Source organism: Poecilia reticulata, chromosome 4 (assembly GCF_904066995.2).
Source record: "Poecilia reticulata chromosome 4, P_reticulata-male-v2, whole genome shotgun sequence".
NCBI classification, from domain to species: domain Eukaryota; kingdom Metazoa; phylum Chordata; class Actinopteri; order Cyprinodontiformes; family Poeciliidae; genus Poecilia; species Poecilia reticulata.
Window position 1 is genome coordinate 1,027,924 of NC_088833.1, and position 142,950 is coordinate 1,170,873.

General features: G+C 41.4%; 7 protein-coding genes, 3 long non-coding RNA genes and 3 pseudogenes across 18 annotated transcripts in view; 10 read left to right on the forward strand and 3 right to left on the reverse strand.

Moving 5' to 3' along the window:
* Positions 1-1,605: 1,605 nt before the first annotated feature.
* LOC103463210 (uncharacterized) lies at positions 1,606-10,791 on the reverse strand. Of its 2 annotated transcripts, none has more exons than XM_081605753.1 (2): positions 10,548-10,791; positions 1,606-3,621 (listed from the first exon to the last, which is right to left on the reverse strand). In XM_081605753.1, the coding sequence occupies exon 2, from the start codon at positions 3,607-3,609 to the stop codon at positions 1,945-1,947; it is 1,665 nt and encodes a 554-aa protein (XP_081461879.1). In that variant the 5' UTR covers positions 3,610-3,621; positions 10,548-10,791; the 3' UTR covers positions 1,606-1,944. The 2 variants fall into 2 exon arrangements, with proteins under 2 accessions (XP_081461879.1, XP_008404661.2); XM_008406439.2 differs by lacking the exon at positions 10,548-10,791 and adding an exon at positions 8,373-9,090.
* Positions 10,792-11,722: 931 nt separating this feature from the next.
* Positions 11,723-14,912, forward strand: LOC103463209 (uncharacterized; annotated as a pseudogene). The gene is made up of 2 exons (XR_014087092.1): positions 11,723-11,966; positions 13,035-14,912. The product of XR_014087092.1 is annotated as an uncharacterized LOC103463209 (transcript).
* Positions 14,913-16,502: 1,590 nt separating this feature from the next.
* LOC103463205 (uncharacterized) lies at positions 16,503-22,102 on the forward strand. Of its 5 annotated transcripts, none has more exons than XM_017304290.2 (3): positions 16,503-16,639; positions 17,695-17,782; positions 19,163-22,102. In XM_017304290.2, the coding sequence occupies exon 3, from the start codon at positions 19,178-19,180 to the stop codon at positions 21,191-21,193; it is 2,016 nt and encodes a 671-aa protein (XP_017159779.1). In that variant the 5' UTR covers positions 16,503-16,639; positions 17,695-17,782; positions 19,163-19,177; the 3' UTR covers positions 21,194-22,102. The 5 variants fall into 5 exon arrangements, with proteins under 5 accessions (XP_017159779.1, XP_017159781.1, XP_008404654.1 ...); XM_017304292.2 differs by having other exon boundaries at positions 16,516-16,639; positions 17,692-17,782; XM_008406432.3 differs by having other exon boundaries at positions 16,542-16,720; positions 17,692-17,782.
* Positions 22,103-24,456: 2,354 nt separating this feature from the next.
* Positions 24,457-33,908, forward strand: LOC103463206 (uncharacterized). The gene is made up of 2 exons (XM_008406434.3): positions 24,457-24,813; positions 29,686-33,908. Exon 2 carries the CDS (start codon positions 29,690-29,692, stop codon positions 31,481-31,483), a length of 1,794 nt encoding a protein of 597 aa, XP_008404656.1. The 5' UTR covers positions 24,457-24,813; positions 29,686-29,689; the 3' UTR covers positions 31,484-33,908.
* Positions 33,909-34,712: 804 nt separating this feature from the next.
* On the forward strand, positions 34,713-43,791 carry LOC103463208 (uncharacterized). The gene is made up of 5 exons (XM_081605822.1): positions 34,713-34,964; positions 35,962-36,688; positions 39,384-39,442; positions 39,492-39,679; positions 41,708-43,791. The coding sequence occupies exons 2-5, from the start codon at positions 36,464-36,466 to the stop codon at positions 42,910-42,912; spliced, it is 1,677 nt and encodes a 558-aa protein (XP_081461948.1). The 5' UTR covers positions 34,713-34,964; positions 35,962-36,463; the 3' UTR covers positions 42,913-43,791.
* Positions 43,792-44,244: 453 nt separating this feature from the next.
* On the forward strand, positions 44,245-46,527 carry LOC145551271 (uncharacterized). Its single transcript, XM_081605774.1, has 2 exons — positions 44,245-44,529; positions 45,295-46,527. Exons 1-2 carry the CDS (start codon positions 44,358-44,360, stop codon positions 46,065-46,067), a joined length of 945 nt encoding a protein of 314 aa, XP_081461900.1. The 5' UTR covers positions 44,245-44,357; the 3' UTR covers positions 46,068-46,527.
* Positions 46,528-48,317: 1,790 nt separating this feature from the next.
* On the forward strand, positions 48,318-58,229 carry LOC145551258 (NLR family CARD domain-containing protein 3-like; annotated as a pseudogene). The gene is made up of 7 exons (XR_014087088.1): positions 48,318-48,570; positions 51,052-51,157; positions 51,234-51,308; positions 51,545-51,655; positions 52,456-52,534; positions 52,640-52,862; positions 56,471-58,229. The product of XR_014087088.1 is annotated as an NLR family CARD domain-containing protein 3-like (transcript).
* A 7,123-nt stretch (positions 58,230-65,352) lies between these two features.
* On the forward strand, positions 65,353-68,223 carry LOC145551289 (uncharacterized). Its single transcript, XR_014087097.1, has 3 exons — positions 65,353-66,319; positions 66,835-66,987; positions 67,491-68,223. It is a non-coding gene; the product is annotated as an uncharacterized LOC145551289 (long non-coding RNA).
* A 10,394-nt stretch (positions 68,224-78,617) lies between these two features.
* LOC145551257 (NLR family CARD domain-containing protein 3-like) lies at positions 78,618-87,454 on the forward strand (annotated as a pseudogene). Its single transcript, XR_014087087.1, has 7 exons — positions 78,618-78,693; positions 79,877-79,982; positions 80,059-80,139; positions 80,376-80,486; positions 81,291-81,369; positions 81,475-81,697; positions 85,291-87,454. The product of XR_014087087.1 is annotated as an NLR family CARD domain-containing protein 3-like (transcript).
* A 5,916-nt stretch (positions 87,455-93,370) lies between these two features.
* LOC145551293 (uncharacterized) lies at positions 93,371-94,945 on the forward strand. Its single transcript, XR_014087101.1, has 2 exons — positions 93,371-94,029; positions 94,539-94,945. It is a non-coding gene; the product is annotated as an uncharacterized LOC145551293 (long non-coding RNA).
* A 16,544-nt stretch (positions 94,946-111,489) lies between these two features.
* On the forward strand, positions 111,490-115,823 carry LOC145551292 (uncharacterized). Its single transcript, XR_014087100.1, has 2 exons — positions 111,490-115,607; positions 115,640-115,823. It is a non-coding gene; the product is annotated as an uncharacterized LOC145551292 (long non-coding RNA).
* Positions 115,824-120,406: 4,583 nt separating this feature from the next.
* On the reverse strand, positions 120,407-137,024 carry LOC103463253 (uncharacterized). Its single transcript, XM_081605725.1, has 7 exons — positions 136,715-137,024; positions 135,849-135,917; positions 132,363-134,160; positions 129,669-129,854; positions 127,007-127,746; positions 124,766-124,952; positions 120,407-122,110 (listed from the first exon to the last, which is right to left on the reverse strand). Exons 3-7 carry the CDS (start codon positions 134,074-134,076, stop codon positions 121,167-121,169), a joined length of 3,771 nt encoding a protein of 1,256 aa, XP_081461851.1. The 5' UTR covers positions 134,077-134,160; positions 135,849-135,917; positions 136,715-137,024; the 3' UTR covers positions 120,407-121,166.
* A 1,211-nt stretch (positions 137,025-138,235) lies between these two features.
* Positions 138,236-142,950, reverse strand: part of LOC103463257 (thimet oligopeptidase) — a 15,766-nt gene continuing 11,051 nt past the window's right edge. Inside the window, exons 10-14 of the mRNA XM_008406496.3 lie at positions 142,845-142,950; positions 142,584-142,770; positions 142,040-142,168; positions 138,612-138,748; positions 138,236-138,533 (exon numbers count right to left, since the gene is read on the reverse strand). The exon at positions 142,845-142,950 is cut by the window's right edge and continues 96 nt beyond it. Of these exons, the coding sequence (XP_008404718.2) occupies positions 138,372-138,533; positions 138,612-138,748; positions 142,040-142,168; positions 142,584-142,770; positions 142,845-142,950 (721 nt within the window). The 3' untranslated portion in view covers positions 138,236-138,371. The remainder of the gene's footprint in view (positions 138,534-138,611; positions 138,749-142,039; positions 142,169-142,583; positions 142,771-142,844) is intronic.

Consider the following 142,950-nt stretch of genomic DNA (forward strand, 5'->3'; position numbering starts at 1 on the left):
CATAAGAAACTCGATGGCCACAGCTAACTCAGCAGCGCTTCGTTTTCACAGACGGTGGGGACGTCTAGCTTTTTTTGTTACTTAGAAAAGAAGCTGAAAGAAGGTAAGCTCTGTTGACTTGATGTTAGCAAAGCTAGCTGTACAGAGACACATAAGCATTTGTGAAGAAAAAAGTTGTCACTCACTGTGCTGAATTATTGTGCGGAGATGTTGACTGACGTGTTGCATGTATGGGACAACACCGTCCAAAAGTCTGCAATATAGTGACGTGACATTCACGAACAATCCGATTCTTCTGAACGGCTCTTTACTAAGATCAGACTTGAGTCTCACTGAGAGCTGTTCTTTGTTCTTGTAATACTCTACGTACACTGCAGTAGCTATCATTATTTTTTATTTAATATACAATGATATTTAATTAGCAAATAAAACACAAGAACGAAAGAGCATGCAGAGCATGCGCATCGCTCTTTAGATTGTTTTTGTTCAAAGTGGCAGCTGTAATTTCTGCCATGGTGTCAGACTGCCTGACTTTATACAGCAGGAGAGAGAGAACAGTCATGGTGAGCGTCTTGTGCTTGGTTACTTCTTGCTTGTTGCTCCTTGGTCAGTGTTCATAGTTTTGACTGTTGTTTACCATCAGGGCCTTGCCCTATATTGCTGTTTAATGGTGCAGACAGGGGTGGTTTCTGACATGAGCAATGTGGGCAAACACCCAGGGCGTTATCTTTTTAGGGATGGCATGAGACCACCGTGGATTGCAGAATAAAGAGTTTGTTCTGCTTTTAACATTGGTTAAATTTATTTCAGCTCCAAGTATTTAACATCCAGGTGTTTCATGGGAATGTGGATCTTTCAGATTCATTTGAGAAGCAATTTTGAACATATTTCACATTTTATTGTGTCATGTAGCGCAGGGCGCTCTGGTCAGGTGGTCTTGACTATAACACGGATGTCCAGGCTGAAAGCTGAAGGCTGTGGTCGATCTTAGGACGACACTTTCTTCCTGTCTTTTGGTGAGAAATTCACAAATGATTTCTGCTTCTTTTTGTTTGTTCTCTATTTAAATTGTATTTTATTTTTCACCTTTTCTCTCTTTGTCTTCTGGACAAAAAAATGTGCCCTTCTGAATTTTTTTTTTTCTTTTACAGTCTACAGTGTGCATTAATAGTAATAGTGTGTGCCGATAGTGTAATATTTTCACATGTAAAAGCATGTGTGTATTAACAATACAATTCATAAGCTACTAAAATACATTTGATAAAGTTCTGGTCAGTAAAAGTAAGACATGCAGAATGTATTTTCTAATTCTATGTAAAAATTACAAGGTGACAAAATGTTTTCTCATCTGCGGCCTGCTGGTTCCCACCTGGCTGTGGTTGGATCCACAGTTCTCTCCTCCACACTAACCCAGCTGCAGCAGTGATGTGACAGAGGACCAGGCTGATCCTCTGATGTACATTGATCTAATTTACTGCAGCATTAATCCGCACCACAGCAGCCACTTCAATAGCTGATTAAATACTGAAAGTCATTTTATCATTTCACAACAGATTTAACATCATTCACCATTTAAACACAATCTGAAAAAACGGATCAAGCAAAAACATTTGAGAGAATTTATTAGTTTTCATCACATTAATAAAATTTACTGCAGCATTAATCCACACAACACCCAGAATTAATGCATTTCAATAACTGTCACCAATTAAATACAAAGAAATTTGTCCTTTTATAATTTCACATCATGCATGATTTCAACTCTATTGTAAGAATTTAGTACAGTCCTTTATCACCTACAAACCATCAAACATGCCATTAATGTTAATGGAGTCATTTTTTCTGAACACTCTGACAGAAACTGTCCAACTTATGGGGAATGTTAAAATGCTTCTTTGAAACTAAATTTTACCGCATGTCAAATTAGAGCTGGACCAGACATCATTAGGACAAATACGATGGGTGAAAGGTTTCCCTTTTGTGAGTTCTGATGTGGTAAGTATAACTATTTTTATGGCCAAAACATTTCCCACAGGTTCCGCATATGAAAGGCCTCTCACCTGTATGAATTCTCACGTGACTATTCAAAATACGCTTTTCACGGAAACATTTTCCGCAGGTTTCACATGAAAAAGGCTTTTCACCTGTGTGAGTTCTCATGTGGGTATTCAAAACATGCTTTTCACGGAAACATTTTCCACAAGTTTCACATGAAAAAGGCTTTTCACCTGTGTGAATTCTCACGTGGTTATCCAAATGGATTTTTTGATTGAAACATTTTCCACAGGTTACACATGAGAAAGGCTTCACACCAGTGTGAGTTCTCATGTGGCTATTCAAATTGGCTTTTTGATTAAAACCTTTTCCACAAGTTGCACACGAGAAAGGCCTCTCCTCAGTGTGAACTCTCATGTGGGTATTCAAAATATGTCTTTGACGAAAACTTTTCCCACAGATTTTACATGAGAAGGGCTTCTCACCTGTGTGAGTTCTGATGTGCCTTATCAAAGTATTTTTTTCACTGAAACCTTTTCCACATGTTATACATGCAAAAGGTTTCTCACCTGTGTGAGTTCTCATGTGATTATTCAAACTACACTTGTGACGGAAAGTTCTCCCACAAGTTACACATGAGAAAGCTCTCTCCTCTGTGTGAGTCCTCATGTGGCTAATCAAGATATATTTTTGACGAAAACATTTCCCACAGATTTCACATGAGAAAGGCTTCTCACCTGTGTGAGTTCCCATGTGGCTATTCAAATTACATTTTTGACTGAAGCCTTTTCCGCAGGTTACACATAAGAAAGGCTTCTCACCTGTGTGAGTTCTCATGTGGATTGTTAACTCGGTGTTTAACTTGAAACCTTTCCCACATACATTACACTGTTTACATTTTTTTAATCTGTACATTTCCTTGTCCTTCACACCTTTCTCTGCATGGTCACTTTCCCCTCTGGTTTTCTCAACTCTCTTCTGGTGCGAGAACATTTGGTTTCCACTGAGTTCTGGTTGTTGGTGATCCGTTTCATTATTAGACGCAGTTATGATTAATGTCTCCTGCTTCAGTACTTCCTGGTTATAATCCTGATTGATGCCTTCAGCTTCAATCTTTACCATCTGCTGCGATTCTGATTGGTGATCGTCTTCCTTCATCTGCTGCAGCTCCAGTTCCTCTGGTTCTACTTTGATTTCAAGTGATCCAGAACCCGTTACCATAAATGTTTCGGTCTCTTCCTTTGGTATATCCTGGTTTTCATCCTGACTGAAGCCTTCATCATCAGTCTTGACCATCTGCTGGCAACTTGATTGACCATCATCTTCCTTCATTTGTTGCAGTTCTACTTCCTTTGGTTCCTCTTTGATTTCAAGAGATCCAGAATCTGTTTCTGTTAAGTCACCTGTTACCTGCTTCAGTATTATCTGGTCTCCTTCCTTTACCACCTGCAGAGGTTCTGGTCCATACTCCTCTGCTTTGACTTGTGGAAGTTCTGGTTCCTCTTCTCTCTCTTTGATTCGTTGAGATTCTGTTTCCCTCGGATCCATAGCAGAGATCTCTTGTTGGTTGAGGTCAAAATGATGAGCAAGAACATTTTGCTTAATGGCAGACATGATGTGACAAATCTGAGAAGGAGAAACAAAATATAAAATTAAAATTGTAGTTTAATACCAGCAGCAGCAGGTTCTGTTTGTTTTCAGTGAACCAGGAGAAACTCAGCTGAAGGAAATCAACATTTTGAAGATATAAATAAAGGTTGGCGCTCGCTGTTCAGTTGAATTTATTTATTTTTGTCCCAACATGAGGGCAGACCAAGGTTTGTGTTGTTTAGAGTCAAACTGACCGCAGCATTAAAGCTACTGGTGATGCACAGCCTGAAACGGACCAGGATCCATGAAAACAGGTCCAGGAAGCTTTGAGATGAGAAAACTGCAACCAGGCAGGGGGGGAACCACCCAGAACGGGTCGACGTTGTGCTCAGAACTGCTCATCTTGCTCTCTCTCGTCCTCATCGATCATCTTTGCCTGTTTTTTATTTAACATATTCAGTTTTTATGGTTATTCTTATGTTATTTCCTGCTTTTTATTCGTGATCAGAAAGTGAACAGGACATCTGTGTTCACCTGGATGATCTGTTTATGCTGCTACAGAACAGAACAGACTCTTTACCTGGACTCTGAGTCTTTGGGGTTGACCAGAAGCTTCACTCTGCTGGACTCACCTGGAAAGTTTTGCTGCTTCAACAGGAAACGAGGACTTTGGCAGAGACGTTACGTCCCAACATGAACAGAGAAACAAACAGGGTTTGATGTTTCTTCTCTTCTGAGAACCCAGAAAATGCTACACCTCATCTGAACCTGGCTCTGGTCCATCAGAACCACCGTCACTCTGTATGTGAATTCTGGGCCGAAGTCCAGACATCAACTCTCCCTCCAGGATCCGTCTGAATTACTACCAGGATTCAAACCGTAGATTTATCCTCAAATGCTCCTTTTCCACCGGCTCTGCAGCAGGGTGCCACCTCCTGGCGGTGGGGGGCATCGCGCCCCGGCTCCAGGGCCAAGTGCTGCGTGTCGCTACTTACAATGAAGATTCTCCAGAACCAGAGTCTAAACCCGCTGTGTGAGCCGCAGGATTCACATAGAGCTGCTGAGGATGATTTATCTTTGTGAACAAAGAATCATGCAGCGTTTCCATCTCAACTCGCTGCCCAGCGTGTGGCGCTGTCTGCCCTGTAAAGTTCATGTCTGTGTCCCGGTTGGTCGGAGCGTTTAGCGGCTAACGAACCAGCGCTAACCTCACCATGCAGGTTCAGCCCAGGGAGCAGATTTCACTGTAGTCACGCATCACGCTTGTTTTATATTATTTCATTATTAGTAGTATTATGTTTCCGGTCTGAGAAACTTTCATCCCATAAACTTCAGCAACCAAAACAGTTTCTGAGATTTAAAAACTCAACAGACACTAAATGTCAGAGCTGCTAAAGCTACATTAGCATCATTTCATTAAATCTCCTGCTTGTTGCTCATCTCTGCTCAGTGCAGCAGGTTTAACTCATCCTGCAGGGCCGGTCCAAGGCTGATGGGGCCTGGGGCAGAATCTGACTGAGGGGCCCCATCAGCACCTCTAACAGCTTCTGTGTTGCATTTAATCTGGGAGGAGGAGGAGCTTAACTGGCCAACATAAAAACAGTTATAATCCAGTTCATTAATTTGTATTTGTGAACAAGCAGCTCAAACTCAAAGATTAAACTCACAGCATCAGATTGTTGCTATGTAACAAAACAATCTATGAATATTGTTCTGTGAACTTTTACAAAGTAAACCTACCAGCTCCTTAAAATCTTACATATAAATGTTAATTTAAAATATTTAAATTTATGTTGAAACCATTAAATCCGATTTAACAGCATTGATCATCTCAATAAACAAATGTTTGCCTTATGTATCTGTGGTTTATGTTAAAATATCAGCATTTATGGCCCCTGAAGCTCTGGGGGCCGTTGGAGCCGATGACTTAATTTGGATTAAACAAAAGTGCAAATTATTGATGTTCAATTTGTATTTTTTGATTTGATGTTTTTAAGACTAGTTGTGGGTTTAAATATCGTTTCGTTGGAGATGTTTTCCTGTTGCATATAATTACCCAGTAATATTTTTACATTTCCTGTCAACTTAACATCTTTAGTACAACAACATGGTGGACGCCTCGGCGCCCGGCTGACCAGGTTTACTGGGAAAACACTGAGGTGTGGCGGTTTTATTAAATAAATGTGAAAAAGTCATTAAAATCTTAGCAGTAATGGATGTAAACATGAGCTATATTCATCTATCAGCCAATCAGAGGAGACGTCTGATTCAGGCGTAGGAGCAACAAGCCCCGCCTACTTAGGAGCGGCTACATGCGGCGTTTTGGGAAAATCTATGTTTTTACATTAGTTATGGATTCAACAGGTTGGAATGAAACAACTTTATGAACTGATCAGTGATGTCAGTAACACGTCACTATTTCTAGCTGTTAGCTAGCGATTAGCTGTTAGCTGTGGCTCTGCAGCACAAACAACAAACCCTCCAGTAAGTTGATACTTAAAGCAAAAGACATGAAACACATTTTATTTACTTTCACTGCTCAATAGGAAGAAACATTAATAAAAATCAGACTGCAGTTTTTATTACTTTCATTATTTCATTACTTTGGCTGAATCATGATAAACTGCCTGGTTATGCGTTAAATCAGAACCAGCTGACCTGATCTGCAGATCTACAGAACCTTGTGAAAGCATTCGGCCTCCTTGAACTTTAACCTTTCGCCACTTTTCAGGCTTCAAACAAAAAGATAAAATTGATTATTTTGAAGAATCAACAGGAATCGTGAGGTGGAACAAAATTTATTAGATATTTTAAAAGGTTTTTAAATAAAAACCTGCAACGTGTGGCGTCAATATTCTGGCCCCTCGTGTTGAAACTCTGTAGCGCCACCTGGTGCTGCGATTACAAACTTCTCAGTTTTGCACATGGAGAGACTGAAATTGTTCCTGAAAGCAGCTGGAGCTCAGAGAGGCTGGATGGAGAGAGAACAGCAGCTTCCAGCTCTTCCACAGACTCTCCATTGGATTCAGGGCTGGGCTTTGACTAGGCCATTCTAACACCTGGATACGTTTATCTGTGTAGGTTCTGCTTCACGTTTGGATCGTCGTCTTGCTGGAAGGTAAATCTCCGTCCCATCTCAGGTCCTCTGCAGGTTTTCTGCTCCATCAATGTTTTCCATCTTCTCTGTCCCAGACCATGATGCTGCCACCGCCATGTCTGACCGTGGGGATGGTGTGTTCAGGGTGATGCTTTCATCTGACCAGAGCTGCTCCTCCATGTTTGTGTCTCCCAGGTGGCTTGTGGGAAACTTTAAACCAGATTTTCATGGACGTCTCTGAGAAGCAGCTTTCTTCTTCTGGCTGCTCTTCCATAAAGCCCAGATTCATCCAGGGTCCCACCTGAGCTGCAGATCTCTGCAGCTCATCCAGAGTGACCCTGGGCCTGTTGGCTGCCTCTCTGACCAGTCTCCTCCTTGGTCCAGATGAAGGTTTGGCGGGTCGGCCGGGTCTGGGTACATCTGGTCCATTTCAACCTGATCGCTGCTCAGAAGCTGCTTCAGGTGTTTGAAGCTCTTTGTGGATCCAAACCCGGTTCTGAGCTTCTGGACCGGCCTGCTGTGATCCTGGGTCTCATGATTCTCTCTGCGCTTTAAACCCCAGAGACCATCAGAGCTTCTATAGACCTGATCACAGCAGGTGGATCATCAGGATCATTCAGAGACAAACTCAACGTCTGGACTGACAGGAAAGGAGCCCGAGAAAATTACACGCCACACTTTGCAGTTCATTTGTTAAAAATATACAATAAACTTTGTTCCACCTCCTGATTGTGTCCCACTTGATTCTTCACAACATAATAAAAGTTTTACATCTTTATGTTTGAAGCCTGAAAAGCAGCAAAAGGTTGAAAACTTTGCAGCGGCTCTGAGACGTGGCTGTTGTTTCAGTCTGAGGTTGATAAGCAGCCGAGAGCCGAGGGGCAGCTGACAGTAAAACATAAAGTAAACCTTTATTTCTTACCATCTTCAACGTAGAGACTTTAAAACCACAAATTAAAATCTTAATATTTTTGTGGTGCTAGTTATGAAACTTCCCAGATATTCAATTTCCTCATATTTATAGGTTTTAACGTGAAAAAGAGAGAAAAGTTTAAAGCAACTCAGGTTATAATGTAAATAACTTGTACTGAGCCTGACTGCAGGAAATGGATATTTATAGTTTTATCCAGTGAGTCGCTCATTAAAGCTCGTTTTTTGTAAAGTCGTTTCAGAGATTAGATCAGAAACTGAATCAAACTCAGATCTAAACATTTGACTCTTAGTTTGACTCTGTGGGTCTCAGATAGAATCTGCTCATTTCTGGCCCTTCAACGTCATTTAAACCACATTTTACGTCACATTTCCGCCCCCATGATGAAATAGGTTTTCTGTGAACATTATGTACATTTTGGGAAAGTGATGTAACTCAGTTGCTCATCCTTTGGATCGTGTCTGATGTTTTTATTCACAATAACTGCACCGTTATAATCGTGTACAGAACATTGATTTCACTGCTATTGTTGTAATTGTTTCTCTGGTTTTCTTTTTTTAAAGCTTTAAGAACTTTTTTGTGTGAATCTTCACACCTGATGCTGCAGAACAATAAAGGCGGGTGATATTTGATTCTGTTTAGTTAAAATATTACAGACTTAAAGTACTGAAGATGCATTAATGTGAGCAAAACAGATTTAAATGAAGTTTTAAACCAGAAACTGTCGAAGCTCCAGTAAAGCCTGGATCAACAAACTACCTGGAGCTGATCCGGGTTTCCCAGCAGTCTGAGCGGATGGTCGATCCTTCCTCCTCCGGTGAGGCTGAATATTTCCGCTCAGCAGCAGTTAGTCTCTCTCTGATCGATTCTCTCCGAAGATTAACCGAAGATATTGTTACTGCAGACTCTTAAACATTCAGCTCACCCAGAAAAGCCGTTTTTTAACCACCGATAAACACAAAGAAGCCTGGAAGCTAACGCTGCTAGCTCAGTGTGGTTACTTCCGCCGGAAGTGTCACATGAAGATCTAGCCCAGAAACGGTCAAGTCATTTTACGTTCCGCCTCTAACTACAAATATTTATTTGTCTACAAATAATCTTTTTTGCTTGTTTTGACACATAAACTATATTTTCTAGAAGTTGAATTGAACTTTGTCCAAATAAAAATTAAAAAGCTGAATTAGAAGCCCAATTATATCATATAAATTACATAATATATATTTGACTTGCTTATAAATACTTAGTATGTTGACCTCACTAAGGGTTGAGTTTTACAGCGTTTACGTTGTTACCTGGAAACATTGACAGCTTATTCAACAATCTGCAGTCGATGTTGGAGGAGTTGCTCATTTCAGTCCGGTGAAACGGCCACACACTCATTCAGATGATTGGAATGAACAGAGATGTATCGGTCAGACTGCAGGGCAGACTGAAATGTACTATCTCCCCAACCGACGGCATTCTGTATCTGTATCTGTATCTATATCTATATCTATATCTGTATCTATATCTGTATCTGTATCTATATCTGTATCTGTATCTATATCTGTATCTATATCTGTATCTATATCTATATCTATATATATATCTATATATCTATATCTGTATCTGTATCTATATCTGTATCTATATCTGTATCTATATCTATATCTGTATCTGTATCTGTATCTATATCTGTATCTATATCTGTATCTATATCTATATCTATATATATATCTATATATCTGTATCTGTATCTATATCTGTATCTATATCTATATCTATATATATATATATATCTATATCTGTATCTGTATCTATATCTGTATCTATATCTATATCTATATCTGTATCTATATCTGTATCTATATCTGTATATCTGTATCTGTATCTATATCTATATCTATATCTGTATCTGTATCTATATCTATATCTATATCTATATCTGTATCTATATCTATATCTGTATCTATATCTATATCTGTATCTATATCTGTATCTATATCTGTATCTATATCTATATCTATATCTGTATCTGTATCTATATCTATATCTATATCTGTATCTATATCTATATCTGTATCTGTATCTATATCTATATCTGTATCTGTATCTATATCTATATCTATATCTATATCTATATCTGTATCTGTATCAGCTCTCCTGTGTCTGCCTTGCATGGCTGACTATCTCTGATCTCCTGGAAGATTTGGAAAGATAACGCTCCGTCCCACTTCTCTCCCAAGGACTTGCTCTTACATAAGACCATCATATCAGACTGTTGCCTGGGAGACGGAGCTCCACGGTTCATGGTCAAACACAGCAAACCACCGTTCATGTCTTTGTATTATCTGAATGCTGCTACATGTGCACACTTCCCTCATGTGTCTTTTTCTCTTTTCATTGCTCTAACTGCCTAATTTATTTAATTACTTTTAGAAATTGTGGAGAACTAATTTCTTTAGAACAATATTATACTTATTAGATTATTAGCCAGAGTAACACTTTTTATCTCATAAATTATGGAGTACTTTTACTTTTCTAGCAACCCAGAACAGGAGTAATAAAATGCTGTGACTAATCTGAGAACATTAGTACCCGCATCGGCTGCCCCGGCGCAGGAAATAGGGCGGCCATCTTGGAGCGGTTAGGGAGCGTTAGGGTTACACACCACCTGTGTAAACTTTGCTGGTGAATGTTATAACACATAATATAAGTTTTATAATATGTGTTACATCGTTTCATTTCTAATATAGGCTCTTGTGTTAGATAATCTAAGTCAATGTTAGAGAATAATTAATTATTTTAGATTTACAGAATCTCAGTTATCCTTCATAGCGGCTGAACCCGTATTACACCAAACACTGTAGTTAATATTAGCTGGTATCTCACCGGTGGACATAAATACAGTAATGTTATAATGACGATATATACACAATAATATGTCCATCTTACTTGTGAAATGTTGTCTGTGGAGCCTCACATCAATAGTCCATCGATCAGAACAACAATATCCTCAGTGCTGAGGCATCTTCTGCTGTTTGGTTGAGCAAAGTAGGAGGGATGACCTCTCCAAGATGGCCGCCGTATTTCCTGCGCCGGAGCAGCCAATGCGGGGTCTACTCTTATATTATATGTCTATGGTTGGACCAATTTCACCTAATTTACCCAGAATGCAATGCAGTGAGAACAACATGCTGACGTTCATGTAAAAATATTTGATTAAAATTTATAAAACCTAAATAACCTACAGTATTATTACTATATTGTTTTTACATCTAAAATAAATATTTGCCAAATAAAGTCGATTGTTACAAATAATGGTGGATCCTTTTACCAGCGTCAGTGTTGCACTACTGCATTTTACTACTCCGTTCCGCTCCTCAAATTCTGAGTTCATTATTTTTCAAAACGAAATATTCCTTCCTTTCGTTTCCCCTATTCACCTGACCAACGGCTAATTTCAAATATCAGTTCCTTATTAAAACTTTCCATATTCAATAGTCTTCATATATTTCCTGCAATTAATAAAACCATATCCTATCATGTCTGTAATATTATATCAAAATGATGTAATTTTACATAAACCAATAGGGTGATTCCCAGCTTTAAATAGTGTCATTTAAAATCTATGACCACAGATAAGTTAAAATTATCTCCTCCCACCTGCTTATTCATGTTCTTGTAACATCAACTGTATTTTGCATCCTATATAAATATCTTTCATTCCCTTCATTTTGTATGGAGTGGATCAAAAATGTCCTTTTTTATACATTTTAAAAAATAAATTCAAATTATTTTTGTTTTCTTAATCTTTCTGTGGTATATTTATTAAATTAAATTGTTTTGTTTTTTTTTCTAAATTTCTACAACTTTAACCTTCTTTCTATCTAATTATCTCGTATTGAAATCCCATTCTCACATGTTTCAAGTTCCGCCAGTTGGAGGTGGAACTTAAAACGTGTAGTCTGTTTCTGGGGTAGATCTACATGTGATACTTCCGGCGGAAGTAAACAACATGGCGCTAGCAGCGCTAGCTTCCAAGTTTTTTTTTTTTTTTTTTTTTTTTTTTTTTTTTTTTTTTTTATTATCATATGCAACAAACATTGTATCAGCATCAGATGTAAACAAATCTAAAGAACCTGATGAAGCTTCCAAGTTAAGAAGGCAATTTCAGCTGCGTGAGCTGCGTGTTTCAGTAACAATATATTCTTGATCAGAGAGAAATTAATCAGATGGAGACGAACTGCTGGAGAAAAATCCAACACATTCCAGGAAGAGATCGATCATCAGCTCAGACTGCAGGAAACCGGCTGGAAACCCAAATCACCTCCGAACCTCCGGGTTGTGTTTTCTGATCCAGGCTTTGTTGAGGTTAGCTGAGAGATGGGATTATTTACTAAGACTGTAAATACATATGCTTCTCTCTGTCCTTAAGTTTTAGATAATCTATGAAAACATTGTCATAATAATAATAGTAATAATAATAATAATAATAATCAGAGATCCAAATATAGATATGTTGTTGTTGCTACAGCGCCCCCTGCTGCTTGGGGATCATCAGGGAGATGACAACTATTTATCAATGTCTGTTGAAATGTGCTTCGTGTTGGAATCACAGTTTCTCCTGTTCAACATGGACATGATTCTGAAATCTCCAAAAGACGATGAAGGCAGGTTTTCATCCAGTTAAGAGAAAACAACCCGCTGAGAAACGTTTCAGTCAAACAGAAACACATCCGGCAGGTTTCATTAGGTTGTAGTAAAGGTAAAGTAGAAAAAGACATTTTAATCTACTGATGGAAACTCAACTTCATTTAAAATAAAATGGCTGAATATTAACAGTTTTAGATCACATCACTGTTGGATCGTAACAGAACTGGAACTAAATAATATTAGTTTGTGGATTCATTCTTTTTTTCCATTTAAATTTAATTTTATTTACAGCAACAAAACACTACGGTATAAGAGAAGTAGGTCTACCTTCAGTCATAATGTTTGGACGTTGTTTGTGGTGTCCCCCCAGGGTCAATACTGGGACCAGATTGGTTTCTGTTGTGCATATAAATTAGCAAAAATATAAACTGTTATGTTTGAGTATTCAATAAAATTAATTTGAGTGGTTATCAGAAATGCACAGAGTGTAGTGTTATAGTAAATACTGTCAGATGAATAAATGTATTTGGTCTGAAATAGATCCAGAGTGAAGGGAAAAGTGTAGGTCTGCAGATTTTATGTGCAAAACCAAGTGAGTCATAAATAGTTAAGATTACATTTGGTCTATAACTTTCAGTGTCAGCTTGATTGTTAAAATCCCCCACTGTAATTATCTTATTAATATTTAACACAATCAGATAAATAACTGATAGAGGTGGACAGTACAACAAACATGAGCGGTTTTAGTTCTTTAGAGTTAAATGTTGTGTTTTTCCCTTTTTTCAGATTTGCCACAGAATTATGTCTATTATTAAGCCAGATGTTTTTATCCTCAACCAACAAGAGATTTCTGTTCTTGACCAGAAAGGAACCAAATCTCCAAAACCCAAAAGAGGAGAGGAAGAGGAACCAGAACTGATACAAGTAAAAGAAGAAGAGTGAATCAGAACCTCAGCAGTTTTTAAAGAAAGAAGAAATGGAAACTTCAATTCAAACAGATTCAGGATCTCTTGAAATAAAAGGGGAACCAGTAGAACTACAACTGGAACAAGTGAAGGAAGATGATCGTCAGTCAGAAGCTCAGCAGATGGTAAAGGTTGAGGTAGAAGACATCAGCCTGGATGGAAACCAGGACGTACTACAGCTGAGGACGGATACAGTTAAGAGAACTGATTCTAAATCTCCAGAACTCAAAGAGGAGCCAGCTGGACTAGAACCTAACCAAGTGAAGGCAGAGGATCACAGATCAGGACCTGAGCTGATGGTAGAGAAAGAGGCTGAAGGCGTCAGCCAGGATGAAAACCAGGAAGTACTGAAGCAAAACGTTGATACCGTAATCCTAAAGTTTTCTGATGATGAAACAGACCACCACCAACCTGACATCAGTGAAAACAAAATCCTGATTCAGAACTTCCCAACAGCAAAATATCAGGATTTAAAGACTGTCAAGGCGTCGGATTCCAGCAGAGACGATCAGCAGCTGAAGAGAGCTCAGAAAAATAGAGGACAAAGTGACGATGTAGAGAGAGGAATGAAAGGCTGGAAAATACACAACAGTAAAATGTCCAAGCAGTGTAGAGTGTGTGGGAAAATTTTCAAATGTATCAGCGATTTAACTATTCACAAAATAATTCATGCAGCTGAGAAGCTTTTCTCATGTGTAACTTGTGGAAAAGGTTTCAACCAAAAAGCTAATATGATTAGTCACATGAGAACTCACTCAGGTGAGAGACCTTTCTCATGTGAAACATGTGGGAAATGTTTCAATCAAAAAGGTAGTTTGAGTAGCCACATGATAATTCACAAAGCAGAGAAGCCTTTCTTGTGTATAACCTGTGGGAAAGGTTTCAATCAAAGGAGTCATTTGACAAGCCACATGAGAACTCATACAGGGGAGAAACCTTTCTCATGTGAAACCTGTGGGAAAGGTTTTATTGAAAAAACTAATCTGCTTAAGCACATGAGAACTCACACAGGTGAGAAACCTTTCTCATGTGAAGCTTGTGGAAAATGTTTCAGTCAAAAAAATGTTTTGAAAGGCCACGTTAGAACTCACACAGGTGAGAAACCTTTCTCATGTGGAACATGTGGAAAGTGTTTTAGGCACAAACATAGCTTGGATGTACATATGAGAACTCACACAGGAGACAAACCTTTCTCTTGTGGAACATGTGGAAAAGGTTTCAGCCATAAAAGTAGTTTGAATTACCATGTCAGAATTAACACAAAATAGAAGCCTTTCCTCTGTCATATCTGTGATAAGCATGTCTGTTGTAGCCGTTTCCTTTTCTGTGACTGTTTTTTGTGACAATTTGTGAAAGTTTTCTAAATCAGATCTGAAGCCCTGTGTTGTTCTGTTTGATAAAACCTTTTACTCTCAGGTGGATTTCCAGTTTTAGCTGAATGGAGAATATCAAAATTTGTTGTTTTTGTTCTTTTGAGCAGTTTGTCAGGAGTGATGTTTAGGGAAACACCACACTGATTATGGAAAGATTTCTGAGAGATAAAAACCTGAAATCCATTGTCACAATGTTTTACTTTGGGTTTCCACACATGATGCATGAATTTCTCTGTGTTTACTAAGTTACAACCATTAAAATGTATTAACAGTCTGGATGCTGTGTGGATTAATGCTGCAGTAAATTAAATTAATGTACATCAACATATCAGTCTCATCGTCTATTGAATCACAACTGAATCAAAACGTCTTGAACCAGGTTTGCATCAGAGTAGAGCAGCTGCTTTGATAAATTATGACCCTTATGTGACCATTATTCTTCCTGGAAGAACATCTGATCAGAGATTTAGACTGGATAAATGACAGTTGGCGGCTTCAGGAAGAGATCCTACAGGAAGTGTCCAACAGTAGAGGAATCTGTGGGAGGTGAATTCAAACCTATCCAGTTCTGTTTCCTCCTTCAGCTGGTTAAAATCCCTGCTGGGAAAAAGTAGGTTTGGGTTTTCTATGAATAACTTCTGACAAATGGAAAAGGCAAATATTAAGGTTAGTAGTTTGGATCATAATTTCCCAAGTAGGGACATCAACTGATTATGTAATAACCTAGTAGCTGTTTCTGTCAGTTGCTGTTTTATGATAATAGATGTAGAGAATATTTGTGGCGTCTTCATCAGGAAACTACAGGATAGAAATTTCTCTCCAAATTACAAAGCAAAAGGCTCGACATTTTTGAAGAGAAAACTAATGAACTGATCTCATGACTTCAGTCTAAACACAGCTTATCGGCTTTTTCTAAGTATTTTCAGCCATAAAAATGCTCATGGTGCAAAAACTGTTTTATTTGTACATCTTTGACATCATGAATATCCTCAGACCAGAGGAGTTCAGATTCTCTTCAATCTGTCTGAATATGATTTTACAAACATTCTTACCATCAGTTAACATCATTATGTTCATTACATCAAGATCAAATTTTTGTTTGAAATGTTCTTTTAACGTTTTTTGAGGAATTGAATGTGTTTACATTAAGTTTAAGCTTTAAATAACAAAATTTACTGGAATAAACATTTATAATCCATAGCATCTTACGTTTAGAATGGAGTTTAGGGATGGATATTTGTTTAATTATCACTTCTCATGATAATTTTTAATAAAAATTTAGATTTATTGTTTTATTACATTTCAGTTGATGTTTAAAAAACTGTATTGTCTGGTTTACTTTTTACTATTTTCTTTGTTCAATGAAAGTATAAATAAGTAATACATTTAAAAACATCACACTTGAAGATGTTTCTAATTTCCAAGCATTTTTTTATATGTTGTTTTGTTTTCAATGTCTTTTTTAAGGTTGACCTGAATCTCCTAAACAATTGAAATATAAAAGTTTAGAAGAATACTTTATATTTAGTTTTGTCCTTTTCCCCAGATGCAGATGTGTTTCAGGATAATTGCTGGTTAGAATCATTGTTGGGATCATTATTAGTTCTTTATTATTATTCTGGTTATTCATGTTTCTCTCCTTAGTTTAGAAATTTCACATACTGATCTGTTAATGAATCTAGAAAATAAAAATTACTTCAATTTAAAATAAATCTAAACTACATTAATAGGCACAAAATATGTAGTGAAATAACATGCATATAACAGAATATAATATTTTACTGAAGTTACTATATTTTGCACAAATTGCCTGTTTTACTTCATTTCAAATTTTCTTTTGTTAATGTGAATAAAATCTTTGCTCAAATAAAGGTTTAAATATTGTAATATTTCTAGTAGATTATTCTGAGCAGCAGCTGAAGGCGGAACGAAAGAGGCCGCAACTGTTTCTGGGGTAATTCTCCTTGTGAGACTTCCGGCGGAAATGAGGCGCTAGCAGCCTTAGCTCCCAAGCTACCTTCTGTTTATCGTCGTTTTAAAGACGTTTCCTGCTGTGAGTTGAATATTTCGGTGTCTGTAGTATGAACGTCTTGGGTTAATCACCAGAGAGGATCCATCCGCCCAGAACCGCCAGGTATTTCAGCGGTTCGGTTCTGAATGAACCAACACTGACAACAGGGAACTAGTTGATCAGGCGGAGGAGGCAGATCCCGTCCGGCTCCATTATTTGCGTCGTTTATAGTTATTTGTTTTCTTTCATTTGAATTTTTGGGAAACTGGAAACATTGGATCAAAATCGGTGTGGAAAATATTCATCAATGAAGAACCAAGATGCTCCGGACGTGAGGGTTTGTTTCATTTGGTTCTGATCCAGCATTGACGGCTCTGATCATCTTCATTGGTTTAACCAACATCATGTTGGGCAGAAACTCTGTGATTTTGGTTGCTTTGTGCAGACAGAAGACACATAAAAGCTCATTTTTCTCACTGTGACGGGAAATCAGACTAAACTTCAGTTGTTTCAGGTTAATGTCGGATTGATTTCAGAATCAGAAGTTTACGGACTTTCCCCAGTTTTCCCGTTGACGTTTATGACATTTGGGTCAAACGTTCCGGTTTCCTTTCCTGTTGTTCGGGTTGTCAACCCGAACCCAGAATGATTTAATCACTATTAAAGGAACTAATTGGTGAAATACCATGTGGTAATTTCTACCATATTCTGAATCCATTTTAAACGCCATGTCACTGTAAGGCACCTTTACAAGAAGATATCCAGCTAATCAAATCATACAGACAGAGTTTAAGTTGATCCTGGCTGTTAAACAATGGATTAAGTTTGTTTATTATTCAATTTGGTTAAAAGTTTTTCTCCCTCCAACTGGAGATGCATGCAGCGACAGTGGAGAGGAAAAGTCCTTCAGCCTGCAGCAGACCTGAGCTGGTTCATCGCCCAGCAGTGGGTCTGGCTGGGCGTCTGAATGAACAAAGCAGACTCAGAATTAGGGCTGTCAAAATAAGCAGCATGTTGATATAATTGGTACTGGAACATTATTCAGATTCAAACTGACCTGTTCATATTTGTCCGCATTGTCGTGCGTCTCCCAGCAGCATCGTTCCAGAACGAGCCAGCGGAGATTTTCTGAGGCGGACGGACAGGAAAAGCTGCAACACTGATGTTTGGGAAAAACGTGAAAAGGTAAGTGAAGCTGCTGTACCTGCAGCAGAGAACCAATATAATATATAATATATATTTACACCATACATTTGTAATCACACATGTTCAGTTTTTGAATGGATTGGAACCTTTTTCATTTATTATAACAACCAGTAAAACATTTTGGTAACAATTACAGTAATAAGAGTCAAACACATGTTTTTTGTTAAAATAAGTTTAACTTGAGATAAAACAAATATTTATAGCTGAAATTAAATGGAAAAATATCCATTATTTATCCACCAATATTTCTCTTTTTCAGCTCATCAGTGGAAATTAAAGACACCGAAATTAATTTAATGATCATAGCAGTTCAGAGAAAAATACTTAGATTAGGCAGATTAGTCATGATTTTACTTAACAAATGAATTACCTTTAAGAAACAAGTTAACAAGATGCTGCATTAAAATGTCGAGTTTCAAAAACCAACAGAAACATTAAACTAGAAACTGTTAAGAGCAGTAATGAAATCAACTCAAGTGTTTTACGGTTCTTCTCTTTATGTCAGAACAGGATGAGATTCATTGTCAGCTTATAAAAAGTTATCATGAGGGATGCATGATAACTTTATTTTGACACAGATAACCAATAGTTTTCTAATCTAAAAGCCAATAACCAATAATCAATAACATACCTAGACATAAGAGGCTGGTAAACAAAAATATAAAGCTGTGACATCAACAGTCCAAACAAAACCAGGAACAGTTTAAAAAACTTATAACACTGTGAAAAAAACTATTAAGCCACATTTACAAAACATATGAACAGAAACCATCTATTTAAATAAGATCTACATTAATTATTGTGTTTCTAGTTTTCATGTATTAAAACTAAGTCACCTTATGACAGGAGGCTTCATGCAGCCAGACGTCAGTCGCTGATCTGACTGATGATAATGGAGGAGGACAGAACTAGCTAGCATTAGCAGTGGAGGGGCTGTGGACTAGCAGGCCCAGGATAGTTCAGTACATGTAAAGCTTTCAGCATCAGAAAGAACATGTTCCTGTTTAGAGGATGTAGTTAAGTTACATGATTAGTCATGATCCAGCTGCTGCTTCTGAGGCGAATGCAGCAGGAATCGATTCATTGACCTGCGTTAGCAGAACAGTGATGGTAGCAGCAGATGTCACAAGAGCTTCAAACGTCCCGAAAATCATAGCAGTGCAGTTTGGTTGACCATTAAACTGTTCTTTAAGCATCGAAACAGAAACAAGGAAATTCAATAAATCCCCCTCAAGCAAAGAAGTGTTTTAACGTTATTCTACAAGCAAAGTTTCAGTTTTTAAACCTTGTTCACATTGGTGAGCTTTTATCTCCTCCTGGTCTCTGTTAACAACGTTCTGCTGGCCTCGACTCCTGCAGATCCTCCACTGCATCATGTCTGTCGCTGCCTGTGAAGAACTTCCTGATCACCTCCTGATGACTGGAGGCAGAAACTCCATTCCTGACGACGAGACGCCAAACATTATGCAAATAAAGGAGGAACAGGAAGAAGCAGAACCACAGCAGGCGACTGAGCCAAACAAGGAACCAGAACCTCAGCTTGAGAAAGTGGAACATGTGGAAGTGTGGGTCTTTCAGGACGAACAGCTTTCAGTGCAGCAGGAGACCAGCGTCTCTACGGTGACTCCAGTTTATGGGGAAAAGATCCACAACGAACCAGAACAGCTGCAGATTATAAAGGAGGAAACAGAACCTGTGGAGATTAAAGCAGAACCGGAGGATGAAGGTCTGCGTGAGGTCAAGCAGGAGCCTGAAACCTCCATGGTGACTCCAACTCATGACAGCACTGATCCAGAACCAAGCACCAACCAGCTGGTACCACTCAACTCCCCTGAAGAACTGAACCCACAGCAGCAAGGAAGCGACCAGAACACATATTGTTGTGACGTGTGTAAAAAATCTTTCACAGCTCGTAAGAATTGGATTTACCACCTTAAAACCCATAAAGAGGAGAAACCTTTCCTATGTCTGACTTGTGGAAAAGGTTTCATTTGGAAATCGGCTTTAACGCTACACCTTAGAACGCACACAGATGAGAAACCGTATCCCTGTGAACTGTGTGACAAATCTTTCAGTAAAAAGAGTTATTTGGCTCGTCACGTAAGGGTTCACGGGGATGAGAGGCCGTTTCCTTGTGACTTGTGTGGGAGAACCTTTAGACACAGTAGCAATCTGGCCCATCACCGTAAAGCTCATACAGCTGACAAACCTTATTCCTGCGACTTGTGTGACAAACAGTTCAGCGAACATAGTAGCTTGGCCAACCACCTTACGACTCACACAGACGAGAAACCTTACCCCTGTGAACTGTGTCACAAATCTTTTAATAAAAGGAGTTATTTGGCTCGTCACATCAGGATTCACGGGGATGAGAGGCCGTTTCCTTGTGACTTCTGTGGCAGAACCTTCAGACACAGTAGCAATCTGGCCCATCACCGGAGAGCTCACACGGGTAAAAAGGTTTATTTTTGTGACTTGTGTGACAAGCCTTTTAGTAAACATAGCAGTTTGGCCGATCACCTTAAAACTCACACGGATGAGAAGCTGTATTCTTGTGAACTGTGTGATAAATCTTTCAGTAAAAAGAGATATTTGACTCGTCACAGAAGGATTCACGGAGATGAGAGGCCGTTTCCTTGTGACTTTTGCGGTAAAACCTTTAAACACAGCAGTAATTTGGCTCGTCATCATAAAGCTCATACAGCTGACAAGCATTATTCATGTGACCAATGTGAGAAACATTTTATCGACTGCAGTAGTTTGGCTTATCACCTTCGAACTCACACAGCGATGGAGTTTCCCTGTGATCTGTGTGATAAATCCTTCAGTAAAAGCAGCTATTTGTCTCGACACCGTAGGATCCACAGGGATCAGAGGCCTTTTTCTTGTGACTTGTGCGGCAGACGCTTTAGACACAGTAGTAATTTGTCCGAACATCACAGAACTCACGCAAACGACGAGCATTATTCTTGTGACTTGTGTGACAAACATTTTATCAACCAGAGTAGTTTGGCTTGTCACCTCAGAACGCACACAGACGAGAAACCGCATCCCTGTGAACTGTGTGACAAATCCTTCAGTAAAAGGAGCTACTTGGCTCGACACAGGAGGATTCACTGGGATGAGAGGCCATTTTGTTGTGACTTCTGTGGTCGAACCTTTAAGCACAGCAGTAATTTGGCTCGTCACCGCAGAGCTCACACAGGTGAGCCTCTGAGCAACCCCAGTTGTTTGGCTCTTCACAAGACTCACAAAGATAAAAGGCCTTATTCCTGTAAATTGTGCAAAAAATCTTTTAGAAAAAATATTGATTTGATTCGTCACCTTCACACTCACACAAGTGAGAAGCCATGTTCTCTGCAGGAAACGAGTCCAGCCCTCTGCTTGTGAGCAACATTTAAAAACAGATTTCAACTAAACTGCTGTCAAACGTTTGTGCAGCAAAAGGTTCATTTTAAAAATGTGAATAAACTTTTCCAGAGGTCATCAAAGGTCAACCAGCCCTATGATGACCTCTGGAACAATGTAGCTTTAATTTAATTTAATTTAATTTAATTTAATTTAATTTAATTTAATTTAATTTAATTTAATTTAATTTAATTTAATTTAATTTAATTTAAAGAAGTTGAGGGTAAATTATTCTTGTAAATGATGTGAGAAAACCTTGTAGACGCCGCGAGGCTTCAGCCTGACAGAAGAACTCAGGGTGAAGAAGCATCCAGGTTATCAGGTTATTTCATAATGTAGCAGCTCACAGCCAATGTGGAGCAGAAACCAGATATTCAAGATGCAGAAACATTTAATGTTGCTGAAGTTCAAGCAGACCGAATGTCCGTTAGAATCGGCTCAGACTGAAGCTGGTAAAAGTGTCATGAAAAGTGTTCCGTACCTTCATGGGCTGAGAGGAAGAGAAAAACAAAGACTGATCCGGTCTTTGGTTCTGATTAGAACCTGATCGGTTTGGACTGGAGACGTCCAACTGTTAAAACTCTCTGCTGTTAATCCCCTTTAGTTACCAACACTGTGTCTAAATGTTGTTTTCAGCCAGAGAACAGTTACTGTCAGCTAAAGTATGAATTATGAAGTTGTGATAAATAACATCCACCATGTTTTATCTTCCACATCCTCATAACTTTCTGCAGGAAATAAAATGTTTCCTTCTGCCAAACCAGCAGGAGGTTAAATAAATGTTAACGAATCATTAAAATCAGCCTGAATGATGTAAATCAGCTAAAACTGTTTTTAATGCTGTACTTTGTTCTGAGTTTTAATAAAGTTTTACTTTTTTCACAAGAAACACTATTTGCTTTTCAATGTGTCAAGTTTTCGATGACTTGGACCTATTAAGTATTTAAAATGTAACTTTATGAATAAACTCTTATCCGTTTTGTTGTCATATTTTCCAAGATAACTTTTAAAGTTACTGAAAAATAAAATTTCTTTGAAGGATAATTCTCAATTATTGCTGAAAGTCTTTTAAAATTCAGAAATAATTTTTGCTGAATGTTTGTCAGAACTGAGACATTTTCATGTAGTTGGAGACAAAAGAAGATCCTCTTAGTTTTATGTTAACAAGTTTTACACACATTTCTAAAACATTTTATTGTTAAATAAAACTCAGATTATGTAACAGAAGCTTAAGCAGCATTCCTGTCAAAAGCCCTGGAGGTTAAAGGTCACCCGTCTGCAGTCAGGTCTCCTGGAGGTTAAAGGTCACCCGTCTGCAGTCAGGACTCCTGGAGGTTAAAGGTCACCCGTCTGCAGTCAGGACTCCTGGAGGTTAAAGGTCATTGGTCTCTGCAGTCAGGACTCCTGGAGGTTAAAGGTCACCCGTCTGCAGTCAGGACTCCTGGAGGTTAAAGGTCACCCGTCTGCAGTCAGGACTCCTGGAGGTTAAAGGTCACCCGTCTGCAGTCAGGACTCCTGGAGGTTAAAGGTCATTGGTCTCTGCAGTCAGGACTCCTGGAGGTTAAAGGTCATTGGTCTCTGCAGTCAGGACTCCTGGAGGTTAAAGGTCACCCGTCTGCAGTCAGGTCTCCTTGAGGTTAAAGGTCACCCGTCTGCAGTCAGGACTCCTGGAGGTTAAAGGTCACCCGTCTGTAGTCAGGACTCCTGGAGGTTAAAGGTCATTGGTCTCTGCAGTCAGGACTCCTGGAGGTTAAAGGTCACCCGTCTGCAGTCAGGACTCCTGGAGGTTAAAGGTCACCCGTCTGCAGTCAGGACTCCTGGAGGTTAAAGGTCATTGGTCTCTGCAGTCAGGACTCCTGGAGGTTAAAGGTCATTGGTCTCTGCAGTCAGGACTCCTGGAGGTTAAAGGTCACCTGTCTGCAGTCAGGACTCCTGGAGGTTAAAGGTCACCCGTCTGCAGTCAGGAGTCCTGGAGGTTAAAGGTCACCCGTCTGCAGTCAGGACTCCTGGAGGTTAAAGGTCACCCGTCTGCAGTCAGGACTCCACAGTGGACAGTGATTATCTACGGCTCCACATCAATCAGAGGGAAAATAATCTCTTCAATCTGATTTTCCTGTTTTTAATGCTGCAGGTTTATGGATGATGAGTTTTACTGAAAATGTTCAAACGTTGAACCTTTGAGAAGCTGAAGATCTTCATTCATTCAGTTCATTTCCGTTCTTATTCCCACCTCAGTCAGAATCTTTCCATGTAATCTACGCCGTTTCCTGACCCGGCTGGTCGGTCCTCAGATGTTTGTGCTGCATGACGGGTCAGTTTGGTTCTGGCTGCTGAAGCTCGACTCTACGGACGTCTGATCACTTCATGTGTTAAAACTCAACTTTTTCTCTCTGTGTTTTAATATGAGGCTCTTCTGAGGTTTTTCATGTATGTTGATATCTTGTTGTGAAATATCTGAAGTTTTATATATTTTTCTTTAGGATAGAAATTCACCACAAACCTATGATATAAACAGAAACTTTCCAAAAGAAGGAAAGAAATAAAAATACATCCAAACATTTTCTGACAGCTTTGATTGTCTTTAGTTGGTCTGAATGGTTTAAAGGTCGTTTCCATCTCAGCCTTAGACACAAACATGCAGGGAATAAATCGATTTTCAGTTTTCTGCACCAAAGAGAATAAACACGTTTTCACTCTTAAATGTGTGAACATTTTACATTTTAAACTGACATTGTGACTGTATAAAAATAGACCAGTAAATATTGCGGTAAGCATATTGTGAGAAAACGCAGAAGAAAAATCTGTATGACCCCTAAGGGCCTCCGTACTGTGCGGCAGAGTCATGACCAGGAAGCAGTTTACTCTAGTTCATCCAAACAGGAAAGCATTATTTAATTAATAACTGATTTTGTGTTATTTTAATATTAATCTAATTATATTTGCAAAATATTTCTTGTCTCATTTTATTCTTGAAGTCATTTAGAGAGGTTCTCACAAATATAGGACTAAATGTAAAATGTAAACACACCAAATATAGTTCTGAAAAAGAAGCATTCTTCAAATGTATTCATATTTGATTGTCTTTTAATGTGTTATAAAGTAAAATAAGGAAGCCTTCAGGCTCTGTGTGGATGGGACACTCTGTTCAACAACTAAAACAACCTTTTGTTGTTTAGATGAAGCAAAACAAGCAAACAAAATAAATATTTCTAACCCGCGGCGGAACTTAAATGACCTGAACTGTTTCTGGGGGAAGTCTACGTGTGAGACTTCCAGCGGAAGCGAACGAGATGTTAGCATCGTTAGCTTCTAGACTTCCTCGCTTATCGTCGATTAGGAGGCGGTTTCTGCTGCACAGCTGAACATTTGAGATTCTGCAGTAAAACATCTTCGGCTCGGCATCAGAGACACTAACGGAAATAAACAGCTTCAGGAGGAAGAGGCCGATCATCAGCGAACCCGAATCATCTCGGAACCAGCAGCTATGCTAACCGGACGGTTCTGAATGGACTAACGCTGGGATACAGAAAATATAATCACGGAACTAGTTGATACCGCGGAGGAAGCAGGAGGCTTTTACAAAGACGAAGTTCGGATACGAGGTGATATTTCCACATAAAAACACTGAAGCTTAACCTGTTATGTTCGTTTCTGAGGTTCAGCAATAATGTTCGTGGGTCAATTTGACCCGGGGAGAGTTTTATCATGCAATAGTGTCTGATTATTAACTCTAATACTAACCATCTCAATCAAAATTGGTGCAATTATGTTTTTTATTTCTCAGAAATTAAGGATTAATGACGACAACTTACTCAATTACTCATTTGGATATAAAAAATGGGATTTACATTTTTTATGTCCACTGAAAAAAACCTAGACACAAAAAAACAACAATTTCCTTGAAAGTGATCTTTGGTAAATTTTTTATATTACATTTAATTTTTTTTTTCAAAGGGTGATTTTTATAATTGAACTTGAGACACACATACTGTTCCGGGTCAAATTGACCCGGAACAGTATCGATGTAACAAGTAGACGCAGGGGGGGCTGCAAATGTGTAAAATGAATAAATTTTCAATTTATATGTAGAGTTCACCTATTAAGACAAATAGAAAAAGTTTCATGCAATAAAAATACTTGCAACTATTTTTTAAATATTTTTAAACTTTGAAACGGGTCAATTTGACCCGCAACATAACAGGAGGGTTAAAATATGTCCAACCAGCCAGAGGTTTTGGTTCTCCGTCATTTTGACCGACAGCATGAAAAATCCGTCATCTGCTATTTTTACCCATCAAATTATAATCATGTTAACATCATTAATATCGGCTATTGAGCCGCGTTTTTATGCGTTTAGTTAATATTCAGTAGTTGAACCTGAATCCAGATCCCGTCAGATGAATCCATCCAACCTTTTCTCCGTTTGTCGTGACACAAACCACAGACTGAGGTTTGTATAAGAAATGAAATGAATCGACTCCACTTTAACCTGCGGTCTGAACTCTCAGCCTCACTAATTCCTCCTGGTCGCTTCTGCAGAGAAATCAGCGCTGGTCCATCAGTCAGTTGGTCCGTCTGATCCAAACCGGTCACCGGAACCGTTTTACCCTGTGCGGTCCGGCTTTGCGCTTTTATGATGATTTTTTTAAAGGTTTCGCTTGTTCTGACTATCTGAGCTACCTCGTCAGATTTCCCTGCCGTAGCACGGATAGATGGACAGCTGTCAAATTTTCCTGTCGTTTAAATAATAATAATAATAATAATACAGAAAATATTCCATGCAAACTATAAATTAGAAGCTTCTAAGCTTCAGTTTCTTCTGGATTGGGTCAATCCGGTCAGAACCGAGTCATAAGATCAGATCCTACTTTCCTAAAAACCAGCAGAACATCCAACATGTAGATGCTCTAAAATCAGCCATCAGAATATTCTACCTTTATAACATAAAGCCCGGTTCAGCCCGGTTCGGCCCGGTTCAGCCCGGTTCATTCAGCCAGCAGCCCGTCGTGTTTTCAGTTAAAACATGTTGATGGGAAATTTTAAATATCACTTGGTAAATACGTGTTATTGAAAGATTGTAAGATAATGTACCTGAACACCAGGTAGTGTTAAACAATGCAAACATTTTAAAAAGACTTAAATAAATAAACAGTGCTTAGCCTGGTGGGGGCCCAAGTAAAGCCTGGAGGCCCGCCAGGCTTATGATGCTGGGGGAAACCCTGTGTACTGAAACCCCTAAAGAGGAAAGAGAAGCTACCTTTGGGTTTTAAATGCTAATTAAATATATTCTCTGTATCCTACCTGTTGAATGTACATGTAGCAGATGGACTGAAAACCTTCATCACAATAAAAACAGAGGCATCAAATGGTAAATATGTAATTTCACACCTGAAATTCAAAGCGTCGTATGAATTTTTCATGATGTGCAGCAGATGTGCATCTGTAACGAGCTAAAAAGAGAAAGCAACAGAATAATAAAGATGTTTTCCCCATAGTTGTTGAGCGGGTTGCGTTGCCCCACAACGGTTTCCGCTTCAGCAACTTCTGGTTGCAAGTGAAGACGGGTTGCATCACCATCTGAACCCAGAGCTCAATAACTGGGAGGCAGCAAAGAGAGAAGATTGATTGACAAAAACAGCTCAAAGCGATTCGCTCCATGATGAGCAGGTGACTGATTAACGCTGCAAACATTTGATTTTATTAGTATGTTTATGCATTAATTTACTAACACATATAAAAATGTTTGTAACGTTAAACAACGGTTTAAATTTTACACAACATGGAGCAGCTGAACGACCAGGAGTTACAAAATGTATTAAATGAAACTTAACAAAACCTTCAAAAGTTCACATGTGGGACAAATAAGAAGAGTAAGAAACCTTCCAACAACCGATTTGGTGACATTTCTAATTCATTTAATCATAATTAGACCTTTTAGTACATCCTCCTAAATATAACGTATAATGTACATCCCTGATAAAAGACTTTAGTTCTTTGGGTGGCAGATATTTTAGACCGTAGTTCAACAACCAGCTGTCCTGTCTGACCGTTTTCATAAAGCCGAGAAAACCTGGAGACCTTTTACTAATGAATGAGCTGCTTTTACTCTTATGACCACATTGTTAGCAGCCAGAGCTTCAGCTGCTGCTGTTTCTGTCCTGACAGCGACATCCTGCATGGAGCTGCAGGGAAACGTCGATTGATGATGTTCTTCTTCTTCCACCTCCTGATTGTTGCACCTACAGTCGTCAGCTTCTCATCCAGCTTCTTACTTATGGCCTTGCAGCCCATTCCAGCCTTGTGCAGGTCAACCATTTTGTCCCTGACATCTTCAGGCAGCTCTCCTGTGTTGCCGTGGTGCAGATGTTGGAGTGTCTGAGACTGTTGGCAGGTGACACTTTGGGACAGGTGACACTTTGGGACAGGTGACACTTTGGGACAGGTGACACTTTGGGACAGGTGACACTTGGGACAGGTGACACTTTGGGACAGGTGACACTTTGGGACAGGTGACACTTTGGGACAGGTGACACTTGGGACAGGTGACACTTGGGACAGGTGACACTTGGGACAGGTGACACTTTGGGACAGGTGACACTTGGGACAGGTGACACTTGGGACAGGTGTCACTTTGGGACAGGTGTCACTTTGGGACAGGTGACACTTGGGACAGGTGTCACTTTGGGACAGGTGTCACTTTGGGACAGGTGACACTTTGGGACAGGTGACACTTTGGGACAGGTGTCACTTTGGGACAGGTGACACTTTGGGACAGGTGACACTTTGGGACAGGTGACACTTTGGGACAGGTGACACTTTGGGACAGGTGACACTTGGGACAGGTGACACTTTGGGACAGGTGACACTTTGGGACAGGTGACACTTGGGACAGGTGACACTTGGGACAGGTGACACTTGGGACAGGTGACACTTTGGGACAGGTGACACTTTGGGACAGGTGACACTTTGGGACAGGTGACACTTGGGACAGGTGTCACTTTGGGACAGGTGTCACTTTGGGACAGGTGACACTTGGGACAGGTGACACTTGGGACAGGTGACACTTTGGGACAGGTGACACTTGGGACAGGTGACACTTGGGACAGGTGACACTTTGGGACAGGTGACACTTGGGACAGGTGACACTTGGGACAGGTGACACTTTGGGACAGGTGACACTTTGGGACAGGTGACACTTTGGGACAGGTGTCACTTTGGGACAGGTGACACTTTGGGACAGGTGACACTTGGGACAGGTGTCACTTTGGGACAGGTGACACTTTGGGACAGGTGACACTTTGGGACAGGTGTCACTTTGGGACAGGTGACACTTTGGGACAGGTGTCACTTTGGGACAGGTGTCACTTTGGGACAGGTGACACTTTGGGACAGGTGTCTGTAGCGACGGTGTTGGGTTCAACATACTTTGGCTGGTTATTAGAGGATCAATGCAAATAATTTTTTATTTAAATATTAATAATTTTCTATATTTTCTTTTTGATATTCTCTCTCACTGTCGAAATGAAGCTGCCATAAAAATCATAGACTGTTTAATTATGTACAAACGTTCAAACTCAGTGGCTATCGAATCCTTATTTCCTCCACTGTGACGACAATGTGACCATATTTGGTAACGACCAGGAGAAACGCCGAAGCTCAATGGCGTCTCCCATCGTTTCCCTGGCAACGCTCCACATGCAGGATGTGACGTCGATCCCAATCCATTCGTTTCCTGTGGAGCTTTGCATATCGGGTCTCATCAGGACCGTAACGGTAAACAGGATGTTGCTTGTTGCAGCAACCAGTTCAATCCCTTCAACATGGACTGGTTGCAGTGGTCCCGCCCTCAGTCTGCAGCTTCCTGCAGCCCTACTTCCTGTCTCTGCTCCTGACTGAAGACGCCTCTATAAAATAATTTGCTGGCTCCCTCCTTGAAGTCTGTTTGTCTTTTCTGGCAGTTCCTTCCTGTCACAGGCCAGCCGGTGTTCTTCAGGAAGCGCCTCATCGTGGTCAGTGATGTCATCGCCAGGCGGCTGCATCACAATCTGTAACCTCCCACCAGGCAGCAGCCATTTTGTTTTTTCTGAACCAGTAACTCTGTTCTCATTGGTCTCTGGATGAAACTTTCCAACTATCATAAAAACGGTTCTGGTTCATTAAGTACATAAAGTTAGACGGTCGCTGTTCATACAAGATTTATACAACAAAATATAGCTTTTTACAAGATCACCGTTAAATATATATTTTCTGCTTAAATAAATTTTCTGAAAGGTGTTGTTCTTATTTTTAGTGTTTAAGTCTATTACAGTTTTCTAAATTTAAAAAAGTCCCTAAAACTTAAACATTTATATTTGAAAGATAATTGACCAAATTTTACATGATTCCATTTAAAACCTATTTTTATACGTCGCAGTAAAAATGCTATTAAAATGTTAAAGTGTTTCCTTCACATTGTTTTTTAATGTTCTCCACAGCATCATGTCTGTTACGTCGGAGGTTCTGCCTGATGATCTTCTCAGAACCACAGAGAGGCGGATAAAAGAGGAAGAGGAGGAACCAGAACCACAGATGATTGAGACAAACTGGGATCCAGAACTTCAGCCAATCAAAGTGGAACAAATTCAGCTGTGGGTCTTTCAGGATGATGGGCAGCTTCTACTGAAACAGGAGAGCAGCGCCTCAATGGTGACGGCTGCTGATGATGAGGAATTATTCCACAACGACCCACAACTGGAGCAGAGGATGGAGACGAAGCAGGAACCAGAACCTGTAGAGATTAAAAAGGAACCAGAAGAATCAGAACCTGTGAAGATTAAAGAGGAAGAGGAGGATCAGGATGAAGATCATCTTGTGGTGAAGCAGGAGCCTGAAACCTTGATGGTGGCTCCTGCTAAACACATCAGTGATCCGGAACCAAACAGGAACCAGCTGTTCTCTGGAAACCGGCCTGCAGATGTGAACCAACATCAGCAAGGAAGCAACCAGGAAGTTTCAGGATCCAGTAAAGACCTGCAGCCAGAGGACAGACCTCAGGACGGCAGATATTACAGGGACAATGTGGACATTTCAGAACTGGAAAGGCAAAAATCTGCTGCGTCTCGTTGTAGCGTATGTGGTAAATGTTACACTAAACCTTTCTACTTGACTGCTCACATGAAAACACACACGAGGGAGAAGGTGCATTGTAAAATCTGTGGTAAATCTTTCAGAAAGCACAGGAACTTGACTGTTCACATGAAAATTCACTCAGGTGAAATGCCCCATGTTTGTGAATCATGTGGTAAATCTTTCAGAAAGAGTTGCGAGTTAACTCATCACCTGGCAACTCACACAGACGAGAAACCGTTTAGTTGTGAATCTTGTGGTAAATCTTTCAGAGATCGTTCTTATCTGTCCTACCATATAAAAATGCGGGCAGACGCAAAGCCACTTGCTTGTAAAGTGTGCGGTGAATCCTTTTACTCTTCCTGTCTTTTAAGTAGTCACAAGAGAACTCACACAGCTGAGAGGTCTTTCTCATGTCTGACCTGTGGGAAGGATTTCACCATGCAGTCTAAACTAACTGCACACATGAGAATTCACTCCGGGGAGAAGCCGTACTCGTGTAGCGTTTGTGGTAAGACTTTCAGAGTCGCCAGTCAGTTGACTGTTCATGTAAGAACTCACTCAGGGGAGAAGCCATATTCATGTAACGTTTGTGGGAAAACGTTCAGAGTGGCCGGTCAATTGACTGTTCATACAAGAACTCACACAGGTGAGAAGCCGTACACATGTAACGTTTGTGGTAAGACTTACAGGCAGGCCGGTCAATTCAGAGTTCATGTAAGAACGCACGCAGATGAGAGGCCCTATTCTTGTGAGCTGTGTGATAAATCTTTCAGAGAGAGATATCATTTAGCTAATCATCTTAACACTCACGCAGACGAGAAGCCTTATCCCTGTGAGCTGTGTAATAAATCATTTCGATGTGGTGGTCGTTTATCTAAACACCTTAAGACTCACACAGCTGAGAAGCCTTTCTTGTGTTTGACCTGTGGGAAAGATTTCACCCAGCAGTCTGACCTAGATGCGCACATGGAAACTCACAAAGCTGAAAGGCCATATCCTTGTGAGCAATGTGATAAATCTTTCAGAGAGAGTAGTCATTTAGCTAATCACCTTCGGACTCACACAGCTAAGAAGCGCTTTCCTTGTGGATCATGTGAAAAATCTTTCAGATGGAGTTCTGAGTTAACTAATCACCTCAGAATTCACACAGGTGAGAAACTTTAGTTGTGCATCTTGTGAGAAGTCGTTCACACAGCGTAGAGAAGTGACCTGCCACATGAGAACTCACCAATGATGGGAATAATGGAGTTAAATTAAAACAACGGTCCATTTTTCAGGAAGGGGTACATTTACTGTAAATCACCGCACTGAAGGTTCAAATAGTCCTTATCTACCAGATAGTGTAAATTAATGTTCTTAGATGTAATTTTGGCCTGGAAAAGATAAAATGCATGAATCTGTGTGAAAAGTAATGTGTTCGCCAGTAGCAACGTTGTTCTTTATGTCAGTGATGAGGAACTTGGAGTCTCACAAAGGTCACATGCTTCAGTAAAACAAGTCGCCATGGTAACGGTGCTACTGCTAGCAGGCGCAGTCTGAGCGCGGTGAGGCTAGCATTAGCTCGGTGTAAAAAGCTAACGCAGTCAGAGGTCAACACTCGGTTTTACACAATGCAGCCGCCATTATTGTAGTTTCCTGTTTTTAACTGCTTCTCTTCAATGTCCATGTATTGATTCAGTTTTATGATAAATGTTTCAATATATATTTTAAAGTTCTAGTAAGACGAGATCCAAAATGCACTTACATATTTAAAGGGGCAGCATTATGTGTTTTCATTTTATAGCATAATCAAGTAACTGTTGTTATAAAAATGCTGTATATATCACATGACTTAACAGTTGAATGCCTTGAAATTGGGCCTCTGTCACTTTAAGAAGCCACGTCATCACATCAACATTCATCTCTTAATCCTTTACTAATGTATGAAGAGGGAGCTTGTAAACATTCAGGTTAGTTTTAAAATGGCAGGCTTGTAAATTTGCTCTGTATTTACAACATAATGGATCATGGCAACAAATAAAGGCATCAGTTTGGTTATGAGCAGCTACTTATTTCAGTAGATGGTGAATCACCAAGGATAAATTATGCAGCTTGAGTTTAAATGTTCAAAACGTCTCGGCGCTGTTGGGATGTCCAGTCAGTCAACTGATGTTCTGCAAGTTGGTGGCATCGTTTCCCTGCACCAAGGAGGTTGTGGGTTTGAATCCCAACCTGAATGCAGTCACTTCATGTCTTCTTCTTGGGTTCTCCAGCTGCTGCTGTCCAAGTTCTGTCTTCAGGTTGGACTGGAAGCCTCTGCATGGTGCGTCCTGCGTCTTACCCAGTGATCAGAGGACAAGGCCACCAGTTCCCACGCTGTTAAAGGCGCAGAGCATTTAGCGGACGCCCCGCCCCCTTCAGCTACACCCACCTCACTCCCTCCCTGCATTCGCTGTGTTGCTAAACGGTCACAGGAGAAGCAAAATATCAACGTTGCCGTCTTGGAAAAAACACGGCAACTAACTTCTGACCAATCACACGACACTTTGCCCAGAGCTGTGATGATCCTGGTGTCGAGAACAGGAAGCAGATTTCTCTGCAAACAAAATGTCGCCATTTTCATCACATCTGCATCAGTGAGAGGCGATTTCGGCACTTTGGGTGAAGCATGTGGCAGTTTTCAGATTTAGGATCGACGGAGGACGTTGCTGACATTACGAGGTGAAATTAGTCAGGCTGAGATTTTGTCAGGTGAATAATTTCTCACCAAGCTGCAGATGGGTGATGTTAGATGCTGCATGAGGGGACAGAACCAAACCTACTGAATATCAACGTCTCACCCACAGAAAGCCGCTGTGATGAAAATCAGAGAAATCCTGCCAGGTAGCCAAACCAGCGCCCTAGCTAGCTTAATATTTTTATTTTAACATAAAACAATAAAATGTTTTCTATAGAGTGGGGAGAATCATGTCAACACAAAGTTTGACGAGTTATTGAGATTCACTGCATGTAAAACGGTTCAAAGCTGAGCATCAACCCAAATATCATTTATTAATCCTATAAAATCTAGTTCATTTCTCTAGGTAATGGATGTATTGAGTGACTAAAATGGTCCTTATGTGGTTTACAAACATTAAACTATCGCTTTCAAAATCAGCTCTAAAGCTATTTCATGTACTTTGGTGCCAAGCCGTTCAGTTAGTTTATAAACTGACATATTTTAAAGTTTATTCTCTGAGCTACTTTATTTTGTCTCCAAGATGAAAATCTCTGAGTTGAGAAGAAGAAATCATTGTTAACATTTCCTCTTCTCATGTTAATCATTTTAACATAATTTTAACTTGTAGGCTGCTGCGCTTTTTTATTATTTTTAAAAAATATCCTCATGTGTTTAAAACGCTGTGCTTCCCGTGTTTTACCACCAGGTGGCGTTGCGATGTTGTGGCCATTTAAATGTACCAACAAATGGTGAAACATTTCCGGATCCGCTTTGGACTCTGCTGAGTTTCTTTGTTTCATTTCTCTGTTGTTGCTTCTGGTCTGTTTTGCTCAGTTTGATTCTGTTTTTTTTAATAATGTTGTTTAGAAATGAAACCCTTGAAAGGTGGAACCTCGTCGTCTCCTGCCTCATTCATTCTGGAACCTGGATTTTCTTTGGGTTCTGCTGACCTCTGACCTCTGGTGGAGACCGTGAGTTTGAGGAGCAAGACACCAAATAAACAGTTTAATAATCATGTGTCAACAGTTCAGAGGGGAATATTAACAAGTTACATTTAGATGTGCTATGAGGAGTAATATTATTATTATTATTATTATTATTATTGGATAATGTCATTAAGAATAGAATATAAATAACTTTCATTTTCCCTCAGTGAGAAAATTCAGATCCACCAGCAGCAACAGAAAATGTAAATTAATAAAAAAAACAGAAAGTAAAACCAACAGGCTGCTGAACTGTTCAAACTAATCAATATTACTTTAAGTATTAGTTTCATAACCTGGATGTTTTTACTTCCACTTTAGTAAATATATGCTGAGGTGATGCTACTCTAATTTATCTGCTCTGCCACCTGCTTCTGTTGCCAAACAGACATTCATATTTTTATCCTTTTGTTTTATTTCCTAGAAGCCAAATTAAAATCCCAACAACTGAATAATATTATTGTCTCATGATAAACCTTAAAACATGAAAGTGTATGTTTTTGTTTGTTTTTAGTAACTGGTTTTAATTTGCTGGCATCAGTGGGTTATCTTGTAGATTAATCGAACATTGGTCGATTACGAAAATCAAAGAATATCAATTTCCGGTTCTGCTCTCACTGACATTCCTTGAATGTCACTTTAACCACCGCTCTCCAGCAGGGGGCGGTAATGCCGCTGCGTTCCGGCTTCCAGTTCAAACAGGAAGCAGCTCCGTGGCTAACTTCCGGTTAGCTTCGTTAGCTCGTGTGTCTCAGGCCGTGTCCAGGCGTGTTGTGAGTCTGCGCAGCAACAATGTGTTCCGTTGAGCCTCTGAGAGAGTTTATCAGAGAGAGACTAACTGCTGCTGCTGAAGAAATCTTCACCCAGCTGGAAAAAACCATCGTCCAGTACGAGGAGGAGATCGACCGGCAGCGGAGGCTGCTGGACCTCAGCTGGAGACCCCGAACCGAGCAGAACCCCGCAGGTGGGTCCTGGAAGCGAGATCAGAGCAGAACTGGGTTTCAATTGGAGCAAAATCCGGAAAAGCTGCAGGTCAAAACAAACATTTCACCGGAAGAGAGATCAGATTGTAGGATCAGGTCACAGAGAGCTGAGACCTTCTGGGCCAAAAAGACCAAAACGCGGTTTGGTCGCTGCAAACATCCGGTGAAGAATCTGTGATGAACGTTCAGAGCCTTTAAGGACTCAGACTAAATGTTTCTTACTTGTAGTTATTTCAGCTTAAAGCTCAATTTGACTTTGTAGACGGTGATGCTGAGGGCCGGACGGACCTCCAGTAGCAGTCAGTCTTCCAACTAATCTGAAGAGGCCTCTGACTGAAGATTGTTACTGCTGACATGCTAACAGCTCAATATCCAGGCAGCAGAGATGATCTTCCTCAGTGACACCATGGTTAGCTAGCTCTGCTAATCCACCTCATTTGCTCTCGATGCTCCTTTTTAAATTATTATAAATAATTTTCTTGATTGTTTCCAGAAGGAGCTGCTCCAGTTCAGCACAGCGCTCTGATAAATAATGATAGATGTTCACCACCAGGTTAACCAAAGTGTTGTAACCTAAAACACAGAGTTATGATTAAAACAGCCTCCATAAAAGACGTTAAAAAGTCAATACTGGTTATTAAAGTGACTCTTTGGCCTCAGACTGAGAAATGAGTTTTAGTTGTTTTTTTATGGAATAATTGGATTGAATTTCTACAAACAAATGACACTAAAAATTCTACCAAGTCAAAATTTCCCGGTCGGTATCAGAACCACGATGATCCCGGAAAGTTCTGAAAAAACTAAAACATTGGAGGGAAGTTGACTGTCTCCATGGTAACCGACATCGACCCCTACCTGTCGGTTACCATGGAGACGTTCAGGTTTTGGACAGAAACCGGATGTAGTCCTGGGACCAGAACCGCTCACCGGGTCCAGCGGTTCTGAACTCCTCTCATGATTTCCTCTGGTTCCCTCCAGACGTCCAGCAGCGTCTTGTCAGCAGGAAGCAGCAGGTTCTGATGGCGCCACTGCTCTCCAACCAGGAGACGCTTTCCGGACCGGCGGAACCAGAAACTGTGGACCGGAACCCAGAGGCTGTGCAGGTTAAAGAGGAGCCGGATGATGAGATTGCAGGTCGGGATGAAGAGCAGCTCCATCTCAAGCAGGAGGCCGATTCCTTCACGGTGAGTCCAGCTGAGGAGGCTGGAGAGGACAGCAACCCGGACCCGGTCCCATCAGAACCGGGCCCTGGAGCCCAGGATGAAGAGCCGGAGACGAGCCGGGATGAAGCGTGGGAACAGAACGGGAAGCGGACGGAGCAGAAGCCTCGCAGGGCCTGTTTTCCTGCAAGACGTGCAGCAAGTCTTTCAGCCAGAAGGGAAGCCTGACCAAACACCTGCGGCTGCACGCCGGCGGGAACCCGTTCACCTGCCTGAGCTGCGGCCGCAGCTTCCGCAAACACTTCAGCCTCATCGTCCACATGAGGATCCACACCGGGGAGAAACCCTTCCCCTGCCTCGTCTGCGGTAAGAGCTTCTGCCAGCGGGGCAACCTGAACGTCCACATGCGCACGCACACCGGCGAGAAGCCCTTCCCCTGTCTCACCTGCGGGAAACACTTCCAGAGGAAGAGCAACCTGACCGCCCACACGAGGATTCACAAGAGGAACGCGCTGTGCGTTTCCATGGTGATGAAGGAGGCGGTCTGACCAGGGTAGACAGATGCTCTGTCCGTTTCCAACATGGCCGCCTCAGAAGGCGTGGAGTTCCCGCAGCTGTCAGTTCTTCCTCGTTGCTTCTGTTAGCGCTGCTTCATGTCTTTCTAACATTCAACTTGTACAGAATCTCAGTTTCACAGTTTAACGTCAGAGAAACAAAAACAAAATCTTCACAGTCTGAGAGTTTAAGGACAGTGGTGGATACGCAACATCTAAACATTTCCATAACTACGTTTCCATCGTTTTATGCAGTTTGAAGTATGACATCAGAAAAGGTTGATGGAAATGGCAAAATTCAAAATAACTTCTTCAATTTCATAAAATTTTTTACGTCCCTTGAGATGGTTTAAGGCTTTTCCAAAAAAGATTTAATGCACTTAATGGGAATAAGTTCTGATGTAGCGAACGCTGCCATCCACTGGTGGGTCTCTGCATTACCACAGGCACCAATCTGAAATGTTTGCTCCATGCTAGCTAGCAACGTCTACTTCCTGTTTGTTACAGCTATGCGTAGCATCAACATCTGATGAGCCTGGTTGATTCACTTCAAATCTGTGAAGCAGGGGTCCCCAAACTACGGCCCGCGGGCCGGATCCGGCCCGCCTCCACATTTGGTCCGGCCACCTGAACAATACCAGAGAATTCAGATTTTTTTCCATATATTGTATTTTCCGGACTATAAGCTGCTACTTTTTTCCTAAGCTTTGAACCAAGTGGCTTATATGTGGATTTTTCTTCCACCACCAGGGGGCTCTCTAGCAGGAAGTGAATCATTGGAAGTCAAATTGGAAATAAAAGAAGAAAGCGCCCATTAAAACAGAATTAGGTTTTAATAGGGAATTGAAATTTGAGAATGTTGTTGATCAGTTAAATAGCATTGAGGGGAAAAAGAAGATTTTTAGTTTTTTAAAATACTGGGATCATTATGAGAATCTGAGGTATAGATATTAGGATCCAGTAGGTGGCAGTAGAGCAACAATAATGGATGAAAGCTGCTGTTGAAATCTAAAGAAGAAGAAAAAGAGCCCATTTTCATTTAGCACATTTAGCTAGTAGCAACATGAAGGATCAGCACTTTGTTACAGTTGTTAAACTAATCAGTTCATTTAAATCTGAACTTGGAAACTTTTTATTTTCAGCCGTAATAAATGTGATATTCAGACGACTTGTTCTGACCCAGATGTTGGCTTCGCCCTCTGCTGCTGCTGCTGCATGGTGTGGAAAACCTGGAGCAGCAGAGAAATCTGAGGCTTATAGTCCGGAAAATACGATATTTATTTCATAGTGTTAATATTTATTTCCTGGATTTTTTCTGTGAAGAACCCAGAGAGGATTATTTCATTGTTCTTTCTGGAAAACAATACATTTTTACATTTAGGCTCTCCTGCAGTGTTTCTGTTCCAAACTGACTCCGCCCCAGCAGAGAACGTCTTGTGGCCCTCAGGAAAAGGTTTGGGGCCCTGGTTTAGATGGAAACATGACTAATACGCTTTTTCTCTTTTTTTTGCTACATTTTAAAATTTCATTCAAAATTCACAGGAATTGGCTGAACGATGGTGATGTAACAAAATATCTACATCATCAGATCGTTTGGTCCTTCAGTCTAAGCTGTTTCCAGGTTTTAGTCCATATTTGGTCATTTCCTTTTGCTCTGGCTCCACTGGACCCGGCAGAACCCAGACAGGCCAGCCTGAGCATCGAGCTTCATAAATCACTCCCAGAACTGGGGTCAGAGGTCAAGCTGCACAGACTCCACATCACTTAGTTCTGGTTGAACTGAATAGTTTTTATTTATTTCCTTTAACATTTTCTGGGAGTTTTTCATGTTTTAGGTTATTTTTCTGATGTGCAGTTCTTCATCTGGGTTAGTGATTCTATTAAACTTTAACTTTTATGTTAAGTTTTGATGTTTTTGATCTTTTTTGTTGACTTCTAACCTTTAAATCCTTTAGAACAAACTCCTGTTGGAGCCTGAACACGTCAGCTGCTGGCATCGAGCAGCTGGAGCCTCAGAGTGGAAAATGTTTCTGTTGCAACATTTCTTATTTAAAACTGAAGGTACTTTTGGTTTAATGATGTAAATGTTATGCTTTTAATCTTAAGTTTTCTCAATCGAAGCAGATTCTGCTCCTGAATTTATTTAGTGAAGCATTTCTGCACATCAACCTCATTTATTATTCATCTTTATGGTAATAAATTCCTCATAAACAGACTCTCTACAACAACCTGCACAGCACCAAACTGCTGGGTGAATATTTATCGTTTTTAAGAACAGAAATGCAGAAACTTCACTGACTGAAAAGTAAAAATGTTTAATTCTCACCTTGCTTGAGATTAAAACCTCTTTTTACTTCTCTTTACTATTTTTATAAATTATGGATGAGTAAAATGCAGAGTCACTGTAGTTTTTGTGCTGAAAAGCTACAATTAGGCATCTGAGGTTAAAAATATAATTGAGCCACAAATTTCCCATTTGTTGTTTTTTGTTTTTTGTGGTTAAGATTAAAAATTGTTGCAACGTTTCAGTTTAACGTCCAACATGCAGAGATTTAGAATATTACATGTGAAAATTAACTTGCATATAAATATTCTTGGTTATTTCTTACATTTATAAAAAAAAATTATTTATTTGAAACATTTTTTTCCTTTCATTTTCTTTGCCTGTTCCCTCACGGCCCTCCAGCAGGGGGCGGTGAAGCGCTTCTGCTTTCTGACAGAGAGCAGCTATGTGGCTAACTTCCGGTTAGCTTCGTTAGCTCGTGTGTCTCAGGCCGTGTCCAGGTGTGTTGTGAGTCTGCGCAGCAACAATGTGTTCCGTTGAGCCTCTGAGAGAGTTTATCAGAGAGAGACTAACTGCTGCTGCTGAAGAAATCTTCACCCAGCTGGAAAAAACCATCGTCCAGTACGAGGAGGAGATCGACCGGCAGCGGAGGCTGCTGGACCTCAGCTGGAGACCCCGGGTCAGCTTACAGCGAGCAGGTTCGGTACCGGTCGGGTTCTGCTGGGGGACGGGATCAGAAAGTAAAGATTATATAAAACATGTCAGAATATTACTGGGCTGGCAGCAGAGCCCAAACAGCGTCCTGTTAGAAATATGTTAGAAATGCATCAATATTTATTTGTGACTCGGTGAATAAATATTATGTTTATTTTAAATTATTTTTTATTTTGCTTGTTTCATCCTTTTACTGTTGGACTTTGTGCCTGGAATAAAGATGTGATGATATTTAAAGTTGCTGCTATTGGAGCCGAACTGTGACAAAAGTCCAACACGTTAAATATATTATAATTCAGAATTATTTTTTTAGTGTCTTTGCTTTATTTGGCAGCTCCAGGTCGAACCCTCCTTTAGAGGTCCAGGTTCTGCTGAACTGACCTCATTACAGCCTCTGGTACCTGCAGGTCCAACAGAACCGGCTCAGTCCATATGTATGCTGACATCATTCAGTCTCACGATGACAGAAAAAACCTTCTTAAAGGGACAGTGTCCTCTAAAATCATGTTTTTCCCTGCAGTGTTGCCTTGATTCTTTCAAGTTTGAGAAATCCTTTAATCTCCATGGCAACCATTCAGCCTGGGTGGACCTAGCCCCGCCTTCAAGGCTCAGCTCCTCCCCACTCAGCTCCTTCAGACTAGCCAGCAGCAATTAGCAAACAGCTGGTGGAGCTGCTGGTAATATAAAAACATTAAAGGGTTAATAGAGGAGCCATGTTGGGATGAGTTAATGGAGGTGGAGCTTCTTAAAGCGACAGAGGCCCAATTTCAAGGAGTTAAATCAAGAAGTAACATTTCTTTATAGTCATATTTGATATTTGTATGAAACAACAACTTTTTAGACGTAATTGACATGAAAAAATGTTATTTGTGTCGGTCTGAATCACAGCACCAGGTCAGAAGATCCAGAGATGGAAACCAGAACTTTTCTCAGTGATTTCTAGATATGGATCAATTTTAGGGTAACATGGTGACCTGTTTGTTCTATAAGATTTTTTTGTGATTGGCCCTTTAAAGAAAGCTGTAGGATATAAAGACATGAGAGGAGCTTATCTGATCTATTATTTCGTCTAAAGCTTTTTTGCTGATATTGATTGGAGGATCATTGATTGTGATGGAGCGAGAGGAATGGAGAGATTTTAAACTGATGAAAAGAACTATCGAGAGATGGGCTTATTAATGATGAAGATATATTTCTATCAGGACTGTCTTGTGTTGTTCTGTAGAGCTCTGGATTAAACCAGAGAGCCACAGTGAGGAAGTAACACTAAGAAAAGAGCATCAATTTGTTAAAGAGTAAAGATTACATTAAAATGGAACAAGTTGTTTACAAGTTGTCTGCATTGTTGATCTATTGTAATATTTTCTCTCAAGTTTGGAGTAATCAAAGTCGACGTTTATTAAAAGCAGTGGGGCGGGACGGAGCTGCAGGGAGTTGATGTCATTGGTTCAGAGTTGGTGTGATATTTTAGCACCAGGTCTGGAGTCAGATGGTCCTCAGGCCGTTTTTCAGGCCGTCGCTTTCAGGGTCAGGATGAATGTAAAATCCAACCAGTACTGGGAGGAATGTGAATATTTCAATAATTAGGAGTTGACTTATTCACACTAATATAATCATTTTGCTGCTGCCAGCAGCTGGAACAAAGAGAACCACAAATCAGTTACTATCAACATTTTTTTTAAATATTTTATTGGTTTTTAACATACAATCAAACATGAGGGCTCGGCCGACAGCAGGCGGTTCTACTGATGAACTTTACAGACACTGTATGGAATCACAAAGAGGAAAACTCCCAGGTGTCTGACAGTGATGTGGAGCCAAACACCTTTTATAAAATCATCCTGTCAACGTGTTTGAAGGATCTGATGTTATAGAGAAAACTGAACAGATCGGAATGTTGTCAGATTCCACCTTAGTCTCATTGGCTGTTGAATCATGTAAAGACGCTTGAAATGATTTAAGTGACCATTTCTTTCTTTACAGTCACATTACAAGTGATTTTGTTTGTCCAGAACTCCCAGGTTGTGATGCCTGTGAGGAGAAGGACGTCCAGACGGGTCAGCAGTCTTCAGGCAAACAGACTGACTCCAGTTCGGACCAAGAGAAACCAGACCAATGGCAGAGGAAGACGGAACAAAGAGACTCTGTTCCCCTTCAGATGAAAATTGAACTGGAGGAACCAGAACTTCTGCCGTTAAAAGAGGAAGATGATGAGATCTGGATCAGTCAGGCTGAAGAGCAGCTGGTTCTGAATCAGCAGACTGATTCTCTCATGAAGGACGGAGAACCAGAACCAGACGGAGACCAGCGCTCGTCTCAGAGCCATCATGAAGCTGAGAACCAGAACCAGAACCACGATAAAGAAAAAAGTAGAAATGAAGTTTTGAAACCAAATAATGGTGATGAAACCAAACTAAAGAGGCACAGAGTTGAAAAAAGGGCTTTTTGCAAATTTTGTGGTAAAAGTTTTAACCAGTGTTACTTATATGACCACATAAGAACTCACACAGGTGAGAAACGTTTCTCCTGTAAAACCTGTGGAAAGGGTTTCATTCAAAGTTATCAGTGTACTGTTCACATGAGAACTCACACAGGAGAAAGACCTTACTTGTGTCAGACGTGTGGGAAAAGCTTTATCCAAAAAAATAACTTGGTTACTCACATGAGAATTCATTCAGGTGGGGCACACCATCCATGTGACATTTGTGGGAAAGATTTCTCTCGCAATGATCTGTTAGCCTCTCACATGAGCACTCACACAGGAATTAAACCTTTCTCATGTCAGACCTGCAAAAAGAGCTTCAGTCGGAAAATTTATTTAACTCGTCACCTGAGAACGCACACAGGTGAGAAACCATTTGAGTGTCAGGTCTGTGGGAAAGCTTTTATCCAAAAAGATAATTTAATTACTCACACAAGAACTCACACAGGTGAGAAGCCGTACTCTTGTGAGACGTGTGGAAAAAGTTTCAGTGACAGGAGTAATTTAAAGCATCACATGAGGACTCACACAGGGGAGAGGCCTTTCTCATGTCACATCTGTGGGAAACGTTTTATTCAGAAGAACAACGTAGTAACTCACATGAAGGTTCACACAGGAGAGAAACGCTTCCCCTGTGAGGTCTGTGGTGTGTGTTTCTCTCGCAGTGCTAATCTGACTCGCCACATGGCCGCTCACTCAGAGGACAAACCTTTTACGTTTCAGCCGCCGGAATGAGGCTTCAGCCAGGTTTGTCATTTCAAATTCAGTGTTTGTGTTCATAAAGGCTGGGAGATGTAATTTATTTGCTCTGATAACAACGAAATAGTTGAGAAGTTAAAGTTAAAAAATTTTGACTTCATAGACTGAAGATCCTAAAACTCCATTTTTAAAGGTGAATGTATTTAACAATGCATTTGTTTCAATATGTAATTATATGGCAATAAAATAGTTCATCTGGCATCTTCCACAATGAAAATACAAATAAAAAAAGGAAATACATAAAAGGTGAAATAATATACAGAATATAATCTTAACTGCATTTTAGCACCTAGTGAGAAATGTTTAGGGTTTGAGTTTACATGTTTTATTTCTCATTTCTAAAAACCTTCACTCTGGAGACGAACTTTCACATGTTTTTTGTATTTCCATCAAAAACATTGTTACCAAGGAAACGAGGCCAAAACATAATATTAGTTTTTGCTGTGATGTCATCTGCTGATTATTCCCTGTGAACTTCAGAGGTCAGACTTATTGTTGAAGTTTTTTCAAGTGAAAGTCAGTTTTAGGATTCACAGTAAATTGTCACTGAGATATTTATTCATTGATGTTTATTTATTAAAACATATTAACACGGGTTTGATTTAAAAAACTAGATCAATTGTAACAACGCTGCTTGTCAAAATTGTGGATTTTTAGACATAAATGACAGGAAATTTTTTTATTAATTTGTGTCGGTCGCTATAAATTGAGCTTTTCTGAATCACGACACCAGGTCAGAATATCCAGAGATAGAAACCAGAACTTTTCTCAGTGATTTCTGGAGAGAGACGATGTTTTATTTTATGAAGTTTCTGCAACAAATCAGGTTTTTATTATAAACTACAACAATAAATCAACCTGAATACAGGATACATTTGTCAGAGTTTCTTTTGTGTGTGTCACAATAAACTACTGCTATTAACGAAGCAAATAATGAATCTGGACTCAGCAGAACCGGATCTATTTCATCAGTGCAGTGAAGCCTGGTGTTAAAATGTAATTGTTTGTGTTTGATGGTGAATAATTGTTATATTTTAAGAATGAGTTAAAAGTGAAATAACTTTAAATATTTTGATAGGACACAAACTATATAATATTGTATCTAACATTAAAAATTGTAACTTATGATGTGTGATGAGATAAAAAATATCACAAAAGATAGTTTTGGTTTTATAGGAATAACTTTAAACCACGTTTAGCTCTTTGAGTTGTTTCTACATTTCGGGAAATTTTTAAAAATATTTCTATTTATTTCTGTTTTCTTTTGTTTGAGCTTCACTTCTGTCCAGCAGGTGGCAGCAGCAGGCTGCGTTTCACCGCCGTTGAAACAGGAAGCAGTTGCGTCGGTAGCTTCCGGTTAGCTTCGTTAGCTCGTGTGTCTCAGGCCGTGTCCAGGTGTGTTGTGAGTCTGCGCAGCAACAATGTGTTCCGTTGAGCCTCTGAGAGAGTTTATCAGAGAGAGACTAACTGCTGCTGCTGAAGAAATCTTCACCCAGCTGGAAAAAACCATCGTCCAGTACGAGGAGGAGATCGACCGGCAGCGGAGGCTGCTGGACCTCAGCTGGAGACCCCGGGTCAGCTTACAGCGAGCAGGTTCGGTACCGGTCGGGTTCTGCTGGGGGACGGACAGAGACAGTTTACAGCTCAGGGTCTTTATTTATGAGTAAAACTGATTATAAACCGGTCAGGAAAAGATTCCCGCCTTGTGGAAACTTCTGTCAGAAACATTTTGATAAAATCATTAAACCTGATTCTGGTTCTAAAGCTCCGAGTTTAGAGAATAAAACGAATTAAACCTAAAATATATAATATTACTGAGGAACATCTCGGTGCTGCCGAACCTGGGATCCACTCGGCAACCTATTGGAAAATAAATCAGGGATTTGTTGTTTCTCCTTTACGCTCCCGGTTTTTCTCCTGACCAACATTCCAGACGATTTTCCTGCAGTGGCAAAAATCCCCCAAATAATAAGTTATTGAAAATATTAAGTGTTGAAATTTGAATAAAATTTGGAAACTAGTTTTGTAATTTAAAAACTCGCATCAACCTGGCCTCAAGTTTTTGGTTAGCAAAATATTAACATACTGGAATAACAGGAGACGTAATTTAATTGTAATTAAATTGGAAATAGTTACCAAGTTTGTGTGAAGACCAAAGTGTTTTAGATCTGCTAATTATTTGGACAGAACCTCTTTAGTCTAAGCTAACAGTAAAAGCTCCTATTAGCTTAACAGCAGGTTTCCATGTGGTGGTCAGGAGTTGAACTGTTGCCTAAAGTTACATGAATATTGGCCCTCAGCATCGGCTTTCTGCAGGGGATCCTTTCAGTCACATTAATGAGGATTTTGTTTGTCCAGAACTCCCAGGTCAGGAGAAGGACGTCCAAACGGGTCAGCAGGATTCTGGCAAACAGACTGACTTCAGTTTGGACCAAGAGAAACCAGAACAATGGCAGATGATGGAGGAAAGAGAGGAATCCGACCCACCACAGATGACACTTATTCTGGAGGAACCAGAACTTCTGCAGCTGAAGGAGGAGGACGGAGAAATCTGGATCAGTCAGGTTGAAGAGCAGCTGGTTCTGAATCAGCAGACTGATTCTCTCCTGAAGGACAGAGAACCAGAACCAGACGGAGACCAGCGCTCGTCTCAGAGCCATCATGAAGCTGAGAACCAGAGCCGCGATGGAGACTCGGGTCCAAGCAGAGCTGAAGGTTTGAAACAGAGCAGCAGAGGTAGAGCTAAAGGAAAGAGGCACAGAGTTGGGAATCGGGCTTTTTGCCAAATTTGTGGTAAAAGTTTCAACCAGTTTTATTTATATAATCACATCAGAACGCACACAGGCGAGAAGCGTTTCTCCTGTAAGATCTGTGGGAAAGGTTTCATTCAAAGCTACCAGTACACTGTTCACATGAGGACTCACACGGGGGAGAGGCCTTTCTCATGTCACATCTGCGGGAAACGTTTTGTTCAGAAGAATAACGTAGTAACTCACATGAAGGTCCACGTAGGTGAGAAAGGCTTCGCCTGTGAGGTCTGTGGTGTGTGTTTCTCTCTCAGCGCTGATCTGACTCGCCACATGGCCGCTCACTCAGAGGACAAACCTTTTACGTTTCAGCCGCCGGAATGAGGCTTCAGCCATTTCTAACTCCTCACAGCAGACAGAGGAGCAAATCATTTCAGCTGGTTGCTCTTAAATGCTTCAGGTTAAAATGAAGAACTTTCCTGCTATGAGAGTAAAACTCCTCTGTTGAACAGCAACATATTAAATTCATGTACTTTTTATTTCAGGGCAACAAATGAGTGTCTGTCTGGGATCCTTCACTGTAGGATGAAAGTCTTTAGAGGAAACAAATAAATGAAAAGGCAAACTACATGAAATAAATATGAATTCAATGCATCAAGTCATTTGAAACTAATGATCAAAGTTGAATTTGTGTTGGCAGAGAAACGGCGGCCAGGTGTGTTTAGGTCACGTGATGCAGTGAAGGATTGTGGGTCGTTAACTGACAGGAACATGCAGACATGGACTTTCAGCAGCTTCACTGTTTGGGGAAAAACCCTTTAGAAAAAGTTTTTTCTTTAATTGTGTAAGTTTCTGGATTTAAAATCCTGTTTGACCAAATGAGTGACGACGTTCCACTTGATACTGAACACAAACAAATTAATTGTTTTCCATTAAAATTATGACGTGATGATCGCAGTATTTTAATATGTAAATAATATCAGCACATTCTGAACTCTAACAATCATCATTTCAGGCTTGAATCTCTGGCTGCATGCAGAACATCAGATTATGTAGCGTCTTATTCTGAAGGTTTGTTCATATGTAGGATTTCACTGTTTTGCTTGTTTTTTACAAAGTTTTGCTTCTGTTAGTTTCTGAAGTTTCTCTTGTATCTTTCTGTCACTTTGAGTTCATGTTTCATTCAACAGGTTTGTTCTGTAGAGATTTGGACTCTTTCTGTTTCAGTCGGTTTGATCTGCACTTCAGTCTTTGGTTACTCAGGTTAATGAGTTAACTAGTGTAACCAACTGGTAGACGGACACTTAGTGATTAAAGATGCAGAATAAAGCAGTAAAGACAAACAATGATCAGTGTATTAAAATAAATTAAAGAAGGTAAGTTAAGTTTCAAGTTCGACTCAAAAGCTGCTGAGTCTGAGTTCAACCATTTCATCAACGAGAATTTTGTCCTTTTATTTGTCCTGAGTTTCATAAAATGTTTTTTTAATCATTTTTAAATGTATTTAAATCGTGTCACTGGTTCCCACAGCTTGTTTTGTTGGGTTTCTCTCTGATCTCAGATTCAAACTGTTGATGATTAAAGACATGAAACCAAAACCATTTCTGACGTTGAGTCTTCAAAACTGAACTTTGACCTTTTGTTTAAACAGCCAAGACCAAATGTTTTTGATTCCAGATGAAATAGTTTTGTCTCTTAATCTGAATGAAAGAACAGTTTTCAATGGACACAAGAAGCTTCAGGAAACGTCCTGACGTCTCTTCATGGTCAGACCTCTGTGTTTGTTTTCATTAGTTATTGATTGAACCAGCAGCTGTTCATTTGACTCCTTATCAAATATTCATATTGAAGCCAGAAGCAGCGAACGGAGCGTCTGAACTGTGGATCTGCTGTTCATGACAATCAGATGAAACTGAGATAAAACGTCTTTTCTGTGAGCCTGTTGCTACACCTGACTGCAGGTGGCGCCGATGGCCTGAATACACTTTTCTTTATTAAATACGTTTTAATATTTCCTCATGTGTCAGAAACCTGGTGGTGTTTGCTTGTTTCTACACTAAAGTCAGTCTGACCTGATCTGTGTGAATTATTTATCGGTACATAAAGAAATTTACAGGATTCATTCTATGTAGTTATTATCTATGCTTTGGTCACTCAGGCTCTCATGGTCTCTGAATGACCCAGTAGAGAGTGTGTGTGTGTGTGTGTGTGTGTGTGTGTGTGTGTGTGTGTGTGTGTGTGTGTGTGTGTGTGTGTGTGTGATGACCAGACTGCTGCAGATAAACACCAGTAGATGGTTTGATGGTTGATGTTTTTCTCATCATGAGCTAAAAGTAAAATAGTTTAAAATATTTCTGCTGTAGCTCAAAAGGCCCTTAATTTAGCAAAAACCATGAGTCAGGATGCCATAAAACTGTTAATAAAGTGTATGACGATCTACGTCATGATTCCATGTTGCTGATTCAATGGTAATGACAGCGGATACATGTCTGAGCTCAACGTGCTGATCTGACAGAACACCGGACCCCATTACTTTCACCCCTGGTCATAACATGTTTCATTAGACCCGGATGAAGCACGTGATCACTCTTAGGCTGACGGTGTGACGTCACCTCAGCAGTCACGTGACTTCAGCGAAAGGCGTCTAATCAAACCTTTCTATTTAATTTCTGCTTTCTATTTCATTAATAGAGCAGATAAAAGTAAATATTTAGAGGGAGAAAATATAATCAGTTAAACAGGATCATTTCTTTAAATATACCGTATTTCCTGTCTATTTTAGATTGAGTCTGACTTCTTCTGACTTTTTCTTTGGTCCCTGAACGTCTCTGAGTTTTATTTTCACTTTCCTCATTTTGACGCAGTTTGGATTTGCCGCAATCTGTGGGTAAGAAACTTAACATTTCTTTCGTTGTGATGGTTTAGATCGTTTTAAGGGTCGTTGCGTTCAGAATCAGCAGAAACTTCCGCTCCATAGTTCCCAGTAACAGATTCCCAGCCGAAACTGGAAGGAACCGATGAAAATCTGCCCGCAGCAGAAAACACGGGCGGCCTGGAGCTGCAAGACGTTCATAGGATCCATAGATATTTATATGAAATACTAAATACTGCTGAGGTAAAGAATGTGACATTAATCCTTGATGACAATTTAACATTTCATCTAGAAATACTTAAGTATATTTTTCGTGTATCTGTACTTAAGTAGATTTAATAATGGATACTTTCTACTTTTACTCCACTACATTTTACAGTAAGTATCTGTACTTTCTACTTCACTACATTTCTACTAAACTCTCGCGTTACTCGTTACATCCAAGTCTCGTTGCTCTTTTTGTCCGTTAAAATGTGAAGTTCAGGGATTTAAGATGGCGCCATAAAATCCCAGCAATAACGTGACTTAGTGTCTGTTGTCACCCATCGGCTCCACCTTTACTCGCTGCGGAGCTCCAGACATGCGCAGTGGTTTCCTCTGAGCGGGAGGCGATGACTGTCTAATCGTCAGTTATATAATAAAGCTGCATAAATCGATATGGCGACATGTAAGACGGTGGGACTTCGTCCAACTTTTAGCGTCACTTGGAAGGAAAACTTAAAGAAAGGTAAGATCTGTGGACGTGATGCTAGCAAAGCTAGCTGTACAGAGACATGTTGCATCTGCATGAAAAAAGTTGTCACTCATGAGCTGAATTATTGTGTGGAGGTGTTGACTGAGGTGTCGCAGATATGGGACAACGCTGTGAACAAAGTGCAATTTAGTGATATAACAATTCAGGAACGATCCGACTCTTCTGGACGGATCTTTACTAAATCCTAAAGGACTGAAGCCTCACTGAGAGACGTTCTGTGTTCTTGTAATGCTCTGCGTGCTACACTGCAGTAGCTATTATTTTATTTCATTGAAAAATATATATTTATAACATATTAAATAAATATATATTTAATTGGTGAATAAAAAAACAACGTAAGAACACAGAGCATGCTCATTGCTCTTGTTTTCGTCTCCTGTCATGGTGGCAGACGTTGCAGCAGGAGGGAGGATGAGAACAGTCACCTCCTTCTGTTTGGTTACTTCTTGCTTATTGCATCTTGGACAGTCTTTATAGTTTACAGTTGTTTACCGTTAATTGCTGTGTTTAATGGTGCAGACAGTTGTGGTTTCTGACATGGGCAATATGGGCAACCGCCCAGGGTGTTATTTTTTCTAGGGATGGCAGGAGACCTCTGCGGATTGTAGCACAGAGATGAAAGCAAAACAGAATGAAGAAGAGTTTGAATTGATAATGGTTAAATTTATTTCAGCTCTAAGTATTTAATATCTAGGTGTTTTATGGGAATGTGGATCTTTCAGATCAATTAGAGAAGCAATTTTGATAGGTGCACTTAATTTTATTGTGTCATGTAGTGGCGGGCGCTGATTTGGTCTTGATTTTGTCTCAGGTTCGGTGGTCTAGACTACAACTCTGCTACGTGGCTCCTTGGTTCCATGTCCTCCCCTGCCAGTTGGATTTCTTTCAAAATAAAAGCCACTACTGGTAAAAAAAGTGATGTTCATGTTATGTTTGGACAGGAGACAAGATGTTTCCATCTTGAAATTATGATGCATAGAATCACATATCTAAGTCTAAACTATGTTACAGAGTAAACAATAAAAACATGCTTTATCTGTGACATTGTTCATTAAAATGGCACATTTCTAATGTATTAAAATTAAATATGATCGGTTCACTTAATGATATTAGCGATTAGGTAATCCATTCAGCAAGTACTTTTATTTTTAATACTTAAGTATTTTTAAAAGCCAGTACTATTTTACTTTTACTTAAGTAAAATGTAAATGTGGTACTTTTACTTTTACTTAAGTACATTTTTGACTGTGTATTTGTACTTTTACTTAAGTACATTTTTGAGTACTTTCTCCACCACTGGAGAAATGTCACTTATTCAAAACTCCACTTCAGTCAGAGTTAGTTTTTATTTGCTTGAGTAACTTCTTTGAAATATGTATTTTCAGAAATACTTTTCTACGCTTTGCTTTTACTTTTACTTGAGTAATTTTCCTATGACATATTTCTACTCTTACTTGATTTTATTTTAGTTCTGAATCAATGAGCTTCATGTTTTTATTCTCCAGCTGTTTTACTAACAGGTCATGTGGACGAGTGTCTCCTGCCATTTTCCTCTCAAAGTCTCAGATTCATCAAGATTCCTCAAAACACAAAATGATCAATTATTTTCCACTCTATTCATTGATTCAACAAATCATTAATCATTTCAACATTTGATTCTAACTTGATTTAGAAAATAAATATAAATTCAATGAAACGTGAATATAAAATAATTAAAGTTTCAAACTTATTTGTGTTTTCAGGTGAGTGGAGGAGCGCCACCTAGTGGCAGCAGGATCAGTGTGAGGACGGAGAGGACACAGTCCTTCCCTCTAAAATGTCTCTTAGTGGGGAACACCAGGACCACAGGTGAGGTCATGACCTTTACCTATGCAGGAAAGGTCAAAGTTCAGCAGTGGAATCACCAAACTGTCTCCATTCACAGGAAGCCATCAGAACCAGAACCAGAACCTGGACCCGGACCCAGCTGTGTTTCCTTCAGCAGTAACAACTCAAAGAGGTGAGCTGGATCTAAGTTTGTTATTTTTTTAAATGTGTTCATGTGAGCCCAACAAATATTACCTTTATAAATTTGGCCTTTTATCACCTGAAGAAATATTTCTCCTCTGAAATTTGACGGTTTTATACAAATATATTAATGTGATTATTGGAAAACAATCCAGTCGTGCTGCTAACAACCAGGGAGGGTTTTTATCACCAATCCATTTCTAATATGACCTTTTCATTAATTTGCAGGAGTCGTGCAGCTGAGCCCAGCTGTGTGTCATGGAAGAGCAACAGATCTAAGGACATTATTATTAAGTTTAAATCAGACCAGCCTCCAGCAGCAAAGAGCCGGGTCCAAAGGTTCTGTTCAATGTTCAACTGACATGATCATAAAATATACCAGTTCTGGTCACATTTGATTTTCTGCTTTGCATTTTAAAAAGTCATCATGATTGAATGTTTTTAGGGACTTTCTGGGTCTTTAGCAACGTTTGGGAGACATGAGGAACCTAGAAAACTCTGCAGCTGCAGAACAAGATGTGAAAGTTTATTAACAGGGAGAAAACATGTAATGATCTGAGAGCTGCACCACCTGCTGCCATCTTAGATTCCAGCTCTGTGGAAACCTCCTGTTGGAGCATTTTAGGGATTTATGTAAAGAAATGCTGATACAATGTTGAGAATCTGTGGAGGAGATAAGCATTAGTGGAGCTCCAAGGTTAAAACAGTTGATTCCTGTAATTCTGATTATGGAGAAAAGTATGAATTACATATTTTTTTCCTTTTAAATTTACTGATTTTATTAAAATTAAATCTGCCAGGGTATGAATAATTTTGGTCTGAATTCTAAAATCAGAGCTAATTTAATTGTTTGTGCATAAAGAAGGTGGATCATGTTTATTCTGTTCTGGATATTTAAACCTAAACCAAACAGACTTTTGCTGCTGTCCTTCTTTCAGCGTTTCAGTCCGTCATCAGAAAACAGATCCTAAAATATCTCAGTTAAACACCGATGGAACCTGTGCTGCCGTGTTTAAGCTTTAGAAAACTAAAGAACCATGCAGAGCTAATTCTGCCTCCAATCTGCAGAGAAACATCATCTCAGTTTGTCTCTGTGTGGACAGACAGATTCTGGTTCATTTGTCCTGGTTCCTCCACAGAGAGGATCTGCAGAGCCCAGAGGTTCCCACTGATCCATCTGCCCAGCAGCACCAAACACAGCTGGACTCCATATTTATGGTCTGTACTTTGGTTCTGTTCAGTCTGTAGACCAGAGGACTGTCAGTCTGTCCAACATGGACCTGATGTCCAGATCTAGTCTGATATCTTCTCATTCTGTTCCAGCTGCTGGAGGAAAACATTGTCACATTCGTGAAGAACGAGCTGAAGAAGATCCAAAAGGTTCTGAGTCCAGATGAGCCTGAATGCTCAGAGGGTCAGAGTGAGGATGAGGAGGTGATGAGGGGTGAGGATGAAGAGCAGAGGAGCAGCAGAGAGGCGGTGATGAAGATCACCCTGAACTTCCTGAGGAAGATGAAGCAGGAGGAGCTGGCTGACCGTCTGCAGGGTAAGAGGATTTCTACAACAATTAAAACATGATTACATGTGAAAATGAATTCAACTGAAATCAAACAAGAGAAAAAAAATACAGAAAATCTTAATCAAACAGTCACATGAGCTCAATGACGTTCTGGATTCAGCAGCTTTTTATTTAAACATCACCTGTGGTGACTGGTTGCTGCTCATGAAATATAAACTTTGGGAACTTTATATTTACTGTAAAATATTGTAAAAAACAAACATGGCAGCAATGCTCAAGATAAAAACCCATTTTAGTATTGATTCCTGTACCCAGTACATAAAAATGTAACATTCAGCTACAGATGAAGAACCTGCAGAAACACACAGACAGCTACCAAATTCACACTGTGATGCAGCAGCGCCAACATGGAGTAAATGATAAACTGCTGCTGATCTGCATGACATGATCTCTCCGACTGTCTACCGTCCATCTACAGCCTCAACACATCGGTGTTGCTGGACCATCACTGCTTTTGTCAGTTTAATAGTTTTCCAGCTCAACAAATGCATATACCTTGGGTATCGGATGACATTCGGCTGTTAATGAGAAAGAGAGACTATGCTATAAATCTTTTCTTAAAAGGACCACAGATTGGCTGCTTTTTAAAGTTTGAGGAACAGAGTAGTTAAAGAAATGTACAAATCTAAAGCTAAATATTACACAAATGTCTTATCATAAGCTGGAGGGAATGGTAAGACGATCTGGAAACAACTAAACAGTTTACTGAATCCCAATGCAAACACTAAACATAAATATGAATTTGCAATATCAGGAAAAACCATAACTGATCCTGCTAAGCTAATGACAATGTTTAATGATTATTTCCTCTCTTCAGTTAAAGACTTGGCATCAAAGTTTCTGCCAGCTCCGATGAAACACACGGTACAAAACCAACCAAAAACTGTTCTGATCTCTTTGAGATTAAGGAAATTCATTACTCGGATGTTCAAAAAGCCATTAACAGTTTAAATAATTCTCACGCAAAGGATATGTATAATTTAGACGCTATGTTTTTAAAAAATACAGTAAGATTTTAGTAGAACCTTTAACTCATATAGTCAACATTTCCTTCAGAACATGGCAATTTCCCGATGAATGGAAAAAAACTTTGGTGAAACCGATTTTTAAATCAGGAAGTCGACATGAAATCAGCAACTACAGGCCAATAAGTCTGGTTCCGGTCATGTCAAAAGTGCTGGTGAAAATTATTCTGGAACAGCTACTACTTTATTTAGAAAGTAACAATCTTCTGCATCCACTTCAGTTTGGTTTCAGACGTCAACATTCCACAGAGACGCTGTAAGTCTGCTGCTTGAAAAGGTTAAACAATCAATTGACCAGGGAAAATTACTGGTGCAGTTTTTCTTGACTTGAAAAAGGCCTTTGATACGGTGAATCACAATTTACTGATCTCAAGGCTTTCATCATTTAATTTCTCAGAACGGTCATTGTCTTGGTTTAAATCATATTTGGAAGATCGTGAACAATGTTTTGTCATTAATAACAGTAAATCTGTCTTCTGTAAAATTGCAACAGGGATTCCACAGGGAACCATCTTAGGTCCGGTCCTTTTAAGTTTGTATGTTAATAGTCTTCCTGAAATTTGTCCTGAAGTCAATCTTTAAATGTATGCTGATGACACCATTGTTTACACATTGGACAAAAGCGGTATTGTTGTTAGTGAAAAACTTCAGAACAGTTATTTTAACTGATTATCACTTCAATTTTTAGAGTTACTTTTTAAAAGCCCATCTAGGGACAAGTGCTGCGAATTAGCTGTTGCTATGATGCTAACAAGAAATGATCTTTATTCAGTTTGTCCATGTTGATGTGTGTCTGTCCCTATCAAATAAACTTTATAATAATGTTCATCTGGGCTCTTATATAAATACATTTTGAGCAATATTCAGTTAAACTATATTACAAAGCAATAATAATTAAAATCAAAAAACATTTTCATAATGTGAACAGTAGTAAACCTGTCTGATATATACTGGTCAAAAAATAAAGGGAACACTTAAACAACACAATATAACTCCAAGTAAATCAAACTTCTGTGAAATCAAACTGTCCACTTGGGAAGCAACGCTGATTGACAACGGGGACCCTCGTCGGGTCAATCAGTGTTGCTTCCTAAGTGGACAGTTTGATTTCACAGAAGTTTGATTTACTTGGAGTTATATTGTGTTGTTTAAGTGTTTCCTTTATTTTTTTGACCAGTGTATATATTAGCTGGGCCTAAATCCATCAACTGGAGCTAAAGTAAAATAAAGAAATGGAAAATGATGAATATTTAGTTTTTATCAAAACTGAAAAGGCAACAATATTTTCTCCTTTTTATTTTTTTACATTTGAAATAAATGTTTCTCAGTCTATTATTGCATCTAATGGTGAATGCCTTTAAGGTTTCATGTGTTTGACTGCAACAAGATTTCATCTCAGCTCCTGCTGCCTTTCTAAAACCTCCAACCATTAACAACTGGACAGGTGTACTTAATAAAGCGGCCAGTTTGGCTCTTTGTTTCCAGCTTGCAGACACTGTTGTGGAAAAAATGATCACCAAGCACTGTTCAGGAGAAATCACTCAATCAGGTTTATTTGTGAACTGTGCAGAACTCAGAGAGCTTGTAGGACAATGAGTGATGAAGCAGGTCTGGATGAAAAGCTCTGCCAGGCAGAGACGCACATGAGTTTATACCAGGATAAAGAATCCAAAACAATGGCTGAGACAGTCTGGTTCTCATGCAGCTGTGGGAAACTAGTCCCAACCTGGATCATGGAACCCAAATAACTTCACTGTGGTGAGAGTTCACAAGCATTTCATACAACATGATCAGCAGATGTTAAAAGGTCAGAGGTCAGAGGTCGCTCTGTGGGAAACATGTTTGATTAACTGAAACCTTCAACCAGAGAAACAATCAGAGTTTTAATGAGCAAAACTGATTTAATCAAGTCTGTGCAGCAAGAACCTGGTTTATTTATTTGCTTTTTTCTTTCATCTGTCGCCTCAGTGGGAGTTTTATTCAGAAAATCAGAATTATAATTTTCTCTTTCCTCTATGACTGAAATTGGAATTACTTCAGGTTTAGACACCTTGGTAGAAAAATAATTATCCATCCATTTTCTAACACCCTTGTCCCTTAGTGGGTCAGGAGGTGCTGGTGCCTCTCCAGTTAACGTTCTGGGCGAGGTCACCTGGACAGGTCGCCAGTCTGTTGCAGGGCAGCACAGAGGGACGCAGGACAATCAACCATGCACACACACACACACACACACACACACACACACACACTCACACTTAGGGATAATTTAGAGAGACCAATTAACCTGACAGTAATGTTTTGGACTGTGTGAGGAAACCAGAGAACCCGGAGAAAACCCACCATGCACAGGGAGAACATGCAAACTCCATGCAGAAAGACTGGGAATCGAACCCAGAACCTTCTTGCTGCAAGGCAATGGCTCTACCAGCTGCGCCACTGTGCAGCCCCCAAAAAATAATTAGTTTTCTGTAATTATTTTTCCATCATAGCGGTTCATACACAAACCCTTCTTAGAATATCAGAAATTGTTTTATTGTTTTTTTTCTTCAGATTTTGATGTTTGGTGTCAAAATCAGCTTAAAGACCATCTGAAGAAGAAGTTCCAGAGTCTCTCTGAAGGTGTCGCTGAACCTGGAAATAAAACGGTTCTGAACCAGATCTACACAGAGCTCAACATCACAGAGGGGTTAACTACAGAGGTCAACCAGGAACATGAGGTCAGACAGATTGAAACAGCATCCAGGAAACAAGAAACAATCAGAAGAGAAGACATCTTTAAAGCCCCACCTGGAAGTGATGAACCAATCAGAACAGTGATGACCATGGGAGTGGCTGGCATTGGGAAAACACTGTTAACACAGAAATTCACTCTGGACTGGGCTGAAGGCAAAACCAACCAGAACATCCAGTTCATATTTCCATTCACTTTCAGAGAGCTGAATGTACTGAAAGGCAAAAAGTTCAGTTTAGTGGAACTGATTCATCACTTCTTTGAAGATATTAAAGACGCAGGAATCCGCAGCTTTAAAAAGTTTCAGGTTCTGTTCATCTTTGATGGTCTGGATGAGAGCAGACTTCCACTGGACTTTGATAATAATCTGATCCTGACTGATGCTACAGAGTCCAGCTCACTGGATGTTCTGCTGACAAACCTCATCTGGGGGAATCTGCTTCCCTCTGCTCTCCTCTGGATAACCACACGACCTGCAGCAGCCAATCAGATCCCTGCTGAGTGCGTCAGCATGGTAACAGAGGTCAGAGGGTTCACTGACCCCCAGAAGGAGGAGTACTTCAGGAAGAGATTCAGAGATAAAGAGAAGGTCAGCAGGATCATCTCCCACATCCAGAAATCAAAAAGTCTCCACATCATGTGTCACATCCCAGTTTTCTGCTGGATCACTGCTAAAGTTCTGGAGGATGTGATGAAGACCAGAGAGGGAGGGAGCTGCCCAAGACCCTGACTGAGATGTACATCAAGTTCCTGCTGCTTCAGTTCACAATCAAGGAGAACAAAATTCATGGACGACGAAAGACAAAATCTATCTGGAGTCCAGAGAACAAGAAGCTGATTGAGTCTCTAGGAAGACTGGCTTTAGATCAGCTGATGGAGGGAAACCTGATTTTCTATGACAAAGATCTTGATAAGTGTGGCATCGACATCAAAGATGCTGCGTTGTTCTCAGGAGTTTTCACTGAGATGTTTAAAAAGGAGAGAGGAACGCGCGACATCTCAGTCTACTCCTTTGTTCATCTGAGCATCCAGGAGTTTCTGGCTGCCGTCTACATGCTCCACTGCTTCACCAGCAGGAGGTCAGAGGTGATCAAGACGTTCCTGGGAGAAGAAAACAAAGAAACATCTCTAGATGAGTTTATGAAGAAAGTCATGGAGAAATCCCTCAGCAGTAAAAATGGCCACCTGGACCTGTTTGTCCGTTTCCTTCATGGTCTCATTGTGGAGTCCAACCAGAGACTCTTAGAGGATCTGCTAGGTCAGACAGAGAACAGTCCAGAAACCATCCAGAGAATCATCACCAACCTGAAGAAGATGAACACTGATAGAATCTCTGCTGACAGAAGAATTAACATCTTCTACTGTCTGGTGGAGATGAACGATCTCTCATTTTATCAGGAGATCCAGCGGGTGCTGGATTCAGGGAAGGAGCTCTCAGTGACTGACTGTTCAGCTCTGGCCTTCATGCTGCAGATGTCAGAAGTTCTGGATGAGTTGGACCTGGAGAAATACAGCACATCAGAGTCAGGACAACGGAGACTGGTTCCAGCTGTGAAGAACTGCAGAAAGGCTCGGTGAGTCCAGATGTTTTCATTGTGTGAATGCTGATTTAGCACTATTGTCCTCCTGTTTCTTCTTTTTTCTTCAAGTTGCTTCTGGATTACTTTAGCCATTCAAACATCTAAACATTCACTTCATCCAGGACAGCTGCAGCTTCTGGTTTTGAGACATTTTGATCATTTTAAAAATATTTAACTTTTTATCAGTTTCAGGTTGAAATGAATAGAAAACCCTGAACTCTAGAAAATGTCTATTTTCTCTAAGATCCAATCAGCCAGAGAGACGTTTTAAACTTTAAACTCCTCTTCACTCATTGAGCTGCTGCTCCATAATTCACCTTTTAGGATCTTTGACTGTTTTAATAAATAATTGTTTAGGTTTGATGGAAAGTTGGACCATTGAAATAATCTATTGCATTAATTATAAATTTGTGAACAGTGTTGATCTTCCTCATCCCGTCATCATCCTCACCTCTTCCTCCTCCCACTAGTTTCCTCTGAGTTTGTAACTGCACTCTAAAAAGAAAAAGTTGAACCAACTTAATTGAATTGCTTCTATGGGTAACAAGCAATTCAATTAAGTTTATTGTCAAGTTCTTTTTAAACTGTGCAAATTCCCCACTTGAAAAGGGATGGATGATCCATGGAGACTCTTGATGACAGGGATTTACTCGAAGGAACAAACAGTTTTCCTTGCTTTTACTTCCATTTATTTTACAGTGTATGGACATGTTCACCGTTGATCCAGAAAGTGCAGGTAAAAACCTTTAAACAAACCCAAAAATAAAAATTACTAATCTGTATAAATTAATTTCACTCAATTGCAAAGGAAATGGCAAATTAGATAATACCAAGCAACCCATCACAAATTAAACATATAAAGTAATCAAAATTAAATACACAAGTAACTAAACTTATGTTAACTTTAAGCTTAACTTTAAAGTGCATTTCAAGTTAATGTCATAATGTGAAGTACCAGGACTCGAAGGCAAGCAACAACTACAGACACCAAACTCAGTTTAACAGATTTATTGTATAATGGGGGAAGGATGGAGAGGTGTAGACCAGCGGCAGCAGGGGGAACCAGGCCAGAGGAGGAACTGAGGAATGGGTGAGTGGTTAGACAGAGGAATAATGACAGGAGTGAAGGTGCGACCTGGTGAAGGCTTACGGTTGGAGGGTTCAGATGAGCGGAGGAGGGTACAGCAGTTGGGGCAGTGAGGGGGTTTCCAGGTGGAGGAGTTCCAGCAGGTAACTCAGGGTGGACAGGCAGCAGCAGGGTGGTAGTTGTGGAGGAATCCAGGGGCTAGGCCTAGCAGGACAGCGAGGATCAGGTGGTCCAGGTGGATCAGACTCTCAGAGAGAGGTCAGAGCTGGTTCTAGGAGGAAGGAAGAGATGGAAGAGGCGTCAGAACAAGTAAAACACTTGAGACACAGCACTGAGAGCTAGAGTGTACCACTGTTGAAGCGGAACCATCTGGCATCTTCTTCCGGGAAGCCACTCCTATTTAAGGCCCTTGCTGATTGGAGATGATGAGCACCAGCTGGATGCCATCAGCCTGCCACCCTGAGAAAGTAGAGAAAACACTCCCCTGCAGAACCCAACAGTTAATATTTATTTTTACATTTCATTCATTTCTTAACATACAAACATCTGCTTCTCAACATTAATAATAAATATTTATTATAAATTTAACTTTAAATTATTCTTTCAAGTAGATGATAAATTAATTAACAATTAAACTTGGTACCCAAATCCATTTCATCAATACAATAAACAATTCAATCATAAAAGTCCATCAATCAATGAACGGCAAGCGTCACTATTAGGTGTTAATGATCCGATCGGCCAAACAGGAAGCCTGGCTGGAGGAATGTAGACAACTTTGCGGTCTCATAACAATACAGCTTATGTCTTATCGGCTGCCTCTCTGCTCATCTACAAGATCATCCAGCTTTACACAGGTTGACTTGGATCTGTGATTCAAAAAGTCCGCAAACTCCTGCCCTCTTTGTTTGGCGGCTTTCTCTCATAGACATTAATACGTATACGCCTCATCGAGCGGGTCAAAGGTCATGGAGTGGGCCGGCCCGTTGCTGCGATACGTAACAGCGTCCGCCATGTTGAATGTGGCATCTCTGCCAGTAAGCTAATACAAGTGAATGGACCGATCTTTATAAAGTGCCGTTCTACAAAGTATTTTAAGTTAATTCCTGCCATTGACACATTTTCTCACACGTTAATATATTTGGCAACCAAAGACATGACTAAAGAGAGTTTCTAACTTTCTACGTGATTATTTGTTTTGGGGCATTTCTGAATAAAGAGCAAAATGTTTTATTTGATAAAAATGATTCTGATCATTTTTATATTGAAATTGCTGAACAGACACACTTTTACAGTGTTTAAAGAACATTTCAAGACAAACAATTTTCCTGTATTTATTTTGTATACATTATTGAGAAATGACTTGATTTATAAATCAGTCATTGTCAAAAATTAAACTACATATTTTTCTTACTTTTTTCCAGAGAATATACACTGCTCAAAAAATAAAGGGAACATTTAAACAACACAATATAACTCCAAGTAAATCAAACTTCTGTGAAATCAAACTGTCCACTTAGGAAGCAACAGTGATTGACCATCAATTTCACCTGCTGTCAGCACATTCAACGTTGTACAGAACAAAGTATTCAATGAGAATATTTCATTCATTCAGTTCTAGGATGTGTTATTTGAGTGTTCCCTTTATTTTTTTGAGCAGTATATATATATTACAGTTTGTCAACTCTGCTATTGACAGCAAAGAGTGAAAATAATTCTAACAGAGTAAATTATATTTCATTACAAAAGCAACATTATTACAATAATACTTCAAATTGAGGTATTTAAAAATACACAAAAAGTGAAAGAATAAAACATTTATTCATTATACTGGGAACACTGGTCACAGGCTTCAGTCTGCTGGTCACACTGGGAGAACTCAATGACTTCTGAGACGTCCTGGTTCACAGGCTAAAGCCAAGAATAAAAGAGAAATTATCCAAAAGAGACATAGAAAATACATAAATGTTTCCTTCACATTCATAAAAAGCCATTTTCAGCATGTTGGGCTCTGACTCGTAGCATCTTTATAGCTAAATACCGACATGGTGAAGCTGAGCTGGAAACAGACTGAAGACCAGCAGCTCCAGCTCTGATCCTGACCGACCTTTACTCACTAAATCCTCTGGTTTTTAATCAACTTCTCCTCTAACAGCCGTTTCTCATCAGCTCTCATTAGAAAACAGTATGAAAACGTTAGCTGCTACGCTAACAATTAGCGGTTATATTAGCTGCTACGCTAACAATCAGCGGTTATATTAGCTGCTACGCTAACAACCAGCGGTTATATTAGCTGCTACGCTAACAAATAGCGGTTATATTAGCTGCTACGCTAACAACCAGTGGCTATATTAGCTGCTACGCTAACAATTAGCGGTTATCTTTTCTGCTACGCTAACAATCAATGGTTATATTAGCTGCTACACTAACAACCAGCGGTTATATTAGCTGCTACGCTAACAACCAGCGGTTATATTAGCTGCTACGCTAACAAATAGCGGTTATATTAGCTGCTACGCTAACAACCAGTGGTTATATTAGCTGCTACGCTAACAATTAGCGGTTATCTTTTCTGCTACGCTAACAATCAACGGTTATATTAGCTGCTACACTAACAACCAGCGGTTATATTAGCTGCTACGCTAACAATCAACGGTTATATTAGCTGCTACACTAACAACCAGCGTTATATTAGCTGCTACGCTAACAACCAGCGGTTATATTAGCTGCTACGCTAACAATTAGCGGTTATCTTTTCTGCTACGCTAACAATCAACGGTTATATTAGCTGCTACACTAACAATCAGCGGTTATATTAGCTGCTACGCTAACAATCAGCCGTTATATTAGCTGCTGCTCTAACAATCAGCGGTTATATTAGCTGCTACACTAACAATCAGCGGTTATATTAGCTGTTAGGCTAACAATCAGCGATTATATAGCTGCTACGCTAACAATCAGCGTTTATATTAGCTGCTACGCCAAAAATCAGCGTTCTATTAGCTGCTACGCTAACAACCAACGGTTATATTAGCTGCTACACTAACAATCAGCGGTTATATTAGCTGCTACGCTAACAACCAGCGGTTATATTAGCTACTACGCTAACAATCAGCGTTACATTATCTGCTATGCTAACAATCAGCGGTTATATTAGCTGCTACGCTAACAACCAGCGGTTATATTAGCTGCTACGCTAACAACCAGCGGTAGCTGCTATGCTAACAATCAGCGGTTATATTAGCTGCTATGCTAACACTCAGCGGTTATTTCGGGTCAATTTAGCTACATAGGAAATATTTTCCGGCTGTTTAGAAGCAAATTTTTGGCTATAAAGTAATTCTGATCTTTCATCCTTACCTGGGGAAGGTAATCCTAATGAATCCAGTTTGTTTGGTAAAACGGTAGAAACACACAGCACAGGACTGAAGGAGCTCCGATCCTCTGCTGCCACATAGAAGATGGCGGACGCTTTTACGTACGACTCAGCCTCCATGAGGCGTCTAGTATTGATGTCTATGCTTTCTCTTCCGTCTTCTCTTTTTTTCCTTGTCCGTCCCTCTTTTAGGTCCGTGTGGAAGCGCGTCACTTTTTTGTTCCTTTTTTTTTCTTTCCTGATTTGACTTCACATTTATCCAACTTAATTAAGTTTAACCAATTCAATATATTCTAATCATCCAACTCAATTTGTTAAACAAATTTATTAAGTATGTTTAAGTCGGTCTTACTCAAATCATTGAACTTACACAGCACTTTTCCTTTGACTACTCAAAGCCCTTCACATTAGAGTCACATTCACAGATTCACATTGTCCATATTGATATGTGGCAGGAGGGAGCTGGAATTGAACCTAGAACCTTTCGATCACAAGACGACTACTCTACCCACAGAGACACAGTCGCTTACTGGGGAATCTGTCCTGGTAGCTGGAGTCATGGTCAGACGTGGGATACAAATATTGAACTTAATTATTTCAAGTAAAGTCAAAGTAAAAAGGTCCTTTAAGGAAAAGATTTGTAACTTTTAAATTAGAGCATATTTAGAGGACACTGTAAAAAGAGTTTTTCAAAATATTTAGTTTGGAACAACTTAAAAGTTTGAGTTGACTTTCTGTAGAATTAAGACAAAGAGATTTTAAATGTTTATTAGAAGAAAATAAATGATTTGAGTAAGAGTGACTTAAATCTGTTATCTTAAACATACTTAATACATTTGTTAAATAAAATTAACAAATTGAGTTGGATGATTAGAATATATTGAATTGGTTAAACTTAATAAATTAAGTTGGATAAACTTAATTGAATTGCTTGTTACCTCTGGAAGCAATTCAATTAAGTTGGTTCAACTATTTAGTGTAAGTTTTGAGTTAAATGAACACAAACAGTAAGTTGGCATAGCAACAGCAAAAGAATTAAGATACATTAACGTCAATAAGTCCATAAGATGAACTTCAGCCCAAAAAACACTTTTTAGAGTGTGAGACCAAAATGTGGTGATTGTTGTCTGGTTCCAGAAAAAGTCCTGGTTTCTGTCAGATCCTCCCAAAGCTCTGAGAATCTGCTTCCAGAGCTGGAGCCATTTTCCTCATCAGCTCTTCATCTGCAGCCTCTGTTGAAGCTGTTAGCTGTCCTCCATGAAGACCTGCAGAGACATGAGCTTCACCTCTTTAGACATCCCAGCCTCTTTAGTTCCTGGAGAACTTTCACTGCTTCACCATGAAGATGCTGCTGGACCCAAACGCTCCGTCTCCTCCAGGGGTTTTGCTCTTCAGCTCTTTAGGAGTTTAGCAACAATTTCTTCTGACATCCAAACCTTTGTTCCTCTGAGACGATGGACAGACCACTGCAGAGACATGTGTCCCTCGTCCAACCAGTTTGTCCCAGTTCCTCTCAGACCAACAGAGGACGGTCCAGACCTGAAGGAGCAGCAGGACCGGTTCTGCTGCTGCTCTGCAGGACGACCAGAACAATCTGCAGCTTTTAGCTGAAGCAGGTTGACGACTGTCCACTTTCTACTTTGTTAAAGCATCAAATCCAGCAGATGAACGGAGACACAACTGGAGCATCATGTGTCTGGTCTGCTCCCAGTTTCCTCTGTGGCAGCATTTAATCATCTGCTGCTGGGAGCCACGTTTCTATAGAATATGCTACTATTATTAATGATGAGGAGGATTCTAGATGCTGCAGCAGCAGATATGGGCTAAACAAACCCAGAGAGGCCAGAGGTCCACAGCAGGCTGGACTTCCTGCTCTGCTCACTTCATTTATAACTCACTTCCTGCTTGGTGGAAGATCTCCAGGAGCCAAACGGCCTAGTCCAAGTCAGAGCTGTGAGCAGCTCCTCCTCCTCTCCATCATCTCCAGTAGTTTCCTTCATCCAGCTCAGTCAGCCTCTGCATCAGCTGCTGCAGCTCCTTTGAGGCTCTGATGCTGCAGAGAAACTGAACTTTCCTTCACAGATGATAGAAGATCTTCAACATCTGACTGAGCTGAAGGTCTGAGGACATGAAGCCTGGACCAGAACCAGAACCAGAACCTGGACTGTAGTCAGGAGCTGCACAGACTCTCTGTCGGGTCAAACTCAGGAAACTGAAGATCAGATGTTGATCAGATGATGACATCATGATGACATCACTGTTATCATATTTTACCTGTTTATGATCCAGATTGATTTCATTAGAACTGAATTTATTTCTTCTCTCATCACAGACTTGGTGGCTGTTTGATCCAAAAGGCTGAATGTGAAGTTGTGGCTTCAGCTCTGAAGTCCAACCCACATCTGACTGAACTGGACATAAATCTGATCATCATAACTGAAGGTGGAGATTCTGATGTGAAGAATGTGTCTGAGATCCTGGAGAGTTCAGTCAGTAAAGTGAAGATTCTGGGGTTTGTTTTCTCTATTTATACAATAAAATCATTCATTGATACTTTAGTTCTTAGTTTAATTAATAATTTTATTGTAATATTTTAAATCAACATGTTTAAAGTCAGATTAAAATGTCTAAAACATTTAACCTTATAAATGAATTATTTTCTCATTTCAGACTTTGAGATTATTGAACTTTGTTTCTCAGTTTTTAAAATGTTTCTGACTGATGAACAAACTGAGTAAAATAATCCAAATGAAGTGAATTAATGATGGAGATGTTTCAGTTTGGTTGGTAAAGATTCAGATGGTTTTATTTCTGATTCTCATCTTTACATCCAGAATGAAATGTTGATCCTCCAGTCGAGCCACAAACACTGACCAGTTCAGATCACCATTAATGAAACATCTAAGAAGTGACTGATTGTAGAAAAGCAAATCTAGATGAGCTGAATGACAGTGAGGTTTGCAGCAGCAGGTTCCTCCCTCTGTCCTGAAGCTGTGGTTCTGTTGGGCCGGGTCAGAGAGGAACCGTCCTCTTCAGTCGGTTGGAGCCTCGTCTCTGTGATGAAGCTTCATCAGGTCTCGTCTCCTGAGGAAATAATGGCCTCCATTGATTTCAGCAGCTTTAAGAAGAACCCAAAGCCATTCATGGATAAACTGAGTGGTTCTGATCCGGTTACCAAGTCGGGTCTCCAGCTGATGATCAGAACCAGCAGAAATAGCTCAGCTCATCCAGGCTGCTGCTCAGAGAAAACTTTGAGTTTCTTTGTTGATCAAATGTTCTGGTTCTGCTGGTTTGGACTCTTTAACCCAGTTTGACTGGATCAGATGTTAGAATCAGTTCATCAAGTTTCTTTTACATTCAGGGAAATTAATTTTCTACATTTTATTATTTGTTCATGTTTCAGTTTTAACTGCATCCTGTTGCTTCAGCTCATCTTATATTCTTTATTCAGATTTCAGAGCTGCAGGTTGTCAGAGACCAGCTGGATGTCTCTGTTCTCAGCTCTGAAGTCCAACCCGACCCATCTGACATATCTGGAACTGATTGAAACCAACCTGGAAGGTTCTGGACTGAAGGAGCTCTGTGGTTTTCTACAGACTGAAGGCTGCAGACTGGAAACATTGGGGTTTGTAATTATATAATTATTGATATTTGAGTGAATAATTATCTATAATTGATCATAAATCAAAGTTCATTTCTTCTGATCTAATCAATATTTTCTGAGTTTGTTCCTGGATCCAGAGTTTAATTTAGTCCCTCTGAGTTGGACCTGCTGATCTGAGGTCAGAACAGGACAGCATTCGGACCCCCAGTGTGTAGAAATCCCCCTCAGGTCAAGCAGGTCAAAGGTCATTCAACCCAGTCTAGAAAAGTGAATTCCTGGAACCTGACAGGAACAAATCAATAATCAATGATTGATGCTTCAACACCTTGATCAGAACCTGGAATGATTTTACTGACTAAAATCCTCCAACACATCATGACCCAGTACCAGGTTCTGGTTCTGGTTCTGAAGTCAGCAGGTCTTTATTGAAGCAGCAGCTTGTTGGCTTTAATATTCATGAGAATCTTTAACTGGTTCTGTTGGACTGGTTCACCTGCATCCTGTTGGCTTCAGCTCATCTTTTATTCTTTATTCAGGTTGTTCAGCTGCAGGTTGTCAAAGATCAGCTGTGATTTTCTGGCCTCAGCTCTGAAGTCCAACAGCCTCCGTCTGACATATCTGGACCTGAGAGGAAACAACCTGAAGGATTCAGATGTTCAGCAGCTGAAACGTTTTGTAGAGACTTTACAGTAAGTAAATGTTTGTAGTGAGTCCAGCTGCTGTCAGCATGTTGAGCTAAACCCAGTTAGCATCAGAGCAAAGCTCCAGTGTTCCCAGTAAAGCTGCAGCTTCTCAGTGGGAGGAGAATGGTTCAGGCTTCCTGATTGGACACAGAGACAGCAACCAGCCAATCAGAGCAGCAGCAGCTTGCTGTGTTCCTGTGTTGGTGTGAAGATGAGTGTTGTTGCTGTGTCCATGTCTCCAGGACGTCCAGCTGGACTCCAGCGTCCAGCCGTCCAGCATGTCTAGAGACAGTGGTCCTCATTCATCAGACTGTGGCAGCAGCAGATCTGATCTCAGATCTGCTTGTTCTCTCAGTTCAACAGGAAACAAGTGATCAGGTTCATCTTGGTCACAGCTCTGAGATCAGTCTGACTGCAGCCTGGAAACCGTCTACTGGATGTGCTGCGTCACTGACTGCTGCAGGAGAGGCTGGAAACACTCACTGATCTGATCCTTCTTCTCTCTGCAGGTTCAGATCTCTGTAAAGTAGAGAACGGTCTCTGTGTCCTGCTGATCCTCAGAGGTTGAAGCTGCAGCAGTTTGAGTCTAAAGAGACTCTGACTGGATCCTGATGATGACCTCTGACCTCCAAGATGTCTGTCATTTAGTGTCTGATGTTGTTTGTCTCTTTGGATCAGTAAAGATCCGATTCAAACTGGGCTCCATTTAGAGGCTTCATGGAGTTTTGATCTGAACTGGATTCAACTGGAAAGTTGATCTTTTTTCTCTCTGATTCATTTTCATCCTGGAACCAGAAATGGTCTGAGATGGAAACATGGGAATCATTTCAGTTCAGCTCTGAATCATGAAAGACATTCAAACCTCTTTTCTCTTCTGCTTCTTCTTCTGCTGACAGGAAAATGTTCCTCAAAGCTCCACAGATTAAAAGATGCTTTACTGGAAACTGCAGAGAAACTTCAGCTTCCATCACAGAAACCAGTTGAACCAGTTTAGAACTGGATGTCCCACAGAAACTCTGATTGTTTTTGTGTTTTACTTTTTTAACTCCATGTTTCATGTTTTTAAGTTTTCTAGAGAACTTTAGGACTCGATGTGTCACATCAGGCTCTTTACTGTGATTTTATTGACTTATTCAGACCTCAGAGAATCACTGGGATAATGTGCTGATTGGTTTATGTTATTTTTATATTTCTTCTAACCTAATATGTGTTATTTGGTTAATAAAGATTTTAATAATGTTCTTTGTACAAATATAATAACTGCACCTTTAATTTTAATCCTTCATGCTCTCTAGCTTTTTGTATTTGGATCAACAAAGAAATTAAAATATATTTAAGTTTTCATTTTTACTTTGACAGGTTTATTTAGTAATAACAGAAACATCCTGTTCAGTTGATCTGAGCTTTAAGCTTCTCATTTAGACAGCAGTTTATTTTGCATTATTTAGACCAAGAATATTTAAATAAAATACACGAGCTAACTGGTTTCCAGCTTCAGATTAGCAGGTTAACTGGTTCCAAGTTCAGACTAGCAGGTTAACTGGTTCCCAGCTTCAGACTAGCAGGCTAACTGGTTCCCAGCTTCAGACTAGCAGGTTAACTGGTTTACAGCTTCAGACTAGCAGGCTAACTGGTTTCCAGCTTCAGACTAGCAGGTTAACTGGTTCCCAGCTTCAGACTAGCAGGCTAACTGGTTTCCAGCTTCAGACTAGCAGGTTAACTGGTTCCCAGCTTCAGACTAGCAGGTTAACTGGTTCCCAGTGATATAAATGAAGGCAGATTCTTCTCCTGGGTTCACTGTAATGGTTTCTCTGTCAGCCGGCAGAGACTCTGAGCAGAGCTAACGATGCTAACGATGCTAACGATGCTAACAGGTTTAAGCAGCAGCTCGTTTTAAACGCAAACTGATTATCAGCAGCTGCAGATCTAAACTCTGATGCTGAACAATGGAGTCTGTCCATCAGTTCACTGATAATCGGTCGTGATTTTATCATTAAACCGATTCATCATTCAATCTTACTGAATTCCTTTTCAGTAAACATATCTTAATGTGAATTAACATAACTTTTAACTATTAATATAAATATATTCTTCTACATTCCCCCTAAAATAAGTACACTTATTTTCTAGTTAATCTGTAGTGCATTGCTCTCCCATGGTCATAGGTTCCATTGGTATAGGATCGAAAAACCCTCTCTGACAATCCTTTCATCCGAGGGGAAAAATTATCCTATGGCCCTCCAGGCAACCACCCTCAGGCACCAGTGAAATCAGTGACCATGGTACCCACAATGATTTCTGCTCAAACACCATCATAGGACACTCCGCTTGGTTTGAACCGAGTAGTAGTAAGCTTGACTTCTCTGCAGCGATGCAGTGCAGCGTTGTGTAGTACAGGTCCTGTCCTCGGTTGCAGAAGCAAATTGTTGTTCCGGGTTGATGTTTCCTTGATTTTATTACTCTGCCTTCTCACTGTCCAGGTTCAGGGTCCCATCACATTCCCATGTCCATGAGTCTCTGAGTCCAACACACAGAGGGTCCCTGAACCGCCAGTCACTCTGGTTGCCCTGAGAAGACAGGAAAACTGAGCAGTATCTTATAGTACAACATGTTCCAATTAAAGGTCTTCATTACTTGTATGGAGAAATCCTTGATGCTCCTTATTGGATTCTAAAGTCCCATTAATAACTCACATGTTACCTGCGCATGAGGACCTTCCATATACATTTAACATATTGTCCATGTCATATTATGACCATCTCAACATTCCTCCCCACTATCACTCAGTGAAGGAACAATGTCATTCAGAATTGAACAAAACTGTGACAATACAATAAAGGAATCACGTCGGGGTCACCACTTTATGGAGGAATTCAAAGGTGATAAACTCATGAATTAAGAGACGATACACAAAACTCCATTCTCTCCGGCTCACCAACAACCAGGAAGACATTTAATGCACATCTGTGGCATCACACATTACATTTTCATCATCTCATTTTCTTCGTCTCAGAATCCAAAATGTCTTGTCTTTTGCTTCTGGCTTCGAGCATTTATTCCGTTTCAGTCTGCTATTGTGTATTGGAAACCGTCTGACCAATGGCCTTCTGAATCTGGCTTCTGGCTCTGTTTTACATTGAGTCTGTGTTGGAAGTTCCAAGAATTCTGGGTTTGACCTCGTGGAAGTTAAATCTGCTCCTTCAGAGGACCATTAGTCAATTTGTTAGTTCTTATCTGTGCAAACAGACATCCTTTCCATGTTCTGTTTTCGTTCCATTTGCGTGCAGCGCACAATGGAAGGAAAAGAGACACACCAAAATCTTCTGCAATAACAACTCAATTAATAATATTTCAGTTCCGACATAATGAAAAGACACTTGCCAGGAATTCCTTGCACAACAACTTACTGGGTCAGATTGACCCGCACATTCGACATAATACATTCCTTTTCAGTAAAACATATCTTAATGGGAATTAACATAACTTTTACTATTAATATAATTATATTCTTCTACGTTAGTTTGAAGGATTTTAGTGTGTAGTTACTATGTGTGACCACATGAGGGCTTTAGAGAGCGAGTCTGGCAAAAACAAAAATGTAAAATAATCTTCTGTTTACTACAGTTTAATATTTTTAAAAGCTTCATTGACTTTTTAATTGTATTAATTGTTCTTTAGGTGGTTCTACCTGCTTGAGGTCCTGATCTCAGCTGGTTGAAGCTGATTAACAATAAATGTTTTTAGTTTAAATGTTTTCCAGACTTTGACTCTCAAAGTTAGCCAGGGTAGGATATTTTCATCTAAACTGGCTCAGAGCTCTGATATCCCCAGTTGCAGATGCTGTAAGTGATGCATGGATTTAAAATACTACATTTTACCAAAGCTTTAAAGCAAAATTCATCAAAACAGAAAATAGTTTTCCAGTCTTGGAAGATAAGTTATACTTTCAAGATCTACACGTATGAAAATGGTTCAACAGCCTAAATGTGCAGTCAGAACTATAGAGGAATTGTTTAACTCAAAGAACATTCATGTGTTAAAATGGCCTAGTCAAAGACCAAACCTGAATTCAATCTGGAGAGACTCAGACGGACAAAAGGGACAATTAATAACTAAAAATAAAACTGATGATATCCACAGACTCTCACCATCTAATCTGACACATAAAATCCAGACACGCTCAGACCAAAGGGCCTTTTGGAGACATTTTCTTTTCTTCGACCTATTTTGAGCTTCTTTGAGTAAGAGTCGTTTTATGGCCACTTGCCACTTTAAATCCAAATGTGCTGCACCTAGCCACGCTCCCCGGCTCAACGTTTACACTCGGAAATGAAAATGGCTGCAAACAGAATTTAGCATAATAGAGCCCCTTTAAGTATAAAAACACTACATAATGCTTTGTTGAGGCATCGGATGCTAATGATAAAGATAATAGTGTTATTACTCGTACTTTTGCTTCCAGTTTTTTATTTCTGTCATAAAAGCTCATTTTTCTCTTGATGAATATTGATTATGTGCCTCATGTAAAGGCTCCTAAAGACATCTGGGCCGTTTCGTTCCACCAGAAAACCTACAAAACCTGGCAAAAGTTGTTCAAATGCCACAATTACATTCCCAACTAAAGGAGCCCTCTGGTCCGGTCCGGCTTGTTTCCCTTCTGTGAGTATGATGAGTGAGGGACTCTTCCCGCTCACAGGGCCCGGCGGCCATTTGTCAAGAGATTCCCCATCAGCGTTTGGAGCAAGGCGGCCATTATTGCTTCTGTCGTTCAATCAGTTCACTTCTGTCCCTCATTTCAACACTTTCCTGCTTGAAACTCTGTAATTACATCCCATGTGGTTCTGGCTGCATACACCGCCATCTTGTGGAGGATTTCGCCGTTGCCAAGGGACGGAGATGAAGACAGAGGCAGGAGGAAGAGGAGGCCCCTGACTCTTCTTCTGATAGCTTCTCGTTCAAAACGTCTCCAACGAACTAATGGCTTTGAGGGATTAATATCATCAAGCGACTGAAAGGATCATCTTTTCCTTTCGTTTATGAGTGCCCCCACCTTTCCTCCTTCTTCTTTTCCAAAACACTTGAATTTATTGTAGAAATGAAAAATAATTTGTCTCCCCCTGCACTTAATAACCAGCTTTGACAACAAGAGATGAACCGATCCACTTTGTCTCTACAGATACCGATATTTTGAGGTTTAGTTCAGCACAATTTAACACACCAATAGTGTCACATGTTTGGTCAGACATGTAAAATAAACTGCAACAAATCTCCTTTCAAATGCTGCAGAAAATGTGATTATTAATTCTAAATATATTGTAAAAGCGTGTCAATAGATTCAGGAGCAGTATCTCATTTTAATGAGAACATTTCTCGTTGTGAGAAGAAAGTTGATCATTTTCAGAAGATATAAAAATATGCTCCACTGACATAAAGTCAGAGATGTCACTGTCTCCTCTAGACGATGTCTAAAGCTCCCAAGAGGTTTTGCTATTTTACTGACGAATTTACGTAGAACAAATTGTTTAAATCTCGCTACAACAAGAAAGTTTCCTTTTTTAAATGAGAAACTACTTCTGAACTGCTTCGGTTTCCTTCCCGTAGAAAGTATCCTGGTTCAACACTTTCAGAGCTACGAATGCCATGAACTCTGTGTACTTTGTTTTTCTTTCTCACAGAAAGAACAACAGGATCAGTGATCAAATGACCAAAAATATACCACAGTACTTCCAAATAAAGTGTGTAGAATCCCCTAAAAGTCTCACACATGCAGCCCAAGCAGCTGAAGCAGGAAGTGACCTAACGTGGCTGAACAGCAGACAGACAGACACTGAAATGAGGAAACACGGATGGGGTCATGACCCTGGATCTGTGCATCTGTGGGAAGCCATGTTCCACTGAGCTGGTGTCAACCACAACACCTACACTAACTCTATTCCTCCTTTTCTCTCCGTTCCTCACATCAGTTTGTCAGTATTCCCACCATGTGTTCATAACCTCACAGGACAAGATGCTGCAAATCACTTTTTCTCCAAGTGCTTAACATCTATTTTCTATCCTTTAAGGTGGTTTGGTCCTAAACAGGTTCATTTCTATGCCGTTTCGCTGACAGCAGCAATAATTAGTCAACACTTTGAATGATAGTGATGGTGATAAACGCTGTGAAGAAGCTAAAATCAACACTGGATTTGTCTGCATGTTTGACTGAGACCTAATGTATTTCATCCCTCTGGGCTGTGAGGCTCTGCTGTACAGGAAAGAATTAAAACCACATCAGTGACTGACTCCGGCGTAATGAATGGATGTTTTTCCATTAATACCAACAACACACAGTACAGTGTTTGATTTTCACTCTAGCAAATAAATCCAGCTGCAGTAAATATTCTGCAGAGGTTTCCAAGGAGACGCACATCACAGGTTTCTAAACTACATCAATGCAATGAGATAAACAAAAAGATTATTTTGTCTCTGATATTTAAGCTTTTCTTTGTCTGAATAAGAGTTTTAATATGACTAAAATTATTATTGGTAAACAAATGGAACCAGGCTGTAAGATGGCCTGTATATATTAACAGGAGACTAAATCAACGCCAATGCTGTTGCTATGACAACCGTTAGCATCCTCTTCATCAGAGTGTCTTCAGTCAGAGGCGTCTTCAAATTCACTGCAACACAGACTGCTACAAGAGAATCTTTCCTGCCAGCAGCATCACCATCTACAGAGACTATGAAGAATTTCAATCAATGAATTAAAACATTTAATTTCCCTTTGGGATCAATAAATTATTTTGAAGTGAATTTGAATATGTACTGTAAAAATATAAAAGTTACACATATTTACAAAATAATTCTTTATTCTTGATTTTATACTTTTATATTTAAAATGTCGAGCAAAGTGGAACTAAGGTAAAGTTTTTAAAAATATAACTTTATTTCAAACAAATAACATGAACATGCATAGGGATGTTAACTCAATGACAAATACTAAAATATGATAATAAAAACAAGAAATAATAATGACAGACATTGAGGGTGTTGATGTTAAAGTCTTGAGCAGCAGAAGAGATTAAGTCTGTTATATTAAAGCTTAAAAATAATAAATGTCCTGGAGCAGACGGGTCCCAGGAGGATTTTATAAATACTTTCAGGCTGAACGTATTCCACTCCTGCGCAGCGTTTAATGAAGCTTTAAGATCCAAAGACCTTGTACAGGTAATAGTGCATCTTATCTCTCAGCTTATGACTGAGTAACATGTAGACGGTTGTTTAGGTTAGAAAATCACTAAATGCTCAAATTGCTGTCCACCTTACTGATGGGGTTATGCTCCCCTGCAGGTTAAAACAGGTAGGTGCAGGAGTGGCAACAGGTTTAGATTTTAATGGGAGTTAAGTTGACTTAGAAAGAGCCACAGCCACTCCTTACAATTAAAACAAGATGAAATAAATGTTTAATATTTCATGTCCTTCATTTTTATTATCACAGCTATGATTGATCACTCCTAAAGCAGGTGTAACAAATAGAGCAATAAAAATCAGATATTTGTTGTTTCCATCATCAGGATGAAACTAAAACAGTTTAAGAACCTAAAATGTGTCCAGATCATTCAGAACAGATTCTCACCATCAGTGACTGGGTGACTGGTTAGTTAGTCTTCCAGATTAGCAAAGCTATGATCATGAGTCGACTCCCAAAGCTAAAGAAACTCCAGTCACACCAAGTCCGACCTTCAGAGCATCTTCCAGTGTGTATGCACTGTATGCAACGCAAAGGGGCAGCTGCACTAGAGGGGTCGGTACCGGTCGGGTTCTGCTGGGGACGGAGCAGGGACAGTTTACAGCTCAGGGTCTTTATTTCTGGACTTTATGAGTAAAACTGATAAGAAACCAGTCAGGAGAACATTCCCGCTTTGTGGAAGCTTTAAAACAAGGTTTTCAAAATAAAAGACGGAATAGAAAATAGTAGAAATGTCTTTATTGTCCCCAGCAGAATCACACAAAGCAAACAGAAAACAGAGACAGTAGGTTCAATTTGAACCTGTAGCCTCGTTCACCGTTTCCATCTACAGAGAACTGCCTGTGAGGGATTGACCCTCCCCAACAGCTGCTGTTTCTGTTACTTTTATCACTTATTTAGTGAATGTATCTGGTGTTTGGGGAAGTAACTTGATTTATTTACTTGTTTTAATCACCTTCTCATCTCTCTGAGGTCACCGGGTCATGTGTTGCCATGGAAACGCGCCCATGAGCAGCGCTGACGAGGACCTGGTGTTTTCAATCAGCCTCATTGGGAAAATCCATTTTCTGAGAGGGAGGAGAGAAGTTTTTGATTTTGTTTGGGCCCAGATTGTTTTTGTTTCTAGTTTTGTTTGAGTTCATTGTAACTGTCTTCAAACTGAACTTTGACCTCTTGTTTAAACAGCCAAGACCAAATGTTTTTGATTCCAGATGAAATAGTTTTGTCTCTTAATCTGAATGAAAGAACAGTTTTCAATGGACACAAGAAGCTTCAGGAAACGTCCTGACGTCTCTTCATGGTCAGACCTCTGTGTTTGTTTTCATTAGTTATTGATTGAACCAGCAGCTGTTCATTTGACTCCTTATCAAATATTCATATTGAAGCCAGAAGCAGCGAACGGAGCGTCTGAACTCTGGATCTGTTGTTCATGACAATCAGATGAAACTGAGATAAAACGTCTTTTCTGTGAGCCTGTTGCTACACCTGACTGCAGGTGGCGCCGATGGCCTGAATACACTTTTCTTTATTAAATACCTTTTAATATTTCCTCATGTGTCAGAAACCTGGTGGTGTTTGCTTGTTTCTACACTAAAGTCAGTCTGACCTGATCTGTGTGAATTATTTATCGATACATGAAGAAATTTACAGGATTCATTCTATGTAGTTATTATCTATGCTTTGGTCACTCAGGCTCTCATGGTCTCTGAATAACCCAGTAGAGAGTGTGCACTTGTTTATATTAACATGCGGGGTCCTGAGCACGGAAGCACACCAACGTTGAGGGGCCCAGTTAAGTTGTGGGGCCCAAAATGCTGGACCCCGCATGGGAAACCAGTCTAAAGCAGCTTGGGATGCTCTCCTAACATGCCTCATGCATTCACTTGGCACACAAGGTAGCAAAATCTGGAAAAGTGTGTGTCAAGGTGGGGTCCCCCTGCTGGTTTAACATGGTACTGCAATTATACACACACAGGAAGTGTGTATACAAGTGTGTATACACACAGGATGTGCAAGGGCCCCTCATGGTCCACGTTTTGACTAAGATTGGCTGATATAAATAAGCTATTACCTGAACATGAAGAAATTTACAGGATTCATTCTATGTAGTTATTATCTATGCTTTGGTCACTCAGGCTCTCATGGTCTCTGAATGACCCAGCAGAGAGTGTGAGTGTGTGTGTGTGTGTGTGTGTGTGTGTGTGTGTGCGTGTGTGTGTGTGTGTGTGTGTGTGTGTGTGTGTGTGTGTGTGTGTGTGTGTGTGTGTGTGTGTGTGTGTGTGTGTGTGATGACCAGACTGCTGCAGATAAACACCAGTAGATGTTTTGGGTTTGATGGTTGATGTTTTTTCTCATCATGAGCTAAAAGTAAAATAGTTTTAAATATTTCTGCTGTAGCACAAAAGGCCCTTAATTTAGCAAAAACCATGAGAAACTATAAACTCTGATTTGTGTAAGGAGATAAATAGTAGTTTGTTTAAAGAAATAACTAAATGTAGTGCTATATAAATATTTAGTTTCTTTATATATCGAGCACTGCTGGGTGAAATCGCTGAATCAGGTTTCTTCATATATTGTGACCAGAACAGAGCATATTAGACGGTCACTGTTTGGACTGAAAGCTCTGCAGGCTGAGAGTTTGACCCCAGAGACAGTTTGGTTCTCATGCAGCTGCAGGAAAAACAACTTCCAGCCTTTTGCGTGAGACTCGAACCACTTCAGCTGGTGAGACCACAAGCATTTAACCAGCAGGTATTATTAGATAATACCTATATTATTATTTATTCTGACGTTCACATGTTTGAGCTTCACTTCTGTCCAGCAGGTGGCAGCAGCAGGCTGCATTTTACCGCTTCCGGTTAGCTTCGTTAGCTCGTGTGTCTCAGGCCGTGTCCAGGTGTGTTGTGAGTCTGCGCAGCAACAATGTGTTCCGTTGAGCCTCTGAGAGAGTTTATCAGAGAGAGACTAACTGCTGCTGCTGAAGAAATCTTCACCCAGCTGGAAAAAACCATCGTCCAGTACGAGGAGGAGATCGACCGGCAGCGGAGTTGTCAGTTCAGCAGACGCAACAAGTTATGACGAGAATAAGTCATGAAATTGTTTAGAATCCGATAACTAGATAGATATACATGCGTTGTCGTGGTTTCAAAGTGTATTTAAAGCAGCTGCAGATCATTTAATGTACATTTAACATTTCAAGACAAGAAACAAATAATTTTCCTGTATTTTTTAGACGTTATTGAGAAATTACTTTTGATTTATAAATCAGTCATTATCAAACATTAAACTACATATTTTTCTTTTTCCAGAGAATAATATTTATTACAGTTTGTCAACTATTGACAGCAGAGTGAAAATAATTCTAACAGAGTAAATTATGTTTATTTCATTACAAAAGCTACATTAATACACTAATACTTCAGATTGAGGTATTTAAAAATACACAAAAAGTGAAAGAATGAAACATTTATTCATTATACTGGGAACACTGGTCACAGGCTTCAGTCTGCTGGTCACACTGGGAGAACTCAATGACTTCTGAGACGTCCTGGTTCACAGGCTAAAGCCAAGAATAAAGAGAAATTATCCAAAAGTTAATAGAAAATACATAAATGTTTCCTTCACATTCATAAAAAGCCATTTTCAGCATGTTGGGCTCTGACTCGTAGCATCTTTATAGCTAAATACCGACATGGTGAAGCTGAGCTGGAACTTTTGGGGGCAAACAAATGATTGTACGTAGCTGGACATAGACAACAACACCGGTAGCCTACAGGCTACTTGTTAAGCTTCAGGTGCTGTATTGGTATTAGCTAGTCATCTTTTAACTAACTTTACCTGCATCCAGCAGCTTCACTCAACTCAGTCTGTTAGTTTGGGGAAAAACTGTGAAAAGTTCTTTGCGTTTTGCTGGTTTGCTGCCATGATTCTAACACCTGTGCAGCTCCGCCCAGCAGCAGCAGGTCTCCTTCACTGCCGCACAGGTGGAAACCCAGCGCGAGCGTCGTAGCGCTCATGTTGCGTTTAATGGCGGCTCGGAAAAACAGGTTACCACAAGTTAACACCGGATTAAACAGTATTAACTGCTGATAAAAGTGACAGAGGACACAGATATGGGAAGTGTGGAAGCCCTACTGTATCAAACTAACAGAGGAATAACAGAGAGTTGGCCATTCTAAGGTAAAAACCCAGCATATACAGCGTTCATGTTTTTTCTTTTTTCATCCAGACGGCTTCCCGCGCCCCCCCTGCAAAGGCACGGCGCCCCCTTCAGGGGGCGCGCCCCACAGTTTGGGAACCTCTGATTTAGAGGGAGAAAATATAATCAGTTAAATAGGATCATTTCTTTAAATATACCGTATTTCCCGTCTATTTTAGATTGAGTCTGACTTCTTCTGACTTTTCTTTGGTCCCTGAACGTCTCTGAGTTTTATTTTCACTTTCCTCATTTTGACGCAGTTTGGATTTGCCGCAATCTGTGGGTAAGAAACTTAACATTTCTTTCGTTGTGATGGTTTAGATCGTTTTAAGGGTCGTTGCGTTCAGAATCAGCAGAAACTTCCGGGACAACGCTGTGACCAAAGTGCAATATAGTGATATAACATTCAGGAACGATCCGATTCTTCTGGACGGATCTTTACTAAGTCCTAAAGGACTGAAGCCTCACTGGGAATGTGGATCTTTGAGATCACTTAGAGAGGCAATTTTGATAGGTGCACTTAATTTTCTTGTGTCATGTAGCGCGGGCCGCTGGTCTTAGTCTTGATTTGGTCTCAGGTTCGGTGGTCTAGACTACAACTCTGCTACGTGGCTCCTTGGTTCCATGTCCTCCCCTGCCAGTTGGATTTCTTTCAAAATAAAAGCCATTACTGGCAAAAAAAAAAAAAAAGTGAAGTTCATGTTATGTTAGGACAGGAGACAAGATGTTTCCATCCCTGAAATTATGATGCATAGAATCACATATCTAAGTCTAAATATGTTACAGAGTGAACACAATAAAAACATGCTTTATCTGTGGCATTGTTCATTAAAATGGCACATTTCCAATGTATTAAAATTAAATAGATCGGTTCACTTAATGATATTAGCGATTAGGTAATCCATTCAGCAAGTACTTTTACTTTTAATACTTAAGTATTTTTAAAAGCTACTACATTTTTACTTTTACTTGTCTACATTTTTGTCTGTGTATTTGTACTTTTACTTAAGTAAATTTTTTGAGTACTTTCTCCACCACTGGAGAAATGTCACTTATTCAAAACTCCACTTCAGTCAGAGTTAGTTTTTATTTGCTTGAGTAACTTCTTTGAAAAATGTATTTTCAGAAATACTTTTCTACGCTTTGCTTTTACTTTTACTTGAGTAATTTTACTATGACGTATTTCTACTCTTACTTGATTTTATTTTAGTTCTGAATCAATGAGCTTCATGTTTTTATTCTCCAGCTGTTTTACTAACAGGTCATGTGGACGAGTGTCTCCTGCCATTTTTCTCTCAAAGTCTCAGATTCATCAAGATTCCTCAAAACACAAAATGATCAATTATTTTCCACTCTATTCATTAATCATTTCAACATTTGATTCTAACTTTATTTAGAAAATAAATATAAATTCAATGAAACATGAATATAAATAATTAAAGTTTCAAACTTATTTGTGTTTTCAGGTGAGTGGAGGAGCGCCACCTAGTGGCAGCAGGATCAGTGTGAGGACGGAGAGGACACAGTCCATCCCTCTAAAATGTCTCTTAGTGGGGAACACCAGGACCACAGGTGAGGTCATGACCTTTACCTGTGCAGGAAAGGTCAAAGTTCAGCAGTGGAATCACCAAACTGTCTCCATTCACAGGAAGCCATCAGAACCAGAACCAGAACCAGAACCTGGACCCGGACCCAGCTGTGTTTCCTTCAGCAGTAACAACCCAAAGAAGTGAGCTGGATCTAAGTTTGTTATTTTTTTAAATGTGTTCATGTGAGCCCAACAAATATTACCTTTACAAATTTGGCCTTTTATCACCTGAAGAAATATTTCTCCTCAGAAATTTGACGGTTTTATACAAATATATTAATGTGATTATTGGAAAACAATCCAGTCGTGCTGCTAACAACCAGGGAGGCTTTTTATCACCAATCCATTTCTAATATGACCTTTTCATTAATTTGCAGGAGTCATGCAGTTGAGCCCAGCTGTGTGTCATGGAAGAGCAACAGATCTAAGGACTTTAATATTCGTTTTAAATCAGACCAGCCTCCAGCAGCAAAGAGCTGGGTCCAAAGGTTCTGTTCAATGTTCAACTGACATGATCATAAAATATACCAGTTCTGGTCACATTTGATTTTCTGTGTTGTATTTTAAAAAGTCATCATGATTGAATGTTTTTAGGGACTTTCTGGGTCTTTAGCAACGTTTGGGAGACATGAGGAACCTAGAAAACTCTGCAGCTGCAGAACAAGATGTGAAAGTTTATTAACAGGGAGAAACATGTAATGATCTGAGAGCTGCACCACCTGCTGCCATCTTAGATTCCAGCTCTGTGGAAACCTCCTGTTGGAGCATTTTAGGGATTTATCTAAAGAAATGCTGACACAATGTTGAGAATCTGTGGAGGAGATAAACATTAGTGGAGCTCCAAGGTTAAAACAGTTGATTCCTGTAATTCTGATTATGGAGAAAAGTATGAATTACATAATTTTTTTTCCTTTTAAATTTACTGATTTTATTAAAAATTAAATCTGCCAGGGTATGAATAATTTTGGTCTGAATTCTAAATCAGAGCTAATTTAATTGTTTCTGCATAAAGAAGGTGGATCATGTTTTATTCTGTTCTGGATATTTAAACCTAAACCAAACAGACTTTTGCTGCTGTCCTTCTTTCAGCGTTTCAGTCCCAGTCATCAGAAAACAGATCCTAAAATATCTCAGTTAAACACAGATGGAACCTGTGCTGCCGTGTTTAAGCTTTAGAAAACTAAAGAACCATGCAGAGCTAATTCTGCCTCCAATCTGCAGAGAAGCATCATCTCAGTTTGTCTCTGTGTGGACAGACAGATTCTGGTTCATTTGTCCCGGTTCCTCCACAGAGAGGATCTGCAGAGCCCAGAGGTTCCCACTGATCCGTCTGCCCAGCAGCACCAAACCCAGCTGGACTCCATATTTATGGTCTGTACTTTGGTTCTGTTCAGTCTGTAGACCAGAGGACTGTCAGTCTGTCCAACATGGACCTGATGTCCAGATCTAGTCTGATATCTTCTCATTCTGTTCCAGCTGCTGGAGGAAAACATTGTCACATTCGTGAAGAACGAGCTGAAGAAGATCCAAAAGCTTCTGAGTCCAGATGAGCCAGAATGCTCAGAGGGTCAGAGTGAGGATGAGGAGGTGATGAGGGGTGAGGATGAAGAGCAGAGGAGCAGCAGAGAGGCAGTGATGAAGATCACCCTGAACTTCCTGAGGAAGATGAAGCAGGAGGAGCTGGCTGACCGTCTGCAGGGTAAGAGGATTTCTACAACAATTAAAACATGATTACATGTGAAAATGAATTCAACTGAAATCAAACAAGAGAAACCAACAAATACAGAAATCTTAATCAAACAGTCACATGAGCTCAATGACGTTCTGGATTCAGCAGCTTTTTATTTAACATCACCTGTGGTGACTGGTTGCTGCTCATGAAATATAAACTTTGGGAACTTTATATTTACTGTAAAATATTGTAAAAAACAAACATGGCAGAAATGCACAAGATAAAAACCCATTTTAGTATTGATTCCAGTACCCAGTACATAAAAATGTAACATTCAGCTACAGATGAAGAACCTGCAGAAACACACAGACAGCTACCAAATTCACACTGTGATGCAGCAGCGCCAACATGGAGTAAATGATAAACTGCTGCTGATCTGCATGACATGATCTCTCCGACTGTCTACCGTCCATCTACAGCCTTAACACATCGGTGTTGCTGGACCATCACTGCTTTGTCAGTTTAATAGTTTTCCAGCTCAACAAATGCATATACCTTGGGTATCGGATGACATTCGGCTGTTAATGAGAAAGAGAGACTATGCTTTAAAATCTTTTCTTAAAAGGACCACAGATTGGCTGCTTTTTAAAAGTTTGAGGAACAGAGTAGTTAAAGAAATGTACAAATCTAAAGCTAAATATTACACAAATGTCTTATCAGAAACTGGAGGGAATGGTAAGACGATCTGGAAACAACTAAACAGTTTACTGAATCCCAATGAAAACACTAAACATAAATATGAACTTGCAATAGCAGGAAAAACCATAACTGATCCTGCTAAGCTAGTGACAATGTTTAATGATTATTTCCTCTCTTCAGTTAAAGACTTGGCATCAAAGTTTCTGCCAGCTCCAATGGAAACACACGGTACAAAACCAACCAAAACTGTTCTGATCTCTTTGAGATTAAGGAAATTCATTACTCTGATGTTCAAAAGCCATTAACAGTTTAAATAATTCTCACGCAAAGGATATGTATAATTTACACGCTATGTTTTTAAAAAATACAGTAAGATTTTAGTAGAACCTTTAACTCATATAGTTAACATTTCCATCAGAACAGGGCAATTTCCCGATGCATGGAAAAAAGCTTTTGTGAAACCGATTTTTAAATCAGGAAGTCGACATGAAATCAGCAACTACAGGCCAATAAGTCTGGTTCCGGTCATGTCAAAAGTGCTGGAGAAATTATTCTGGAAAAGCTACTACTTTATTTAGAAAGTAACAATCTTCTGCATCCGCTTCAGTTTGGTTTCAGACGTCAACATTCCACAGAGACGCTGTAAGTCTGCTGCTTGAAAAGGTTAAACAATCACTTGACAAGGGACAAATTACTGGTGCAGTTTTTCTTGTTTTGAAAAAGGCCTTTGATACGGTGAATCACACTTTACTGATCTCAAGGCTTTCATCATTTAATTTTTCAGAAAGGTCATCGTCTTGGTTTAAATCATATTTGGAAGATCGTGAACAATGTGTTGTCATAAATAACAGTAAATCTGTCTTTTGCAAATTTGCAACAGGGATTCCACAGGGAACCATCTTAGGTCCGGTCCTTTTTAGTTTGTATGTTAATAGTCTTCCTGAAATTTGTCCTGAAGTTAATCTGCAAATGTATGCTAATGACACATTGTTTACACATCGGACAAAAGCGGTATTGTTGTTAGTGAAAAACTTCAAAACAGTTATTTTAACTGATTATCACTTCAATTTTTAGTTATTTTTTAAAAAGCCCATCTAGGGACAAGTGCTGTGAATCAGCTGTTGCTATGATGCTAACAAGGAATGATGTTTATTCAGTTTGTCCATGTTGATGTGTGTCTGTCCCTATCAAATAAACTTTATAATAATGTTCATCTGGGCTCTTATATAAATACATTTTGAGCAATATTCAGTCAAACTATATTACAAAGTAATAATAATTAAAATCAAAAAACATTTTCATAATGTGAACAGTAGTAAACCTGTCTGATATACACTGCTCAAAAAAATAAAGGGAACACCTAAACAACACAGTATAACTCCAAGTAAATCAACGGGGACCCTTGTCGGGTCAATCAGTGTTGTTTCCTAAGTGGACAGTTTGATTTCAAACAAGTTTGATTTACTTGGAGTTATATTGTGTTGTTGAAGTGTTCCCTTTATTTTTTTGACCAGTGTATATATTAGCTGGGCCTAAATCCATCAACTGGAGCTAAAGTAAAATAAAAGAAATGGAAGATGATGAATATTTGGTTTTTATCAAAACTCAACAGGCAACAATATTTTCTCTTATCTTTTTACATTTGAAATAAATTTCTCAGTCTATTATTACAGCTAATGCCTTTAAAGTTTCATGTGTTTGACTGCAATAAGATTTCATCTCAGCTCCTGCTGCCTTTCTAAAACCTCCAACCATTAACAACTGGACAGGTGTACCTAATAAAGTGGCCAGTTTGGCTCTTTGTTTCCAGCTTGCAGACACTGTTGTGGAACAAATGATCACCAAGCACTGTTCAGGAGAAATCCCTCAATCAGGTTTATTTGTGAACTGTGCAGAACTCAGAGAGCTTGTAGGACAATGAGTGATGAAGCAGGTCTGGATGAAAAGCTCTGCCAGGCAGAGACGCACATGAGTTTATACCAGGATAAAGAATCCAAAACAATGGCTGAGACAGTCTGGTTCTCATGCAGCTGTGGGAAACAAGTCCCAACCTGGATCATGGAACCCAAATAACTTCACTGTGGTGAGAGTTCACAAGCATTCCAAATAACATGATCAGCAGATGTTAACTTGCAGTCATTTTCCACCACACACTGCTAAAAAGAATAACATTTCAAATTAAACACTTTGACGAAAGGTCAGAGGTCGCTCTGTGGAAAACATGTCTGATTAACTAAAACCTACAACCAGAGAAAACAATGAGAGTTTTAATGAGCAAAACTGATTTAATCAAATCTGTACAGCAAGAACCTGGTTAATTTATTTGCTTTTTTTCTTTTATCCGTCACCTCAGTGGGAGTTTTATTCAGAAAATCAGAATTATAATTTTATATTTCCTCAATGACTGAAATTGGAATTACTTTCAGGTTTAGACACCTTGGTAGAAAAATAATTATCCATCCATTTTCTAACACCCTTGTCCCTTAGTGGGTCAGGAGGTACTGGTGCCTCTCCAGCTAACGTTCTGGGCGAGAGGTGGGTTCACCTGGACAGGTCGCCAGTCTGTCGCAGGGCAGCACAGAGAGATGCAGGACAAACAACCATACACGCACACACACTCACACTTAGGGACAATTTAGAGAGACCAATTAACCTGACAGTCATGTTTTTGAACTGTGGGAGGAAACCAGAGAACCCGGAGAAAACCCACCATGCACAGGGAGAACATGCAAACTCCATGCAGAAAGACTGGGAATCGAACCCAGAACCTTCTTGCTGCAAGGCAATGGCTCTACCAGCTGCGCCACTGTGCAGCCCCCAAAAAATAATTAGTTTTCTGAAATTATTTTTCCATCATAGCGGTTCATACACAAACCCTTCTTAGAATATCAGAAATTGTTTTTATTGTTTTTTTTCTTCAGATTTTGATGTTTGGTGTCAAAAGGAGCTTAAAGATCATCTGAAGAAGAAGTTCCAGAGTCTCTCTGAAGGCATCGCTGAACCTGGAAATAAAACGGTTCTGAACCAGATCTACACAGAGCTCCACATAACAGAGGGGTTAACTACAGAGGTCAACCAGGAACATGAGGTCAGACAGATTGAAACAGCATCCAAGAAACAAGAAACAATCAGAAGAGAAGACATCTTTAAAACCCCACCTGGAAGTGATGAACCAATGAGAACAGTGATGACCATGGGAGTGGCTGGCATTGGGAAAACTCTGTTAACACAGAAGTTCACTCTGGACTGGGCTGAAGGCAGAACCAACCAGAACATCCAGTGTATATTTCCATTCACTTTCAGAGAGCTGAATGTACTGAGAGAAGAAAAGTTCAGCCTGGTGGAACTGATTCATCACTTCTTTGAAGATTTTAAAGATGCAGGAATTCACAGCTTTAAAAACTTCCAGGTTCTGTTCATCTTTGATGGCTTGGATGAGAGCAGACTTCAAATGGACTTCCAAACCAAGGAGATCCTGACTGATGCTACAGAGTCCAGCTCAGTGGATGCTCTGCTGACAAACCTCATCTGGGGGAATCTGCTTCCCTCTGCTCTCCTCTGGATAACCACACGACCTGCAGCAGTCAATCAGATCCCTGCTGAGTGCGTCAGCATGGTAACAGAGGTCAGAGGGTTCACTGACCCCCAGAAGGAGGAGTACTTCAGGAAGAGATTCAAAGATAAAGAGAAGGCCAGCAGGATCATCTCCCACATCCAGAAATCAAAAAGTCTCCACATCATGTGTCACATCCCAGTTTTCTGCTGGATCACTGCTAAAGTTCTGGAGGATGTGATGGAGACCAGAGAGGGAGGAGAGCTGCCCAAGACCCTGACTGAGATGTACATCAAGTTCCTGCTGCTTCAGTTCACAATCAAGGAGAAAAAATTCATGGACGACAAAAGACAAAAATATCTGGAGTCCAGAGAACAAGAAGCTGATTGATTCTCTAGGTAGTCTGGCTTTAGATCATCTGCTGGAGGGAAACCTGGTCTTCTATGACAAAGATCTTGATAAGTGTGGCATCGACATTAAAGATGCTGCATTGTTCTCAGGAGTTTTCACTGAGATGTTTAAAAAGGAGAGCGGAACGCACAACATCTCCGTCTACTCCTTTGTTCATCTGAGCATCCAGGAGTTTCTGGCTGCCGTCTACATGCTCCACTGCTTCACCAGCAGGAGGTCAGAGGTGATCAAGACGTTCCTGGGAGAAGAATACAATGAAACATCTCTAGATGAGTTCATGAAGAAAGTCATGGAGAAATCCCTCAGCAGTAAAAATGGCCACCTGGACCTGTTTGTCCGCTTCCTTCATGGTCTCACTGTGGAGTCCAACCAGAGACTCTTAGAAGATCTGCTGGGTCAGACAGAGAACCGTCCAGAAACCATCCAGAGAATCATCACCAACCTGAAGGAGATGAACACTGATAGAATCTCTGCTGACAGAAGCATCAACATCTTCTACTGTCTGGTGGAGATGAACGACGTCTCATTTTATCAGGAGATCCAACGGCTGCTGGATTCAGGGAAGGAGCTCTCAGTGACTGACTGTTCAGCTCTGGCCTTCATGCTGCAGATGTCAGAGGTTCTGGATGAGGTGGACCTGAAGAAGTACAAAACATCAGAGTCAGGACGACTGAGACTGGTTCCAGCTGTGAGGAACTGCAGAAAGGCTCGGTGAGTCCAGATGTTTCCATTGTGTGAATGCTGATTCAGCACTATTGTCCTCCTGTTTCTTCTTCTTCCTTCATCCTCTGTATGATTTCAGCCATTCAAACATCTAAACATTCAGTTCATCCAGGACAGCTGCAGCTTCTGGTTTTTAGACATTTTGATCATTTAAAAATATTTAACTTTTTATCAGTTTTCAGGTTGAAATGAATAGAAAACCCTGAACTCTAGAAAATGTCTATTTTCTCTAAGATCCAATCAGCCAGAGAGACTTTTTAAACTTTAAACTCTTCTTCACTCATTGAGCTGCTGCTCCATAATTCACCTTTTAGGATCTTTGACTGTTTTTATAAAATAATTGTTTAGATTTGATGGAAAGTTGAACCATTAAAATAAACCATTGCATTAATTATAAATTTTGTGAACACTTTTGATCTTCCTCATCCCGTCATCCAAAGGGATGGATGATCCCATGGAGACTCTTAATGACAGGGATTTACTCGAAGGACCAAACAGTTTTCCTTGCTTTTACTTCCATTTATTTTACAGTGTATGGACATGTTCACCGTTGATCCAGAAAGTGCAGGTAAAAACCTTTAAACAAACCCAATAAATAATAATTACTGATCTGTATAAATTAATTTCACTCAATTGCAAAGGAAATGGCAAATTAGATAATACCAACCAACCCATCACAAATTAAACATATAGAGTAATCAAAATTAAATACACAAGTAACTAAACTTATGTTAACTTTAAGCTTAATTTTAAAGTGCATCTCAAGTTAATATTTATTTTTACATTTCATTCATTTCTTAACATACAAACATCTGCTTCTCAACATTAATAATAAATATTTATTATAAATTTAACTTTAAATTATTCTTTCAAGTAGATGATAAATTAATTAACAATTAAACTTGGTACCCAAATCCATTTCATCAATACAATAAACAATTCAATCATAAAAGTCCATCAATCAATGAACGGCAAGCGTCATCGCCACTTCAGTTCAGCTGTCACTATTAGGTGTTAATGATCCGATCGGCCAAACAGGAAGCCTGGCTGGAGGAATGTAGACAACTTTGCGGTCTCATAACAATACAGCTCATGTCTTACCGGCTGCCTCTCTGCTCATCTACAAGATCATCCAGTTTTACACAGGTTGACTTGGATCTGTGATTCAAAAATCAGCAAACTCCTGCCCTCTTTGTTTGGCGGCTTTCTCTCATAGACATTAATACGTAAACGCCTCATGGAGCGGGTCATAGGTCATGGAGCGTGTCGGCCCGTTGCTGCGATACGTAACAGCGTCCGCCATGTTGAATGTGGCATCTCTGCCAGTGAGCTAATACAAGTGAATGGACCGAACTTTATAAAGTGCCGTTCTACAAAGTATTTTAAGTTAATACCTGTCATTGACACATTTTCTCACACATTAAAATATTTGACAATCAAAGAAATTACTAAAGCAGTTTCTAACTTTTGATGTGATTATTTAATAATTTTGGGGCATTTCTGAATAAAGAGCACAATGTTTTATTTGATAGAAATGATTCTGATAATTTTTATATTGAAATTGATGAACAGACATACTTTTACAGTGTTTTATTAAAGAATATATTTACATAATTCCATAATGTACATTTAACATTTCAAGACAAATAATGTTCCTGTATTTTTTATACGTTATTGAGAAATGACTTTTGATTTATAAATCAGTCATTATCAAACATTAAACTACATATTTTTCTTACTTTTTTCCAGAGAATAAATATTTATTACAGTATGTCAACTCTGTTATTGACAACAGAGTGAAAATAATTCTAACAGAGTAAATTATATTTCATTACAAAATCTACATTATTACAATAATACTTCTGATTGAGATATTTAAAAATACAAAAAAAATGGAAGGAATAAAACGTGTATTTATTATACTGGGAACACTGGTCACAGGCTTCAGTCTGCTGGTCACACTGGGAGAACTCAATGACTTCTGAGACGTCCTGGTTCACAGGCTAAAGCCAAGAATAAAAGAGAAATTATCCAAAAGAGACATAGAAAATACATAAATGTTTCCTTCACATTCATAAAAAGCCATTTTCAGCATGTTGGGTTCTGACTCGTAGCATCTTTATAGCTAAATACCCACATGGTGAAGCTGAGCTGGAAACAGACTGAAGACCAGCAGCTCCAGCTCTGATGCTGACTGATCTTTACTCACTAAATCCTCTGGTTTTTAAAGAACTTCTCTAACAGCAGTTTTTCATCAGCTCTCAGTAGAAAACAGTATGAAAACGTTAGCTGCTATGCTAACAATCAGCGGTTATATTAGCTGCTATGCTAACAATCAGCGGTTATATTAGCTGCTATGTTAACATCAGTTATATTAGCTGCTACTAACATCAGCGTTATATTAGCTGCTATGCTAACAATCAGCAGTTATATTAGCTGCTATGCTAACAACCAGCAGTTTCATTAGCTGCTACGCTAACAATCAGCGGTTATATTAGCTGCTACGCTAACAATCAGCGGTTATTAGCTGCTACGCTAACAATCAGCGGTTATATTAGCTGCTATGCTAACAATCAGCGGTTATTTCGGGCCAATTTAGCTACATAGGAAATATTTTCCGGTTGTTTAGAAGCAAATTTCTGGCTATAAAGTAATTCTGATCTTTCATCCTGACCTGAGGAAGGTAATCCTAATGAATCCATTTTGTTTCGTAAAACGGTTGAAACACACAGCACAGGACTGGAGGAGCTCCGATCCTCTGCTGCCACATAGAAGATGGCGGACGCTTTTACTACGACTCAGCCTCCATGAGGCGTCTAGTATTGATGTCTATGCTTTCTCTTCCGTCTTCTCTTTTTTCCTTATCCGTCCCTCTTTAGGTCCGTGTGGAAGCGCGTGACTTTTTGTTTTATTTTTTTCCTGATTTGACTTCACATTTTCCAACTTAATTAAGTTTAACCAATTCAATATATTCTAATCGTCCAACTCAATTTGTTAATTTTTAAACAATGTATTAACAGATTTAAGTCAGTCTTACTCAAATCATTGAACTTGCACAGCACTTTTCCAGTCACTTTGACCACTCAAAGCTCTTCACATTAGAGTCACATTCACACACCAATATCCATATCGATATGTGGCAGGAGGAAGCTGGAATTGAACCTACAACCTTCCGATCACAAGACGACTGCTCTACCCACAGAGACACAGTCGCTTACTGGGGAATCTGTCCTGGTAGCTGGAGTCATGGTCAGACGTGGGATACAAATATTGAACTTAATTATTTCAAGTAAAGTCAAAGTAAAAAGGTCCTTTAAGGAAAAGATTTGTAACTTTTAAATTAGAGCATATTTAGAGGACACTGTAAAAGAGTTTTTCAAAATATTTAGTTTGGAACAACTTAAAATTTGAGTTGACTTTCTGTAGAATTAAGACAAAGAGATTTTAAATGTTTATTAGAAGAAAATAAATGATTTGAGTAAGAGTGACTTAAAGCTGTTATCTTAAACATACTTAATACATTTGTTAAATAAAATTAACAAATTGAGTTGGATGATTACAATATATGAATTGGTTAAACTTAATAAATTACGTTGGATAAACTTAATTGAATTGCTTGTTACATATGGAAACAATTCAATTAAGTTGGTTCAACTATTTAGTGTAAGTTTTGAGTTAAATGAACACAAAAAAGTAAGTTGGCATAGCAAAAGCAAAAGAACTAAGTTAAATTAATGTAAATAAGTCCATAAGATGAACTTCAGCCCAAAAAAACACTTTTTAGAGTGTGAGACCAAAATGTGGTGATTGTTGTCTGGTTCCAGAAAAAGTCCTGGTTTCTGTCAGATCCTCCCAAAGCTCTGAGAATCTGCTTCCAGAGCTGGAGCCATTTTCCTCATCAGCTCTTCATCTGCAGCCTCTGTTGAAGCTGTTAGCTGTCCTCCATGAAGACCTGCAGAGACATGAGCTTCACCTCTTTAGACATCCAGCCTCTTTAGTTCCTGGAGAACTTTCACTGCTTCACCATGAAGATGCTGCTGGACCCAAACGCTCCGTCTCCTCCAGGGGTTTTGCTCTTCAGCTCTTTAGGAGTTTAGCAACAATTTCTTCTGACATCCAAACCTTTGTTCCTCTGAGACGATGGACAGACCACTGCAGAGACACGTGTCCCTCGTCCAACCAGTTTGTCCCAGTTCCTCTCAGACCAACAGAGGACGGTCCAGACCTGAAGGAGCAGCAGGACCGGTTCTGCTGCTGCTCTGCAGGACGACCAGAACAATCTGCAGCTTTTAGCTGAAGCAGGTTGACGACTGTCCACTTTCTACTTTGTTAAAGCATCAAATCCAGCAGATGAACGGAGACACAACTGGGAGCATCATGTGTCTGGTCTGCTCCCAGTTTCCTCTGTGGCAGCATTTAATAATCTGCTGCTGGGAGCCACGTTTCTATAGAATATGCTACTATTATTAATGATGAGGAGGATTCTAGATGCTGCAGCAGCAGATATGGGCTAAACAAACCCAGAGAGGCCAGAGGTCCACAGCAGGCTGGACTTCCTGCTCTGCTCACTTCATTTATAACTCACTTCCTGCTTGGTGGAAGATCTCCAGGAGCCAAACGGCCTAGTCCAAGTCAGAGCTGTGAGCAGCTCCTCCTCCTCTCCATCATCTCCAGTAGTTTCCTTCATCCAGCTCAGTCAGCCTCTGCATCAGCTGCTGCAGCTCCTTTGAGGCTCTGATGCTGCAGAGAAACTGAACTTTCCTTCACAGATGATAGAAGATCTTCAACATCTGACTGAGCTGAAGGTCTGAGGACATGAAGCCTGGACCAGAACCAGAACCAGAACCTGGACTGTAGTCAGGAGCTGCACAGACTCTCTGTCGGGTCAAACTCAGGAAACTGAAGATCAGATGTTGATCAGATGATGACATCATGATGACATCACTGATATCATATTTTACCTGTTTATGATCCAGATTGATTTCATTAGAACTGAATTTATTTCTTCTCTCATCACAGACTTGGTGGCTGTTCGATCTATAAGGCTGAATCTGAAGTTTTAGCTTCATCTCTTAAGTCCAACCAACATCTGACTGAACTGGACATAAATCAGATCTTCATAGATGGAGGTGGAGATTCTGATGTGAAGAATCTGTCTGAGATCCAGGAGAGTTTAGTCAGTAAAGTGAAGAGTTTTGGGTTTGTTTACTTTATTTAAACAATATAATCATTAATTAATACTTCTGTTCTTAGTTTAATTAATAAATGAATAATTGTAATATTTTCAAACAACATTTTTTAATGTCAGATCAAAATCTCTAAAACATTTTACCTTATAAATGAATTATTTTTTATTTCAGACTTTGAGATTATTGAACTTTTCAGTTTTTAAAATGTTTCTGACTGATGAACAAACTGAGTAAAATAATCCAAATGAAGTGAATTAATGATGGAGATGTTTCAGTTGGTTGGTAAAGATTCAGATGGTTTTATTTCTGATTCTCATCTTTACATCCAGAATGAAATGTTGATCCTCCAGTCGAGCCACAAACACTGACCAGTTCAGATCACCATTAATGAAACATCTAAGAAGTGACTGATTGTAGAAAAGCAAATCTAGATGAGCTGAATGACAGTGAGGTTTGCAGCAGCAGGTTCCTCCCTCTGTCCTGAAGCTGTGGTTCTGTTGGGCCGGGTCAGAGAGGAACCGTCCTCTTCAGTCGGTTGGAGCCTCGTCTCTGTGATTAAGCTTCATCAGGTCTCGTCTCCTGAGGAAATAATGGCCTCCATTGATTTCAGCAGCTTTAAGAAAAACCCAAAGCCATTCATGGATAAACTGAGTGGTTCTGATCCGGTTACCAAGTCGGGTCTCCAGCTGATGATCAGAACCAGCAGAAATAGCTCACCTCATCCAGGCTGCTGCTCAGATAAAACTTTGAGTTTCTTTGTTGATCAAATGTTCTGGTTCTGCTGGTTTGGACTCTTTAACCCAGTTTGACTGGATCAGATGTTAGAATCAGTTCATCAAGTTCTTTTACATTCAGGGAAATTAATTTCTACATTTTATTATTTGTTCATGTTTCAGTTTTAACTGCATCCTGTTGCTTCAGCTCATCTTTATTCTTTATTCAGATTTATAACTGCAGTTTGTCAGAGACCAGCTGGACGTCTCTGTTCTCAGCTCTGAAGTCCAACCCGACCCATCTGACATATCTGGAGCTGTACGAAACCAACCTGGAAGGTTCTGGACTGAAGGAGCTCTGTGGTTTTCTACAGACTGAAGGCTGCAGACTGAAAACATTGAGGTTTGTAATTATATAATTATTGATATTTGAGTGAATAATTATCTATAATTGATCATAAATCAAAGTTCATTTCTTCTGATCTAATCAATATTTTCTGAGTTTGTTCCTGGATCCAGAGTTTAATTTAGTCCCTCTGAGTTGGACCTGCTGATCTGAGGTCAGAACAGGACAGCATTCGGACCCCCAGTGTGTAGAAATCCCCCTCAGGTCAAGCAGGTCAAAGGTCATTCAACCCAGTCTAGAAAAGTGAATTCCTGGAATCTGACAGGAACAAATCAATAATCAATGATTGATGCTTCAACACTTTGATCAGAACCTGGAATGATTTTACTGACTAAAATCCTCCAACACATCATGACCCAGTACCAGGTTCTGGTTCTGGTTCTGAAGTCAGCAGGTCTTTATTGAAGCAGCAGCTTGTTGGCTTTAATATTCATGAGAATCTTTAACTGGTTCTGTTGGACTGGTTCACCTGCATCCTGTTGGCTTCAGCTCATCTTTTATTCTTTGTTCAGGTTGCAGAGCTGCAGGTTGTCAAAGATCAGCTGTGATTTTCTGGCCTCAGCTCTGAAGTCCAACAGCCTCCGTCTGAAAGAACTGGACCTGAGAGAAAACAACCTGAAGGATTCAGATGTTCAGCAGCTGAAACGTTTTGTAGAGACTTTACTGTAAGTAAATGTTTGTAGTGAGTCCAGTTGCTGTCAGCATGTTGAGCTAAACCCAGTTAGCATCAGAGCAAAGCTCCAGTGTTCCCAGTAAAGCTGCAGCTTCTCAGTGGGAGGAGAATGGTTCAGGCTTCCTGATTGGACACAGAGACAGCAACCAGCCAATCAGAGCAGCAGCAGCTTGCTGTGTTCCTGTGTTTGTGTTGGTGTGAAGATGAGTGTTGTTGCTGTGTCCATGTCTCCAGGACGTCCAGCTGGACTCCAGCGTCCAGCCGTCCAGCATGTCTAGAGACAGTGGTCCTCATTCATCAGACTGTGGCAGCAGCAGATCTGATCTCAGATCTGCTTGTTCTCTCAGTTCAACAGGAAACAAGTGATCAGGTTCATCTTGGTCACAGCTCTGAGATCAGTCTGACTGCAGCCTGGAAACCGTCTACTGGATGTGCTGCGTCACTGACTGCTGCAGGAGAGGCTGGAAACACTCACTGATCTGATCCTTCTTCTCTCTGCAGGTTCAGATCTCTGTAAAGTAGAGAACGGTCTCTGTGTCCTGCTAATCCTCAGAGGTTGAAGCTGCAGCAGTTTGAGTCTAAAGAGACTCTGACTGGATCCTGATGATGACCTCTGACCTCCAAGATGTCTGTCATTTAGTGTCTGATGTTGTTTGTCTCTTTGGATCAATAAAGATCCGATTCAAACTGGGCTCCATTTAGAGGCTTCATGGAGTTTTGATCTGAACTGGATTCAACTGGAAAGTTGATCTTTTTTCTCTCTGGTTCATTTTCATCCTGGAACCAGAAATGGTCTGAGATGGAAACATGGGAATCATTTCAGTTCAGCTCTGAATCATGAAAGACATTCAAACCTCTTTTCTCTGCTGCTTCTTCTTCTGCTGACAGGAAAATGTTCCTCAAAGCTCCACAGATAAAAAGATGCTTTACTGGAAACTGCAGAGAAACTTCAGCTTCCATCACAGAAACCAGTTGAACCAGTTTAGAACTGGATGTCCCACAGAAACTCTGATTGTTTTTGTGTTTTACTTTTTTAACTCCATGTTTCATGTTTTTAAGTTTTCTAGAGAACTTTAGGACTCGATGTGTCACATCAGGCTCTTTACTGTGATTATATTGACTTATTCAGACCTCAGAGAATCACTGGGATAATGTGCTGATTGGTTTATGTTTTTTTATATTTCTTCTCACCCAATATGTTTTTTTGGTTAATAAAGATTTAATAATGATCTTTGTACAAATATAATAACTGCACCTTTTATTTTAATCCTTCATGCTGTCCAGCTTTTTGTATTTGGATCAACAAAGAAATTAAAATATATTAAAGTTCATTTTACTTTGACAGGTTTATTTAGTAATAACAGAAACATCCTGTTCAGTTGATCTGAGCTTTAAGCTTCTAATTTAGACAGCAGTTTATTTTCATTGTTTAGACCAAGAATATTTAAATAAAATACACGAGCTAACTGGTTCCCAGCTTCAGACTAGCAGGCTAACTGGTTCCCAGCTTCAGACTAGCAGGTTAACTGGTTTCCAGCTTCAGACTAGCAGGCTAACTGGTTTCCAGCTTCAGACTAGCAGGTTAACTGGTTTCCAGCTTCAGACTAGCAGGTTAACTGGTTCCCAGGCTAACTGGTTTCCAGCTTCAGACTAGCAGGTTAACTGGTTCCCAGCTTCAGACTAGCAGGTTAACTGGTTCCCAGCTTCAGACTAGCAGGCTAACTGGTTCCCAGCTTCAGACTAGCAGGTTAACTGGTTCCCAGTGATATAAATGAAGGCAGATTCTTCTCCTGGGTTCACTGTAATGGTTTCTCTGTCAGCCGGCAGAGACTCTGAGCGGAGCTAACGATGCTAACGATGCTAACAGGTTTAAGCAGCAGCTCGTTTTAAACACAAACTGATTATCAGCAGCTGCAGATCTAAACTCTGATGCTGAACAATGGAGTCTGTCCTTCAGTTCACTGATAATCGGTCGTGATTTTATCATTAAACCGATTCATCACTCAATCTTACTGAATTCCTTTTCAGTAAAACATATCTTAATGTGAATCAACCAAACAATTATTTTTACTATTAATATAATTATATCCCTCTACATATCCCCCCTAAAATAAGTACACTTATTTTCTAGTTAACTTGTAGTGTATTGGTCTCCCATGGTTGTAGGTTCCATTGGTATAGGATCGAAAAACCCTCTCTGACAATCCTTTCATCCGAGGGAAACATTATCCTATGGCCCTCCAGGCAACCACCCTCAGGCACCAGTGAAATCAATGACCATGGTACCCACAATGATTTCTACTCAAACACCATCATAGGACAATCGGCTTGGTTTGAACCGAGTAGTAGTAAGCTTGACTTCTCAGCAGCGATGTGTAGTACAGTTCCTGTCCTCGGTCGCAGATGCAAAGTGTTGTTTCTTTGATTTTATTACTCTGCCTTCTCACTGTCCAGGTTCAGGGTCCCATCACATTCCCATGTCCATGAGTCTCTGAGTCCAACACACAGAGGGTCCCTGAACCGCCAGTCACTCTGGTTGCCCTGAAAAGACAGGAAAACTGAGCAGTATCTTATAGTACAACATGTTCCAATTAAAGGTCTTCATTACTTGTTGGAGAAATCCTTGATGCTCCTTATTGGATTCTAAAGTCCCATTAATAACTCACATGTGACCTGCGCATGAGGACCTTCCATATACATTTAACATATTGTCCATGTCATATTATGACCATCTCAACATTCCTCCCCACTATCACTCAGTGAAGGAACAATGTAAATCAGAATTGAACAAAACTGTGACAATACAATAAAGGAATCACGTCGGGGTCACCAGTTTATGGAGGAATTCAAAGGTGATAAACTCATGAATTAAGAGACGATACACAAAACTGCATTCTCTCCGGCTCACTGGCAACCAGAAAGACAATTAATGCACATCTGCGGAATCACAAATTACATTTTCATCATCTCATTTTCATCATATCAGAATCCAAAATGTCTTGTCTTTTGCTTCTGGCTTCGAGCATTTATACCGTTTTCAGTCTGCTATTGTGTACTTGAAACCGTCTGACCAATGGCGTTCTGAATCTTGCTTCTGGTTCTGTTTTACATTGAGTGTGTGTTGGAAGTTCCAAGAATTCTGGGTTTGACCTCGTGGAAGTTAAATCTGCTCCTTCAGAGGATCATTAGTCAATTTGTTAGTTCTTATCTGTTCAAACAGAATAATATAATAATATATAATAATATTTCAGCTCCGACATAATGAAAGGACACTTGCCAGGAATTCCTTGCACAACAACTTACTGGGTCAGATTGACCCGCACATTCGACATAATACATTCCTTTTCAGTAAAACATATCTTTATGTGAATTAACATAACATTTAACTATTAATATAATTATATTCTTCTACGTTAGTTTGAAGGATTTTAGTGTGTAGTTACAATGTGTGACCACATGAGGGCGGAAGAGAGCGAGTGGCAAAAACAAAAATGTAAAATAATCTTCTGTTTACTACAGTTTAATATTTTAAAAGCTTCATTGACTTTTTAATTGTATTAATTGTTCTTTAGGTGGTTCTACTTGCTTGAGGTCCTGATCTCAGCTGGTTGAAGCTGATTAACAATAAATGTTTTTAGTTTAAATGTTTTCCAGACTTTGACTCTCAAAGTTACCCAGGGTAGGATATTTTCATCTAAACTGGCTCAGAGCTCTGATATCCCAGTTGCAGATGCTGTAAGTGATGCATGGATTTAAAATACTACATTTACCAAAGCTTTAAAGTAAAATTTATCAAAACAGAAAATAGTTTTCCAGTCTTGGAAGATAAGTTATACTTTCATGATCTACACGTATGAAAATGGTTCAACAGCCTAAATGTGCAGTCAGAACTATAGAGGAATTGTTTAACTCAAAGAACATTCATGTGTTAAAATGGCCTAGTCAAAGACCAAACCTGAATTCAAAGCTAAATCAATAACTAAAAATAAAACTGATGATATCCACAGACTCTCACCATCTAATCTGACACATAAAATCCAGACACGCTCAGACCAAAGGGCATTTTAGAGACATTTTCTTTCTTCTACCTATTTGAGCTTCTTTCAGTAAGAGTCGTTTATGGCCACTTTAAATCCAAATGTGCTGCACCTAGCCACGCTCCCCGACTCAACGTTTACACTCGGAAATGAAAATGGCTGCAAACAGATGTGCAATAGTACAACTGTACATCCTTGAATAGTAGAAGTGGAACCTCCTTCACAACCAACAAGAACGCAGCAAGTGGTTTCTGGACGGTAAGTCAACAACAAAACACTTGTCTGCGCGTTGCCTCTGCGGCGTGTTGCCTCTGCGTGTTGCCTCTGCGGCGTGTTGCCCCTGTGCGTTGCCTCTGCGTGTTGCCTCTGCGCGTTGCCTGTGCGTGTTGCCCCTGCGTGTTGCCTCTGCGCGTTGCCTGTGCGTGTTGCCTCTGCGTGTTGCCTCTGCGCGTTGTCTCTGCGTGTTGCCCCTGCGTGTTGCCTCTGCGCGTTGCCTGTGCGTGTTGCCTGTGCGTGTTGCCTCTGCGCGTTGTCTCTGCGTGTTGCCTCTTCGGCGTGTTGTCTCTTCGGCGCGTTGCCTCTTCGGCGCGTTGCCTCTTCGGCGCGTTGCCTCTGCGTGTTGCCTCTGCGGCGTGTTGCCTCTGCGTGTTGCCTCTGCGTGTTGCCTCTGTGTGTTGCCTCTTCGGCGTGTTGCCTCTGCGTGTCGCGTCTGCGTGTCGCCTCTGCGTTGCCTCTGCGTGTTGCCTCTTCGGCGCGTTGCCTCTGCGTGTTGCCTCTGCGTGTTGCCTGTGCGTGTTGCCTCTGCGCGTTTCCTCTGCGTGTTGCCTCTGCGCGTTGCCTATGCGTGTTGCCTCTTCGGCGCATTGCCTCTGCGTGTTGCCTCTGCGGCGTGTTGCGTCTGCGTGTCGCCTCTGCGTGTTGCCTGTGCGTGTTGCCTCTGCGCGTTGCCTGTGCGTGTTGCCTGTGCGTGTTGCCTGTGCGTGTTGCCTCTGTGTGTTGCCTCTGCGTGTTGCCTCTGCGGCGTGTTGCCTCTGCGTGTTGCCTCTGCGTGTTGCCTCTGCGGCGTGTTGCCTCTGCGTGTTGCGTCTGCGTGTCGCCTCTGCGTGTTGCCTGTGCGTGTTGCCTCTGCGCGTTGCCTCTGCGTGTTGCCTCTGCGCGTTGCCTATGCGTGTTGCCTCTTCGGCGCGTTGCCTCTGCGTGTTGCCTGTGCGTGTTGCCTGTGCGTGTCGCCTCTGCGTTGCCTCTGCGTGTTGCCTCTTCGGCGCGTTGCCTCTGCGTGTTGCCTCTGCGTGTTGCCTGTGCGTGTTGCCTCTGCGCGTTGCCTCTGCGTGTTGCCTCTGCGCGTTGCCTATGCGTGTTGCCTCTTCGGCGCGTTGCCTCTTCGGCGCGTTGCCTCTGCGTGTTGCCTCTGCGACGTGTTGCCTCTGCGGCGTGTTGCGTCTGCGTGTCGCCTCTGCGTGTTGCCTCTGCGTGTTGCCTCTGCGGCGTGTTGCCTCTGCGTGTTGCCTCTGCGTGTTGCCTCTGCGTGTTGCCTCTGCGGCGTGTTGCCTCTGCGTGTTGCGTCTGCGTGTCGCCTCTGCGTTGCCTCTGCGTGTTGCCTCTTCGGCGTGTTGCCTCTGCGTGTTGCCTCTGCGTGTTGCCTGTGCGTGTTTCCTCTGCGCGTTGCCTGTGCGTGTTGCCTGTGCGTGTTGCCTCTGCGTGTTGCCTCTGCGTGTTTCCTCTGCGGCGTGTTGCCTCTGCGTGTTGCCTCTGCGTGTTTCCTCTGCGGCGTGTTGCCTCTGCGTGTTGCGTCTGCGTGTCGCCTCTGCGTTGCCTCTGCGTGTTGCCTCTGCGCGTTGCCTGTGCGTGTTGCCTCTGCGCGTTGCCTCTGCGTGTTGCCTCTGCGGCACGTTGCCTCTGCGGCGTGTTGCCTCTGCGCGTTGCCTTTGTGCATTGCCTCTGCGGCGCGTTGCCTCTGCGGCGCGTTGCCTCTGCGGGGCGTTGCCTCTGCGGCATGTTGCCTCTGTGTGTTGCCTATGCGCGTTGCCTGTGCGTGTTGCCTCTGCGTGTTGCCTCTGCGGCGTGTTGCCTCTGCGCGTTGCCTGTGCGCGTTGCCTGTGCGTGTTGCCTGTGCGTGTTGCCTCTGCGGCGTGTTGCCTCTGCGCGTTGCCTGTGCGCGTTGCCTGTGCGTGTTGCCTCTGCGTGTTGCCTCTGTGTGTTGCCTCTTCGTGTTGCCTCTGCGCGTTGCCTGTGCGTGTTGCCTCTGCGTGTTGCCTCTGCGTGTTGCCTCTGCGGCGTGTTGCCTCTGCGTGTTGCGTCTGCGTGTCGCCTCTGCGTTGCCTCTGCGTGTTGCCTGTGCGTGTTGCCTCTGCGTGTTGCCTGTGCGTGTTGCCTCTGCGCGTTGCCTCTGCGTGTTGCCTGTGCGTGTTGCCTCTGCGTGTTGCCTCTGCGGCGTGTTGCCTCTGCGTGTTGCGTCTGCGTGTCGCCTCTGCGTTGCCTCTGCGTGTTGCCTCTTCGGCGTGTCGCCTCTGCGTGTTGCCTCTGCGTGTTGCCTGTGCGTGTTGCCTCTGCGCGTTGCCTCTGCGTGTTGCCTCTGCGCGTTGCCTATGCGTGTTGCCTCTTCGGCGCGTTGCCTCTGCGTGTTGCCTCTGCGACGTGTTGCCTCTGCGGCGTGTTGCGTCTGCGTGTCGCCTCTGCGTGTTGCCTCTGCGTGTTGCCTCTGCGTGTTGCCTCTGCGACGTGTTGCCTCTGCGGCGTGTTGCGTCTGCGTGTCGCCTCTGCGTGTTGCCTCTGCGTGTTGCCTCTGCGTGTTGCCTCTGCGGCGTGTTGCCTCTGCGCGTTGCCTGTGCGCGTTGCCTGTGCGTGTTGCCTGTGCGTGTTGCCTCTGCGGCGTGTTGCCTCTGCGCGTTGCCTGTGCGCGTTGCCTGTGCGTGTTGCCTCTGCGTGTTGCCTCTGCGTGTTGCCTCTGCGGCGTGTTGCCTCTGCGTGTTGCGTCTGCGTGTCGCCTCTGCGTTGCCTCTGCGTGTTGCCTCTTCGGCGTGTCGCCTCTGCGTGTTGCCTCTGCGTGTTGCCTGTGCGTGTTGCCTCTGCGCGTTGCCTCTGCGTGTTGCCTCTGCGCGTTGCCTATGCGTGTTGCCTCTTCGGCGCGTTGCCTCTGCGTGTTGCCTCTGCGACGTGTTGCCTCTGCGGCGTGTTGCGTCTGCGTGTCGCCTCTGCGTGTTGCCTCTGCGTGTTGCCTCTGCGTGTTGCCTCTGCGACGTGTTGCCTCTGCGGCGTGTTGCGTCTGCGTGTCGCCTCTGCGTGTTGCCTCTGCGTGTTGCCTCTGCGTGTTGCCTCTGCGGCGTGTTGCCTCTGCGCGTTGCCTGTGCGCGTTGCCTGTGCGTGTTGCCTGTGCGTGTTGCCTCTGCGGCGTGTTGCCTCTGCGCGTTGCCTGTGCGCGTTGCCTGTGCGTGTTGCCTCTGCGTGTTGCCTCTGCGTGTTGCCTCTGCGGCGTGTTGCCTCTGCGTGTTGCGTCTGCGTGTCGCCTCTGCGTTGCCTCTGCGTGTTGCCTCTTCGGCGTGTCGCCTCTGCGTGTTGCCTCTGCGTGTTGCCTGTGCGTGTTGCCTCTGCGCGTTGCCTCTGCGTGTTGCCTCTGCGCGTTGCCTATGCGTGTTGCCTCTTCGGCGCGTTGCCTCTGCGTGTTTCCTCTGCGACGTGTTGCCTCTGCGGCGTGTTGCGTCTGCGTGTCGCCTCTGCGTGTTGCCTCTGCGTGTTGCCTCTGCGTGTTGCCTCTGCGACGTGTTGCCTCTGCGGCGTGTTGCGTCTGCGTGTCGCCTCTGCGTGTTGCCTCTGCGTGTTGCCTCTGCGTGTTGCCTCTGCGTGTTGCCTCTGCGGCGTGTTGCCTCTGCGTGTTGCGTCTGCGTGTCGCCTCTGCGTTGCCTCTGCGTGTTGCCTCTTCGGCGTGTTGCGTCTGCTTGTCGCCTCTGCGTGTTGCCTGTTAGAGATTTTTTGGTATTATCATTTTGTTGTTACTTTAGTTTATATTCAGTCTAATGTTAGAGCAGTTTAAAATGTTCTCTTTTTTAGTGTGTGTATTAACTGACCTGGGGGTCACAGTTGCCTGTTCATCTTCAGGTGAAACAGTTTGACCAAGATTTGAACCGGGCTCAGGCCGTAAATCAGATTGCTAGTTGTTTAGGTAAAATGTTTTACGACCTTTGCTGTTTTTTCTCTGCTATCTATCTTGCCTATCCTCCCTCTTTGAAGTTTGAAAATAAAAGGCAAGCTCTACCCAAAGATCTAGAGAACGCTCTGTGAACAGCTCGGAGGAGCTGACAGAGTTTTTTCTCCTTCTGCAGAAGCTTTGTTATGAAATTCATATACGTTGTCTGTGGTTCTTTTATGTAGGTTCTAGGAAAATACCTATCATTTTGGTGCCGAAACCCGGGATCTCTCATACCGACCGCTGTCAGGCAGAGGAAGACGCGCTGAATCCGTGCACGGCCAGAGTCAACTGGACCTGGAAAGAAAGACCCAGGAAGCAAAATTCTTCGCTGGGCCAGCGACACATGTCCGACTTTGTCTGCCAACGGCGGAATGACGAGATCCAACCGGACAGTGCGAAAACTACAGAAACGTAAGTGAATTTTAAAATGTTTCAAACGAATGATACTAAATTAAAGTCGACATAAATAAAGGGTTGGAGTCCCAGTTGCAACTAAAATGCTAAGAATTGAGGTTTGGAATCCCAGTTGCAACTAAATGCTACTAAATTGAGGGTTTGAGTCCCAGTTGACATTGGCACTTGATTCAACTAAATGCTACTAAATTGAGGGTTGGAGTCCCAGTTGACATTGGCACTTGATTCAACTAAATGCTTTTGGGTTGAAGTCCCTGTTGACGTCGTTTCAACTAAACAAAGGAAAGGCTCTTGGAGCCTCCTGTTTTTGGGAGACCCCTTAAGGGTAAGTCCTCAGGCGGATAGGAAGCTTGTCATTGCTGTGTGGTTTTGATTTTTTGATGGGTAAATAAAATGACTGGTGCTGAGTTTTCTGACAAGGCAAAAACAGATAATGTTGCGCTAAATCGTAGTCATTACTGTGCTGGTATTGCTGGTTTGCTGCTGCTGCTTTGTGTGTGTGTGTGTGTGTGTGTGTGTGTGCATGAAAGGGTAGTGTGAGAGTGATTGGAGGTTTAAATACCGCTCTGTATTTTACCTCATATAAAACAGTGGGATTAAGCAGCAAACCTCTTGTGGATGCAATAGGCAAGATTCTCCCACTCGAAAGAGTCGAAGCGGGGAATACCACAACAAGGTATTTTAATTGCTGACCCACTGAAAAGAGCTCCAGTTCATAGGACTCCCTAGGAGTCAACGAACCTGGACCAAATTTAAATAAATTCAAATAAATAATATTTTTAAGCTGAAATTGCAAGTGTTTTAAATATGGGAAATAAACATTCTTGTAATTCATCACTCGGTAAGGGCGCAGATGGAGATGAAAAGTACATGCTGTCCAGGTTTCCTGGTAGCACTGTACACATGGAAAAATGGAGAAAGAAATACAAAATAGATGGAAAGCTAAAAATCGATCAATGGCAAACAATTGTGGGAATTTTGGAGAGTAGTGTAGAAAGAAAAATGGGAATAAAAAAAATCTAAAAAGGAGAATGAGCTGAGGTGTGCTAAATTATGGTTAAATGAATCTAAAAACTTAATTATAGAGACGGAAGAAAATAAAGTAATTCCAAGCACACGGAATGCTGTAGCGGTGCAGGGAGAGCAAGCTCCTGCAGCCACCCCTCCCCCTGCTGCTATAGCAGTTCCGTCTGCTCCAGTATCAGCCGCTGCTGTCCCAGTAGCACGACTGTATCCCTCCCTAGAGGAAGGGACACAAAACTTATATATCTTTAGACCCTGTACCTTAGAAGAGGTCAGGAAAGCTGTGAAAGGATCAGATGTTTTTCACCTGGATAAATTTGGAGGTTTATATACCTCTGCCTTTTCCAACGACCGGACAAAAGGCCGTGGAAGAGACAGAGGCAGAGGAGATCACGATAGGCGAAGACCCCAAAATAACACCCCACAAAATCCACGGTATTCAAAAGGCTGCTGGATTTGTGGCAATATTGGTCACTGGGCAAGAAACTGCCCTTCAAAGAATGTTGCACAGGGCGACAAGAGGGTGGTGGAGTGAGGAGACCACAAATAGGAGAAATCCTCAGCATAATCAGACTTTACCACACCCCAAAAACACAAACCCCCAGTCCAAATTGATGAAATGCTAGAGACATGTGCATGCAGTTTAAGACGTTAAGTAAAACCATAAAAGAAATTGAATTCCTGTAAGAAATCAATGTATGCAAAATAATTTTAATGCTACTAATGTTAGGTTTAAACCTCACAAGTGAGAAATAATTTGTTTTAAGAAATACTGATGTTTGTTTTGTTTTTCTTTTGAACATTCCTACACCTTTAAAGAAAAACCAGTAAAGAGAGGTCTCACTGAAATAACAACATGGGAACAACTTCTTTGTATGCTAAAAGAGGAATCATGACTTTCCTGAAGGAGGAGAAGCTGAAAAATAAAACTAAATAATAAATTGTCCTCAGAGAACAATGTTTAATGTATTGTGTCGGAATAATATTATAACACCAACTTGGTGAAATGATTCTTAGCTGTCTATCTGGAGGGGTCAGCGGTCAGAGTAAGGTACCGACCTGGACATTGTCCAGCCTCGTAACTCTTAGGCCTTGAGAGGAGGACTGCCCGCTGACTTCACAGTCTGCAGCACTGAGATCAACAAATTTAGAGAAATCCATTGTTCTCTGGTGTCTGGTGGTGTCTTAGATGAAGTTAACTTAAACGTACATTCTACATTTTACAAGTTAATGGTGAACATGATGAAAGAGACTACAGCTTTTAACATGTTTCATGTTTATATGTGTTTGAATAAGGAAATGGTTTATGACTTCTTAAAAAGTTGGATAATAAGTGGCTAAAAACTATACGATGAAAAGAAAAGAAAGTTATATGGAAAATGTTTGTGTATAAAAAAAAAGAACACAGAAAAGCAAGCAAACACTAATTTGACTCTTATTTGCTTCTTTCCTTTTCCTCTGTCTGAGCCTCGCTGCGCTGCGTCTGACCTCTGACCTCAGCTCTGATCTGTCCTGCCAATCAGATGACGTCCCTCCTTCATCACCAGCCAGTTGATAAAGAAGCTGTTACGTCCCCCAGAGACTCAACATATTTAGGGACACGAGACAAACGAAAATGAGGGTTAAACAGGATTTTATTTATAATTTCTTTCTTCCTCCTGGGTCTTTTGTCTCCTGTGGAGAAGACAAGGGTTAAGAAAAAAACAACCCTCAAATCCCGTGTCCTATAAAAATAAAAGAAACTCAAAAGTAGCAACGAAAAGGTGGACCTGGTGAGCCAGTCAAAAGAAACAAAACGGTACCGCAGAGGGCCAACCCTATACAGGGCCGTCGAAGCCTCTGCGGATACCGGACTAAGAAAAAGAAAAGAATCTACTTCAAAAAAAAGAATCGAAAACAGGACAACCGGTCACACCAGGCCAAAACCAAAAAAGAACAAAACTAACAAAAATACCCTAAACGGCTGTGGCCAGCGGCCGCCAGGCCGGTCGGCATCGTTCCGGGGTCTGAGACAAACAAACAAGCGAGAGGGAAGGCAGCTCTCTCACGATGCCATCAGCCCACCTATACATAGGCGGGCCAACAGCGCCCCTAATTAACATAACTAATTAATACAAAACAAAACATTACGCAAGCCCTATCGTATTAACAAAAGATCCTAACGTCTCCATAAACATAAATAAATAAACATAAATCATATTGTGCCCAAGCACATAACACCCCCACCCAAAGAGTCTGAATGGGATTGCTAGAAAAGAAAAAACATTCAGACAAACGGGATTAGAGTCGCGACAGTGCATCCGCCACTAGGTTGTCCCTTCCTCGAACATGTAGAATAGAGATGTTAAAAGCTTGGAGTCGCAGGGACCATCTCATCAAGCGGCGGTTCTTGTTACACATGCGATCCAAAAAACCAAAGGATTATGGTCTGTAAAAACGACCACAGGTCCATTAGAACCTCCCACATATACCTCAAAATGTTCTAACGCCAGGACCAACGCCAACGCTTCCTTTTCAATGGTGGAATACCATTTCTGATATTTATCAAGCTTCTTCGAAAAATAAGAGACCGGATGTTCCACCCCATCAGCATCATCCTGAAGAAGAACAGCTCCGACGCCATAATCACATGCGTCCACCGCTAATTTAAAAGGTACATCAAAACGAGGTGCGGACAACACTGGGGCGTTAACCAACAAATGTTTAGTTTGCTGAAAAGCCGACTGACACTGATCAGACCAAATGAAATCCACTTTAGGGCTGAGTAGATCAGTCAGAGGCGCAACTACAGAGGAAAAGTTTCTACAGAATCCCCTATAGTAACCCACCATGGCTAAATAGCGGCGCAGTTCCGTACGAGTAGTAGGTACCGGAACAGCCAAAATAGCCTCTATCTTTGCTCCAACGGGGCGCACTTGACCTCCCCCCACCCTTTTTCCAAGATAGGTCACCGTTGCCTGTCCGAATTGGCATTTAGCAAGATTAACAGTCAAATTGGCCTCACTCAGACGCGCGAAGACAATCTTTAAATGTTCAACGTGCTCAGCCCATGTAGTAGAGCAAATGACCAGATCATCTAAATAAGCCTCACAGAATGTTAGACCGGACAAAACCACATTCATTAGCCGCTGAAACGTAGCTGGGGCGTTACGCATCCCAAAAGCCATTACCGTATATTGAAGGAAATTGTCGGGTGTGACAAAGGCGGAAATTTCCTGGGCACGCGCTGTTAAGGGAACCTGCCAGTATCCCTTCAGCAAATCCAGTTTCGTCACAAACTGGGCGGCCCCCACATGGTCCACACAGTCCTCCATACGAGGCAGTGGATAACAATCCGGCCTAGTCACCCCATTCACCTTCCTGAAGTCCGTACAAAAACGGTCCTCTCCATTGGCTTTAACTGCTAGGAGACACGGCGAACTCCACGCACTACTGCTGGCAACAGCAAGTCCATGTTCCACCATGTACTCCACCTGCTCTTTCAGACGGCGTCGTTTGTCCGGGTTGACTCTGTAAGGATGCTGTTTGATAGGTTTGGAATCACCAACATCAATATCATGGCTAAGCACACGAGTCTGAGTGGGAATATCCGCAAACAGTGACCTATAAGACTGGATCAAACTGATAATATCAGTCTGCTTGGAAAAATCAAGATGCGACAGAAAAAGAGGCAAGTCACCCAACACTTTCGAATTAGGAAATCTCCCCTCAGTGACAGCTGGAGACAAAAACTCACCCACAGGTTCGGCACTGGACAGCACCTCCCGCGTGACTGCATCAGCATCAGCACTCACAGCAGCCCGCTCACTGGTAACACAACTGATCGACTTGCACAAAGTGGGCGCACGCTCAATATATGGTTTCAACATATTAATGTGACAAAGACGGGTTGTCCGCCTCCGATCAGGAGTAGAGATCAGATAATCCCTATCTCCGACCTTCTTGGTGATCGCATACGGTCCATTGTATCGTGCTTGCAAGCTGGAGCCAGGAATGGGAAGTAACGCCAACACCTTATCCCCAGGCTGAAAAACTCTTAAAGTTGCCTTCTTATCAAACCAAGACTTCATTCTAGCCTGTGCGGAGTGAAAATTTCCTTTAGCAATTTCACATGCACGGCGAAGCTTAAGTCGGAACTTACTGACGTAATCCAACAAATTTTGATCCGTCTTCTCACACAACCATTTCTCTTTCAAGAACTTCAACGGACCACGAACCGTGTGAGCAAAAACCAAGTCTGACGGGCTAAACCCGAGAGACTCTTGAACCACCTCCCGTATCGCGAACATTTGTAAATGCACACCCTCATCCCAGTCTTTTTCAAACTCCAAACAGTAGGTGCGAAGCATCGTCTTCAACGTCTGATGGAAACGCTCGAGTGCGCCCTGACTTTCTGGATGATAGGCGCTAGAATGACAGTGCTTTATGTCAAGTTGTTTTAAAACCTGCGCAAAAACCTTAGACATAAAGTTAGATCCTTGGTCAGTTTGCACAACTCGAGGTAACCCAAACAACGAAAAAAACTTAGTTAATGCTTTCACCACTACAGGTGTAGTTATCTTACGCACCGGAAAAACTTCTGGAAAGCGAGTGGAGGTGCACATCACTGTCACCAAGAACTTATTGCCTGCCTTGGTGCGAGGCAATGGGCCGACACAGTCGACCAAAACTCGTTCAAACGGTTCAGAGACTGCAGGAATGGGATACAAGGGAGCAGGGGGAATCGTCTGATTCGGTTTTCCGGAAACTTGACAAAAATGGCAAGAATTACAATAGCGCACCACATCGGTTTTCAACCCAGGCCAAAAGAAATGACGCAAAATGCGATCATAGGTTTTTCTGATACCAAGGTGACCTGCTAATGGGTTGTCATGCGCTAATTGCAAAACTTCCGAACGATATGGAGTCGGAAGAACAATCTGTTTCACCACACTCCACTCCTCGACAGGAGAAACATCTAAAGGCGTCCATTTACGCATTAGAAGACCTGCATCCAAAAAATAGCCAGTAGAAACAGAGTCCGAGTGATCAGGCAGTGCATCGCTAAATAACGGTGCCAAACTTTTATCAGCTCTCTGGAGCTCTATCAACTGCTGCCTAGACAATGACAGTGTAGTTTTATCCAATTTTTCCTCTGTTACATTTCCATTAAGTGGGACATGTTCGGCTTCAGTGCTGAACAAAAAACTATCACTCAAATTAAAGTCATCATCCTTGTCCGCATGATGACGCTTGAACGCCGCACGCGTAACCGCGCAAGATGTAAACACCTCCGGAAAAGCACGAGCAAGCTCATCGGGACTAGTACGCAACACCGGAACAGGAGTCACATCAGGAGTAACCAACACTCGACCCCCAGCCAAGTCGTTGCCCATGATCATAGAGACGCCCGCTATGGGAAAACTAGGACGCACCCCAACCACAGCGTCACCAGACCACAGCTCAGACTGGACCCTGACCTTGTGTAGAGGAACACCAATGTCCCGCATGCCAAACCCACGCACCGGCACTTCAAAACCAACCGCAGTGTCACTACTTAAAGGCAAAATCCCTTCTAAAATAAACGACTGAGAAGCAGCCGTGTCTCGTAAAATTTTAATCGGGACTTCCTGACCAGTCAGTGACAAAGAAACAACCCCGTCCATAACGAAAGGTTTAAAGTCAGCATATTCACAAGGCGGTGTCGAAAATGACCGAGTAACTTGATTCCTAGTTTGAACAAGAGCAACTGGTTTAGCGTTTTTTTTCTCCAAAATCGGACAATTTGCCACTATATGCCCTTTTTCTTACAATAAAAGCACGCCACACCAGATTTCACATCCAGTCCAGAACCTGACTTACTGTCAACACCGCCAAGCGCAGCAGATACGCCTGACTCAAGTGAAACTGATTTTTCACCCTCCTTTCCATTACTTCCGAATTTGTCCGGTTTAGAAAAGACAGGTGAGCGCTCAAAATTCCCTTTATGCGTCAACACGTACTCATCAACGAGCACCGCAGCTGCTGACACATTCGAAACTTGTTTTTCGTTCAAATAGGTGGTAACCTTCTCAGGCAAGTTATTTTTAAAATCTTCTAACAAGATAAGCTGCTTAAGTTGTGCAAAGTCGGCTACCCTCTTAGCAGCGCACCAGCGATCAAAGAGAATTTCTTTATCTCTCACAAAATCCGCATAAGTCTGATTGTAATGTTTCTTCAGTCTACGAAATTTCTGACGATAAGCTTCAGGTACCAATTCGTACGCCCTTAGAATAGCACTCTTAACTTTCTCGAAATCAAGACTATCAGTCACAGAAAGAGACGCATACGCCTCCTGCGCTTTGCCACACAGTACACATTGCAACAACAAAGACCAAACTTCTTTAGGCCATTTAAGTGCAAGAGCCACCCTCTCAAATAACGTGAAATATTTATCCACGTCTCGCTCATTAAATGGAGGAACTAAGCGAACATTTTTACTCACATCAAAGTCAGTAGATTGATTTTTTGAAGACTCAGCACCAAGCTCGAGTTCCTTCAAACGAAGTTCCGCTTGTAATTCCAGTCTGCGTTGTTCCAAAAACAGCTCCTTCTCCCTCAAGGCAAGTCGCCCTAATTCGACCTCAAGCTCCTTTAAACGAACCGGGTCATCTGGAAGTGAAGTTTTCGTCGGTGATTCATCAGGACTCTTTGGCAAAACTGCAGCAGGAAAAATCCCCAAATGGACCAGTGCTTCCAACAATTCAGCCTCAACCGTTCCCCGTTTTGCACGTTTATTTACGTTAACTTGGAAACGTTCGGCTATCAATAGCAACTGATCCTTTGTGCACTTACTAAAGACATCTAATGTGGGCTTCTCAACAAACTCATCTAGGTCGAACTCCATGTTCAAACCCTGGAATCACGCCACACAAACTGTCAAGCACACACCAAGCCACCAGAACGCCAGAGCCAAATCTTCCAATCAAATCACCGCAACGCGCGCCGGCTGCGCAAAAACTGCACACACAAAAAAAAACCCCCCCAGGATACTTCGCAAATAGAGAACAACTCTAGAAAACACAAGAACTTCAATTTAACATAAATAAATCTCACAAAAGTAAGACATAAATATGTTAAATGAACTAAAAACAAACATGTTTTGACGAGCCCCCATAAATATGTTACGTCCCCCAGAGACTCAACATATTTAGGGACACGAGACAAACGAAAATGAGGGTTAAACAGGATTTTATTTATAATTTCTTTCTTCCTCCTGGGTCTTTTGTCTCCTGTGGAGAAGACAAGGGTTAAGAAAAAAACAACCCTCAAATCCCGTGTCCTATAAAAATAAAAGAAACTCAAAAGTAGCAACGAAAAGGTGGACCTGGTGAGCCAGTCAAAAGAAACAAAACGGTACCGCAGAGGGCCAACCCTATACAGGGCCGTCGAAGCCTCTGCGGATACCGGACTAAGAAAAGAAGAGAATCTACTTCAAAAAAAAGAATCGAAAACAGGACAACCGGTCACACCAGGCCAAAACCAAAAAAGAACAAAACTAACAAAAATACCCTAAACGGCTGTGGCCAGCGGCCGCCAGACCGGTCGGCATCGTTCCGGGGTCTGAGACAAACAAACAAGCGAGAGGGAAGGCAGCTCTCCCACGATGCCATCAGCCCACCTATACATAGGCGGGCCAACAGCGCCCCTAATTAACATAACTAATTAATACAAAACAAACATTACGCAAGCCCTATCGTATTAACAAAAGATCCTAACGTCTCCATAAACATAAATAAATAAACATAAATCATATTGTGCCCAAGCACATAACAGAAGCGAAAAAGGACAGGACGATTTCTACCAACTGGACACTGAAGGCAATAAAGTGTCCACTGGTCCTAATTCCTTGACATCTGGGAACTGCCATGCAGCAAAACTACTGTATGGAGTCCTGCTAGACGTTTGGAAAAAGAAAGCAAACTGAACTGTTTGCCGCTTGTTTCATTGGTGGACAAAGGGACGGTCTGGACAACTTATAAATAATCCAACACCAGAGCCAGTTGGACTGACAGGGAGCTGGAGAAGAGACAGAGGGAGGACCAGCTGCAGTGACGCTAGCAGCAGGAGGGGGAAGCGAGAAGCAAGACAGAAAGGAGAAATGCAGATAAGTTATACACACACACTGCTGTGACACACACTGCTACTGTAATGAGGACTTGCTTGCTTACTTACTAGCAGGAAAGAATTATCTAGCTAGAAAAGGACATATTGAAGGTTTTTAGGTACAATGTTAAACAAAATCGTCCATTTTGTACCCATTAACTCAGTCCTTAACAGAAGGACCAGTGATCCTCTTAGGGCCCACGAGCCATAGATTGGGAAACTGTGAAGGAAAAAACTGTAATGGTTAAAAGTTAAGAAAGGAAAAAAGAAAACTGAGTGTGATACGGCTAAATTACACCAACTAAAAAGGATTAGATTCAAAGCTAATAATGATTTGCAAATGTTTTATTTTCTTTGAAATAAATATACAAGTTTGGAACTAAATTAAACAGATCTAAGTGTTGAAATTAATTGATATTGCAGTGTTGAAATACTATGACGTATTTCTTTGCATTTAACCGAAACACTTAACTTAGAGTTTAATTATATAAAGAATCTATAAATTGATTGGGATTGTGTTTGTGTGTTTTATATTGGGATGAATGACAATTATTCTGAGAAGAGAGAAATTTTACTGCTAAATTGAGTAACGGATTAAATTATTGACCATTTAATTTTTTATAAAAAAACTTACATTGTTACCTTGTTTGAAATGTGAGGTTAAGTGAAAGTCTGTGACTTTAAGCGACCTTATAAACGGCTACTAAACACTGATGATTGTGATTAAAAGCAACATTTTCTAGACTTCAGTCTAGAACATTTTAATCCAGATTTGATTGATAGTCAATAAATTCAAATAGACAAATCTTGAATTTGAGGATATGAGATTTGTTTTAGATTAAAGGTGAACATTTTTATTTTGGGGAAATAAAATAAAGGTGTTGAAAGCTGCTGAATTACAAGAAAAGAAAACAAAAATAACTGAAAGGTAAACCTGTATTTAAAAATACTTCTTTGCTAAAGGATCTTCTACAAGCAATAAACCTGAGAGTTCACCTGATTTAACCATTATTCCTCCCAAAGACCAATTTGAAGCTGAAATGATTGTAACACATTGGCAATGCCATGTGTAAAAAGGGGGGAAAGGGTAAAGGGTGAGGTAATACATATAAGTTTTTTTTGTTATGAACTTTTGAATTAACAAATACTGTTAGATGATGATTTATGCTTTTTCTAAAAGAGTTGAAGTAGTTCCAGCAAAGCCTGCTTTTGAAATAATTTATGGGAGAGCTTACATATTGCCTCTGTTTGCTCCAGACTTACAGAAAGCTGATGAAGAACAAACTTTGGTAGATTATATGATCAGGATCCTGAAACAGAAAGAGGTGTTAAATGCAAATTTACTGCCGTCTGACTGTTCTCCTCTACAGGAAATAAATAAAACCACCCCCATCCAGCCAGGAAACTGGGTCTACATAAAGGTCATCAAAACCAGCCCATGCTTGGGAAGGACCCTTCCAGGTGCTAATGACCACACCAAACAGCCGTAAAGATTGCAGCTGGATACATCTCAGTCCCTGCAAGCTGCAGAGAGTGTTTGAACCCCTAAGTAGGCGGAGGGAGGAAGGCCGGACTTCAAAGGGGGGCTATTTTTTAGGGTAGCTCGTCTCAAACCCGGTGAAGAAACGCTTAAGATTCCCCCGTCTTTAGGTTGGGGGTTCTGACATCTCTGTGCGCCGAGCAGCAATGGGGACTCCATATGCCAGATGGATCTTCTATTGCGCTGTGACAGCAGTATGTTTGATGTTTGGAGGAGGACGTGAGCCTGAGTTCCACAAACACGACTACAGCACCAACCTGTGGTGGAAACTAATGAATAGAACCGCGTATGAGGGACATGCTGTGAACTGCTACGTGTGTGCGCAGCTGCCGGTTTCTATTCACAACTCAGGCCTCCGACCAGGTGACATTACTGACAACAAACAGATGTGTCTCTATGTTCTAAGCACCACACCACGGCGCGTCCCACCCTAAGGGGAGACAGAGCGCGCGAGAAGGACTATTCAGCTGACCTCCGAATGGGAGAGGCTGTGCAAGGTCTGTTTGGATTTTTAAATTGTTCACTCGCAGACGATGTACTTCCTTTTGCATCATCTCAACAAACTGTATGGAAGATACCAGAGATCATTTCATTAGCAGGAGCTAAACCAGGATCTCCGGGGAACTGTGTCTACAATGATGGACATGTTATTCTAGGGACGTTACCTTGGAACTTGTGTAACAGAGTTTACACCTACTGCGAACCGACACAGGATTTCATCGACTGCACAGCCTGCAGGGGTCAAAGGATGACTCCACACTGCAAAGTCTGGAAGGACAACCCAGACTGTGACAACTTGTTTCAGGAGAGGAGTTTCAACATCACGCATAAGACAAAGAGGAAACAGGAGACAACGCTGTGCAGTGCCATAGTGCCAGGAGACTATGGTTCACGTATGTTGGCAGATTGGTACTTCATATGTGGAAATGAAGCGTACATGTTTTTGCCGAAAAATTGGGGAGGACTGTGTGCTGTGGTTCCGTTAATCAACCCGATTGCGTTCATCAGGAGAGCACAAGATGATCCACATACCCGCTCCAAACGAACAGTTATGTCAGAGGTCAAAAAATGGGGAGGCCTAACTACACATACTGGAGTTCCATGGGAATTCAGGATTTGGAACGGCGGAGAAAAATTCATGCAAGGTCTGTTTCCGTGGGTTGGAGTAGGTGAGATTCGGGACCACGTAGAGATAAACAGGTACGGATTACTGCGACTAATCAACATCACATACCAGCTGGCCAATGGCACCGCGAAAGAGCTGACTGAACTGAGAAACATGGTTATGCAAAATCGTGTTGTTCTGGATTTCCTCACTGCCCCTCAGGGTGGGGTCTGCAAAATTATTGGCCCGACGTGCTGCACTTTTGTGCCGGATGAAACAGGAACTGGAGGAACTATTTCTGATGCTCTATATGAGCTGGAAGACCTTAAAAAAATATGTGGAGAGTGGAACACGCGGCTCATCCTTTTTTGATTTGTTTTCATGGCTCACGTCTGGTCCATGGTGGACTTTACTGTTAAAGCTCGTGACACCGATTCTGATTGTTTTGGTTCTGTTCTGTCTTTTTACGGGTTGCATTATTCCTTGCCTACGAAGTATGTTGTTTAAAACACTTAACACAACTGTTGTCAGTTATCAGCTTGCAAGGGCATCCTATGAGACAAATGAAGATGACTTGTTTCGAGGTTCTGACGATTTTCTGAACAATGATGATGTTCTGTAATCAATAAACAGATTAATTCATTTGCTGAATGATTCCTACACCGAAAATGTGAAAACAAGTGGTGTTAGAGATGAGAAACCTGCATTTTATTTATTTTGCTCTTTCTTTCTTTTGTTTTTGTTCATTTCTTTTATTCATTATATTAATTTAGTCATTGTGTAATTTCTATGTTTAGACTAGGAAAAAAAAAAAAAAAAAAAACATTCTTGCATTTATTGGTTCTATTTTATTTCTTTTCTTTTCTATGCTTGGCTTTTGAATAGGGTTTATACACATGGTAAAATGATAAAAAGGGGGGAATGATAGAGATTTTTTGGTATTATCATTTTGTTGTTACTTTAGTTCATATTCAGTCTAATGTTCGAGCAGATTAAAATGTTCTCTTCTTTAGTGTGTGTATTAACTGACCTGGGGGTCACAGTTGCCTGTTCATCTTCAGGTGAAACAGTTTGACCAAGATTTGAACCGGGCTCAGGCCGTAAATCAGATATCGCATCTGGAACTGGGTTGCTAGTTGTTTAGGTAAATTGTTTTACGACCTTTGCTTTGTTTAGGTAAATTGTTTTACGACCTTTGCTGTTTTTCCTCTGCTGTCTATCCTGCCTATCCTCCCTCTTTGAAGTTTGATAATAAAAGACAAGCTCTGCCCAAAGATTGGCAGAACGCTCTGTGAACAGCTCTGAGAAGCAGTTGACAGAGTCTTCTCCTTTTGCTGCAGAAGCTTTGTCATAAAATTCATATACGTTGTCTGTGGTTCTTTTATGTAGGTTCTAGGAAAATACCTATCAAAAGCAATGATGTTGAAGAAGTGGATGTTTCTTTTGAGGACGTCCCTTCTGAAAGCAGAAATGCCGGAAATTTAAGGTCACGAGTTTCCGAGTGGCTTCGCCAGCAGGGCAGTAGGTTGGCTAATCTCCTACCAAGGAGAAAAGCCAACAAGTAACAGTTCGCATTGGGCACCTTTTGTGGAGCTGTTGGAGGGGTGCTGGAGAGTGTCCCTCCAAGAGACTCCTTGTTCTGCTGGGGGATTTCAACACTCACATGGGCACTCACAGTGAGACCTGGAGGCTTGTGATTGAGAGGATCGGCCACCCTGATCTAAACCCGAGTAGTGTACTGTTATGTGACTTCTGTGCTCGTCATGGACTGTCCATAATGTACACCTTGTTCAAGCATACGGGTGTCCATTTGTGCTCATAGCACAAGGACACCATGGCCACATTTCTATGGTAGACTTTGTTGTTTCCCATCTGATCTGTGGCTGTATGTCTTGGACTCTTGGGTGAAGACAGGCAGAGCTGTCCACTGACCACTCCCTGGTTGGTATCCTCCCAATCATCAGCCAACTTCCAGTCAAACCAGAGAGGCCCAAAAGTGTTGTGAGGATCCTGGCAGAGTCATCTGTGAAACAGAGCTTCAAATTTCACCTCTGGAAGAACTTGAACACATTTTGGAGAAAGTGGATAGAACATCGCCCCATTGTCAATGCGGCTTATCGGAGATGTGGCCACAAGATTTTCTGTGCCTGTTTTGGGGACGACCCTAAAATCAGCTCGTAGGCACCAGAAGGGAGGGATGCTCTCAAACCAAAGATAGAGAACTATCAGGTCTTTTTGGACTGACACCCTGGAAGCAGCTGATGGATACTGGCAGTCCAACTAGCATGCAGCTCGGGTGGTCGCTAAGGGAGAAACTCGGGTGTAGAGGAAGTTCCCAGAGCCCATGGAGAAGGACTTGGACAGATCGTCAATAATTGCGGTTTGTAGGTCATGAGGTTGACATAGTGGACCCATGACAAAAACACCAAGTCCAGGCAGCACAGGTGAACAGCGACCGGAGGCAGCGGACGACGGCGAGAAGACTGCGGCGGGCGGAGTCGGCGGACGGAGGCAAGAAGACTGCGGCGGACGGAGGCGAGAAGGCTGCGGCGGACGACGGCAAGAAGACTGCGGCGGACGGAGGCGAGAAGACTGCGGCGGACGGAGGCGAGAAGACTGCGGCGGCAGGACGCGAGAAGACTGCGGCGGACGACGGCGAGAAGACTGCGGCGAGAAGACTGCGGCGGCAGGAGGTGAGAAGACTGCGGCGGACGGATGCGGCGGACGGAGGCGAGAAGACTGCGGCGGACGGAGGCGAGAAGACTGCGGCGGACGGAGGCGAGAAGACTGCGGCGGACGGAGGCGAGAAGACTGCGGCGGACGGAGGCGAGAAGACTGCGGCGGACGGAGGCGAGAAGACTGCGGCGGACGGAGGCGAGAAGACTGCGGCGGACGACGGCGAGAAGACTGCGGCGGACGGAGGCGAGAAGACTGCGGCGGACGGAGGCGAGAAGACTGCGGCGGACGGAGGCGAGAAGACTGCGGCGGACGACGGCGAGAAGACTGCGGCGGACGGAGGCGAGAAGACTGCGGCGGACGGAGGCGAGAAGACTGCGGCGGACGGAGGCGAGAAGACTGCGGCGGACGGAGGCGAGAAGACTGCGGCGGACGGAGGCGAGAAGACTGCGGCGGACGGATGCGGCGGACGGAGGCGAGAAGACTGCGGCGGACGGATGCGGCGGAGGGAGGCGAGAAGACTGTGGCGGACGGATGTGGCGGAGGGAGGCAAGAAGACTGTGGCGGACGGATGTGGCGGAGGGAGGCGAGAAGACTGTGGCGGACGGATGTGGCGGAGGGAGGCGAGAAGACTGTGGCGGACGGATGTGGCGGAGGGAGGCGAGAAGACTGTGGCGGACGGAGGCGAGAAGACTGCGGCGGATGGACTGCGGCGGACGGAGGAGAGAAGACTGCGGCGGACGGAGGCGAGAAGACTGCGGCGGCAGGAGGCGAGAAGACTGCGGCGGACGGAGAAAAACAGGATGGCGTTCAGGAACCAGCCATGCCACCAGCTGTGCAGCCTGATATACACTGCTCAAAAAAATAAAGGGAACACTTAAGTGTTCCCTTTATTTTTTTGAGCAGTGTATATATATTTTTTTATTTTATTTTTATTATGTCAGTTTTGGTCCTCCATATAAATATAAATATATAAATACAATAATAAATATATAAAGAATAATATATTTATAAAAATATGTATTTATGCTTTTATTTTTTTTATTTTTTAGCAAAAAAAAAGAAAAAATATATATATATACACACACACAACATAATAATAAAAGATAAATATATAAATAAAATAAATAAAAAATAAAGATATAAATAAAAGAAATATATATATATAATTTTTATTATGTCAGCTTTGGTCCTCCATATAAATGATAAATATCAAGTATCTCTGTCACTATCGCACTACATGATATTACTACTGCTACTACATCCAGCTACAAAAATGATCCAACAAAGAACATGAGGCAGATGAAATACATTAGTGATGCATAATTTATTTTATTTATTAAAATGTAACGTTCCTGTGAATCTTTAAATTTAATTTGTGTCAGGCTGTACACTGTGATGGAGATATTTGCCTCAAACCAAACAAAAACAAAGGAAATGTACTAGATGGCATACATCTGCAGTTCAGTGTCCAGCTGGTTGACCGATAGAGTTTCAGTTTTGCACATGTTGATACTTTCTTCAAGCAGGACTTGGAGAAAACTATAACAATAAAGTACCAAGTTGGTAACAGCACTACTACAGCCTTGGTTAACTCCTCTCCATCTACCCCAACACTTGGCTGTGTCTCTCTGTACCTTAAAGCTCCACCCACTTTAGCTGATTTTTTTATTTTTTTCACATTTTAGTTTTCCTGATCCAGATTCAGGAGCAAGAATGTTTTCACAAGCATTTTTCTCATGACTTTATGCTGATTCTTATGCTCGTTTTTAGACTTTTAATACTCTGTTTACTGAGAATTATGTTGAACAGGATATTATGACTCGTGTCTCAGAAAATTGCTTCACAAGTCAAACTTAACATCACGGTTTCTGACAACAGCTTCTTATTATCACAAGGGCTGACCTTTACCTGCTCAGACACCAGGCTATGGTATGTCCATACCAACGGTCCAGTCCGTTGGGCAAATTGTAACCTTTCTTAAAACAATTCAGTTGATTTAAATTACACTAATTTACAATAGGTAATCTCGAGACAGTTTCCAAAAAAGTCATTTCCATTCTACTTAACAGTGCAGCAATTAAAATGTATTAAGTCAGTAAAAAAATAATAAGTTATCTGAGTTAAAAATGCAGATTGCATCATGTCATTGACTTGTTATTGACTTGTTTATATGCTTCCCCCTGTTCAGATTACTTTTACCCTGTAATGTCTGATTTGATGTATATTTTCAGGGGGACCCTGTGGAGCCAACATGAACATTTGCTGCCTTCTTTTTTTGTATCTTTATTAATGGACACCACTGGAGTTCCATAAAGTCTCGTAGTCACATTAAGACGCAATCAGAACGCCTCATGCTGAACCGATCCTCCCCACAACCATCATCCAACGTTTGTTTAACATGTCAGAGTTTTAACAAGAAAGAGAAACACAGAGAACAACCAGTGAAATTGTTACTTTATAAGTCACAAGTGTACATTTTATCTTTAGGTTTTATGTAACATCATGCTAATAAGCTACATATCTTACTAAATTGCTGGTTTGAATATTGCAAAACTTTCCTATAACAAAATAAACCTGCAGAAAGAAATTACTAATAAAATATCCTACATATGCATAGTGTTATGATCTATATGGAGATGTTCTTTAGCTTTGATTGTGTCATAATTTTGTATTTTATCGTTTATTAAACTCAAAGCTGTTTGTTAATATTCTGTCCTATAATGAGGTTAGATGGGCCTTTTTCAGCTCCGGCCCCGTTATGGTCTCTGCACGGCCCTGGCTCAGTAGGAACCCGTCCAAACTTCTGTAAGTTTGTGACGTTCAAAGCAGGATGTTGGGTTTTATAATTTCATAATAGCTGAAGCTTTGGGTGGAGTTTGACGCAGAAAGAGAGAGAAATGCAGAAACAGGAAGTGGTGACGATGAGAAACAGGATGTGATTTCAACGTTCAGTCAGAAAGAATTTGAATCAAAGTTATGATTCTGAAACGGTTAAAACTGAAAACCAGGAAACCAGAACCAGCAGAAACCTCAGGAACTGGTCCCAGTTCTGGTTCTGGACGGGTCCAGTCAAAGTCTGAGGGGGAGCCCTGCAGTCGGTGGGTTGCCAGTTGGATTCCCATCGTCAGTGTGTGAACAGCTGTAGAATCCTCTGGGGGTTGAAACACCACTGAGGTCATTTCCTACAAATATTTACATCATTTTCAGGTTTTAATAATCAAATTATTGAACATCTGCAGCTCAGAAATAATAACAAACATTTAGTGACTTTAAAGGTTGTTTATAAACAAAAATATCTACATAATCAGATTATTTAGATTTATTATTTAACATTTAAGTTGAAAAAACATCTACAGATGTAATTTATGGGTTCAGATGCAAAACGGACAAATTCAGGATAAACCTGGATGGGATCTAGAGGTCAGAAGGTCACCAGGCGTTTCTGGACCTTCAGTCCTCATGGAGAAGTTCTGCAGTTCTGACCCGAAAACAAAACGTCAGGGAGAACGAAGCTCCGCCTCCTCTCACTCTCCTGAGGCTCTGATTGGTTCTGGGTTTTTACGGAAAACCCAGAACCTCCTGAGAACATCTGGAGCAGCACAGTACCAGACGAGTTAAAAAGGTTCTGATCATCTGACCAGAACCGAGACTAGAACATCCACCTCCACCCGACTCCTTCAGTCCTTCAAGCAAAACCAGAACCTCTGAGTTCTGGTTCAGTAACGCTGGCAAAGCAGACGACTGTGGAACATCAGCTAAGCGCTAGCAGACTTAGCATCGACTGCGAGGACAGTGGGTGGAGTCAGGTAGAGTTTCACTCTGAGGTCACTCAGGATGCATCATCTGAAGCTGCTGATTGGTCCAGAAGGTCCGGATGGAACCAGAACCAAGACTTTAAAACTGGCCTACAGCTCCGTTAGCTTTGGGTCACCATGGAAACGCCTCAAAGGAACCAGAAGGAATAAAACAATCTGAAAACTGGGCGTGTCAGCAGAGCTCCTGGTTCTGGTTCTGTTCTGGTTTCCTACAGCGGGTCTGGAGCGTGCAGCCGCAGATGGCTGTTCAGTGCAGAGCGGTTCTTAAAGCGTTTCTCACACATGCTGCATGGGAACGGGCTCTCCCCCGTATGGGTCCTCCTGTGGATCACCAGATGGACGTTCTGGTTGAAACTTTTACCACAGAACTCACATGTGAACAGTTTCTCATCCATGTGGGTTCTCATGTGAACCGAAAGGTTGTCGCTCCTCCTGAAGCCTTTGTGACAAATGGGACAGAAGTAAGGTTTCTCCTCTGAGTGACACCGGCTGTGGAGGATCAGACTGCGCTTGGTGGTGAAGCTCTTCCGGCAGGTCTCACAGGAGTACGGTTTCTCACTGGAGTGGATGCTGGTGTGCTTTGACAGGTCGCTGCTGCAGCGGAAACATTTCCCGCAGACAGAGCAGGAGTATGGCTTCTCCCCAGTGTGGACCCTCATGTGGGTCAGCAGAGCAAACTTTCTGATGAAACTCTTCCCACAGGTCTTGCAGGAGAACGGTTTCTCTCCGGTGTGGATTTTGCGATGCCTCCTCATGGCGTACTGAAACCTGAACTCTTTCTCACAGAAGTCACATTTGACAGGTGTTCTACTGGTGCTCGGTTCAGACAGACAGTTTACCTCCAGCTCCTCAGACCTGCTCGACTCCAGAGTCTCGGCTTTGGGAGATCTCTGAGGGAGGAGCGGGTCGTTGCTTGGTTCGGGTTCATCATACTCGACTGTCACCATCAGTGTTTCCGTCTCCTGCTTCAGATCGAGCCGCTCAGCTTCCTGACTGACACACAGTTCCTCACGTTCACCTTTGACCTCTGGAAGCTGCAGTGGTTTCTTCTTCTTCCTTTTAATCTTGGGGAGTTGTAGCTGCTGTTGTGGGGCTCCGACTTCCTGCTGGTCGTTACGGACGTCCTCCTCACAGAGACGACCAGGTGGAAAACCTGGACGGACCAAACAGTTAAAACATCAAACAGGATGAATTTATTGTAACATCTGCTAATTTTATAACAACATAACTTATTATTAGCTTAGCGCTTTAGCATGTTGGCTGACTTTGCACATGTTTAGTGCAGTTAGCTCCCCGTAAATGTATTTTTCTGGATAAATTCTAAAATGCTAACTTGGTTTGTAAACTTTCAGTTCTGACAGTTTTATTCACAACCCGTCAAATAAAGTGTTACCAACTTTCAGATGGATAAAGTTCAACGTCTGTGTTGAAGTTTTGGTTATGGACCTAAACATTCTTCACGTGGTTAGACGTTTATATTTATATTCTGACTCCGGTCCGGTCCGGTCCAGGTCTGACCCAATGCTGCCTACAGATTAAATGATCTTTCTGTATTGGGCCTCCTGGTGACCTGGACTCTGAAGGCTCAGCTCGTTAGAACCGCAGGATGAGTTCAGTTTCATTGGTTTGGTTCTGCAGCGGACTGCGCGGGTTTCGGTCCAATTAACTTCTGCAGCTTCTTTCATTTCCTCCAGATGAGCAGCCGGCTCGTCTGGAGACTTTAAATCTCTGGTCTGCGCTGCAGACTGGAATTAAAGGCGTCATTTCAACCAAAGGTTTTAAAAGCTCCTCCTGACCAGACGCTCCAAAGCCTCCGGTCTTTAACTCCTCAACAAGCCAGCAGCTCATCAAAACAGGTGTTATGCCCAGAAAAGCCCCCCTGCCCAAATTTGCATCCCCTGTCGCGGGAGCGCGCATCGCTCTAAGCTCTCGCATATTGACGAGGAAACGGATAAAAATATGACCGAAGAGGAAATTTTAAAGATATTTGTAACATTATCACGTTTCCTAACCATGTAATCCCAAATACGGTGGGTTTTATTTCGCAAATTACTTGAAATAAATACGGTTTTTACACTTTTATTGACACAATGAGTCGAACTTTTTTTCAGTCCGTGTCTGTTGTAAACGTTCTCCGCAAATGGTTTGAAATTCTCTGCTTTGTCTTTTGATATCATAATAGCTCAAAAGCATTACAAAACAGAGGCTCATTATGTAGAACATTTTATATCATGCTTCACTTCTAGTCTGTTAATGTAGGAGGAAATGCAACTTAATTTATGAGCCTGAAAATATTTGCATCCGTCTTGTTGATATGAAACTTATAGCATTAGCTCAGAGAACAAGTGTAATTACGTAGAAGAGATTAAATCATTTCAGCTCTTTATTTCCCCCAATTAGCACAGGGATGCATGTTTTGGCAATATGGATCCCTGTGCTAACTTTGAGAAATAAAGAGTTAAAAGTAAAATAATTTTTTCTACATAATCTGAGTAGTTCCAAGAACTGCTGGTATAAGTTTTAAATCATTAGGATAATATTTGAGGGGAATAGAGAGGGGATGCATATTGTGGCAGGCTCAAAATCTATATTGCCAAAACATGCATCCCTGTGCTAATTGGGGGAAATAAAGAGCTGAAATGATTTAATCTCTTCTACGTAATTACACTTGTTCTCTGAGCTAATGCTATAAGTTTCATATCAACAAGACGGATGCAAATATTTTCAGGCTCATAAATTAAGTTGCATTTCCTCCTACATTAACAGACTAGAAGTGAAGCATGATATAAAATGTTCTACATAATGGGTCTCTGTTGTGATGCTTTTGAGCTATTAAGATATCAAAAGACAAAGCAGAGAATTTCAAACCATTTGCGGAAACGTTTAAAACAGACACGGACTGAAAAAAAGTTCGACTCATTGTGTCAATAAAAGTGTAAAAACCGTATTTATTTCAAGTAATTTGCGAAATAAAACCCACCGTATTTGGGATTACATGGTTAGGAAACGTGATAATGTTACAAATATCTTAAAAATTTCCTCTTCGGTCATATTTTTATCCGTTTCCTCGTCAATATGCGAGAGCTTAGAGCGATGCGCGCTCCCGCGACAGGGGATGCAAATTTGGGCAGGGGGGCTTTTCTGGGCATAACACCTGTTAGTTCAGAGTCCAGGAGATTTTCAGACAGGATTTTCTATTGGTTGATTTTTAGTTGCCTCTGCGATGAAATCTTTGGGTAAAAAGTCTGTAATGTCTGCGCATGTGCAGCAGTTTAATTATAACTTGTCAAAGTGATGGACGCGCTTTACATTTTCCCATCATTTAAAAAAATAACCAGTCAAATACGGAAAACATTCCGATAACAACCTCTGGTAACAATCCAAACATTTTTCTCCAAACGTCCCCGCCTTCCTTCCGGCGGCCAGAATCCTCGCTGGGAGACAAATGGAGCGAACCCCGTGAGCACGCTAACAGCTAGCATGCTAACACTTAGCGGTAATCTGCATTCTAGGAAATGTAACTAAAGCAACATACGTCACGATGACCCGACTGTACGTCACTCGTTTAACGGGAAAAATCCACCAGAGCCACAAATTAAATGTTTAAAACTTTCCGGGGTTCGTTTCTGCATGGCAGCCATGTTGGATAAAACGGGCACGAAACCGAAGTGGGTTTTGGACGGAACAGTGGTACGAAATGGCGCATCAGCGCGTAGCAGCCCTGGTTCCTCCGCGAGATTAACCAGATCCTCCCCGTGATCCCGACCCGGTTCCTCAGACCCTGGGGGGGCCGCCGGACCGGACCCACCTGCGGGGTTCTGCTCGGTTCGGGGTCTCCAGCTGAGGTCCAGCAGCCTCCGCTGCCGGTCGATCTCCTCCTCGTACTGGACGATGGTTTTTTCCAGCTGGGTGAAGATTTCTTCAGCAGCAGCAGTTAGTCTCTCTCTGATAAACTCTCTCAGAGGCTCAACGGAACACATTGTTGCTGCGCAGACTCACAACACGCCTGGACACGGCGACAGCTGCTAGCAGGATGCTAACCAGCTGCTAGCAGGATGCTAACCCAGCTAGCTGCTTTGTTTACTTCCACCGGTGTTACAGTTTCAGGTTCCGAGAGAAACACCGAATTAGAGTTCCACTTTATGCGACAAAGAAAACAAAGAAATTACACTTTAATAACAATTAAACATTGTTAATGTTAGTAGTAGGAGTAATATTACCGCTTATCTTTATAATAAGCTAGTTTTAAATAGTTTTCACTCCAAAGCAGAAAAGGATCAGAAACAAAATCAAACACATTTCCACCTTTTTCAACGAATATTTATAGATGTATAAATATAATATGAAATGGAAAAACCCCGTTCACATAACTAGGTAGCTTTGGTATGCATTCAGTTTTAATGCACTTTCAAATAAAATTTAATCCTTTTTAAAAGCTTGAATGAGAAATTTTTAGGAAACGACTTTATGAATAAAATGTTTTCCTATCATCCTAAAACCAAATTCCAAGTGAAGCTGTTTCCATCTTTAGATTAAAGTCAATGTGGACAGAAATGTTTCTCTAGTTTTAGTCTTTTGATGAAAATGTCATTTTGTTTGAGTTATTGATTAATCCAATTGTTTTAGTCTATGTCTAGTTTCAGTCAACTAACTGTAAAACTTAAGTTGACCAAGTCTGTCAATTTAACTGACAAACTTATATGTAAAATTCAAATATTTTTTTAATTCACAGGAATTAACACAAAATGAATGTTTTTAGTTTTTTTGTCCCATTTGTAGCATAAAGTTTTTGTCTGACTATGAAATACAAAAACAAATGCAACTATTTTTAAAAGTCTTTATTTTTCTGGCCTTGTTTTCAACAATAACAAAATCCTTCATGTGTGTGTGTCTGTGTGTGTGTGTGTGTGTCTGTGTGTGTGTGCGTGTGTGTGTGTGTGCGTGTGTGTGTGTGTGTGTGTGTCTGTGTGTGTGTGTGTGTGTGTGTGCGTGTGTCTGTGTGTGTGTGTGTGTGTGTGTGTGTGTGTGTGTGTGTGTGTGTGTGTGTGTGTGTGTGTGTCTGTGTGTGTGTGTGTGTGTGTGTGTGTGCAGCGCTGCTGTCCGTTTCAAACTCTCACACACATTTTCAGATTTAGCTTCATTCCTGTTCAGTCAGGGACCAACACCTTCCTGCTGGCGTCTGGAAGAAGTTTCGGTTCTGAGAACGAAACGACGTTTTAAAAAGCTGCAGACATTGAGAGCAGCGCCATGTTTGTTGTCTGTCTCTAGGCAACCGTGACGTCAGCTCCTGAAGGGATCCGCAGCGCCGCCATCATGACAGTCTAGATATTTCAGATGTTTAAGTACCAAATATAGAACGACTGTGTTTTACAAGATGGCGCCAGATCCAGTAACACTTTCATCCAGTTCTCATCATGAAAGAAAAATGATCATTAATGACACAAACCCACATCAATCCGTCTGACAACAGACGGGTCAGCAGAAGTGACGCTACGGGTCAGACTGGATCCTCTGAAGATTAAATATAGACCTGATTTCACACAGTTAGCATCAGGTTAGCATCTCCTAATTGGCTTTCCAGCAAACAGTAGAGCCATGCTAAGCTAATGCTAGCTCAGACATTAACAGCTGGATGTTTTCCAGTGGAGTCTGAAGAATCCCTCCAGTTGTTGGGAATCCATGTTTGGCTTATGTAATTATTAAATATAATTAATAAATTATTATTAATGAAAATGGACAATTCTTCAGTTGAATTGGGGCATCAACTCCAGTATGTGTGGAATAAGTCAAACTCAGTGGCTCATAAAGGAATGAATTCAGAAGAAACAGGAAAGACGATTCTAACCAAGTCTGAGAATTTAAACAGCCCAACGTAAAAGCTGATCTTTTTAACTACTGTCATGTGATCTAGCTGCTAAGGAAAATGAGACACAGTCCAGAGCCGAACATTTTTTGGGACAGAGTCATAAAAGTCGACCATCTGGTTTGTTGTTGGAGGACCAGCTGCAGACCCAGGACTCGTCTTCCTCAGATCTCTGGGGTCTTCTCAGTGGTTCTTCCTCTTCATGTGTCTGTATAAAATGCTGCTCTGGTTGAAACACATCCCACAGGTCTGACATGTGAATGGCTTCTCTCCTGTGTGGATCCGGAGGTGCTTTGTCAAGCCGCAGCTGTTCCTGAATCTTTTCCCGCACACTTCACAAGGATATGGCTTCTCTCCTGTGTGGATCCGGAGGTGTTTCCTCAAACTGCTGCGGTCGCTCAAAGTTTTCCCACACACTCCACAAGTATGACGCTTCTTTTCCGTGTGGATCCTCCAGTGGACCTTCAGGTCCTTGCAAGTGGTGAAGTTTTTCCCACAGAACTGACATGAATTCAGGTTCTCCTGGGTGAGGGGTTCGTTCTCAGCCGTCCTCAGGTCTGGATCATCTGAAGTTGCAGCTTTAGGAGCTTCATCTGTGCAGGATCCTGAGTCTTTATGGTGGCTTGGCTCCTGACTCCGGATCTCTGCTTGAGACGAGTTCTGAGAAAAGATCTGGGTTGTGTTTGGTTCTGCTTTAGTGGGGAACGAGTCGTCGTACCCGACAGTCACCATGCAGGGATCAGGCTCCTGCTTAACGAGCGGCTCCGCTCCCCAGCCGAGGACGTCGTGGAGTTTCTCTTCAATCGGTTCTGGTTCCTTTGGGTTCACACCAGAGCCAACCTTCTGCTGACTGGACTCCGGGTCAGAGGGAACATCTGCAGTGGTTCTCCAGAGGTTCTGATGGACCGGTTCCTGCCGCTGGAGGCCTAAATGGACCAAGGAGACCAAAATGAAAAGGTGTCCTTCTAACATGACAAAGTTCTGGAATCAGACATCTCTGGTGGCCCAGACTGGATTAGAAGAAGCTTGTTTGGTGTTTTAGCCTCTGCAGCTGCGTCTGGAGCCACAGGCGGGTTTTTTCAGAAACACCTTGAAAGGTGGAGGAAGATCTGAGACATTCATGTTGGCCTCAATGTAGCCTTTAATGCTACTCAGACTGCAGTCGCTGGACGTTAGCGGTAATCTGCATTCTAGGACATTTAACTAAAGCAACATACGTCAGGATGACGTGACTCGTCACTCGTTTAACGGGAAAAATCCACCAGAGCCACAAATTAAATGTTTCATCCCTGAAACTTTCCGGGGTTCGATTCTGCATGGCAGCCATGTTGGATAAAACGGGCACGAAACCGAAGTGGGTTTTGGACGGAACAGTGGTACGAAGTGGCGCATCAACGACGTCGCTGGACGTCCAGACTTCATTTTGGGCCGTATCAAAAACCTGAATGTTCTTAAAGGGCCAGTTGTGCCAGAATATACTGATAAAACCAATTCAAATATCAATAAACAGCTGTTTGTCCAGGATTTTCTGGATAAACAAAACCCTGTTTTGTTCAACTTTGGAAAATTTGATTTCAAAATCAAATTTAGATTTTTGAAATCAAAATGTGCAGATTTTGTGGTACCAATTTAGAAAAGTTTGTAAGGATCTTTTTCAATATTTGTGCTAATGTTTGATGTTAAATGTGACTTTTTATTTCTCGCTGTATCCGTTACAGACACCCAGTGAGGATGAGCAGCAGCCACTGAAACTCAATGTTTCTGACTGATTCTAGCAGTAAAACTGGAAAAACAATGTGGAGATTTGTGAAAACTGGAGGGACGTGTTGATGTAAAAACTACTGTGGGCCAGATTTGGCCCTCGGGCCTCCAGTTTGCCACCTGCTGCTGACGTTTGGCGTGAAGAACTTCCCCATAACTCTGAGCTGTCTGGACATTTGAATCACCACTCAGTTGATTTAAAGGATTTTCCAACCCTGAGGAAGATCTCGTCGTTCTAAATCCTTATTGGATGAGGCTGTGGAAACTTTTCATCAGTAAATTCAGATTTTAACTTCCTCCAAATCTCCAGTCATTCCGTCTCGCCCAAAATGTTTCTTCCTCTTTGTGCGGCACCAGACAGTCTAACGGCCTAAAACACATAATTATCCACAGCAGGTTTCAGTTGTTGTGACATAATGAGGTCAAACGGCCCAGTGACCCCAGCTGAGGACGGTCATCAGGTCCTGCAGTGTGAAAATATTGGATGGAAATGTGTTTTATGAAGTTTCTACATAACGACTCTGAGCTGCTGGACTGACCTTCACATCTGTATGACGGAAACAGGGCAGAAAAATATCGGCAGGATTATAATCCATACAAACAGAAACAAAGAGCTAAGAGTGAAATAACCTTTCCTACATGGTCACAGCTGATCTGGGCATCAGTTTCTCATCAACAGGACAACAGAGGGAAGCAGATTAATGTCGTCATCCTGGGACCTTAAAACACAGGAGGATCCTGACCTGGACAGTTAAAGCTGCTTTCTGAGGCCTTTAGCTCTTATTAAAGGAAAAACATTAGAACATTACACTGTAAACATTACAACATTACACTGTAAAACATTGAACTCGTTAAAGGAGTCAGAACCGTATTTATTTATATTCTACCGTTTTAGGGCTAACATTGTTAATAACCATGATGACGTTACGAATATCTTTAAAAGTTTCCTCTTCCGTCATTTTTCACTCTGTTTTCTCATCAATACGCGAGTTTGCAGCGATGCGCGCTCCCGCGACAGGGCGCGCGTTAACCCCGCCCGCAGCGGGCGCGTTAACCCCGCCCGCTGCCCCCGCCGGACCGGACCTACCTGCGGGGTTCTGCTCGGTTCGGGGTCTCCAGCTGAGGTCCAGCAGCCTCCGCTGCCGGTCGATCTCCTCCTCGTACTGGACGATGGTTTTTTCCAGCTGGGTGAAGATTTCTTCAGCAGCAGCAGTTAGTCTCTCTCTGATAAACTCTCTCAGAGGCTCAACGGAACACATTGTTGCTGCGCAGACTCACAACACGCCTGGACACGGCGACACACAAGCTAACTAGGCTAACCGGAAGCGAACGCGACCACTTCTTCGGTTACTTCCGCTGGATGCGTCATCGGCTCCGCATCATTTCACAGCCGGTGGGACGGGCGGCGCTGCGAACAGGTCTTCTGTTTATCTGTGCTACCCGCAAATCCGTCCTACCTAGCGGTAATACGCATGCGTACATCGATGCTACGTCACATGCTGCCTGTGGAAGTTTCGTTTCATCGAAGATTACGGAAAACTTTATTTAATTTATTTTATACCTGGCTTTCATTAAGCTGTTGGACTACTTCATGTTTTTGTTTGGTGGTTAATCAGGACAAAATATGTTTTTTGGGCTATTTTGTCCCTGTATTTTAAAATATGTTAGTTTAATAACACTCATTTTTTATTAAATTTTGCTAAATGGATGTTGGTAGTGATACTATGTGGGATTGAAGCTGTGAAATATTAGTGTAAATTAATCATATCCCATCATTTCAGCAGTGATCTGCAGTTCGGTGGACACATTGTGGCTGAACTGCATTTCATAAAGTCTGTTATACAACAATGAGCGAAAACGTTGCAGTGATCTGCATTAGTCTGAGTTTAATTCCAGTAAAAACCCGTTTCCCCTGTCTGATATAGTTTTATTCTACAAACGCCTCTATTTAAAACATCTTAACAGGACGGATATTCTAGTAAAGGTCTAGTTCATACATCTGTAGCTTTTCATTTTCAACGGGTAGGATACTCTGATGAAGGAAGTGATCTCCTTGTGTTTCGTCATGTATATAAATGCTAAGCTAACTCCTTAGCTTCCACTTCAGTCCCGTCACTCAAATAAAGTTTCATATCAGAGCATTTAGCTTACAGAGCCGCTGGTCTGACTATCTGAGCTACCTCGTCAGATTTCCCTACCGTAGCACGGACAGATGGACAGCCACGTCCATCTATCTGTGCTGCCGTCATGTTTCTGAACAGAAAACTGCAGCATGTTGTGTTGATGTTAAATACATTTGATAACTTTATTTGGAGTTTCCAGGTTAAGATCCTGAGAACTGAAACCAGAAACATTAATAATGCTGAATGAAGGAGTTATTCTTCCAGAAAAAGCCTCAGTTTGAACTCAGTGGCTGAAACGGACTCAAGACATCAGAACATCTTCATGAAATCATCCGTTTTATTGTTGGGTCTCATCTTCCACAACCTGATTTGAAGGAGCAAACTCTCATGTTTAGCTCAGAAATGCAGAACCTTCATCCATATTTACAATGAAAAAGAAAAGCAGTGTTCATGTATTCATAAGGACGTCCATGATGAACAGATGAATGGCTGCCCTCCCTGGTGCCGAACAGCCACTTCTTGACCGACTTCTCTAGATTTTGTAACTGCAGCTCACAGAAAGTCGCTCAGTGGTGGACATCGCTGAACTGACAAGCTAGCAGCGCTAATAGCCATAAACATTACAGCAACACAGTATTTGGAGGAAGTTCATGCAAAAGCGCCAACTTCAATTCAAACGTTTCCTCTGAAATGACAACAACCGTTTCATTTCTCTTCTGTCCATTTTCTGTTTTGTTCTTGTTTCTCATTTTTTAAAAAGGTGGAGAAATAAAGAAATCAAGACGAGGAAAGAGGCTTGCATTGAAAACAGCGCTCCTTCAAAACAAGAGCATAAATACAAACATGTACTTGGAGAACTCCCAATACTTGATGACAAAACTTCAACACAGATGCTGAACCTTATTAAACTGAAAGTTTACAAACAGCAAAGTAAATTAGCCCTTTGGATTTTATCCAGAAAAATGTACTTAGTGGAAGCTAAGTGCGCTAAATGTTTTCAAAGTTGGCCAAAGTGCAAAAAGAAAAATGATCTCCGCTATTAGCCATTAATGGAAGTGAGCTTAGCATTGGTGCACCTGCAAAGCCAGAACCAATCAGACTGGATGAGACCAATTCATGTGAAGGGAACAACAAACTGCTGCAAATATTCAGACGTATCAACCAGTAATATTGTCTTTCTCTATGTTTTTGTCTTTCTCTGATTTGTACCTGTTGTGTTGTGAAGTCAGGTCATGGTTACAACGTTTGAGGCAAGAAAAGGTTTCAGATTCATAGAAACCTCTGAAGTTCTGTGCTAATAAACTGTTAGTGCTATTTGGTTTGTGAATCAGAAAACAGGGAAAAGGTTGTGCAGAACATAAACCTTAAATATTACTGACCCAAACTCTTAGAGGACATGAGAACAAACGTGACGGAGATAAACATCACAAATCTATACAAGCAGCACATTTGTCACTGAACGACAAACACACTGAGGTCAAATCCTTGCTTTAGAAATTCTTCACAGAAATCACACAGCAACATACATCAACTTTTAATGATTCGCAGTTTAACCCAACTCTCTGAAAGTTCAATGTTTTAGCAGAGGAAGCTCTTGTCTCTCATTGGTTAAAGCCACTGCTGCTTACCTGTCTCCCCAGGTAGGGTATGCTGGAATCATCTCAACTCCTTGGAGACGTTTGCCACAGGCCACGTGTCAGAAAGACCTTTCTCCTGTTTGTGAGTTCTCATGTGAGCCATCATGTGACATCTCACACTGAAACCTTTCCCACAGGTCGAACATGGGAACGGCTTCTCGCCGGTGTGAACTCTCATGTGACGAGTCAAATGACTCCGTAAAAGGAAGCTCTTCCGACAGGTGACACATGGGAAAGGTTTCTCACCTGTGTGGGTTCGCATGTGAATAACCAGGTAACTTCTTACACTAAAGCTTTTTCCACAGGTGACACATGGAAATGGTTTCTCACCTGTGTGAGACCTCATATGGACGGTCAAGCTACCACTACATCCAAAGGATTTCCCACAAACTTCACAATCGTAGGGTTTCTCGCCCGTGTGCGTCCTCATGTGTCTGTTCAAGTTGCTTTTTCGACTGAAGCTGTTCCCACAGATCACACATAGATAGGACTTCTCATCCGTGTGAGTCCTCATGTGTGTATTCAGATACGTTTTGGCACTGAAACTTTTTCCACATGTGGGACATGGGAACGGCCTCTCGCCTGTGTGGATCCTCATGTGAGAAGCCAGACGGCTGCTCTGAGTGAAACCTTTACAGCACACATCACAGATGTGCAGCTTCTCATCCGTGTGCGTTCTCATGTGAATTGTCAAACTGCTTCTCACTCTGAAGCTTTTTCCACATGCCACACATGGAAAAGGTTTCTCTCCTGTATGTGTGCTCATGTGAACATTTAAATGACTCCGCAAACTGAAGCTTCTGCCACAGTATGGACAGGAGTATGGCTTCTCACCTGTGTGTGTTCTCAGGTGAGTGATCAGGTGACTCCTTACACTGAAACATTTCCCACAGCTCACACATGCAAAAGGCTTCTCACCCGTGTGTGTTCGCATGTGAGTGTTTAAATTGCTTTTAGCGCCAAACCGTTTTCCACAGGTGAGACACTGGAAAGGTTTCTCACCTGTGTGAATTCTCATGTGTGTGATTAGATGACTTTTTACAATGAAACTTTTCTCACAGCTCGGACAGGGAAACGGCTTCTCACCTGTGTGAGTTCTTACATGAGCAATGAAGCTGCTCCTCGCACCAAAACTTTTCCCACAGGTGGAACATGTGAAAGGTTTCTCACCTGTGTGGGTTCTCATGTGAACCGTTAAGCTACCTTTGTCATTTAAAAACTTACCGCAGACCTCACAGGGATGTAGTTTCTTACTTGCGTGCGACCTCATGTGGTTGTTCAGATGGCTACTCTGGGAGAAACTCTTGCCACACACTTTACAGGAAAACAAACTTTTTTCTGTCTGGCTCAGAGATCTGCTCCGCCTTCTACGTTTGGAACCGTGTGCATCGTCACTTTGAACTCTGGATTTCTGACAGCTCTTATTCGACCTTGGTTGTGGATGTTTACAGAGTCCTGACTTTCTCTTCTTCCCTTCCTGTTGCTGGTTTTCAGCCAGTAGCGCGTTCTGGAGTCGGTTTGGTTCTGGTTCCCTGTTGTTTCTCTGTTCAGGAGCAGTAATCATCCCCAATGCGTCCGTCTCCTCCTTCAGAACGAGGCGAACTTCGTCCTGGCTGGTGCAGCATTCGTCCACTTCCTCTTTAATCTGCAGATCTTCAGCATGTTGGTCATTTTTCAGCTGTTCCTCCTGCTCCTGCTTTATATTTGGACCATCTGGATCCTTTGGTTCTTCCATCAGGACAGATTTTTCTGGTTCTGAATGATTTCTTCTGTCCGTGAAAGAAAAACTTCTCGGTTCTACAGAAAATATTCCTGGAATCTGAGGAGATGAAGAACACAAGAAGAAATTCAAGAGATTTCAGTGAACATGTATTTGGAAATCTGTGAAATGTTGAAATATTTGCCGTTTTCTAATCATTTGTTGTGGAATAAAAGCTATCAGAATAAACTTCAGGCATGGAAACTCTTCTGCTTCAAGGATTTTTGATTTTCATCCCAGCAGGAAAAACCAACATGTGGAAAACGCATCAAAAACGATGTTGAATCCAGACAACAGAGAAACGCAGCCAAGTATTAAATATAGTTATAAACTAATAAAAATCGGTACAAGGACTCAAACTTGTAGCGCCGTGTTGAAACAATGGAGTAAAATCTGTCTTCAAAATGAACAAAAAATAAATCTCATTATTTAATCGTCAACACAGATTTACAGTTATTTAAAGCTGCCATATGTAACCTTTATAAAAGAAATGTTACATATTAAAACAGCTCCAGCTAACGGCGTTAGCTGTGGCTAACGGCGTTAGCTGTGGCTAACGGCATTAGCTGTGGCTAACGGCCACAGCTAATGCCGTTAGCTGTGGCTAACGCAGTAAACAGCACGGGCTGATCTTGTTCGCTCGTCTATAACTGATGCGGTCCGGCTCAGCGTGCGTCGGCGCCCTCCGGAGGTAAAACATGTAAATAGACACAATTTCTGACGTAATCATGAGTTTCAGACGTTGGAAACAGCTTTTAGTTGAACTTTATAGCATATTACGGCCAACATGTCCAGCTAGCCGAGCCTCCCTGGTCTACGCTCTCCAGCTCATTACTGGTTCATTTACTTTGTTCAGCAAATGAAGGAAGATTTTAAACTGTTCTGCCAATAATACAGATTTTTCCCATATTCTCCACAGATCTCGTCTTCAGGTTCAGTCATCTAATTACATTATTTAGTAAAGGTTAGCGTTGTTGACCAGGACGGCGGCGGCCATATTTAACGAGCTGCACTCGAACCCGACCCCAAGACGGGTACTGACAGGTTCTGTTGGTACCGTTCCACCCAAACAGCTTCTGCAGCAATAAAATGGAGTTTGGACGTGAAAACAAACAAGGACCCATCGGACCAGAACCAACGACCCGCCAGAACATTCCGGCTCTACTCAGGTTCTTCAGGGTTTCATTGTCGGGTCCAGAACATGATCTGGAGTCTCCATCAGAACCTCAGGGGACAAAAGGCTCATCTATCAGCACAGGGAGGAATGGACCCAGTGCCACTGCGGCCGGTACCAGAACCAGAACCTCCCTGGTGAATCGGGTCAGATGGAGGCAGACAGGAAACATGAAGTCCAGTAAAGTGACGACATTCAAGCTGTTTGAAGGCAGCAAATTAAAGTTATGAGCTTTAAAATAAAACATTTGATCTTTTTTATCTTTCCAGGGAAAAAATGTGTGAAAAAATATTTGTGTATTTATTCTCCTTCTGATCAGTAAAAATACTTTTAATTTCCTCGTTTCTGGAAATAATAATCTATTAACTGCAGGAAACTAAAAAGGTAATTTAATAAAAAACAGTCAGAGCAGAAATAATATAAAGATTTAAGGTAAAAACCTGTAAATCTGTTCTAGCAGAACTTCTGAGATTCTGCAAAAATATTTCATTAATCAATAATCAATCATCAGATCAGCTTTTCTCATGTCGGCTTTAACGTCGTCATGGTGATAACCTGAGTGCTACTCATTTACCTGCTGCTGAAAACACACCTGTGGCAGTGGGCGGGGCCTGCAGGATGCCACACCTCCACCTGCACACACCTGGAGACCAGAGGAGGAAGGTTAGAGAACCATCATCATCATCATCATCATCATCATCATCATCATTTCCTGATGCTCATCAAAGCAGCAGCTAGATCTACAATATTAGACTGAAAAACTGATCAGTATTTGGGTGAAAAACAGAAGTCGACCACTGATTCTATTGGGTTAGTGGTTCTGATGGTTCTGATGGTTCTGATGGTTCTGATGGGTCCCCATCTGATGCTAAACAGGAATGTAAATAGTAGATCACTGACTGTCTGATGGTTTCTGACTCCTTTGATCGCTTCGTGGTGAATTAAATATTAAAAAGTCTGTCGACCCCCTGCAGTACCTCTGCGGGGCCCCCAGGGGCCGGCGCCCCCTGTTGAAGACCCATAAACCCAGTTCATACAGCATCAGGCTAACATCGCGCCACAATATTATGCTTAGTTTGAGATGTTGATGTCACTTCCTGTCGGCAAGCCGTAACCATGGCAGCGCCTCTTCCGTCCTACAGGATCAACTTTTCCTCATTTGTGTCTCTGATTTTATTTTCTGTCTAAATATGAAAATAACATAAAATAATAATATTTATATTTTAATTCAGTTGTTTTAGCAAAATAAAAGGTTCATATTACAAATACATATATTTTGTAAAACCTTCTTGTATTTACGTTTCTGAGTTTGTCAACCATCGTTTCAGGTCAAAAACAACAATGACCGGAACTTTAATAACGGGTGTTTACTTATTGATTTATCTATAATCGCTGATTAATGGCCTCTGTCGGTTCTGCAGCTGGTTCCGGAAGTTCTACCTGAAACTGATCCAAGATCTGCCCGAACCGTCCAGGAAACCGTGGGACTAAACCCGGTTCTGGGTCCAGCTTCAGGTTTTCACTAAGTATCCGAACCCTCCGACCCTCCGGACCTCTGGTTCCGGTTCTAGCTCACAGTCGGGTCGGTACTGCGTTCCATGCCGGTTCTGTTTGGGGTTCTTCGGATGGTTCCGGGTCCGGTTCGGATCTCTGGGCCTCCTGAAGACGTTTTTCAACTAGAATGGAAGCTAACTAAGCTAACGCCACTAGCGCCATTTCTACTTCCGTCTCTAGTGTCACAAAGTGAAGCTCCGACAGAAACAAAGGGTCGGAACTGAAATGTTCCAGATCTGCGAAGTTAAAGGACGCAGTTCGGTAGTTCTACAGTTTGATCAAATTTAATAAATGATTCTTTAAGAAATTAGTTTATTTTCACATTTATAATTGACCATAAAATACGAGGAAAGTTAATTTGACAGATCAAGAAGAAATATCAAGTAAAATATTTACCAAATAATGAGATATTTTTAGTTGATTATAAAAAGCTGAACTAAGTAAATAACAGTGGTTTGTTTACCTTCATTTGACCTTTTCTGACTTCTATTACCGATGAAGTATGATTGTCGTCTAAAAGATAAAACCTTTGCTTTGGTTATAAATATTGACAAACATTAGCAGCCAATCGTTTCCTTCCATATTCTTCAAGTTTTCAGTGGATCTAAAAGTAGAAACTGTTCAAATAATCAACCTGCATCCGAGTTTCTGCTTTACAACTTCAGGATTAGTTTACAATCAATCCAATTTTATTTGTATAGCACATTTCAGCCATCATCATCATCATCATCATCATCATCATCCCTCCTGGAGAAGATTTGCACTGCAGCATCCTGAACCCGCAGTAGAAGCTGAACGTTCAGGAATGGCCTAGTCAAAACCTCTGCAAATTTCAATCATAAAGAGGGTGAAACGTGGGAGTCAATACTTCTGTGTAACTGATCTGTGAATCCAAAATGTTCCAATATCAGAAACAATAAACTTTGTTTCCATGACAACGATTTCAGAAATAAGCATCTGTATAATTCATGGTTTAAACCTGAAATGAAAATGTTTGGTTTCCCTCAAAGCCAGTATTTCCAGTTCTAATGCCGGACCAGAACCAGATCCACAGTCGGATTGGAACCGATTCCAGTTGTGAAGCCAGTTCTATGCCAGATTAGAACCAGATGGAAGGTGGATTGGATCGGGTTCCTGGTCATTTTGCTTCTTCAGCTCTAGTTGCATCATTATCACCACAGAACATTTTAAACATGAATATTTAAACTTTAATGTTTAATTTTCCAGGATTACAGTCAGATTATGATCAAATGCAGCTTCTATATTACAGTTCTATGTTTCTGTCCATCAAACCTGGACTCTAGAGGATTAAACATCACTCGAGTTTGAAAGTCTAAAATGATTAGCATTAAGCTCCGCCCACTGTTTCCAAACTCCTCTGATTTTTCAGTAAAAACGTGTTCAGACTCAGATCAACTCAAGTCTTTATTTTCTGGAACACTTTACAGGATTTTCTAGAAAATTCAGTCCACAGTTCAGACTGGGGCGTGCCGGCTGCTGCGATTGGTCAGCAGGGGCAGGGCATGCCGGCTGCTGTGATTGGTCAGCAGGGGCAGGGCGTGCCGGCGTCCGGCTCCACCGTCAGCCCTTTGCTCTGGAGGAAGGCTTCCTGTTTGGGTTCCCGGCCCAGGAACTTCCTCAGCATGTCCGCCGCGTCCTCGGAGCCGCCGGGCTGCAGGATGAACTTCCTGTAGTCCAGACCCACCTGGAAGGACCAATCAGGAGAGAGAGCTCAGCAGCCTGGCCACCTGACTGGACAGGTGAGGTGGGAAGCGGGGCTCACCTGGGGGTTCATGATGCCCTCCTGCTTGAAGCGAGCGTAGAACATGTCCATGGAGAAAACCTCGCTCCACAGGTAGCCGTAGTACTGGGCGTCGTAGCCCCCCGCCAGGTGGCCGAAGGTGGCCGGCATGTTGGTTCCTGCAGGGGGAGGGGGGCCAAACGTCAGTTTTCTTGCTCTGACATTACTTATGGTGACCTCCAGGGGTCAGTGTTGGGACCTGAGTGGTTTGTGAGGTTTCTGAAGCGTCACAGTTCAGTTTGCAGCTGATATTAATATTTTTACAGCTGCTACTGGATGAAACCAGAACAGAAACGAACAAACTGACCTTAATCTGGAGAAACTTTTCAGAGATCATAAAGGAAATCCAGGCAGAAACGATCGATAACAGTGGAAAGAGTGAAAATCTGCTGAAAACAGGAAATGTGTTCAGGATGTCGTAGAACGGCCATCTGAACTATAGATCATCACATACGGTCTGTAAAGCCACAGCGCTGGTACAAAGGGACGCGAAGCATAAAGCTGCATCATTTAGACATTTCTGGACTCCATGTGATTTCTGCAATATTTGCATATTTTTAATATGTTGTCTCCATGTTCACTTATAAATCAATAATCCTTAAATATTTTAATTAGTCACTCGTTTATGTTTTTAATCATGTTTTTAATATCATCTCCAACAATTTACTTTTTCAACTGTCAGGAAAAAAATGTCATTTTGAGAATAAAGTTTTAATAATGCAAGAATAAAGACATAAAAGAAATAAAGTAGCAACTTTATGACTTTATTCTGTTCATATTGACTTTTTATTTTACTGGAATGACTTCGTTCTCTAAAAGTATATCCAAGAGTCTGATCCTGATCCTGACCTGTACTTTTGATTCTTCAAAAACATAAACTTGGTTTTGTTAATATTGAGAAATGATCAATAGTTGCCAATAATCGTGTTAAATTCTTCCCACAACAGTAAATATTATCATCATCTGTAATTTTTTTATTTTAATTATAGCAGTTACTAATATAAAGTAAAAGCAGCATTGGACCAATCACAGCCTCTACAAAGAAATCCCCCAAACATCACGAGTTCACATGTTCCACATGTGAGAAATGATTTTGCTCATGGTTTATACAACATGTGAACATATGGTCAGATTTTTTTCCATGTAAAGATCGGATTAATGTACTGAATATGTAAAAACAATCTCATTAATTTCACATGCAAGAATCACATCTGAAAATCATAAAAAATGCACATGTGGTTCTCACAACTTCTCACATGTGAATGATGTGAAACATGTTCAAGTGTTTACGTGTGATTTTGGAATTCTTCGTGGTAAAAACACATGATTCCCAAGTTTTCACATGTGATTCCCAACTTCTCACATGTGATTCCCAAGTTTTCACATGTGATTCCCAACTTCTCACATGTGATTCCCAAGATTTCACATGTGATTCCCAACTTCTCACATGTGATTCCCAAGTTTTCACATGTGATTCCCAACTTCTCACATGTGATTCCCAAGATTTCACATGTGATTCCCAACTTCTCACATGTGATTCCCAAGTTTTCACATGTGATTCCCAACTTCTCACATGTGATTCCCAAGTTTTCACATGTGATTCCCAACTTCTCACATGTGATTCCCAAGTTTTCACATGTGATTCCCAACTTCTCACATGTGATTCCCAAGTTGTCACATGTGATTCCCAAGTTGTCACATGTGATTCCCAAGTTGTCACATGTGATTCCCAAGTTTTCACATGTGATTCCCAAGATTTCACATGTGATTCCCAACTTCTCACATGTGATTCCCAAGTTTTCACATGTGATTCCCAAGTTTTCACATGTGATTCCCAAGTTTTCACTGGTGATTCCCAAGTTGTCACATGTGATTCCCAAGTTTTAACTTGTGATTCCCAAGTTTTCACATGTGATTCCCAAGTTTTCACTGGTGATTCCCAAGTTTTCACTGGTGATTCCCAAGTTTTCACTGGTGATTCCCAAGTTTTCACTGGTGATTCCCAAGTTTTCACATGTGATTCCCAAGTTTTCACATGTGATTCCCAAGTTTTCACATGAGATTCCCAAGTTGTCACATGTGATTCCCAAGTTTTCACATGAGATTCCCAAGTTGTCACATGTGATTCCCAAGTTTTCACATGTGATTCCCAACTTCTCACATGTGATTCCCAAGATTTCACATGTGATTCCCAACTTCTCACATGTGATTCCCAAGTTTTCACATGTGATTCCCAACTTCTCACATGTGATTCCCAAGTTTTCACATGTGATTCCCAACTTCTCACATGTGATTCCCAAGTTTTCACATGTGATTCCCAACTTCTCACATGTGATTCCCAAGTTGTCACATGTGATTCCCAAGTTGTCACATGTGATTCCCAAGTTGTCACATGTGATTCCCAAGTTTTCACATGTGATTCCCAACTTCTCACATGTGATTCCCAAGATTTCACATGTGATTCCCAACTTCTCACATGTGATTCCCAAGTTTTCACATGTGATTCCCAAGTTTTCACATGTGATTCCCAAGTTTTCACTGGTGATTCCCAAGTTTTCACATGTGATTCCCAAGTTTTAACTTGTGATTCCCAAGTTTTCACTAGTGATTCCCAAGTTTTCACATGTGATTCCCAAGTTTTCACATGTGATTCCCAAGTTTTCACATGAGATTCCCAAGTTGTCACATGTGATTCCCAAGTTTTCACATGAGATTCCCAAGTTGTCACATGTGATTCCCAAGTTTTCACATGAGATTCCCAAGTTGTCACATGTGATTCCCAAGTTTTCACATGAGATTCCCAAGTTGTCACCCTCACTAGAAGAGTCTTCATTTCTCTTTTTATGGGTAAAATGGACTTGAAGAGTTATTTATTGTCGAACAAAAAGAAACAACATTTTTACTTGATTTGAATTTCGATGCGTATGGAAAATGTTTCCACATAAATCTGCAAAGTGCTGATAGTGATTTACTGGTGAACTTTTCCTTACTACTGAAGTCATGCTAAGCTAGCTAAACACTGAACTGACAGTTGGCTGATTTTACAGTTTGAAGCCATGATCTTGATTTCTGCAGCTCCAGAACAAATAACTGTTTTCCCTTAACATCAAATCAGTGCAGATTCGATGCTTCACCACATAAACTTCACCTCAGCACAGCAGCTGCTTTCAGTCAAATTAAAGTTATAATCAAACGGCCGTTTCTCCGTCGCTCGCCGTTATGATGACATCACCATTGATGTTAACGGTTTAGTCTCACAGCTGAAAAACCTGTAATGTCTTTAACACCGAGTGATTTTTCTTCATAGTTTTTATCACCTGAAGTGATTGACAGGACGATCGGAGGACAGGTAAGAGTACGACTCTGCTGTGTGTGTGTGTGTGTGTGTGTGTGTGTGTGTGTGTGCAGACCTTGTGACGCTGGGATCCCCAGGACCTCCCGGCAGAGCCGGCTGTACTCCTCTGCTGGGTCCAGTCCGGTTCTGGTGTGCAGAGCCTGGTCCACCTTGGCCAGAACGATCTGCCGCAGGTTGAACAGCCCTGCAGTCCAAGAGGAACTTGGTGACGTTATGCTGTTAGAAGGACCTGCAGCTCTCTGCTGCCACCACCTGGTGGGAGGTTAACTACGTTTGACAGGCTGCAGTTTTACCATCAGCACCTCGTAACAAAGTGCTGCTTCCTTTCCCCCCATTCCACATGCGCTGCTCCAACTCGGCATCCGGGCTGCGACTTCGGTTGGCATTCCAGTTACCATGGCGACGTGATCAGGGAAAAATGTTTACCCGCCAATGAAAATCAAAGTCTAACTGAAACCTGTCACTCTGCTACAGACGCTGGATTTCTGACTGCTGAACGTTTTTACTGCAGGTTCTGACCAGAGGTTCTGTGGACCGGGCCGGTGAGCAGCGGCTGTGAGCCGGCCCGTTTGGACCAGAATCACGGTGTTTGTACGTACCGGTGTTGGCCAGCCGGGACTTGATGAGTTTGTCCAGGAGTTCTGCCGGGATGGGTTTTCCCGTCTTGTAGTGGCGGGACATCCTCTGCAGAGGCTCCGCCTCCCAGACCCAGTTCTCCAGCATCTGGGACGGCGCCTCCACGAAGTCGCGCTCCACGTGCGTCCCGCTGAACATGGCGTAGTCCGCCTGCAGACACAGCAGCAGCGGGTCAGGAGGCGGAGCCCCGTGACCTTCTGTGACCTCACCGTGCGGCGGCGGACCTGGGCGCAGAGCTGGTGCATGACGTGTCCGAACTCGTGGAAGTAGGTCTCCACCTCGTCGTGCTGCAGCAGCGACGGCGCCGCCGCGGTGGGCTTGCTGAAGTTG

Bases quoted from the DNA above. Each gene is read 5' to 3' on its own strand.
- LOC103463210 (XM_081605753.1), bottom strand. From the start codon at position 3,609: ATGTCTGCCATTAAGCAAAATGTTCTTGCTCATCATTTTGACCTCAAC.
- LOC103463205 (XM_017304290.2), top strand. From the start codon at position 19,178: ATGTCTGTCGCTGCCTGTGAAGAACTTCCTGATCACCTCCTGATGACT.
- LOC103463206 (XM_008406434.3), top strand. From the start codon at position 29,690: ATGTCTGTTACGTCGGAGGTTCTGCCTGATGATCTTCTCAGAACCACA.
- LOC103463208 (XM_081605822.1), top strand. From the start codon at position 36,464: ATGAGGATCCACACCGGGGAGAAACCCTTCCCCTGCCTCGTCTGCGGT. The intron at 36,689-39,383 runs TGACCAGGGTAG...ACGGCCCTCCAG, and splicing joins TGGTGATGAAGGAGGCGGTC to CAGGGGGCGGTGAAGCGCTT. The intron at 39,680-41,707 runs GTTCGGTACCGG...TTGTTTGTCCAG, and splicing joins GGTCAGCTTACAGCGAGCAG to AACTCCCAGGTTGTGATGCC.
- LOC145551271 (XM_081605774.1), top strand. From the start codon at position 44,358: ATGTGTTCCGTTGAGCCTCTGAGAGAGTTTATCAGAGAGAGACTAACT. The intron at 44,530-45,294 runs GTTCGGTACCGG...TTGTTTGTCCAG, and splicing joins GGTCAGCTTACAGCGAGCAG to AACTCCCAGGTCAGGAGAAG.
- LOC103463253 (XM_081605725.1), bottom strand. From the start codon at position 134,076: ATGGAAGAACCAAAGGATCCAGATGGTCCAAATATAAAGCAGGAGCAG. The intron at 129,855-132,362 runs GATTCCAGCATA...GCGTGTTGTGAG, and splicing joins CGTCTCCAAGGAGTTGAGAT to TCTGCGCAGCAACAATGTGT. The intron at 122,111-124,765 runs GTGGGTCCGGTC...TGGTCCGTCCAG, and splicing joins AACCGAGCAGAACCCCGCAG to GTTTTCCACCTGGTCGTCTC.